This window comes from Cibotium barometz, chromosome 1, assembly GCF_041138505.1.
Source record: "Cibotium barometz isolate CiBa-2024 chromosome 1, ASM4113850v1, whole genome shotgun sequence".
Taxonomy (NCBI): Eukaryota; Viridiplantae; Streptophyta; class Polypodiopsida; order Cyatheales; family Cibotiaceae; genus Cibotium; species Cibotium barometz.
Genome location: NC_141046.1, coordinates 31300358 through 31444536, shown reverse-complemented (window position 1 = coordinate 31444536; position 144179 = coordinate 31300358). Strand labels below are relative to the sequence as shown.

General features: G+C 39.5%; 1 protein-coding gene and 1 long non-coding RNA gene across 2 annotated transcripts; both read left to right on the top strand.

Annotated features, from left to right (window-relative positions):
• Positions 1 to 63715: 63715 nt before the first annotated feature.
• Positions 63716 to 100082, top strand: LOC147641869 (ubiquitin-conjugating enzyme E2 2-like). Its single transcript, XM_086800501.1, has 6 exons — positions 63716 to 63939; positions 64288 to 64372; positions 98858 to 98950; positions 99317 to 99405; positions 99544 to 99629; positions 99769 to 100082. Exons 1-6 carry the CDS (start codon positions 63763 to 63765, stop codon positions 99806 to 99808), a joined length of 570 nt encoding a protein of 189 aa, XP_086656627.1. The 5' UTR covers positions 63716 to 63762; the 3' UTR covers positions 99809 to 100082.
• Positions 73100 to 74459, top strand: LOC147641870 (uncharacterized). The gene is made up of 2 exons (XR_015269141.1): positions 73100 to 73753; positions 73784 to 74459. It is a non-coding gene; the product is annotated as an uncharacterized LOC147641870 (long non-coding RNA).
• Positions 100083 to 144179: the final 44097 nt, after the last annotated feature.

Genomic DNA, 144179 nt, shown 5'->3' with positions numbered 1-144179 from the left:
TTCATATTCTTTCTCAAATTTCTCAAGTGAAATATATTCAATATTCTTCTTTTGAGTTAAAAATTCTTGGGATTTACAAAAATCAATTCTACCCATATTTCCCAATAATGCTCAAAATTTCACTTTTGAATACTCATAATTTGAATTATGCTAAAAGTTTCTCTTTTTCCATTTAATATCTTGGATCTCAATTATCATGGGAATTCCTCTTTTTGCATTTAATTGATTGAATTTCAAATGTCATGGGAATTCCTCTTTTATCATTTAAAAATTTCTTATGCATAAAATAAATTTATCTAAAATTCCTCTTTGAATAAAAATATTCATTATTTTAATATACCAAAATTTCTCTTTTTCCATTTAATTACATGGATCTCCATTATCATGGGAATTCCTCTTTTTGCATAAAAATAAAATTACCAAAAATTCCTCTTTTCTTTAATTAATTATTTATGCATAAACACTAAAAATTAGCATAGGATGACCAATCCTAAAATATGGTAGGAAGTCCTCTTTTCACATTACGCATAAAAATGAGCTATGTATTAGTTTCTAAAATTTTTACCATAGGTTCACTGCTATTACTGATAATTTTTAATATTTCTAGAAAGAATAAGTCTTTGTAATACAGTTATGATAGAATACTATCCTTAGACTTAAATCCAATTTATGGAATTAAATCATAAGTTTACCATAATTTTATCAGCATAAAAGCATAAAAAAGCCATTTTCTTAACCTCTAGCTTAACAAGCTTAGAGATTGATTTTGAATTAAGAATTTATCAATGAGAAGCATTCATTTGCTAAAGAATTAGTCATAGGAATGACTATTCTTTTGGGGGAGAGAGATATACATAAAAAGCATTCTAATTAAGCATAAAGATTAACTTTTTTGTGATTAATCATTAAAACTCTTAAAGAAAGCTTGATTTGCATTAAAAACAACTAAATAGAAACTTCTCAAGCTTGAGAGGGGTTGAGAAGTGAAATCATTGACAATATTAATGAAAACCATGAAATTACTTCTTACCTCTAGATTTGGTTTGCTTCTTTATTTTAGAAGGAATCCCCCAACCAATCAATTGGTTTAGTATGTTGAGAAGAAAGCTCCAAGGATTGTTGAAGAGAGAGAGAAGCTCCAAGTTCTCCAAAAGTAGAGGATTTTAAAGGGATATTAATAGAAAATAGACGTGCTGTTAAACGCTCAAATAGACGTATTTTTTTTCTCTTTTTTTCCCCCCTCCCCTCCTCTCTTTTTCTCTTTTTTTCTCCTCTCTTTTCCTTCTTTTCCTCTCCTTTCTCCTCTCTTTTTCTACTCTCTTTTACTCTCCTTTCTCCTCTCTTTTCCTCTCCTTTCTCCTCTCTTTTATCCCCACTTTTTCTCTCTTTTTCTCCTCTCTTTTCCTCTCCTTTCACGGAAATAAGTGATTGCATGAATGAAGAAAGGGATTGCATGAATGATGGAAAGGGATTGCATTAATGATGGTAAGGGAAAGCATGATTGAAAATATAGATTGCACTCTCTCTTTTCCTCTCTTTTCCTCTATTCTCCTCTCTTTTTCTCTCTTTTATCTCCCTCTTTTTTCCTCTATTCTCCTCTCTTTTTCTCTCTTTTATCCCCTCTTTTTCTCCTCTCTTTTCCTCTCCTTTCTCCTCTCTTTTATCCCCACTGTGCATGCCTTTTCTACTCTCTTTCCTTCTCTCTTTTTCTCTCTTTTTCTCTTCTTTTTCTCATTTCAGTTCATCAGTAATCTTCTTTTTTTCTTTTTTTCAGTTCATCATGTGGCCAGGAAGCGCTTCAGGCTCACCTGATCCTCGGGAATCCATCTTTCGGGACTTATATAACCTTTTGGGGTACCCTCCCAGTCTTGCGGAGTTATACGGCTACATGACGGGTACTCTAAACACCCCCAGGAGTCAGCACTATAGACTCCAAACCACCCCAACCCCACACCTTTTGAGATTACCCCAGTGGAGTCAACACAGCCTAGCTGGCTACATAGCCGAGACCCTTCCCCCCATGCCGTCCTATGTCCCTTCCCCCATGCTGTCAGGAGGCCCTTCTGTCTCTTGCAAAGCCGTCGGCGTACTCCCGTGTAGTCGAGACTTGGTTCTCCAGCAGCTATAGGTGGCAAGCGTAGTAGCTCGACATGACACAGTCGCAGGCGTAGTAGCAGGGAGAGCGGTGGGGGATGCATGGCACAGTGCTTTGGGGGGGTGGTGGTGGAGGCGAGAATGATTCAGATGATCAAGACGTGCCTCCGGGTGTAAGATCCCTGTTCCCACCGAGCAACGGATTCGGGATACTGGCAGCGGAAGTAGCGCTTCTCGCGCGGGACAGGGGTCCCACACTTGGGGCCTCGCCCACGGATATCCGGATAAGAGACTAATCCGTCGGTTGTTCCAAAACCGAACCCGGAAAAACTTCCTTTACCAGAAAGCACGGGCGATTCCACCAGGATAACTTTTTACTCTAACGTAGACAAGATCATTTCTGATCGAGATGATCCAATTACATCTATAAGATACTTAGTTAGTTCAAGGAAGAAACTTGCACTTGGATCATTGGGATCAACGCTTTTTTCCCCATTCAAGAGGCACAGTCGTTGATTCCTATCCATAGAACAGTTACTGTCCGGGATTTATTTTTTTTTTCTATCGTAAAAATAAAAGTTTGAGTCATGATTTACGGATCCATCAGTCCAGCCTAACCCCATCCAATCCCATGGGTTAGCCAACCGCCCAACCACTGTAGTGATGGGATCCAATTAAAAATTTGGTTAGGTTTTGTCCCGGGTACCAAGGAAAAAAGTTCCAAGGCCCCCCAGCCGGATGTTCATGCAAAATAAAACTAGTCACACCACTCACACACCCAATATGAAATTGCCTTTTCATAGATTCAACCAGTTTAAAACAATCCTTTAATAAAACCATGGTATCACTGATCACCATCTTCCAATTTATCCAGTTGATTCTTAATTTTTCCATCATTCCTTCATCAGAGTATCTATGGCATCATTGGCAACTAGGACGCTCACCACCTGTCCACTCAGGGGCCGTTTCTTAGTTCCTAGCCCTTAATACTCGGCAATATAATCACTTATCAAGATGGACTCTCGTTGAAGATCAGCAAGATCAACCAACGGATCCATATAAGGAGCCATGGACTCATCCATTGAAGACCAGCAAGGTCAATCAACCAGATCCATGCTCGATTTCAGAAAACAACTCCAACTCTGTTCCAATATCTTCCTCGACGCACGCGTGGGTATCCTAGGCGACCCAGAGCCCGAGCACCGTATGGTCAGCACCCTCTAGGATCCTTCGCAGGTGACCTAGCGCTTCACTCATAGGCCGCTTCCTTGGCCCCTCATCCACCGTACCGGCGGAAGCTCACCATTTTAATCGCACCGAGGCTGGTCAAGACCTCGGCCGACCTTGCTACGCGAGACGTCCTTCATTGACTCTCTGTCAGCAGTTACAACATTATCAATTAGGTCTCATGACCTTAATCACAAGATAGTCACAATGCTCCCCCAGCAATCTTGACATAAAACAGTCATTTACAAACAGCATTTACAAACAGTTTACAATACAGTTTCTATTTTTACTTTCATTTTTCCACATTATCCCTCATCAATCCACATTACTTATTCCATATTCCATTTATATGTATACTCATCCCATCACATCATTTTCCATCTCAACACTTCATATTCCTTCACATCACATATCGTATATTCACATCCATACATATATCCACATCCACATCCACATCCACATTCACATCCACACTACATCCATACATCTAATTTCACATCCACATCTACATGCACATTCATGCATCCACATCCATACATCCACATCTACATGCACATTCACATCCATACATCCACATCTATATGCGTACCTTCTCATCTACATGCATACATCCACATCTCTATGCATACATCCACATCCACATCCACATTCACATTCTCCTCATACATCTACATCTACATGCATACATCCACCTCCACATTCACATCCACATCTATACATCTACATCTACATGCATACATCCACCTCCACATCCACATCCACATCTACATCTACATGCATACATCCACCTCCACATCCACATCCATATCTATACATCTACATCTACATGCATACATCCACATCCACATCTATACATCTACATCTACATGCATACATCTACATCTCCATTCACATCCACATCTATACATCTACATCTACATGCATCCATCCACATCTCTATTTACATCCTCATCTATACATCTACTTCTACATGCATACATCCACATCTCCATGCATACATCCACCTCCACATTCACACTCACATCCATACATCTACATCTACATGCAACATCCACATCTCCATGCATGATAAAATTCTTTTAATTAATCTAGGATGATAGTTCTTAGAATATGGTAGGAAGTCCTCTTTTTATGCTTTGAATGAATTTATTTTATGCGTAATTTCTATAAAAATTTTGCCATAGCTCCGCTACTATGACTGATAAATCTCAATTTTTTTTTCTAAGGGATAAAGCTTATCATTAAGGATATAATTAGAATGGTCTCTAATTGGGTCATCAATCCATAATGGATTGAATCATCAATGTGCATAAACTAAAAGCATAGCAAAAAGCCATTAATTTGGCCTCAAGCATAGCTTAATCTTGGATTAAGGAAAAGCTTTATGAAAAGCTTCATTTGGATTGAGAATGGGTCATGAGTATGACCATTTCTTGAGTGAGAGAGAGAAATTACATAAAAACCATTAGAATTTAAACATAAATGGAAATTAACTTCTATAGCATTTATTAAATTATGTAACTCTTCACTACTATTCACCAATTAACTTCAATAGCATTTAAAAAACCATACCAATTAAACTTCTCAAGCTTAAGAGGGGTTGAGAAGAGAGAATCATTGAGTAATTATAGAAAAGATCAAAATTCAATATACTTACCTTATAATTTGCTTGATTCTTTATTCACGGTAGAGGCCCCCAACCAATCAATTGGTTTAGTATGTTGATGGAGCCACCAATGGGGATTGAAGAAAGAGAGAAGTATCAAAAACTAGTGAATTATTAAAGAATTCACAGTTCTTGGCTTAGGTGGAGTAACAAGGCATAAGACACTATATATTTTGGCTTAGATGGAGTAGAGTAACAAAGCATAAGACACTATATATTTTAGCTTAGGTGGAGTAGAGTAACAAAGCATAAGACACTATATATTTTGGCTTAGGTGGAGTAGAGTAACAAGGCATAAGACTCTATATATTTTGGCTTAGGTGGAGTAGAGTAACAAGGCATAAGACTCTATATATTTTGGCTTAGGTGGAGTAGAGTAACAAGGCATAAGACTCTATATCTTTTTCAACAAGAAGAGGCTTCTATTTATAGGAAAATTTGAGCTCCTAACCAAACAAACTGATTCTAGAATTTTCCAAGTCAGTTTGGTCATTTTTTTGACCATTTTTAGGTCAGTTAAGCTAACTTTTTGCAACTAGACTTGAATGAGGAGAGAGGAGAGATAAAATATCTCAATTTTTATGAGTTTAAAATTTATTCAAGCATGTGAAATATGCACCTCCTTTAAAGAATTCCCCTTCCTTACATATGTGTCATAATGGAATCATTTTAATATTGCTCATAGTTTTTTACTAATAAGCCTTGTACATTTTCAACTCTTCATCTTATGTGAGCATTTAAGGGACTCCCCTTCCTTACATATGTGTCATAATAAAATCATTATTCCCAAAATATCTCATATTTTTAATATTGCTCATAGTTTTTTATTAATAAACCTTGTACATTTTCAACTCTTCATCTTATGTGAAATATGCACCTCCTTTAAAGAACTCTCCTTCCTTACATATGTGTCATAATGGAATCATTTTAATATTGCTCATAGTTTTTTTTACTAATAAACCTTGTACATTTTCAACTCTTCATCTTATGTGAGCATTTAAGGGACTCCCCTTCCTTACATATGTGTCATAATAAAATCATTATTCCCAAAATATCTCATATTTTTAATATAGTTTTTTACTAATAAACCTTGTACATTTTCAACTCTTCACCTCATGTGAGCATTTACTCATTTTTGGGTATTTTCTTTTTACAATTTGGATTTATCTCCTCCCTACACATGGATTGATGCTATTGGCCCATAGGAACCTTAATTGGACCATAGTCTAAAGATTTATGAAAATCTAGACCCTTAGGCTAAGGTTCTTTATACCTATTTCCAATTAATTCCAATTGCACATTGAAAAATTCTTTTTAAATTTCTGTTTCAGGGGAACTCATCTGAATTATAAGAGATATTTTTCTATCCAGAAATAACAGATGCGTCTATAGACGCGTTCTGACAGGCATACTATTGAAAAAGACGAAAAGGACATGCGTTGCGCCTGACGTGCCCGACACAAAAACACAGTTGTTGTACAAAAACACTCGTTTGAAAGAGAGCATAGGACGAATCAAACGAGAGCAACTTTCAAAGAAGATCAAAAAAGAAGATCAACCCTAAAGAGACTTACCTTGGATAGAGGTATGGAAGCTTCTTGTCCTTCTTCAAAGCTGTTTCTCTTTCTTCTCTTCCTTGTTCACCCTTTGCTTCTCTTTCTTCTCTTCCTTGTTCACCCTCTTCTCTTGTGTGCTTGGAGATGATTATGTAAGCATGGAGATAATTGTGGGTACTTGCAGATAAGTGTAGATGGTAGGTTGTGAATCTATTAATAGTTAGCAAAGCAAGCTCGTTAAAAGTATGTGAAGAAAAGCAAGCGCGCTAAAAGTAGGTTTTAAAATAAAAATCGCGTCTATAGAAGCGTCTAATGTCGCGTGTAATATCGCTTGAAAATGCGCGTATATACATGTACTGCACAGAACAGACGCGCAAATAGACGCGCCACAGAGTTTTTAGATTAAATATTTGATACAAGAGCAATTTTTTGGGTTGTTTATTTGTAGGATGTCTTCATCTTCAACAAGTAGCTCTAGTGAGGATGAATCCCTCCATATCCACCATCGCGAAATGTGGTTGGAGCAAAAAATCAAATGTATGTGTGATCGATGTCGAGGAAACATGTGTCGTGCACGCAAGATTACACTCAATCACATCTCAAAGTATGGAGAATGGGATGCGACCGTAAACATGGTAAGTGTTAAAGAGTTAAGGTTGATTGAGATACCTATAGGTGTTCATACGCTTGAGTTATGATCCCGTTTTAATTTGATGCAGGATGCAGTGCCACACCCGCATATGTTGCCCTATGCTCATCTGAGGAGGCAAAGCGTCGGCGATATGAGGTGGGATCTTCAGGAGGGATCGTTATGGATGCATGGAGTGATGGTGATAGTAGCCCTCTGCCATTACCTCATGAAGCTGTGGAGGAGGAGGTGTTTGATGATATGGTGCGGGATTTATATGTCCATCAATCTGAAGGGAGGGATGATAGCATGGAGCAGGACGATCTTTTTACTGCAGCATCGACTCCACTGTTTGAGGGATGCACATTCTCTGTTCTACGTGCCTCCCTTGAATTACTAAACTTGCAAACCATCTATGGATGGAGCAATGCAAGTTTGAATGCATTACTCAAGTAAGCTTTAAAGTCTATTTTGCAAACATGGTGAATTATGCTACTGGGTTAATTACTCGAATGCTATTCCTCATTTATGGTCTTCACATGCAGGCTATTGTGTAAAATGCTTCCAAGGGAGAATAAATTACCGACCTCAAGAGATATGACTGTTGAAATATACAAGTGAATAGGGTGTGTGTGGGAACAAGCTCTTGGATAGAGGCTGTAAAAGAGGAGATGTAATTGTGAAAGAACCTGTGAAAAGGTTAGGAGAATCTACTGGGAGAGAATAATGGGTAGCATGAGGAAATTTAGGAGTGTGGAGATATTCTGGGAGATATTCAGGGAAAAGAGAAGAGGTGGAGAGAATCAGGCAAGAGGTGGAGATATTCAGGGAGTAAATCATGGAGAAATCAATGGGATTTGATGCTTGATGTAAACTCTATAAATTGAGGCATAGCCCTAATGAGAATTTTGCTGGTTTTTGAGTATCCATGCCTACATTAATCTATGTGCTAATTATTCACTAATTACGTCTTAATCACTTGCTAATCACTTTGTTAATTATGCTGATTCTAGTGTTTGATCCACCATAGCTCATCATTTAGCTCAAATTTCAACATGGTATCAGAGCCATGCCTAGAATCAACCAGATTTATGAGCCCATTAGTGAATTAATCAGGATTAGTAAGATAATTAGCAAAAAAAATCAGTTTTTAGTGAGTTTTCACTCTTCCCCTTCACCCCCAGCCAGTGGAGGGTCTCTAGCATCTAGCACAGTTAAAATTAGGTCTTGTGCTTCTAGCTTAAGCTAGCTAAGCTCCTTGGCTACCAGCCCATCTACTCCACGCAGCAAATCGCCGACGGAAGCAGCAGAATTCACGATTTTTGCAGGCGTCGTTTTTTTGTAGCAGTTTGAAGATTACCACTTGCTCAGTTCAAATGTCTTCAATTCCTCTTAGCACAAAGGGTAATCAAGCATGCTCTACAAGCTGGTGAAGTCAGAATTGAGTTTCATCAAGTCTACAGTGAGATCCAAGCTCTTCATCAAATCTGCAGGTGACTTTGGTAAAACAGAGATTAAGCTTTCATTATTTGCTCAAATCTTGTGTTTCTTGGCTTAATCCTCTACTAGACTCATTACTATTGATGCCTTTCAAAGCATTTGAGCTCATTTGAAGTGGAAGGCATCAGATCTGGGCTCCCCGTATACTCTGTTTTCTGCACACAAACCAGAGCATTAATTTGCTAATCAGTGATTAATCAGTGCTAATCACTGTATTTTGGTGCAATTGAGGGTTCAAATTAACCATTAGGTATCTGATACAGATCCCTAAAGCTTCAGATTGCAAATCGGAGTTGGTTTGATACTCCAACCATCCCGTACAAATTGGTTACTCTCAATTTAATGTAATTTCTGGTGATTTTATGCTGATAAAATTGTTGTAATCATCTATTAAACACCAGATTGAGTTGTAAAAGGGTAGACACTGCCCTTGAATCTTGAATTTGGATCAAGAGGTAAGACCCCCTTCACATCACCATGAATTCAGCACAGGAAATAGCCAAATTTAATGGAGAACAGTTTTATACATGGCAAACAAAAACCATGTATTTGCTGATGAGGAAAAATCTGTGGGGATTAGTTGAAGGGAGAGATGAATGCCCAGAGAGAGGGGAAAATGAGTGGAAGAGTAGGAATGAAAAAGCATTGGGGCTTATTGCACTCAGTTTAAATGATGAGATCATTCATCATATCACAGGGATACAGTGGGCAAAAGATGCATGGGATGAACTCAATAAATTATTTGGTACACAAGCAAAAAATTCCAAGATAAATTTGTTAATGCAATTCTACAAACTGGACATGAAGGAAAGTGAACCTTTAATCACACACTTGAACAAATATAAAAGCATTAAGCAACAGCTGGCAGCTATTGGCAAAAAGGTAGAAGATGATGAAGCATTAGCTGTACTTTTGAAGAGTGTGGACAAAGGAGATTATGAAAACATTGTAGCAACACTAAAGAATGTGCCTGAACTGAAGATACACGAGATAGAAGCAGCTCTACTGGAGCAAGAGAGCAGAGGCAAAGAGAAGAAAGAGCTCGACTCAACAGCAGGAGAGGAAAAAGCATTCTTCACCCGAGGAGGATTCTCTCGAGGACGAGGACGAGGAAGAGGCAGAGTAGGAGGGAGGACCTTCACTTGCCACAAATGTGGAAAGCCAGGACACATGGCGAGAGACTGCTACAGCAAACCCAGTGAAGAAGGAACGACATCGGCAAACTTCATGGAGGCTCCAAGAGAAGTGGAGTCGGATCATCTTTTCTGAGAGAGAGAGAGAGAGAGAACCCACAACCCAATGTAACCTGCCCCAATAAAGTAAAACCACCTCTGAGCCACCGATGATGTAGGCCAAGTGGTAGATGTATGTGTGAACACTTTAGTCAAGGTCGCGGGCACTTATAGTAGCCTTGGACACATAGAGAGAGAGAGTGTCAAGGACTATGGAGTTTAGGGACTTGAGGCACTGGTCGCGGGCTATCAAGTAAGAGGGAAACTTGATACAGGGTCCAGGTGTGTTAGGATTATTCACTTGAGGGGAGGTGTTGAAATATACAAGTGAATAGGGTGTGTGTGGGAACAAGCTCTTGGATAGAGGCTGTAAAAGAGGAGATGTAATTGTGAAAGAACCTGTGAAAAGGTTAGGAGAATCTACTGGGAGAGAATAATGGGTAGCATGAGGGAATTTAGAAGTGTGGAGATATTCTGGGAGATATTCAGGGAAAAGAGAAGAGGTGGAGAGAATCAGGCAAGAGGTGGAGATATTCAGGGAGTAAATCATGGAGAAATCAATGGGATTTGATGCTTGATGTAAACTCTATAAATTGAGGCATAGCCCTAATGAGAATTTTGCTGGTTTTTGAGTATCCATGCCTACATTAATCTATGTGCTAATTATTCACTAATTACATCTTAATCACTTGCTAATCACTTTGTTAATTATGCTGATTCTAGTGTTTGATCCACCATAGCTCATCATTTAGCTCAAATTTCAACAATGACAAGGCAACATGTGACCTCTCTTGGAGGATGAGATTACAAGCGCATCCATGCATGCGTCAACGATTGCATTTATTTGGAGCCTTTGATTGACGAGCTAGAGATACTTTGGAGAGGTATCGAGGTGCATGATGTGAGCAAGCCTCCCTCGTCCCCTCACGAGACTTCAACAGCAAAGCAATCTTGATCTGGATGATGCATGACTTCCCAGGCTATGGCGAGTGTTCAGGTAAGCATTGCACTTCTAATTATGTGAGTAGGCAAAGGATGTGGCGCCCTAAACCCACCTTCAACTCTTAATTTCGTCTATTGTTCAGGTCTCACTACATCGGGTTACCATGCATGTCCTATTTGTGGTCCTCTTCGCGTTGCCTCATGGGGGTAGACGCATTGAATAAGGTCATCTATGAGAATCACCATCGATTTCTCCCACCTGATCATCCTAGATATGTTGCCCCTTGGAATGAAGTCCTCCCACAATCACTCACAGCGGGAGATTGGATGAGAATTTGGGATGGTTTCACGACTCCTCCACCACTTGGCATGAGCCAGTAAGGGTTTGTAACTACTGTGTGCTATATTGGCAAGAAATAAAGATTACTCGCTAACACTAGCTTTTGTTTAGATACTCCATCTTTTATCATTTACCATATTGGTCCCACCTCAAGATCAATCACTTGCTTGATCCCATGCATATCTTCAAGAATATGGCATCTACCATTTGGGAACATTTGAATGGGACACGGGATTCCGTAGGCATAAGGGAGGATCTACGTACCACAGGGAGGATGCGTGAAGCTTGGCCACAAGGGAGACCAAATGGGCGTGTTTTTTTACCTCGTGCACCATGGAGGTTATCAAAGCTAGAGATGGTCGCGGTGAAGCGTGCTATTACTACAATTCGTACTCCCACATGAGGTGTTTGAAGGGGGCCTTTACAAAGAGCAAGAAAAGAGTTGTAGAGCAATTATATGGGATGAAATCTCATGATTGGCACAAGATGCTCTAAGTAAGTATTTTATGTGCATAATATCTTTTTCCTTTCAAATTTGTGAGTGAATTAGAAGTAACTAATCAACCATTCCTCGTGTGTTTTCATACTACCTACTAGCATTTCTCGTAGTGCATCAAAGGACGTGAAAGATTGTATTTACAAGATGGACGAGCTTGTGAGGTACTTTACATGATACAAAATGTGATGCGTATCAATGCTCCATGCAAGGTGTTCATATTGCTAATATGGTGTACTTTTTCATTTCTAGGTATGTGAGCTCAAAGGAAATAGATACCACCACGCTTGAGAATGCTCGAGTTATGTCAGTGGAGGTGGTTTGTTTAGTGGAGGAGACATTTCCACATTCTATTCTCACAAGCCAACTACATCTCATAGTGCATTTGGTGGATGAGATTGCTATATGCAGTACTATACATGCACGATGGTTGTTCTTCCTCGAGCGCTTCATGAAGACCTTGAAGGGTTTCGTGAGACAAAATGCAAGACCCGAAGGTAGCATGGCCGAGGGTTGGTTGATACAAGAATCACTTGTATATATTTCTGAGTTTCTTGTTGATGTGGATAGCTCTCTCCCACGACTATGGAGAGATGATGAAGACCTAAGGATGACCTCTATTGTGCCTCAAGGGAAAGGACGCAACAAAGTAATAGACACGGAGTTGCTTAATAATATCAACCTCTATTGCGTGCTTAATAGTGATGTGTTGAAAAGATGGGTGACAAGATACGAGGATGCGAAGGCAAGAAGACAAGAAGAAAGGGCCCTCTTTCGCACACACCACGGATCTCGTGTGCCATACCCTCAGTATCTATCCCCAAGGGATATTCATTGGGATTGGCTACTTGACAAAATGGAGAAAGCAGAGAAAGACAAGGGGATGCATATCACAATGGAAGAATGGGAGTATGCTAGGGGATGCATGAGCAAGGTTGGTATATAGAATGTTATGCATAAGTTAGGAGCTTTCAATAATTTAGATTGCTTATTTAATTGATTTTGTCTTGGTGTAGTGCACTATGTTCAATGCTATATGGTGTCAGGGCAAGCATTTTCGAACACAACGGATTGATGATAAGAGAAACACACAAGATTGCGGCGTCATTGCTAGCTTTGAGGGAGCCAATGGAGCCATGGATGATTATTGACGTGGCATAATCCAAGATATTATTAAGCTTGACTTCGACGCTTCTTTGTGTATGTTTTGGATGTAAAGTGGTTTAAGGACGTGGATGCCAGTGGCTTTGTAACTATTGACTCCACAAAGTTTTGGCAAAGTAAGAAGGACACACTAGTACTACCGCAACAATGTGAACAGGTACTGTACACACATATTAAAGTGCTCACTTTTAAATATTTGATACCTTCAATGCAAGGAAAACAACATGATTGTATTTGTGTTTGAATTAGGTTGTCTATCAACCAATGGTGGATAATAACAGATGGTGGCATGTCATAACTATTATGCCACGTTCCAAAGTGATGTATAGTACATTTACGAATATGGAGCGTATGGAGGATGATCATGTCCATGGAGGTGATGATGACCGTGATACAAGAGAGGAGGATGATCATGAGATAGGAGATACAGATATTGAGGCCATTACCCATGAGGACGAGCCTACCATTGGTGATGCTGATTTTGATGAGCACATGAGTAGCACAAGTAGTAGTGGGTTGAATGTATTTGTAGATCTAAACACTTGTTTGGATTTTGAAGAGATAGTTTGGCAAGGGTTGATCTCATTGAGGATGAGATTGAACCGTAGCCCATCATTGATATTGGCTAAACTATTTTACATATTGTCTCATTCTCCTCACCTCACTTATTTTTTGTATATGTGGGTTTGCAAAAAAGCATTGATGTTTTTGTTAAAATTATGTGCTTTGGTAATCATGGGCAATTTTTGAAAAGCAGTGATATACATTTACTAGCGTACACCAAAATCTCACTTCTTGTACTCTCTGTTTTGTGTCTAAATACGTGTCTAATTCTCAGTGTAGACGAACTAATAGACGCTCTAATACACACGTAAATAGATGCCCTAATACATGCAAAAATAGACGCAGTGTTAGATTTTCAAAGTAGATGCCCTAATAGACGCGCAAATACACACGCTATTAGACGCGTTGTTAGACGTGCTCGTAATTTCTCTATTCAAGCAGCGCCTATAGACGCGCCCGCTATTTTGTGCGTCTACTATCAAGCGCGTCTATAGTTCCTTTGTGTTGTTGTGTAAGAGAGCAAGCATACAAGCATACAAGAGAGCAAGCAAGCATATAAAAGAACAAGCAATACATTTGAGGTAAGTCTCAAACCCTAGCAATTAGTGCACTTTCAAAAAGCAAAAGACTAAAGAAAACAAAGAAGATGAGGATATGGTACATGTACCTTACTTGTGATTCTTATGGAGAGAGGCCTTTCTTTCTTGTGAATGGAGAAGAGGGTTTGTTGTGAAGGGTTTAGGGTTATGAAAGTGAAGGTTTTGCTTGTGAGAAGGGCTTATGAAGGTGCGAAGGAGGTTTTCTTGTGAAGGTGAGGGAGGGCTTGTGAAGGGAGAAGAGGATAAGGGCTTGTGAAGGTGAGAAAGGGCTTGTTGGGCGAGAAGAGGAGAAGGGCTTATGAATGGAAAGGGAGGTCTTGTGAAGGGCAAGGGAGAAGAAGGTCTTAGGGAGCCATAGCTGTAGCCTACCGCCGCAAAACAATGAGAAGGAGGAGACAACTCAAGAAAACAAAAGCTTGTGGCACAACGTGCGAGAGAGAGGTATCTGATTTTTTTCCCAGTATGCAGCTATGGGTACAGGTATAGCCGCACCCATAGCTATGTACTGGGAAAAAATCCATAGAGATATTTTGGGTAGATTCCAGAGAGCTAATTTTGTGTTTGATGAAATGGAATGGAGTTTTCGCTTGTATTCTGGGTGTTCCTTTTTAGGTGCCCACCATCATGCATAGACGATCCTCGATGCCTTCTTCTTTTGATGATGACATGGCACATGTGCAAAGTCAGCATGAGTGGTTATCATAGAAGATTCCATGTCCATGCAAGATATGCAAGGAGGAATTATGCATTTATAATGAATCACAAGAATGCATGTGTAAGATTACACGACTGATTCAAAGATATGTATGACATCCAGAGAGTATACAGTATCTATTGTATATTCTCCCTGCATCTCTCCCATGCAAGAGATACAGGGAGAAATTATGCATTTACAATGAATTACAAGAAAGCATGTGCAAGATTACACGGCCGCGATTCAAAGATGTACGATAAACAGAGAGTATACAGTATCTATTGCATATTCTTATGCACATGATTTAGGTATTCATGAGGTAGTCCATGTTTTTTAGGATGAGGAGGAGGAGGAGAAATGTCATAGAATGAGGGATTCTATGCCTCATTACTGCATGCTTAGTGGATGACTATGTAAAGGCTTTAGATACCTACATGATTCAATTCGGGTGAACCCGCATGCTCGATGTGAGGAAGAAATTACTCCATCAATGGCATATGAACTCGATGAAGATTTGGTCATGGACGAGATGATGGATGACATCTTTGAGAAAGAAGGAAAGAAGGAGCCTAAAACCACCTCTTTCAGTGAGAGTCCTTAGCATTTGTGGTTATCAATTTACAATTTTGAAATACCATACCCTTTAAAAATAATATTTGAAATTCTCTCAAATCTTATGTGTGAGGCCATCTATAAAATGGGGGAGGTGGTGAGGTATCAAAACCTAAAATTCTAACATGGCTTTATTTTATTGTTGCGCTAGTCTATAAGACATATCATGATAATTAAATAGACTCAACTCCATCTTAGGTACATACGTTCCAAGGAGATCCATCCATCCACAATTTATGCACCCCGCGTAATGTGAGTGGAGGCAATGTGTATGATAGAGGAAAACATCCCAAGAACTATCCTCACTAGTGAATTACATCCTGTTGTACACTTGATAGATGAAGTGTCGGTGTGTGGTGTTGTGCATGCAGTGGATTATTTAAATTTTAATTTTTTTATTTCGGTCCTCCTTCTTTGCGGCTTCCTCCACATGTGCTTTCAGTTCAATGTTTAGTTCATCGTGCGTTAAGAGAATTTGTTTCTAGTCCTTTCTTCGTCCTCGCATCGTGGATTGGCTTCCTTCCCCCTTCACTCGCACCTGCAGTTCACCATGCGATAGGCAATTCTGCTTCTTGTTAGTTGTTTGTCCTCGTGTCATGGCCAGCATGGGGCAAGTGGTTCAGGTGGTTCACTCCTATGATCCTTTGGAAGATGTAGAGACACTTGAAGAGGTACACTTGAAGAGGTAAAAGATGAGCCAATGAGAACCTATTCGATTTATTAAGGAGAGTTGGGCACGATGAACGTCTTCCAGATGATGTTGAGCCTATATTCAATGTGCCCTTTAATTTAGAACAAATTGTTAAGGACATGACAAGCTCTATGTTAGGGAAAGAGTGGGAGGCATATAGTAAATTTTGTTAGTACATAAATTATAAATGAGGGATCATCACAATATGTTCACATGTCTAGCTTTGCCCTCTCATCTGAATAGAAGAGCATGTCAGGTAGGTGGGATGCCTATTCAGAAGATAAGAGGATAAAGATTTGTCTTTAACACTGCCCTCTGCACAAGAAAAAGTGCAAAGTTCTTGAGTACTACTTTGGATTTGTGGCTTATCTATTTCTTCATGATGCAGACAAAGAGTACTACACAAAGGATGAATTGGAAGTTTAGAAGGGTCAAAAGGTTTCACAAGCTTCATTTGTCACACAAGGATTGAATTTGATGATGAGGTTATGGAGATCTAGTTTCTGGTGATGAGGAGAAGCTTCTAGGCATAGGTTTTGGTGTGGCAGAGTTTAAGGCATCCACTGTTATTGATGAGGGATCATCTGTGCATAGAGAACACCTTAAATCAAACTTCATCCTCCTTGTGTTACCCTCCTTTCTTATTAATGGCAAGAATTTTATTCTTCTCTCCCACATACAAAAGCTTTATAATTTAAGGGAGGATTATTGCCTTGCAATTATAGCATATGGTTGTGAAGCTGCCAGGGGTATACTGGATGTGGAAAATGAACATAAAGAGGAGATTATGAAGCTGGACACTGAGGTGACAAAGAACTTCATTGAAGCCACTAGAGCCATGTCATTGTGCTTTGAAAAAGCCAAGGAAACTGAATCTTCTCTTCACACAGAGCTAGAATTTCAAAGTCTTTAAGAGGAGTTAGGAATTACTGAAATTGGAAGAGAGCCCTTGCCCACCCTTGATCAAGGAAATGAATCCACATCAACCTTTGGGATGCATCCAAGTTTTGGAAGAGGATGAGAACTAGAAGGTAGTTTATCTATTCTTGAGTGAGTGAATTTAAATGTGATTTATGGTATTGACTAAATTTATGTGAAAGCTCATTCTTTGTTTATTGCAGATTGAGCCTGATGATGTCGATGGTTTCCTTGGACATGGAGGTGCTGCCCATGCAAGAGTTGGCTAAGATGCTGCTCTTGCACACTACATCCCATCAATTGACAAGGAAATATTTATTGTCTACCACAGCAAATATTCTAGTGATGCTGAAATTCCACTTCTCACACTCAAGGCACTATCTAGATATACGGGCTATTCTTTTATCCCTTACAATACACATAAGGTCATGCTGATAGAGAACTGTGCTGCTATTTGTATCTTTGGATACGGTACAAGATTTTGGCCTTCTAGAACCGGATACTTCCTCTGTTATGCTAGCTATGCTCTAGGTGCCGGACTAGAAGATGTAAATGCACTCATCAAGGGTTACAGTAGCAAGAAGTTTTTGCATTATAAAGGAAAGATGCCTAGTGAAGAGGAAGAGTAAGTTGTACAGAAGAGACTCAAGAGCAGTTAATTATCTTATCAGTGTAAATATTTTGTTATATCTTTTATGTAATGAAATGATATGAGTAAGTTTAAATTATAAGTCTGTATTAAGCAAAAGTGTTTTACAATACTTCAAAATATTATAAATTTCACATACAAAATCTTGTTACACTAAATCCAAATTCTTCCTTCTCGTCTTCTTGATGAAATCTCCATGTCGCATGACGTGTTGGTCCTGTGCCAGCTTTCCACTTCAGTGATCTCCTCATTTTGTCTTGATTTCGTGTTGCCTTTGCTAAGTCACTCGTACGAGCCTTTTTCATTGATAGTTTTTGCCCAAAATTATATCTATAGAACCAATTGAACATTTCTTTGAGGTAATTTTTTCGAGTCTTTCCTTCTCCATGTCGGGTGTTTTTGAAATATAGTCCTCTATCTCGGTAGTGATAGAGGACTATAGTCCTCTATCTCAGTAGTGATATTTTTCCATTCCTTGGGTGCTTCACATGTCAAGAGAACCATATTCATTCATGAAGTATGCACCATGTGCATACAAAATGTGCTGCAAAAGAAAATAGGACCAATTATGAAGCTATACTTTATACCTTATAATCATTTCAAATTGATGAGTAAAAAGAAACTCTACCATGTAATGTGTAATGTTGGTATCACCCCATGTATTGACCATGGCTTTTGTAAAATTTTGAAGCTCTTCTTGAAATTTTTGGTGCTCCTCTACAGTCGTCCTGCTTGTGCTCATTAATTTAACCATCTTATTGAAGTCTGACCAAACCTTCTCACGTAGAACTATAAGGCTTGGATTGGTGCAATCAAACGTTGTGCATTTACACAAATCCTTCCACAAGTCCCAAGACTTTGAGTTCTTTACTTTTCCTGGCCTCTCTAGAAAATGTCTTGCCTTATATCCACTCATTGACACCTACTGGGCCACTTCATGATTTATGCTAGAGGTCTTCTTGTTAACAGTAATCTGCACATTGCCGCCATGGCACCCAATTGAGTTCAGTAGTTTCTCTACTTTTTGAAGAGCTTAATGTTGTCTTTTCTTACCTTGCATAGTAAATGCATAATCAACGAACGTGACACTTGAGCAGACGATCAAACACATGCATGAATGCATGCAAAATACAAAAGTGGACATTGTTGAGTTCGAATGGAATTACAGGATTCCATTTGGGGTCTCTGAAATGCATGTTTGGCTCAGCTAGCATGTTAGCAGACAAGACACCACCAACCCAATTGCCAGCATTATCATCCACTATGTCATTCTCATCATCTTGATTCTCTAGCTTCCTCTTCCTTCCTACCTTCTTCTATTTCTTTTCTCTCACCATTCTCATGCACCATGGACAAGGATTTAGGGTGTTAGCACCTTATGGACACCTAAGAGGCACTTTATTGTCTTCAAGTCACCTCCTAAATGCTAGTCTATTGTATAAGTGCCCTTACCCTCCACTTCTAATTTCCCCCCCTGAATCTGTGCTTTAATGACATTGGTAATCCATGGTATCCTATCAAACATCCAAGCCAGCACTTCATGTGTCTCCTTCGGTACTTCAAACACCCCCAGCCACCATATCTCTCTCTCAGATTAGACACTAAAAGAGGGAAAACTTAACTTGCAAACCCTCTCCCTATTACTCGTCTAATTTTCTGGGTTTTCATTAGAACCTTCCAAAGGTAACTCAATCTCCTCAGTCATGTTGATCTCACTCTTTGCATATGCCATTGCCTCAGTCATAAGTGTGATACTCATTCGTTCTAACCTCTTGTCTTTCATAATCTAACACTCATCTAGTTTCAACACAAAACTTACCTTGTCACCTTGCATGACAAACAAAAGTAGATAAGTTTTAGTACTTGAAAGATTTTTTTATTAGCTTGCAAAGAATGTAAAAAATTACTTACATTGTTTAGGCAATCCATAGAATAAGATCATAGCTCTCTAAAGAGTGTAGATCAACAAATATATTGTTGAACTCATTGTAGGGATACATAATCTTACCATTTATGCTTCGCTTTTTTCCCCAAACTCCAATGGTTAATGTATCATTAATGCAATAGTACTCTCCAATTTCGTGTTGCACATCATCATTGCATGTCCTCTTTGCTAATCTTATCTTTCTCGGGATAAGAAAAATATTCCTTGTCATGCCTTGTTTGCAGAGTGTATCTTTTAGCAATTGATGGAGTGCTTGATATCCTTTTGTACTAATGCCCACCTCATCGCATGCATTCTAAACCTCCTCAATGCTTAGAGGATTGGTAATGTCATCCATTATCTCATTTGCGAGTACCTGACATATCTTCTTGTAGTGTGGGTCTCGAATGATGGAAAGAAGCTCATGCCTTCTCACACAACTATGTAATATTTCTCCAAAATCTTGAGGACCATTATCACCAACCACATGCTTCTTTCAAAATCTTGAGGACCATTATCACCACATGCTTCTTTCAAAAACTTCCTATCACAAACCAATAAAGATTACCACAAAAAATCCTTAATCTATAGCTTATAACAACCACAACAACCAAAAATACCTTAATCAAAATTACTTGCAACAATAATAGCCAAAGAACAAAAAACAAACCTTGTTGCATGGATTCTTTGCTTGCGAACACCACCACCAACTACAAGTTTTTGAATGTTATTAATTGTCCTCTTTCTTTCTCTTACCCCCACGGGGGTGCTCTTCATGCGAGAGATTGTGTCTTGTAGATTCATAACACGAGCCTCTTTCTCTTTGTCTCTTTTCTCTAGCTCTACAATATTATTTTGCGCATCTTGTAGTGCATGCTATGCACTACCCAAAGTGCTTTTGAAGCCTTATGTTTGTGAGTGTAGAAATTGGACTCTCCATGCATCGCTCGTGCTTAACCTTCTACAATACCCAAGCAGCCCATTCTCACCCTCTCCAATAAACTGAATAAATGAAGGGAGATCAGTGAAGAGTAGAGGACAAAGAGAAGAAGGATCATTAGGATATAAATATCCATCAATCCAAAGATCCACATTAGTCTGACCCTATTGTCTTCTTGCATGCTTCTCATGTGCATTCAGATGTTCTTTCTTGGATTGGTGCATATTCATTCAATATGTGAATATGCAAGTCCACCTTCCGCACTCTTGTTGAATCTGAAATTTCTGTCATTCAAAAAATGAAAGAGACTAATCTAAAGTGACTCGGGGCTATCCTATTGTATTTAGAATAGGATTATTCTATTATGAAGAGGGAGAGAGATAAAGAGAAAGAGAGAGGGAGATAGACTCAGGGCTTTCCTATTGTATTCGCAATAGGAGAAGAGAGCTTGGAAAAAAGGGAGAGAGAGAGAGAGAGAGAGAGAGAGAGAGAGAGAGAGAGAGAGAGAGAATCTTATTGCAGAGGTTGGTAGGAAATGTGATTAATAATAGTAATGATTGAAAGAAATGGAATGTGGGGGGAATTTCAAATATGACTATTAAAGTGGAGTAAATAAGAATGAAAGCGTAGATATCAGTGATCTTAGTAGGGGGTTTTAATAGCTAGAAAGAGAATCCTAGAGAGAATCCTAGTTCAAAAATTAGAGAGATCCCCTACTTTTAGGCCCAAAAGTAGGTGTCATTATGAGCTTCTTCTCCTTAACCCTCAATAAAATTAGTCTTAATTCCTTAAAAGTAGGGATCCTTATAGGGCCCTTTTTATGCTCAAATTCCCCCTAATGAGAAGAAATCATGGCAGAGAGTTGGTTAGTGCAAGAAGCATGTGTCCACATTTCAGAGTATCTCTCTCCAGTGGATCCCACAATGCCACAATTATGAAGTAATGAGGAAGATGAGCGCATGGTGTCTCACATACCACAAGGCAAAGGAAGAGCAAGAAGAATGAACAAATCAATGTTGAAGAAAGTGATGCATTTTGTATTCTCAATAGTGAAGCTATAAAAAGAGGAGGTTGGCAAGTTATGAAGAGGTGAGGAGAACCTCATATGAGGAGAGAAGAGCATTTATGATGCGTTTGAGCGGTTTAGAGGTTCTTGCATATGACTCAATAAATTAACTTTTCTACATTATGTTACAAGCATTCAGAATCTCATCACCAACTATAGGACGATAAAGACAGGGAGAACCCAAAGGGGAAAGCATTTCGGGATGATGATGAGAACCCGAATTCTTGTACATGATGTGGAGATACTATTATTATGAGTATATGCAAGAAGCTTGCATCATGAAGCTACAGGTGATGTGGAAGAACAGATCCCAAAGATAAAGGATTACTTCCTCAAGTTTGAGCTACAGAACACTAACACCAGTATGGCCAATGACTTCTTGTTGCATTGGGATGGCTAAGGTGCCCACCATTGCTACTATCGATCCTCCATGCCAAGTAGATTTAGTCTTAGACTCCTCCAAGCTCATCATCATCATTGCTAGGAGGCTGGTTGGGTTGTTTGGGTTGAGGGAAAGGTTGGGAAGGGGTTGGGGTTGAGGCAATGATGCCTCAAAAAGGCATCCATCCTCCTCTAGGCGCGGGGCTTAGGTAGGTTGTTTGGTAGTGATGATATTGGTGGCGGGGTGAGGATTTGGAGGTAGTAACATCTGTGCGGATGGTTTAGGTCAAGTAGCCCTTGATTCGGATCATCTCACACTGCAGGTTCGTGATCTTGGTTCTGGCAGAGGAGAGCTCGACAAAGGGTGACATTCTTGGCTTCCTCAATGCTGGTGAAGCAAGCTGGATATCTGCATGGGTGTCCTAGTTCTTCTACCTCCGACTAACCAAACTCTTCGCAAGGACTTTGGCTTGGAGTTCTTTTATATGGGCAAGCACATCTTCATGTGGTGTCGATCTTGTGTCGTTGGTGCTATTTTCTAGGACATCTTCATGGCAGTCACATCTGATCATGTAGGTCATCATAATTCTTTTGGAGGGCCACTGCATGATCCTTCAGGAGAGCCATGGCCGAATCTTCTTTAGATGTGGTCCCTTGTTAAGGCTCACCCTAACCCTCCTTGAAACACATCTAAAAAGAGATTACTTGGTGAACCACATCTGTCCGTGAGGATCTTTCCAATGGCTGAGCTCATAACCCTTGAGGTCTCCAAGCTCTACAACTCCTTGAGAAGCAATTCCACCGCGTCTCCCAACGAGCGTTGTCACACCGCCGCGCTGCACTATGGGTCCTCGTCCCTCCTCTCACCTCACTTCACTCACACACACTCACAAGCATGCATTAGGGAGAGAAATTAGCAAGATGATTAGCAAGAGCAAGACTCAATTGTACAATGGGAGATTATGTTCTATTATGAGAGAAATTCACTTATATACATGGCCATAAGTGTTCACACTCACTTAAACTATGACCATCAAGAACTTTAGGCTCATAAGAGACCTAATGCTATTACAATGACTACTCTCATAATATATCCATGAAGTACATCACTTAGGACTTCATCCTAACTTGCTGCCATACGCTCTTGAAGCGGGAATCACCATAAATGCTCCGTCACACCATTACAAGCGCCTGTCCAAGTTATAGCTTTGGACAGTATTGCTTTATATCTTGAATGTATGACCCTTTGGTGTATCTACCATGACTCCTTGATGTAAGATAATGGCGGTAGCTCTTGTTAATCCCAGAATTGGATTAACATTCCCCCCCTCCTGATGACGATCGCATTGAAGACCTTTGTGCGGGGAGAAAGAACAAGCTTTGTCGATGGCTTTAATGTTGAATGACGTTTAATGGTCTTTGTTCCTCCGGAAGGAATAATAAAAGCTAGTTAATGAATGAAGAGGTTAGTGGTGTATTGGGAATTCCTAACAACGGGGTGGGGGGGTTTTGTTTGCAAATGATTGCGTTTTTTATTTTTGTGTGAGCCCTTTTTGTGAGCCCTTTTTTTTTCTTTTTTTTGGCCCACTTTGTTTTTTGCAAATGATTGCGTTTTTTATTTTTGTGTGAGCCCTTTTTTTTTCTTTTTTTTGGCCCACTTTGTTTTTGGCAATCATCGGCGGCAAAGCTACATGTGATTTTTGTTAGTGGGGACACTAAGAGATGTTAATAATAGGAGAGAAGAGAGAGAAGGATCCGGAGGAACATAAACTTAATCATCAGAACGAGATGGTGATTCTTCCTCATTTGATTCATTGAAGCGACATTCGTCATTTGAAGTAATTGGCTTGTGATGATGTCCCTTTATGTGGCAAGATTCTTGTCAAATTTTGTTGATTAGGACATGATCCTGTCTTCTTCTTCCCATGTGCTTTTTATGTTTTTATGCATATTTAAGTGCTCTTAGAAGTAGATTTTCATGAAGTACAAGAATTGAGTCATATAGACTCTTATTGAACTGCTCTATGTTAAAGTAGCCACATGTTGGTGAGGATTGAAACTTTACCTCAACTTGTGAGGCTAATATAGATATCTTACTAGGGATTGAAAATCATTGAGTTGTGAAGATTGTGGCATCGTTTGGAGAGGTTCGTAATTTGAATGAAAATTCTAGGCTATGGGTTGTACCATTAACTAGGCTTTCGCCCACCATGGCCCCCCCATCCAGAGATGTACCTGGAAGTTGTCGAGATGGTGAGGCTTTGGTGCAAATGTTCTCCAATGCATGAGTATGGATATGTACTCATGGAGCAGCTGCTACATTAATTTAGCCAAAAGAATAGTAAGCAATAAGCTTAACAACTGTAGAGTGGCTATTATTTGATATTTCTTAATCCGTGATGAGGCTTAAATTGTGAAAGTGCAGGTTCTTAATCCATGAGGTGGAACTCCTTCAATTGTAATTCCGTGAGATGGAATTCCGTGAATTTGTAGATTTTGATCCTCTTTTCTTTTCTTTTTTCCTTTTTTTTTATTTTTTTCATCTAGGTCATGATTTGCAAACAACAGCTTCCTGTGCACTCATTTCTCATTCCCAGAGGAGTGACAAGAGCATTGTTATTTTGTTCTTGATGTGCTCTTAAGTCTCTGTATTTGATCTTGAATTTGTTGCTGAAATGATGTCGAGGAAGTAGGGAAAATTGTTGATTGTTTGCTTGAACAGACAAGCTCTTGTGTTGGTGGTTGCTGAATGCACGAGAGTGGTTGAGTGATTTGCTTACTGTTGCTTGGGCCTCCATTTTTATCAAACTTTAGGTGAAGTTGTTGGGGTTGAAGTCGGTGGTGAGGTTTTCTTCACATTGTTCGATTTTGGCAACAATATGATGGAATTACCATCATAGTATTTTTGTTGTTGAAGCACATGCACATGCACCCATCTTTGATGAACACTGTAATTTGGTGGCCGATGTGCTTGGTGTTGAGGCTTCCTTTTTTGTGCAAGATTAGGGTACTTTGTGATGCGCTTGGGGACCCAAGCTTTGGTATTTCTTTAGTAGTATCCTTGTGCTTGTTGCAGCAATGTTTTTTGTACCCACACTTGTTGCATTGGTGGAGTTCTTTGAGGAACTCGCATAGGCTCTTGTGGACGGTGTTGTGGAGTACTCTTCTTCTTCCTTGTCTTTCGAGTGCTTCATTGAGGTTTACTGTCGAGGCACCCAAATTTGATTGGCACCTTCATAGTAGCCTTGAGCTACAAGTAGCTGCTTCTCCACCCACATTTTGATACTATTAAGATATCGTGATTGTGGTAGTCTTGGTGGAGTTTTCTCTTTAGGGTTGATGTGTAAGGTTTGGGGCCCTCCATGACTTTGGTTGGCACTGAGGCTGCGGGTTTGAGACTCATTGGCATTGTTGATGATGAGGTTAGAGTCTCTTGTGGAGTGGCTTTCAATGACGAGGCCTTTGAGCATGTGGTTGTCTTTTTTGGTGAGGTTTGTTGATGAGGATACATAGGATCCAGGGCCTTTCCTTTGAGTTCCCTGTTAGAGATAGATGGTTGGGCTCTGGGAACTTCTTCAGGAATAGCTACTACTGATTGGTGAGGTTTTGGCATTGAACTTCATAGGTGAGGATGGGGTTGAAGGAGTAGAGGCTTTATCAGAGTTGGTTATTGACGCAGAGTTGGTTATTGACGCAGATGGTAGGTCCTTGAGTAGAGGCTTTATCAGAGTTAGTTATTGATGCAGATGGTAGGTCCTTGTGTAGAGGGGATTTTGTGGAAGAGGCTTGTATCCTTTTTCGTTTAGCATCATAGATATCCATTAAAGTTGGACCCTCTTCTTGGTAGTACGGTACTGTCAACTTTTTATCGTTGACCATCATGATGACTCTATTGTTGTTAACAAAGCACAGTGGTGCTTGGGCAGCAACAATAGTCCATGTATGCCCCAAGATTAAATCTACTTCCAACACATACTCAACCACAAAAAACTTGCAAGTGAGGGGCTTAGTTTCAATATACATTGTATGTTCAAATTACCCCAGACATGGCATGTTGAAGTCTTCTGTAAAGATAATCCTTTTTGAATGGGCCATGAGTGTTTGGTTGACCTAACAAATCCCATAGCTCGAGGGTCATGAGATTGTGTTCTCGTCTTGGATAAAGCTATGCTTGAGTTATGGTGATTTTATTTGAAATTTTCAATCCAACCAAAACCCTAGGGATTTTTTCAGTAAGATATGTTGGAAGAACAAGACTATCCAGGATTTACTTCATCTATTGTACCATAACAGAATTGAGTCTCATTTTAGGGATCCATCAGTCCAGCCTACCCCATCCGGTCCCATGGGTTAAACAACTGCCCAACCGCTATAGTGATAGGATCCATTTAGGAATTTGGTTATGTTTTGTCCCAGGTACCAAGGAAAAGAGTTGAAGGTCCCCTAGCCGGCGCTTCAAGCAAAGTTCAAGATAGTCACACCACTTACACACCCAATATGAAATTGCCTCTTCACAGATTCAGCTGTCTTTAAAATAATCTGTTAATGAAACCATAGTATCACTGATCGTAATCCTCCAAAATATAAAGGTTGAATTCTAATTTCCAATCATACCTTCATCGATGTACCTATGGCATCATTGGCAACCAGAACGCTCTCCACCTATCCACTCAGGGGCCTTTTCAATAGTTCCTAGCTCATAGTACCCAAAAATATATTCACTTATAAAAATCTATATGGACTTTCCATTGAAGATCAGCAAGATCAACCAACAGATCCATATAAAAGAGCCATGGACTCATCCGTTGAGGACCAGCAAGGTCAATCAACCAGATCCATGCCTGAGTTCAGAAAACAACTCTAACACCTTGTTCCATTTTTCTTCCTCGATACACGCGTGGGTATCTTTAGCGACGGCCCAAAACCCGAGCACCGTATGGTTAGCACCCTCTAGGATCCTTTGCAGGTCACCTAGCACTTCACTCATAGGCCACTTCCTTGGTCCCTCATCCACCGTACCGGAAGCTCACCATTTAAATCGAACCGAGGCTAGTCAAGACCTCAACCGACCTTGCTATGCGAGACGTCCTCCGTTGACTCTCTATCAAAGCTGTTGTGCAACTTTATCACTTAGGTCTCCACAACCTCATTCACAAGATGGTCAAAATGCTTCCCCAGCATTCTTGACATAAAACAGTCATTTAAAAACAAGTCATAAATACAGTTTCTAACGAACTCTCATCCTTTCACATCGTTCCACATCATTTCCTATTATTCCACATTCTTCTAAATCAATTCACTTTGCTTTATTATCATCCAATCACATCATATTATTACATCTCATCCCATCTATCCACACCTATCCTCATCGCATCTCATCCATTCTCATCTACCAATATCCACATCACATCACATCACATCCATTCACATCTCATCTCATCCATTCACATCTACTCCGATCCACATCACATCACATCTCATCCATTCACATCTACCCCGATCCACATCACATCTCATCTCATCCATTCACATCTACCCCCATCCACATCACATCCATTCACATCTATCCTGATTCACATCACATCCATTCACATCACATCTATCCCGATTCACATCACATCTCATCTATTCACATCTATCCCGATTCACATCCATTCACATCACATCTCATCCATTCACATCTACACATCCATTTACATCACATCACATATCCTCACATCTCATTCTCATCTCTTTATTCACATCCACATCCATTTATATCACATCCTTTCACATATCCTCACATCTCATTCACATCCACATCCAAGTAATATTTTCTATTTTTGATACCGATGGGACTTTTCTAATATTTCTACAAATTGCTTAGCCTAGGTAAAGGTTGTTTTTCTCAACGGATATTTTTCATATTCTTTCTCAATTCCCTCAAGTGAAATATATTCAATATTCTTCTTTTTGAGTAAAAGATTCATGGGATTTACAAAAATCAATTCTACCCATATTTTCCAATAATGCTCAAAATTTCGCTTTTGATAAATACTCATAATTTTAATTATGCTAAAAATTTCTCTTTTTCTATTTGATTTCTTGGATCTCAAATATCGTGGGAATTCCTCTTTTTGCATTTAATTTATTGAATTCCAAATGTCATGGGAATTCCTCTTTTATTTTTCATAAAATAAATATATATATAATTCCTCTTTTCTTTAATAAAAATATCCATTATTCCAAGTATGCCAAGAATTCCACTTTTACCATTTAAATGATTGAATTCTAAATGGCATGGGGGAATTCCTCTTTTATCATTTAAATTTTCTCATGCATAAAATAAATTTATCTAAAATTCCTCTTTAAATAAAATACTCATTATTTTAATATACCAAATTTTCTCTTTTTCCATTTGATTACATGGATCTCGATTATCATGGGAATTTCTCTTTTTGCATAAAAATAAAATTACCAAAATTACCTTTTTTCTTAATCACTTATTTATGCATAAACACTAAAATTTAATTTCTAATGAATTTGATGAAAATCATTCTTTTAGCATAGGATGTTCCATCCTAGAATATGGTAGGAAGTCCTCTTTTCACATTATGCATAAAAATGAGTTATGTATTAATTTCTTAAAAAATTTACCATAGCTCGATAATTTTTAATATTTTTGAAAAGAATGACTTTGTGGTACCATTATGATAGAGTAACTAGCATTTAGACCTAAATCCAATTTATGGAATTAATCATAATTTTATTAACATATAAGCATTAAAAAACCATTTCTTTAACCTTTAGCTTAACTAGCATAGAGTTTAATTTTTGAATTGAGAATTTATCAATGAAAAGCATCATTTGAATAGAGAATTGGTCATAGGAATGACCAATTCTTTTGGGGATAGAGAGATATACATAAAAAACATCATTAAATAGCCATTTCTTTAACCTCTAGCTTAACTAGCATAGAGTTTGATTTTTGAATTGAGAATTTATCAATGAGAAACATCATTTGAATAGAGAATGGTCATAGGAATGACCATTCTTTTGGGGATAGAGAGATATACAGAAAAAAAATATCCTGAATTAAGCATAAAGATAAACTTTTCTTAATTATTCATTACAACTCTTAAGAAAATCTTGATTTGCATTATAAACACTTAATTAGAAACTTCTCAAGCTTGAGAGGGGTTGAGAAGTGAAAACATTGAGAATAGTAGAGAAAAAACCATGAAATTACATCTTACGTCTTGATTTTACTTGCTTCTCTATCTAAGAAGAAGTCCCCCAACCAATCAATCGGTTAGTGTGCTGAGAGGAAAGCTCAAAGGATGGTTGAAGAGAGAGAGAGAGAGAAGCTCCACTCTCTCCAAAAGTAGAGGATTTTTAAGGGATAATAGATTATATCATTATTTTAATGTAATACTGGCATGGTATAGCTCAAAGACGAGAATACAAAAGAATGAAGGTCTATTTATAGGTGAGGGAGGCTACTAACTAAGTCCAACTAAGTTCTAGAATTTTCCAGCTTCAGTTTGGCTGAATTTGGACAAGATTTGGACCAGTTTAGCTCCCTTTTTTATTTGGTTTGATCCAGGAGAGAGGAGAGATAAAAATATCATAATTTTTTTTTAATTAAAAACTCATCCACATGTGTGAAATAGGCGCCTACCTCAAAGTCTCCCCCCTCCTTACTAAGGTGTCAAAAATGTATCATTATTCCAAAATATCTCATTTTTTAGTAATATCTCGTAGTTTTTAACTAATAAACCTTGTACTCAGTTAACTCTTCATCTTATGTGAGCATTTACTCATTTTTGGGTATTTTATTTTATTCTTTGGATTTATCTTATCCCAACATTGGATTAATCCTATTGATCCATAGGAACCTTAATTGGACCATTATCCAGAAATTTTTGAAATCTAGACCCTTAGGCTAAGGACCCTTATATCATTTTTAATTGATTCTTATTAATGCACATTGGAAAGTTCATTTTGAACTTCTCTTTCAGGGGAAACCATTTTAGACACTAGGAGGATTTTTATATCCAAAAATATCTCAATTTTTTATTACCTCTCTCTAGATATTTTCTCTCTCTAGGCCAAAATAGGGTAAAACAAGATCTTTCTCCTATTTCAGAGAGGGGAATAATTTCAAGAATAGAAGGGGAGGTTCTTACACCTTTACACCTCAAAAGCTAGAGGGAGGAATCTTACATCCTACCCCACTTAAAAAATGTGAGATGTCCTCATCTCGTAGCTGGAGGACAAACTCTTTCCCTTAAGATCCAACTAATTATGGGGTTCCTTATAGTCTGGTCAACCCAACAGAATCCTGGAATAAAGATCCCTTCTACAAGAAGAACACACAGAACTCATTATCAGAGAATAATTCATTCAGAACATATCATTTATATCCTTAACACAATAATGGTCCATCATATCGAAAATTCCATCTGAACATTCCTCCACAGGAATTTCAGTTATGTAGGTTCTCAATTTTTCATCCCTTAATTTGAGCCACTCTGTCAAAGGTTAATAGCAGCAATCTGTTAGCACAATCCACTAATCTCGTAGTGATTTGCTAAAGTCATTATCGCCATTCCAGTTATTAACATCATTACTGGGAGTGTCCCATTCATCCTCATTGTGGCTTTGTTCGACTTATCTCCTTTCAACCAGAATTCAGGAATCATCATCTTTCAATCAAAATCCAAATCAACTCATCAATTATCAACCAGAATTCTAAAATCATATCAACCAGCATTCGAATTCATCATCTGGCATTTTTGCTTATAATTTCAAGGTCTTAGATTTACTTGTATATATTGTCAGTAAAGAGTTACAATTATACCCACAGTATATACGGGTAGTCACTATCCTTGGAATTATAAGGTAAATACCATCATATCTAGGCCTCAAGCAAGTTTAGAAACATGAAGATTACCTTCCAAACTAGCTGGGCTAATGTAGTTGTTGGGGCATTGTACCTTTCAACCACTTGTCTTCTTCTCACATGCAAGCTCAACCACAATCCAATGTCGATCTTCTACTAGTAGACCCCTTAATAGGGGCTCTTTATTGGCCGTGCCAAATTTTTGAAACATGAAAACATCTTGAGAAAAGTTTATAGCCACCGTGGTCTGAGAAATACTATTATAACACCCATCATTTGTTTCTAAAAAACTTTCACAAAACATCATGGACCCCATGCCATATATAGTTAGAGAAATACTATTATAACACCCATCATTTGTTTCTAAAAAACTTTCACAAAACATCATGGACCCCATGCCATATATAGTTAGGGATATAGAAGAGTAATTACTCACTTTGGGCTCATAGTGTAAGTAATAGCTCACCCTCTGTATCACGATCTACATGCACAAACAAGGATTTCACCCACCGACAATGTCTCCATCTCACCATGGAGTATTCTGCAAATCATAATGACCATTGAGAATCATCTCTAAATAAAAATAAATGAGTAAATGATGATAAAAGATCACTTGTACCTTTCTATAGCATCAAAAACCATGTTTTTAGATGATGATTTTCCATCCCACACTATGAATTTCTTGCCGCAAAGAACCTGCCACTTTGGAGGTAGCTCTCTTTCAAACTCATCATTAACCTCTCTCCATAGCAGGCCCCATTCTTCAAGGTCATCATCACTAACCAATGTTGATCTTCTCCTAGCTTTTTTAATGATAGTAGAAATGGGGTAGGCTAAACACAATATCCAGATCTTCTAAAGTTAGCTGCCAAGGCATCGGTGCCAACCCCCACTGCTCTAATTGCCTCATTTGGTAGCAGCCTCCTACACAAAGGAATTCTGGGGATCCCCAAGACCAAGATGCTTCTCTGTGAACCTTTCTATCACCTCTTCCAATAGCCTCTCCTGAATCTCTTTCCCAAAGAGAACTAGAAGATTTGGAGGTCAATCAACAACAGTGACAATTCTCCACTATAGGTGCAACATCTTAATTCACCCTCCACCTCATGACTCACATCATCCTGATTCACATCCACCTCATGAATCATATCCTGATTCACCTCCACCTCATGACTCACATAATCCCCCTCGTTTTCTTGATTCTCTGCATTGTTTCCCTCCAAAATAATGGGCATCTCCCCACTCTGATTATGTCTTTTATTTGAGAGGTGGCTGAGCCCATTAACTCATGGGCAAGATGCCTACGGCATGTCTGTCTTGATCTGAAAGCATAGCTCATAGTGGCCTCTATGGTGTACAAGAAAACCCAAATTATCTTTGAAAACCTTTCGTGCATGAAAAACCTCATGCATGTAACAACAATAAAAATCATCACTTACTCTGACAATTCTTTCTAGGAGGAGATGGAACCATTCTTAGATGCTAGGAGAAAGATTTGCACCACGATGGAATGAAAAAACTCTCTAAGAAACCTGCAAAGGCAAACACCCTTGATATATAAAAAGTCTATTTTCACAACCCTCCAGAATGACTATTCAAACTATCCTCTCAACTCCAAAAGAGTCCTCCAAGATCAGCTAACATCAAACACTATGTCCCACCACCTTACTAGACATTCTCATGATGCCTTGCTGACCATCTGCTGATACAGTTGGCCTTCTACTAACTCCTCTTTGTCTCCGAATTGTCTCTGAAGTCTCTCACCTATCCTCAATCAAATACATGTACTCCATGCTCTCCAAATGTCCCGCCATGTCTTCTAACCTCAATATCTCACTCTCACAACCTCTCTAGACCAGTCAACCACCCTCTGCAGACACATGATACACTCAGCTAACCCAGCTGACTCCTCCCTAGTTATTACTGACTCCAGTGCCCTCTATGACTCCTCAGCATCTTCGGATAAATATCTACAATCCCAAGGCCTTCTTGATGGTTCTGTTGATTCTCTTTTAACAATCTTCTGACCTTCCAATATCTGCAACTTTTACCTCAGAATTCTGCTACAGATTCTTCTACTTTTGAAGTTAACTGCAACTCTAACTCTTCCCAAAATTTCCTCTAACTTCTTTATCCCCTCTTAGACTTCCCAACTAGGCAAGATACCACCTCCTAGGCTCTCTTTCTTGCTGCTACTACCAACTCACAAATGCCTCCGAGAGGGTAGTATCTACCCCACTAGCCTAACTGAACCAGCTCACACAAAAACAAAACTAGGACTAACCCTTAGAGACAATCAGCTGACCAATTGTGTCAGGCTGTTGCCATAGTAAGCTTGTAACAGAATAGACCTTATTAATACTGTCCTCAGACAAGTCCAAAACTCTGAGCTATCAGCTCATAAACTCTTCCAAACAACCCAGACCTATCAAAATAAGATCCCTAAACCCCTGGCTCTACTAATTGATCTGAAGCCTGGTGACACAGAAACAATCTTGTACCTCCTCACAAATGACACAATCCTACACCCACTGTCTTGATCAAATTGAATGATAACATCCACAGGGCAAGAGGGCCCACACAAAAATGATTACAATAGAAAAAAAACCATATATTTCACAACTTAAATAAAAATAATCAACAATTATATATTCTGTTGCAGCTGTCTGTAGGATCCATTGGCCAAATTGTTGAGATTCAAGCTTGATGTGAGTTTGTGCCAGTTGCACTATGTGCTGGCATGTTAGGTAGTAACATGTGTGAGACATAAATGACCGCGTCCAGCTGGTAAGTGTGTGGACATTAGCTAGGGTTAGCTGTGTGTGGACACAACACAAGTAGTGTATTGTAGATTATGGATTATGGCTTTATGCATTGTGTGAGAAGGGAGATGGCTTCCCTCTATGATTAGGGTTTACAATAAACATAAGGGTTTGCTCCTGTGTGTGTGTCTCCTCTTCCTCTACCTATTTTTCATCATGGTATCAGAGCCTGGTGCTCTCTATTAGGGTTTAAGGACAGGGTTGGTTACTAAGGCTGTCTTCAGCTTGTCAAAGGCACTCTGACACATTGCAATCCACCGAAAAAGTGTACTTTTCTTGAGAAGGTTAGTTAAAGGGGATGCTATATGAGCATACCTAGGTATAAAGATCCTATACCATCCGGTTAACCCTAGGAATCCTCTAACTTCCTTTATTACTGACTTGAGTTCTGGCCATTCAACTACTGCTTGGATCTTTGCGGGGTCAGGAGAAATCCCATCCTTTGACACTATGAATCCCAAGTATTCCACCTGGTCAACAGAGAAGGAACACTTGCTCTTCTTTACAAAGAGTTGGTATTTCCTTAGGATTTCTAGGACTTTGCGCACATGATCTTCATGATCTGCAGCATTCTTTGAGTATACTAAGATATCATCAAAGAAGAGAAGAACAAAATCATCCAAGTATTCTCTGAGAATATCTTGCATAAGATGATTGAATGTCGTCGGGGCATTAGTCAAACCAAACGGCATGACTGTGAACTCATAATGCCCATAGCGAGTATTGAATGCTGTCTTTGGGATGTCTTGCTCCTTGATTCTGATCTGGTAGTACCCGGATTTGAGATCTATCTTTGTAAACATTTGGGTACCACTTAACCAATTTATTACAAAAGTGGTATTCTTATTAAATTTGATTTTATGCATAAATAGATGCATAAAAGGATTTTTTTATAGAAGTGTTATTCCCATTGAAGTTGATTTTTATGCATAAATAGATGCATAAAGCAAGAGATCATGCTACAGATGTTATGCATGTCAAGAAGGCATTGAGTGGGTAGTTTAATATGAAAGATCTGGGTGAATTGAGATATTTTCTTGGGATTGAAGTGATCAAAGACCATACAGGGACATGGTTAGTGCAACGCCAATATGCATTGGATATGTTGGCAAAATATGGGATGACAGGGTGTAAACCAATGAGTACACCTTTGGAGCAGAATGTGAAGCTACAGGCTGATTTTGGCGAAGAGTTGGATGATCCATATATGTATAGAAATATGGTGGCAGTCTTATTTACATGACTATCACATGGCCGGATCTGAGTTATGCTATGGGGCTAGTAAGCCAATTTATGCAAAGCCCCAGAAAACCTCATTTGGATGCAGTGAGATGCATTATGCGCTATGTAAAGACCACTGCACATTATGGTCTTCTTTATGAACACGATAAAGGCTTGGATGTACATGGCTACACAGACGCAGATTGGGCAGGTAGCTTGTATGACAGGAGGTCCACTAGAGGTTATGCCTTTACATTTGGAAGTGCAGTGGTGAGTTGGAGCAGTAAGAAGAAACCTACTATTGCTTTATCTAGTACAGAGGCTGAATACAGGGGTGCCATAACTGCATGTGAAGGAGTATGGTAAAAGAGTCTCTTGGGTGATTTGGGTGAGCCTATTGTTGGCAAGGTTGTCATTCATTGTGACAACATAAGCAGCATACAGTTGGCCAAGAATCCGGTCTTTCATGCACGGACCAAACATATAGAGGTCCACTATCATTTTGTCATAGAGGATGGTACAGTGGATTTGCAGTATGTGAAGACTGAAGAGCAGGTGGCCGACATCTTTACAAAGCCACTATAAGCAGGGAGAAGTTTGAGTACTTTCGTACTATGTTGGGAGTACATGGGATGAGCTTGAGGGGGAGTGTTGAGAGCTTTGATAGCCCAAGCTCATCTACATCTTCATCTATGGCAGTACATAATGAGCTTGAGAGGGGCTATTGAGATTCAAGCTCGATGTCAGCTTGCGCCAGTTGCACTATGTGCTGGTGTGTTAGGTAGTAGCATGTGTGAGACATAAATGACCACGTCCAACTAGTCATAGTGTGTGGATAGTAGCTAGGGTTAGCTATGTGTGGACACAAAACAAGTAGTGTGTTGTAGCTTTTGGGATTATGGCTTTATGCATTGTGTGAAATGGGACATGGCCCTCTATGGTTAGGGTTTGACTAATCTATTAGGGTTTGCTCCTCTCTGTGTGTGTCTCCTCTCCCTGTACCTATTTTTCATCAACCTAAGCATTACAAGTCATACACCATAGGAGAACGCAAGTTAGTGCTTGATAATGCCAAACGTAACTCCACAAGTGAAAGTGGAGGAATCTAGATGGGCATGCACAGGTCAAGGAAGTAGACTTGGCTAAACCAAGAGAAGATCCTAAGCTTGTCTACATAGCCAAGGACTTAAATAAGGGTGAGGAGGCTGCAATTGTAGCTCTCCTCAAGGAGTATAGGGATTTCTTTGTGTGGGTATACCATGATATGGAAGAAGTTCCTGTAGAAGTGGTATAACACACCATCCCCATGGTACATGAAGTTAAACCAATCCAACAATGACCCTATTCGATGAATCCCAAATATGAAAGCATTGTCAAGGGGGAGATATCAATAAAATCATTGAGTGTGGATTCTTCTTTAAGATTGAACACTGAGGATGGATCTCACCCATTGTGATTGTGCCCAAGAAGAATGGAAAACTTAGAGTGTGTGTTGATCTTAAGAAAGTGAATGCTGCCACGTGCAGGGATCACTTCCCCTTGCCATATTCAAAACATGTGCTCGAATGACTTAGCAAGGAGGCTTATAGCTTTTTGGATGGATACTTAGGTTATAATCAAATTCTGATTGCACCTAAGGACCAAGCCAAAACAACCTTTGTCACTGAGCATGGTGCATTAGGGAAAATTTGGACTCAAATTGGGCCCTTTAAGGATTTCTACGCACTCTCTCTAAAAAATGGGCTCATGGTGAAATTTTTACAAATAAACTCAAAAGTGAGTGGAGTTTAGACATTTGGAATCTACTCTTTGAGACCTTTGGGTAATTTTTCATATTCAAGAAGTCCCCAAATTTGGTGATGATGTGGCACCTTACATGCCGCCATATCATCACCAAATTTGGGGACTTCTTGAATATGAAAAATTACCCATAATGCTTTGTATCATTGGAATGGTCTCGAAGAGTAAATTTCAATGTCCAAACTCCGCTCACTTCTGAGTTGATTTGCAAAACTTTCACCATGATCCCATTTTTGTAGAGAGAGAATGTGTAGAAATCCTTAAATTTGAGTTTGATGTTTTCCTAATGTATATACTTATAGAGTTATGCCATTCAGTCTAACCAATGCACTAGCCACGTTCCAAAGACTTATGAATACGTCTGCTTTTAAGGACTTCTTAAGAAAATTTCTCGAAGCTTTCTTGGATGATTTCTTGGATGATTCTTGGAAAGGCACTCAGCATGCCTAAGAAGGGTGTTTGAAAGGTGTAGATTTTATCGCATATCCTTAAGCCCTTACAAATTCTAGTTTTGGGTGAAACATGGAGTTATTCTTGGGCATATAGTGTTCAAAAATGCGATTTCCATTGATTAGAGCAAAATCAAGGTTTTGTTGGTATTACCTCCACCAATAAACTACAAGGGAGTCCAGAGATTACCGTCTCTTTATTCTTTTCTATGTAGAAATAGTCGTCCTTTGTACAAGCTATTGATTGTATTTATATGGACTGAGGAGTGTCAACAAGCTTATGATGTGCTGAAGCAAGCCTTGGCCACCCACTGCTCTAATCTTGCAAACACCTAACTAGGATCTCATATTTCATGTGCACATGATGACTCTAACTTAGCAATTGGATGTGTCATAGCACAGCCAAGGGAACACAAATTGGACTATCCTATTAGTTTTGCAAGTGGACAACAAGATGAGGCTGAAACCAACTACACCACCATTGAGCGTGAAGGGTTAGCAATGGTTTATGGTGTAAATAAAGTTTGGTGTTACCTTCTTGCTCATAACTTTGTTTCCTATGTTGACCATCAAGCCTTGTTGTATCTAGTAAACAAACCATGGTCCATAGGAAGGATCACAAGCTGGCTGTTGATTCTTCTCGAGTTTGATTTCATAGTAGTATGAGGCCTAGCAAGAAACATGTCATGGCGGATCATCTATCTTGCATACCTAATGGTGAAGCACCAATCAGGGTTGATGACAAGTTATCGGATTAAAGGTTGAGGCTATTCCAGAATGGAGTGAAAAAATCATTAATATTTTAGCTAATGGTTTTCCAAAAGGAAAGGAACTAAGAAAATATTTAGCATGAAAGTTGCTAAAACAGAGTGCACCTTACCAACTTATTGCCGTGGAGCTCTTTATAGATGAGGTAAGGATGACATACTAAGATGTTTCCCCATTGAGGATGAACACTTATACATCAAAAAACAAGCACACCAAGGGGGTAGCTAGTGGACACTTCGCAGGCGACGTTACAACAAGAAAAATAATCTAATTGGCGTATTGGTGGCCCACGCTATTCAAAGATTGTGCACTATTTGTCAAGGGATGTGACAAGTGCCAATGAGGTGCAAAGCCACAAAAGAAGGACATGATGCCATGCATCCTGTCAGAGTCAAAACCAACCTTTCAAAAAATGGGACTTAGATTTCATTGGTCCTATTAGTCTTGTTGCACATCATTTCCACAAATTACGTAGCCAAGTGGGATGAAGCAAGAGCTTCACGAAAAGCGGATGCCTTGGAGACTACTAAGTTTCTCTATGAGAACATCATTACATGCTTTAGATGTCCATTTGAGCTAGTGAGTGATCAAGGTAGGCATTTCATCAATGATGTAATAAAAAATCTCACTAACACATTCATGATCGCCCACCGTAAGTCAACACCATATTACCCATAGGAAAATGGCCAAGCAGAGAGCACCAACAAGGTTCTTATTTCAATATTGACAAAGACTTTTGAAGCTTGATGCACTAATTGGGAGTCTAAGCTTACAGTAGCTTTATGGGCCTACCACACATTATACAAAGTTGCAATTGGTTGCACACCTTTTAAGATGGTGTATGGAGTTGACGGAGTAATGCCTTGGGAGTTCATGATCCCTAGCTTAAGAGTAGCCATAAGTGAAAAACTTAATGGTAATGAATTGGTGACCGGTTATTTGTTTTAGAACATGTTAGCCTAAACATACTACCTTGCACAAGAGAGGGAGAGAAGAAGAGAAAGGAACCATGCAAGGGTCGATTCGGAGAATAGCACCTAGCCAACCCAAATGAGGGTTAACTCCTCTATGTGAGGCCGCTAGGGGCTCACTCCACCACCACTTGTGTCACTCAAGTGGAGATTCACAAGCTAGGTGAAGAGAAAAGAAGAAGGGAGATATGGAAAGCTCTACCTTCACTCAATGCCAAAATGCATGCAAGAGGGATCTTGATAGAAAGCCAAGAGAAGGGAGAGGAGAAGAGAAACTAGATTAACACCATCCCTTCCATGCATACACAACAATCAAGAAAGCAAGAATATACAACACAAGCATGCAACCATAAGCTCAAGAGAGTGTGTGAGAGAGAAAGAATATGACTCAATTGAGAAAAATGGGATTGTCCCTTTTCATATTCCATAAAATGACTTATATACATGAGCTCACTTTTTATAATGGCTGGCCACCCATTTACAATTGGGGGCCCAAAATTGGCTTTCTAGCTCTATGTACGCTAGCATTACACAAGCCGAAAGGTCGGTCATCCCATATCTCTTTTAGCAATAAGCACTTTGCATGGTTATAAAAGGATAAGTTACAAAAAGCGTGACCACGCTTCAAAAATGATGTTAACCGAAGTGGGTTAACATACTCCCCTCCCTAATTCAAGTCTATCCTTAGAGTTAGCAAAGGATCTAACGGCAATTGAAAGATCCCTGTCCCCACCGCACAACGAATTCTGGGGTGCTAGCAGTGGAAGTAGCACTTCTTGCACGGGGCAAGGTCCCTCACACTCGGGGCCTCGCCCACGTATATCCGGACAAGAGACTAATCCCTCGGTTCTTCCAAAATCGAACCCGAAAAAACTTCCCTCGCGCCCAGAAAGCACGGGCGATTCCTCCAGGATATTTTTACTCTAACGTAGTCAAGAGCCTTAACTAACTGAACTGATCTGACCAAACTTGTAAGTTCCATAGTCAGATCAAGGAAAAGACTTGCACTTGGATCATAGAGACAAATGCTTTTTTCCTCATTGAGAGGCACATCTGTTGATTCTTTTCCATAGAACAATTTTTATCTGGGATTTACTTCATCTATCAAACCATAATAGAATTGAGTCTCATTTTAGGGATCCATCAGTCCAGCCTAACCCCATCCAGTCCTATGGGTTAGCCAACTGCCCAACCACTCTGGTGATGGGGTCCATTTAAGAATTTGGTTAGGTTTTGTCCCGAGTACTAGGGAAAAGAGTTCCCAGGCCCCCTAGCCGGATATTCATGCAAACTTAAAACTAGTCACACCACTTACACACCCAATATGAAATGGCCTTTTTCACAGATTCAGCTATCTTTAAAATAATCTTTTAATGAAACTATAGTATCACCGATCATAATACTCCAAAATATCCCGTTGAATCCTAATTTCAATTTTTTCCTTCATCGATGTACTCATGGCATCATTGGCAACCAAAATGCTCACCACCTGTCCACTCAGGGGCCTTTTATCAGCTTATCTTATCACTCCAAGCACGAGGTGCTTGCTTTAAACCATATAATGCTTTCTTTAACTTGCATACATGAGTGGGGTACCTCGGGTGTACATATCCTTCTGGTTGTGCCATATAAACTTCCTCTTATAAATCCCCATTTAGAAATGCATTTTTCACATTCATTTGATGCATTTCCCAACCATTTGCTCAACCATAGCAATGAATGCTCTCACTGTTCCCATCTTTGCAACTAAACTAAATATTTCATCATAGTCCAAGCCTTGGGTTTGTGCATAACCCTTAGCTACCACCAATCGTGCTTTATGGTGCTCAATGGAACCATCTAATTTGCATTTCACCTTATAAACCCATTTGCAACCAATCACATTCTTGCCTTGTGGGGTAAGGCAACCAAATCCCAAGTTTCATTATGGACCAATGCATCCATCTCAACATCCATTGCGCGTCCATCTCAACATCCATTGCGTCTTCTCCCATACATGCTTCCCAATAGCTATAGCATGTAGGTTCCACATGATTCACCAAAGAGGTCATATATGTGTAATGCATAACAAAGTCATAATATGTCAACCTGTCAACTGGATACCTGACCCTTTGGGATCTCCGCAATGCATGCGGATCACTCTGAACACATGTCACTCTAGCATGTGGAGGCACATATCTATCCTGCCTTGCACCTGGTGTGTGCGTAAAACTGGTATGCCAAGTTCCTCATCCAAACTTTCTAAACTTGATGACTCATAACCGGTAATGCCAATTCCTTCAACCTTCTTTTTTCCTTTATCAATAACACTACTCCCAGTGCTCACACTCTCATGTCTCAAGCGTCCTGACCATGGACGTATAGTGCTACTTTCAGACTCTGGTGGCCCAGACATAGAAATAGAACTTGTTTGTGGCAAGTTCACATACACATCAGCATCAATGGAATCAATGACACCCTCATCCTTTGCCTTGTACCAACTAGCAAGTTCATCAAATACCACATCTCGTGAAATAACCACTTGCCTAGTATGTGGATTGTAACATTTATATGCCTTGCGATCCTGTGCACACCCAACAAAAATGCACTTTTCTGCCTTAGGATCTAGCTTCTTTCTTCTCTCATCTGGCACATGCACATAAGCTATGCTACCAGACACTTTGAGGTGTCCAATAACTGGCCTAAAACATATAAGACGCATCTCTGGTGTACTTCCATTGTAGGATCCCACTGCCCCCTCCGCACACCGGATTCCCGGTACCTGGCAGCAGCGGAAGCAGCTCTTTCATGCGCGGGGCAGGGTTTCCCACTCGGGGCCTTGCCCTCGAATGTCTGGGCATGAGACTAAGCTGGTGGTCATTCCGAAAACCAAAACCGGGAAAATTTTCCATGCCTAGAAAACGGGGACGATTCCACCATTTTGAATTTCTTAACGAATTTTTCTAACAAGGTCAAGATACTGAACTAACCTTCATCTGAATAAACCAGATAGAAGGGAAACTATTAAAGACTTAACTTGAAGGGATCAATGCTTTTTTCCTAATTGAATCAGGCATAGCCATTGATCTATTCATATTTTATTTAACTTGTAAGATTCCTCCCCAGCCTCTCAAGATGTCCAGCATCTTCCCCTGTAATCAAATCCCTCTTCAGAAATATGAAAGATCTTGTTTCTTCCAGTGGAGAGAGAAAATCTTCTAGAGAGTGGTAACTCAGTTTTTAAATATTTTTGGATAGAAAAATTCTCATCTTATTAAAATAAGTTTCCCTAAAACAGAAGTTCAAAAAGATTTTCAGAAGGTGCATTAGAAATTAAGTATAATCTATTCAAGAGGCATTATCTTGGGGGGGTGAAGATTTTTCTGAAATTTTAAATTAAGGTTCCTATGGACCAATAAGATTCATCCGAATGTACGGAGGAGATAAATGAAGAAATAAAAGAAAAATATCCCAAAAATGAGTAAATACTCACATAAGATGAAGAGTTGACTAAGGACAAGGTTAATAGTTAAAAAAGAGAGATATTTAGGTGAAATGATACATTTTTGACACCTCTGCATGGGGAAATTTCCCTCATGAAGGAGGCGCCTATTTCACATGCTTGAATGAGTTTTAAACTCCCAAATAATGGGATATTTTTATCTCTCCTCTCTCCTATTTCAACTAGATCCAAAAAGTGAGCAAAACTGACCTAAAAATAGTCAAAAATTGACCAAACTGATCTGAAAAATTCTAGAATCAGTTGGCTTGGTTAGAAGCTCACTTTTTCCTATAAATAGAAGCCCTCCCCTTTGTTGAAACTCAATAGTGTTTTGCACTGTTACCCTACCTCTCCCAAGTGCCAAAGACTGTGAATTTTACCCATAATTCACTAGTTTTTAACCCTCCCTCTTCCAAAAGATTGGTGGCCACTCTTGTCTCAAACAAAAGTTGAACCCTCAAACCATCAAGCCAAAGGAAAGCTCCCAAAGTCATTAGTAAGTTGGTGATTCTTCTCTTTCCACTTATTTTATGTTTTTTATGATTTTTTATGGTTTTTATGCTTTATGTCTTCTCTAAAATTGTAAATAATGTTATGCCTCATTGCAAAAGGCAATCCCCTCTCTTCTCTAGTAAAATCCAACCATTCTCTATCCTAGGTAAATGATTTATGATTAAAGTCAAGTTTTTATAATATTTATCTTAAATAAGTAGAAAAATGTTTACTTTAGAATAAATTCAATACTCTTGGTACATTTTAATTAATTTTAGAGACTTAAAAAATTTGAAAAATGGTCAGCCATACAAAGGAGGTTATGGTAAAATTTTTAAAAATTAGTGAAATAAATTTCATCTTTTATTATTCTAAAAGAGTAATCCTTATGGTTTCTATATTCTAAAAGTATCATTTTCATGCATAGAAGATGCATTTTGATTATTTCTATAAAGAAATTTAGTTTTTATTATAAAAGTTATTTTTATCATATTTGATATTTATGCATAGAAGTATGCATAAAAGATTATTATTTTTATTATAAAAGTGTTACTTTTATCATATTTGATATTTATGCATAGAAGTATGCATAAAAGATTTTTTTTTTATTATAAAAGTGTTACTTTTATCATATTTAAAACTCATGCATAAAAGTATGCATAACGATTATTATTTTTATTATAAAAGTGTTACTTTTATCATATTTGATTTTCAGGCATAGAAGTATGCATAAAAGATTATTTTTTTATTATAAAAGTGTTACTTTTATCATATTTGATATTTATGCATAGAAGTATGCATAAAAGATTATTTTTTTATTATAAAAGTGTTACTTTTATCATATTTGAATTTCATGCATAGAAGTATGCATAAAGATATTTTTTTATTATAAAGTATTACTTTTATCATATTTGAAATTCATGCATAAAAGTATGAATAAAGATTATTTTTTTATTATAAAAGTGTTACTTTTATCATATTTGATTTTCATGCATAGAAGTATGCATAAAAGATTTTTTTTATTATTATAAAAGTGTTACTTTTATCATATTTGATATTTATGCATAGAAGTATGCATAAAAGATTATTTTTTTTATTATAAAAGTATTACTTTTATCATATTTGAATTTCATGCATAGAAGTATGCATAAAGATATTTTTTTTATTATAAAAGTGTTACTTTTATCATATTTGATATTTATGCATAGAAGTATGCATAAAAGATTATTTTTTTTATTATAAAAATGTTCCTTTTATCATATTTGATATTTATGCATAGAAGTATGCATAAAAGATTATTTTTTTATTATAAAAGTGTTACTTTTATCATATTTGAATTTCATGCATAGAAGTATACATAAAAGATATTTTTTTATATTAAAAGTGTGATTTTCATCATAAATGATTTTTATGCATAAATGGGAGTGTAAAAGAATTTTTATATTAAAAGTGTGACTTTCATCATAATCGAATTTTATGCATAATTAGATGCATATAGAATCTTTTAAGGGTTCTCCTTAATCCTCTATTTAATTTTCATAAAAATTGAAAAAAGGAATAAGTAGATAATCTGTGAGAAGAAATGCTACCGCTTCATATTCCACTAAGATGGTAATGATAAAACTATCGAAGTCGGAGATCGAGATAAATGATTATTTTATTCCTCTTAAGAAATCCATGTTTTAGAAATCTGTATGCAACTATTCGTCGAACGAAATTTAGAAAAAGAGAAATTGAAATAGTATCTTTCGAGAAAGATAGTTTAGGAAGAATCTTTCCAGACCCAAACTCTGATTCAGACTATTGACCAAGACCTAATTCCTTCGTCAATGAGACGATGTGATCAGTTCATGAAAAATGTCCTCAAACCACCCACCGAATCTGAAACTAAGATAAGACTTTTGATTTTAATCTGAGGATCAAGTTAACAGAATTCGAGGGATTCTGTATGGAATTCAGACCTGGATCTAGAAGTATTGGGATACGGATTTAAGATTTATTCATGGTATTCAAAAAAAATCAAAACTATAAACTTGCATAGAAACCCTATTTTCTTAAAAGACTGTCTTACGCCAGAATGCTAGAGGGAGCATTTGGCATTTATGTTCAATGATGAGGGAACCAAGGACCAAATTCTAAATGAAGCCCATGATAGCCTTATAGCAGGACATCCAGGTTTCATCAAAATCTACATGTCTGTAAAGAAAAGCTTCTTTTGGCCTGGTCTGAAAAAGGATGTACTAAATCATGCACGTCAATGTCTGACATGCCAGAAAGTCAAAGCTAAGAGAGTAAAAATGCTTGGGAAGTTACATCCATTGGACATCCCCCAGATGAAGTGGGAATGTATTAGTATAGACTTTATTACTGGATTACCTTCAGTGCAATCTGGTTACAACTCCATTTTTGTGGTAGTTGACAGACTAACCAAAGTTGTCCATCTGATCCTAATAAAAGAAACCTACACTGCAGTGGATGTGGCCAGAGTGTTCCTCAAAGAAATCTTCAGATTGCATGGCCTACCCAGGAGAATAGTAAGTGATCGAGATCCCAAGTTTACTTCAAGATTCTGGACTGCATTTTTCGAAGCAGTGGGAACTTTCTTGGATCTCAGCACAGCCTATCGCTCTGAGACCGATGGTCAAACTGAAAGGGTAAACCAAGTAATCGAAGATATACTTCGGTCATGCTGTGGCAGGGAACCCAAGAAATGGCTAAGCTATCTGCACCTAGTCGAGTTTGCCTACAATGCTTCTTATCACCGAAGTATCGGGATGAGCCCTTTTAAAGCTCTGTATGGACAAGATTGCTTAACTCCATTAACTTGATTCGACCCATTGATTAGGGTTGAGATGTACAAATAGATGCTTGATGACATGGAGCAGCAAATGCAGGCAATTCGTAAAGATATAAAAGCTGCCCAGGATAGACAGAAGCAATATGCAGATAAGAAGAGGACAGACAGAGAATTCAAAGAAGCAGATATGGTCTTCATTCGTGTATGACCCAAAGAAGTTCACTATCTCTTGGGAAGTACAAAAAGTTATCCCCTAGATATTGTGGGCCATATCTGATTATAAAGAAAGTAGGTGACTTAGCCTACGAGCTTCTTCTGCCTCCTCATCTCAAAGTTCATAATGTATTTCATGTAAGCCTTCTAAAGAAATATGTACCAAGCCCAAATCATGTGCTTGATGATGAAATCCTAACCTCTTCAACCCAAGGGCAGATGGAACTCCAACCTGAAGAAATTCTTGATGTTCGAGAAAAGATTCTCAGGAACAGAATGGTAAAATGGAAGTTCTATCCTTTTGAAGATGCCACCTGGGAAAATGAAGCCGATCTGTTGTGTGGGATTATCCCAGTTTTGCGAGATGAGGACATCTCACGTTTTTCAAGTGGGAGAGAATGTAAGATTTCTCCCCAGCCTCTCAAGATGTCCAGCATCTTCCCCTGTAATCAAATCCCTCTTCAGAAATATGAAAGATCTTGTTTCTACCAGTTTTGGCCTAGAGAGAGAAAATCTTCTAGAGAGTGGTAACTCAGTTTTTAAATATTTTTGGATAGAAAAAATTCTCATCTTATTAAAATAAGTTCCCCTGAAACAAAAGTTCAAAAAGATTTTCAGAAGGTGCATTAGAAATTAAGTATAATCTGTTCAAGAGGCATTATCCTGGGGGAGTGAAGATTTTTTCGAAATTTTAAATTAAGGTTCCTATGGACCAATAAGATTCATCCAAATGTACGGAGGAGATAAATGAAGAAATAAAAGAAAAATCCCCCAAAAATGAGTAAATACTCACATAAGATGAAGAGTTGACTAAGGACAAGGTTAATAGTTAAAAAAGAGAGATATTTAGGTGAAATGATGCATTTTTGACACCTCTACATGGGGAAATTTTCCTCATGAAGGAGGCACCTATTTCACATGCTTGAATGAGTTTTAAACTCCCAAATAATGGGATATTTTTATCTCTCCTCTCTCCTGTTTCAACTAGATCCAAAAAGTGAGCAAAACTGACCTAAAAATGGTCAAAAATTGACCAAACTGATATGGAAAATTCTAGAATCAGTTGGCTTGGTTAGAAGCTCACTTTTTCCTATAAATAGAAGCCCTCCCCTTTGTTGAAACTCAATAGTGTTTTGCACTGTTACCTTGCCTCTCCCAAGTGCCAAAGATGTGAATTTTACCCATAATTCACCAGTTTTTGACCCTCCCTCTTCCAAAAGATTGGTGGCCACTCTTGTCTCAAACAAGAGTTGAACCCTCAAACCATCAAGCCAAAGGAAAGCTCCCAAAGTCATTAGTAAGTTGGTGATTCTTCTCTTTCCACTTATTTTATGGTTTTTATGGTTTTTATGCTTTATGTCTTCTCTAAAATTGTAAATAATGTTATGCCTCATTGCAAAAGGCAATCCCCTCTCTTCTCTAGTAAAATCCAACCATTCTCTATCCTAGGTAAATGATTTATGATTAAAGTCAAGTTTTTATAATGTTTGTCTTAAATAAGTAGAAAAATATTTACTTTAGAATAAATTCAATACTCTTGGTGCATTTTAATTAATTTTAGAGACTTTAAAAATTGAAAAATGGTCAACCATACAAAAGAGGTTATGGTGAAATTTTTGAAAATTAGTGAAATAAATTTCATCTTTTATTATTCTAAAAGAGTAATCCTTATGGTTTATATATTCTAAAAGTATCATTTTCATGCATAGAAGATGCATTTTGATTATTTGTATAAATAAATTTAGTTTTTATTATAAAAAAGTTACTTTTATCATATTTGATATTTATGCATAGAAGTATGCATAAAAGATTTTTTTTATTATTATAAAAGTGTTACTTTTATCATATTTGATATTTATGCATAGAAGTATGCATAAAAAAAAATTTTAAATTATAAAAGTATTATTTTTATCATATTTGAAATTCATGCATAAAAGTATGCATAAAGATTATTATTTTTATTATAAAAGTGTTACTTTTATCATATTTGATTTTCATGCATAGAAGTATACATAAAAGATTATTATTTTTATTATAAAAGTGTTACTTTTATCATATTTGATATTTATGCATAGAAGTATGCATAAAAGATTATTTTTTATTATAAAAGTGTTACTTTTATCATATTTGATATTTATGCATAGAAGTATGCATGAAAGATTATTTTTTTATTATAAAAGTGTTACTTTTATCATATTTGAAATTCATGCATAGAAGTATGCATAAAGATATTTTTTTATTTTAAAGTATTACTTTTATCATATTTAAAATTCATGCATAAAAGTATGCATAAAGATTATTTTTTATTATAAAAGTGTTACTTTTATCATATTTGATTTTCATGCATAGAAGTATGCATAAAAGATTATTTTTTATTATAAAAGTATTACTTTTATCATATTTGAATTTCATGCATAGAAGTATGCATAAAAGATTATTTTTTTATTATAAAAGTATTACTTTTATCATATTTGAATTTCATGCATAGAAGTATGCATAAAGATATTTTTTTTAATTATAAAAGTGTTACTTTTATCATATTTGATATTTATGCATAGAAGTATGCATAAAAGATTATTTTTTTTATTATAAAAGTGTTACTTTTATCATATTTGATATTTATGCATAGAAGTATGCATAAAAGATTTTTCTTTTATTATAAAAGTGTTACTTTTATCATATTTGAATTTCATGCATAGAAGTATGCATAAAAGATATTTTTTTATATTAAAAGTGTGATTTTCATCATAAATGGTTTTTACGCATAAATGGGAGCGTAAAAGAATTTTTATATTAAAAGTGTGACTTTCATCATAATCGAATTTTATGCATAATTAGATGCATATAGAATCTTTTAAGGGTTCTCCTTAATCCTCTATTTAATTTTCATAAAAATTAAAAAAAGGAATAAGTAGATAATCTGTGAGAAGAAATGCTACCGCTTCATATTCCACTAAGATGGTAATGATAAAACTATCGAAGTTGATCGAGATAAATGATTATTTTATTCCTCTTAAGAAATCCATGTTTTAGAAATCTGTTAGCAACTATTCTCGAACGAAATTTAGAAAAAGAGAAATTGAAATAGTACCTTTCGAGAAAGATAGTTTAGGAAGAACCTTTCCAGACCCAAACTCTGATTCAAACTATTGACCAAGACCTAATTCTTTCGTCAATGACGATGTGATCAGTTCAGGGAAAATGTTTTCAAATCACCCACCAAATCTGAAACTAAGATAAGACTTTTGATTTTGATCTGAGGATCAAGTTAACAGAATTTGAGGGATTCTTTTTGGAATTCAGACCTGGATCTAGAAGTATTGGAATATGGATTTAAGATTTATTCATGGTATTCAAAAAAAAATCAAAACTATAAACTTGCATAGAAACCCTGTTTTCTTAAAAGACTGTCTTACGCCAGAATGCCGGAGGGAGCATTTGGCATTTATGTTCATCTAAGGGAAGTTCGGTTGCAACAGCTGGCGGGGAGTGTTCAAGGGATAGCTCACGCAGCAAAGCCTGCCGAGGTCTTGACCAGCCTCGGTATGGTTAAAATGGTGCATTTCCGGTACGATGGATGAGGGCCGACGAAGCGGTCCCTGAGTGAAGTGCCAAGACACCTAAGGAGGATCTTGGAGGGTTCTGACCAGGCGATGCACGGGCTCGCGGTGTCGAGGACACCCATACGTATGTCGAGGAAGATATTGTATGATAGGCCAATGTTATTGTAATCTATCACTGGATCTCGTTGTTGACTCGCTGGTCTCAACGGAGAGTCCAGAGTGATACTGTTTTGTGAGAAACAAAGACTCAGGAGTGTGTGCGTATCTGTTTTCTAAAGCTAAAGTTAAGAAAGGCGATTCAATTATGGGTGGGTGAGTACTTGTTTGGTTCCACCGATTCCAGTGGTAGGGTGGTGGCTAACCCATGGGCCGGATAGGCTGGAATCATGGAGTTTTAATAATCAAACTGAAAAATCTTAGGATTACGCTAGGTTTCGAGTAGGTAGTTAATTCCCTGATAAAATTCTCAATTGAGTGGATCAACGGCTGTGCCTGATCTTGATTAGGAAAAAAGCATTGAAATCACTCAGATTGATCAAATTATATCAATGATAGTTTCCTTTTAATCTGATTTATTCAGGTGAGGGATAGTTTAGAATTGATCTCATTAGAAAAATTCGTTAAGAAAAATCAAAAAGGTGGAATCGTCCCCCCGCTTTCCGGGCATGGAAAATTTTCTTGGTTTCGGTTTTCGGAGTGACCACTAGCTTAGTCTCGTGCCCAGACATTCGTGGGCGAGGCCCCGAGTGAGAGACCCTGCCCCGCGCATGAGGGGGCTGCTTCCGCTGTCAGCTTCTACCGGGAATCCAGTGCGCAGAGGGGGCAGGGGGATCCCACATAACTACTCGAGTTCTAAACGTATTCCTATTAATCAATTTTATTATTAGAACTCTACTGATTCCAGCCTAACCCGATCCGGCCCATGGGTTAGCCACCGCCCAACCAGTGAAATTGGTAGAACCAGATAAGTACTCACCCACCCATAATTGAATGCCTTTCTTAACTTTTGCTTTAGAATACATATACGCACACACTCCTCTTTAAACTTTAATTTTTAAAACAATCCATTGACAAACAATTATTGGTTACAAAAGTCATAACTCAATTTCCATTCAATCCTTGTTTCTTCCATTCAGGCTGATCAAGACCTGGGTAGCCAGGTTTTTGCTGCGTGAAACGTCCTTTGAACACTCCCCGCTAGCTGTTGCAACCGAATTTCCCTTAGAAAAACACATATACCAAATGCTCCCTCCAGCATTCTGGCATAAAACAGTCCTTTAAGAAAATAGGGTTTCTATGCAAGTTTTCAGTTTTTATTTTCTTTTGAATACAATTGGTATATCTTAAATCCGTATCCCAATACTTCTAGAACACAGGTCTAAAATTCCAACAGAATTTCCTGAATTCTGTAACCTTGATCCTCAGATCAGAATCAAGGGTCTTAACTTGATTTCAGATTCGATGGGTGATTTGAGTGAAATTTTTCTGAACTGGTCACATCGTCTTTTCTTGAAACTAACGAAGGAGATTAAGTCTTGGTCATAGTTTGATTCAGGGTTTGAGTCTGGAAAGGTTCTCCCTAAACTAACTTTCTCGAAGGGTAATATTTCAATTACTACTTTACTGAATTTCAATCATTGAGTATTTTGCTTAACTGAATTTAAAACTAATCATGAATTCCTATGAGGAATAAAGTAATCATTTATCTAAAATTCTGACTTTGATGGTTTTTCTAACTTTTCTCATTACCATCCTAGAGAATATGAAATGGTAGAATTTTCTCTCACAAAGTATTTACTTATTCATTTACCAATATTCATGGGATTTAAACATAGGAATAAAGAGAACTCTTATTTTGATATAAAAAATCTGTATGCATCTATTTATGCATAAAATCCAACTTCTATGGAAATAACACTTTTATATAAAAGAAAATCCTTTTATGCATTTATTTGTGTTAAAAAATCAATTTTGATTAAAGTACCACTTTTATTTTAAAAAATTTCTTTTATGCATAAAAATCAATATTAGTGAAAGTACTACTTTTATAATTAAAAAATTCTTTTATGCATCATTTTATGCATAAAAATCAATATTGGTAAAAGTAACACTTTTATAATTTAAAAAATCTTTTATGCATCATTTTATGCATAAAAATCAATATTGGTGAAGGTAACACTTTTATAATTAAAAAATTTCTTTTTTGCATCATTTTATGCATAAGAATCAATATTGGTGAAAGTAACACTTTTATAATAAAAAAAAATTCTTTTATGCATCATTTTATGCATAAAAATCAATATGGTGAAGGTAACACTTTTATGAAAGTAACACTTTTATAAATATTGATGAAAGTAACACTTTTATAATAATAAAAATTATTTCTAATATGCATCTTTCTATGCATAGAATTTAAATCTAATGAAAATCACTCTTTTATAATAATAATAAATAACCAATATGCATCTTTCTATGCATAGAATTTAAATCTAATGAAAATCACTCTTTTATAATAAAAAAATAACCAATATGCATCTTTCTATGCATAGAATTTAAATCTAATGAAAATCACTCTTTTTATAATAAAAACAATAACCAATATGCATCTTTCTATGCATAGAATTTAAATTTTAATGGAAATAACACTTTTATAATAAAAATATTTCTACTATATGCCTAGAATGAAAATAACACTTTTAGAATACACAAATGGTGGGGATTACTCTTTTTTAATAATAAAAGATAAAACTTATTTCACAAAATTTAAGAAAATTTTGCCATAACCTCCTTTGTATGGCTGACCATTTTTCAAATTTTTCTATCCTCAAGTTACTTAAAAATTATCCCAAATGGTTTAAAGCATTCTAAACTAATCAAATTACACTTTTAAAAGAGAAACAATATGAAAAGCTTAATTCTAACAATTTGATTACTTATCTAGGATAAAGAAAGGCTAAATTTAAGAATGAAGAGAGGGGGAAAGCCTTTCCAACAAGGCATAACATCATTTTTTCATTTTAAAGAAAACATTAAAAGGAATAAAGAAAAAGTAGGATTTCTAGCTTACTTGAATTTCTGTGAGCTTTCCTTTGGCTTGATGGTTTGAGGGATCTACTCTTGTTTGCAACAACAAGAGTGGCCACCAATTCTTTTGAAAAGAGAAAGGTCAAAAACTAATGAATTATCAATAAATTCACTGTTTTTAGCTCTGGGGTGGAGTAGAGTAACAGTGCATAAAACACTATTAAGCTTCTACAAAGGGGGAGGATTCTATTTATAGGAAAAAGTGAGCTTCTAACCAAGCAAACTAATTCTAGAATTTTTCAAATCAGTTTGGTCAATTTTTGACCATTTTTGGGTCAGTTTAGCTTACTTTTTGGAACTAGACTTGAATTAGGAGAGAGGAGACCAAAACTTTACTTCGGACTCAAAAATCCGCATTACCTTATTATAATTTTTACTGGTCTCAAGCACTTCCTTAACCTTGATCTGATAATACCAGGTTTGTGAGCTAAATCTGGTTAAGTCGTGAAACTGCAGAAATAGTTCACGTCGTGAAATGGAAACCGTTCACATCGTGAAATGGAAACCATTCACGTCGTGAGTTTTTATGTAGTTCACGCTGCAAAATGTAAATCGTTCATGTCGTGAACTATTTAATGTTTCACATCATGAAGCATTTTTTGCTAATTCACGGATTATAATTGTCATACCCGTGGTGTCAAAGGTGTCACGATAAGACAACCTATTTTTAGCAAGGTAATCCCGTGAATTGCGCGGCGATGATTTCGAGAACATTTCACGCCGTGAGATTGCAAGGAGTAGTTCATGTTGTGAAATGTTTTCCTACAGTTTCACGTGGAGAAATCCCACTTCGACAAAGAGGAGTTTGGGTGAAAAATACCTATCTAGATGCTTCCAAAATGATTGTGCCATGCATAAAGTATGTAATACAAGTTCAAGACACAACCAATGGCTCCTTGTTTTTACGACTTTTGTAGATTTTTTCAAGGAAGGAAAAACAGAGTATCACCCTACTCGTTCATGTTTACGATGAAAACAACCAATTTCTCACAACTTTTCACTTCCACTCAAATCTTATCCATTCATTCCATACACAATGCACTACCAAAATGCAAAGGCAATGATGAAACTTATGTAATGGGACCTAAAACTCAAAGAGGATGGAAGAAACAAAGGTGTTTCCTCAGCGGCGCCAAAAATGTTATGGATTACCACACCTCCAAGAAGGAACTCAATGCATTCACCTTTAGAAAGAGCAATAGAACACAATTGTCATAGGGCACTTACCAATGCTTTGAGCTCGTCCCTTGAGGTCTCCAAGCTCACTTTTGAGAAGCTCCAATCCTCCAAGCTCCACCTCCACGTTGTCACTGTAGAGTTGCTCACACCACCACACAAGGCAATCACTCTCTCTCACTCCTCCATACAAGAATACAGACATACAAGTATAGAGAAGGCAAATGTGCTGGAGTACTTTCTCTCAATCTCTCTCTCTCAAGACAAAAGCAAGAACTCTCATGGCACAAAGAGGCATTGTGTCCATTCATTATGAGAAAATGCCTTATATACAATTGGCCCTTATTCACACTTGGGCACCCAAAACTTATTTAACTAAGGCCTTCGGTGGCCAATATCTCATAATGTACAACTTTTATAGTGCCTTTGCATGACACTTATTAATGTCCTCAAATGGAGGAGCATATTTGTTAATCCAAAATGGGATTATCAGTATTGTGTCGTGAGGTGCAAGATGTGAAAAACATTATGATTCCGCCCTTAGTGTACAACTTTTATAGTGCCTTTGCATGACACTTATTAATGTCCTCAAATGGAGGAGCATATTTGTTAATCCAAAATGGGATTATCAGTATAGTGGCCAATATCTCATAATGTACAACTTTTATAGTGCCTTTGCATGACACTTATTAATGTCCTCAAATGGAGGAGCATATTTGTTAATCCAAAATGGGATTATCAGTATGTGTCGTGAGGTGCAAGATGTGAAAAACATTATGATTCTGCCCTTAGTGAAATATGCATTAACGCTGCTTTCTTTTATTCTTATTTTTCTTCTTTCTTCAACTCTTACGCATGGTTTTGAATAGGAGATTAAAAGTTAACGTGTAACGAAGCTAGCCGATAAGGCAGCCACAAATGAGGTTAGGTTGTCCATGATAATCTAGGACAACCTATATGACATGTCATCATACCATGGTTCCCCCATCCAGAAATGTACCACAACGAATTTTTTATGGTGGCAAAGCTAGGGTGTATGTACGCTCTTAGCGGATTAGGTGAGACGCGAGCGGCCTGTCAAACATGGTCGAATGGACACGAGTAATTCTTGAGCCTCTTTTCAAAGTGTTAGTTTCTACTATGGCTAATCAACCCCCTGAAGCATGGTAATATCCATGGAGCCATAGCCAATTTTGGGCAAAACTAATTAGGGGAATTGGCATCAAAGGTTTTAAACATTGTGACATCTAACATGGTTTAAGCACTTCCTAAGGGAGGTTCCTTGTTCTTTGCACTTGATGGGGGATGGTCCCCAAGTGAGCTTGGTGGAGGGAGCTTTTCTTGGCTGCCCTCTCTCTCTCTACTACTTGAACAATCTCTCTCTAACTATTGCCACTACCATCTCCACCCACCACCGCGCCCAGCCCAGCCTAGCCCACACCACCCTCTCTCTCCTTCTCCCACCCTCTTCCCTCCCCCTCTCTCTCTTCCCTCCCTTTCCCTCTCTCAGGAGAGAGAGTGTGGTGTGGGCTATATCCATCTCTATATCTTCTTGTCTCCTTCTCCCACCCTCCCTCTCTCTCCTCTCCACCCTCTTCCCTCTCTCTCACCTTGTCCCACCACCACCCAGCCCACACCACCCTCTCTGTGCTTCTCCCACCCTCTCTCTTCCCTCCCTTTCCCTCTCCCACCCTCCCTCTCTCACTCTCTCTATCCTTGTCTCTCTTTGCTAACACTCTCTCTCTTCTATTACCACCATCCACTTCTCTCTCTCTCTCTCCCTTTCAATCTTCCACCCAGCCTCGTGGGCTATACGTCGAACATCTCTACACAACAAGGTAACTTGCCAAGGATGGTTAGGTGGCTAAGATGGCAAGTGCAAAAAGAGTATCAAGAACTATGGGCAAGGTGTTCTAGCTCCTTCTTTTTATGGTATGAGAGAATGGTCTAGGAGGCAAAGGCGTCAACTCATGTGCTTTTGTAATAGCAGCACGGATCATACTTAGAGAGTATGTACACCATCTAACAATCACCTGCTAGACCCTTGGCTATTTGGCCCAGTGGGACGAGGTACAAACTTGACTATGGATGAGATACGAGAATTGGAGGATGGTGGGTTTATGTTGCAAAAGAGACAATGTCAGGAAGCAAATGATGTAGGCCAACGGTCAACAAGGTACATAAGTGGCATATCAGATATGGCAGCCAAGAGAATAGATTCGACAATTTTAAGTATAGCTACGGTCTTTGAGCATTTGGTCATTAAGGTCAGGCAGATGGAAGTATTTGTAGGTGAGACTAAGGAATCACTAGTACGCAATGAAAAATACTGGGTGCTATGGGAAAGAATCCATCATGCACATGTCCCGATTTTCAAATTAGGGTAGGTGCTTGGAAGACCATATTGTGCATGCAAGCACCTTTACTTTGTATATTTGCATATCTTTGGGCTAGATATGAACCATAATATATTTATACATCAACCACTCTAAAAAAGGAGGATCTAATGAGAATGTTCAACAAAGCAGGAGAACAAGGTGAAAAGGACCTAGTATTGTTGACATTGTGTACTGTAGTTTTGAAAAGATCCTTCATGTTGCAATAATAAAATGTCCGATGTCTCAATTTTCTAGCAAGGACTATTTACTTTTTTGTTTTTTTAATGTTTTAGCATGACAATTAATATGGTTATATGTCAATGGCTTGAATATGTTCATTCCATTCATCTACTTTTTTAAATAAAGTGGATAGACATGCATCTACTTTTCTAAATTTAGGGAAAAGCCATGCATGTACTTTTTTAAATTTAGGAAAAAGCCATGCATCTACTTTTCTAAATTTAGTGGATAACCATGCAAAGTAGCTTTTTGCTTTTTGCTTTGTTTATCTTCTATAAATTTGACCCTTGTCTCTTACTCTAATCCTCACTTCCAAATCTTATTGTCTCCCTCTCCCTCTTGTTGCCTCCCTCTCCCTCACTATCGTTCTCTTCCTTACAACCCTCACCACCATCAACTACCCTTATTCATCTCTAATGGCTTCTTCTAATGGCCCTAGCTATACTCTGAAGAAAACCTTGGAAGAAAACCTTGGAAAGGGTTTGCAAAGATTTATGCAACACAATGAGCAGAGATGTAATAGAACATCTCAGAATCACGACAGAGGCCCACAATATTTGGATAAAGATGCTAGCGGATGAGCCTATTGATTCTGGAGATTTGTTCATTATGGAACATGAAGATTGGAAGCACCATCGACATTTAGAAAAGTTTCAAATATATTGCTGAAGAGATGAAGGAGCCCCTACGAGAGGAGTTAAAGAATAGAGTAGCTCAAAAAAGTGTATAGGTGTAGGATCCGTAGGTAGTTATAGTATGTTTTCAATTTTAAACAATGTTAGATTGCAGTAGCCCATGTAATAACCTTTTTTTGGAATAAAATGGTCTCAATTATAGATCGCCTTGTCTTTTGTATTAATTGCCTTGGTAAATTTTGGATTTGTTGTTGTTTTGATTAATTATGTCAAATTCTTGGTTTATTGTATGTTTTGAATAGCAACGTCATGTTCTTATCTCTCTCACTCTCTCTTCCTTTCAAATAATTAGGCCATGATCTCAATCATAATTGAAAAATTATTGACCCTAATAAATTTTTACATTCTTCATTGCTTCTTATGCAAGGCATAGTAGATATCTTGTGTATGTATAAATCTTAAAATTATTCACCTTGTATTATAATTGTACTCATATGAAATGATATGCCGTCACATGAAAAGGCTTCAAATGATATGAAATCACGTGCGAAGGGCATGGAGTATACATCCAGATGCAATAACATCCACATGTAATAACATCTAGATGAAGAGATTATGTATAGGGAGGGTGGGAAAAGGAGAGAGAGAGAGAGAGGGAGGGTGGGAGAGTGAAAGGGAGGGTGGGAGAACGAAAGGGAGGGAGGGAGAGGAGAGGGCAGGCGAGTGAAAGGAAGGGAGGGAGAGGAGAGAGAGGGATGGTGAGAGAAGGAGAGGGAGGGGGGTGGGAGAGTGAAAGGGAGGGAAGAGGGTGGAGAAGGAGAGAGAGAGGGTACTGTGGGTTGGGCGGTGGTGGGACAAGGAGAGAGAGAGAGGGAAGAGGGTGGAGAGCACAGGGAGGGAGGGTGGGAGAGCGAAACAGAGGGAGAGAGAGGAGAGAGAGGGAGGGTGGGAGAGAGAAAGGAAGGGAGAGATAGAAGAGAGAGGGAGAGGGAAAAGGGTGCAAAGGAGAGAGAGGGAGGGTGTGAGAGTGAAAGCGAGAGAGAGAGAGGAGAGAGAGGGTGGGTGGGAGAAGGAGAGAGAGGGTGGGAGAGATAGAGAGAGTTAGGAAAGAAAAGGATAGAGAGAGTGAGATAGGGAGGACACAGAGAGTGAGAAAAGATAAGGATAGAGAGAGTGAGATAGGGAGGACAGAGAGTGAGAAAAGATAAGGATATAGAGAGTGACATGGGGAGAATATAGAGAGTTAGCAAAGAGAAATAAGGATAGAGAAAGTAAGAGAAGGAGAGTGAAAGGGAGGGAAGAGAGAGAGGGGGAGGGAAGAGGCTGGGAGAAGGAGAGAGAGAGGGTGGTGTGGGCTGGGCTGGGCGGTGGTGGGTGGAGATGCTAGTGACAATAGTTAGAGAGAGAGTTCAAGTAGACAGACAGGACAGCCAAGAAAAGCTCCCTCCACTAAGCTCCCTAAAAAATCACTCCTCTTGATGGACAAGGAGCACTTTTCTTGAGGGAGTGAAAACCTTGAGGTTCCTTTGGATGGAGCTCCTTCATCGAAGCTTTTCCCAAAGATAAGCTAGTTTAACACCTTTTCACAAAGTTTATGGTGGGCCCAAGATGATCTTTGAGACGAGCCAATATGTTAAAATTTCTAAAGAAGTCCTGACCAAATAATGGAAGATTCGGACAACAAGTCTGTAAAGAGTGATGGTCTATTGAGTCAACAATTGGAGGACCCTTAGAAAAGCCCCTTTAAAGGTAGTATTATGATTCTCTACACCATAACACTCAATCCCCTTCTAGTGAGTATGAGCATCCACCAAGGGATATAGTTGGAGTTATTTCATTCCTACCCATAAATATTGGCATTCCCATATCCACATTAAAATGCCCATGGAAGAATCTGTACGACTACATGGAAAAAACCGAGGGCTTGAGGAATCCCAACGAAAGTCCTGATGACTTCTTCTATGGTCCTCCATCTAGCACACAACATATCGGACCCTTGAAAATACCCATTAACAAGATTGGGCATTATAACACCAATGTAATATCTTGCCCATTCAATACCACAAGCATAAGGCATATGCAATTTTGTTAGAGTCGGTATCCAGTATCCTCACCAAAGATTCCTCACAAATTTTGTTGGAGTTAGTATCCTCACCAATTTTGTTGGCGACCAAAGATTCCTATGAATCATGGGTTAAACCACCACATGAATGAGTGAAAGGTCAATGTTAAGGTGGCATGGTGAGGAGGCATGCATGCCATGTGTAAGTGACATGTTAGCCATGTGGGCACATATATGGCCGCCTAGGGGGTCTCTACCTAGGCTTAATACACCACTTAACCTAGGTAACCAAGCCTAGTTAGGCTTAAAAAGGGAGAAACTACTCAAGTAGAGCCATTTTCATGTAAGATGGGTGAAAATAGACCTTTTCTTACTCAAATTCAACCAAATTATTTTTCACCATGATTAGCACTACTATCTCACATGAAATTATTGAATAAACATTAAAAAAACTATTTTTAATAATTGATTTACTAATTACGTTTAACTATTCTAACACTTTGGAGAAGTAAATTTCCAATAGAGATCTTGGAAAATCTTTTAATAATTGATTTACTAATTACGTTTAACTATTCTAACACTTTGGAGAAGTAAATTTCCAATAGAGATCTTGGAAAATCTAACCATTAAAAATGAAATTCAACCATATGGCAACATTGTCCTCAGAATACCTTATCCTTGTGTCATTTTAATGAGGTAAAAATAAATAGTTTTAGTGGTAAAGATATGGTGTGCAAAAAAAAATACTTTTTCTTCATACCTTGAAACTATATAATAATTAGTTTAAAAATTAACTATAAAGAATACTCTATAAATCAAGTTAAGATCACCATTATGTCTTTTTGCATCATGCAAAGTGGGAATGGCATTGAAGGTAAAATAAGAAGTTTATTTGCATTTTAAGACCATATTGTCTACATGGTCAAATTCAAGACATGTAGTATACACTATTTTTAACCACCATCACGAAATAAGGCCTTCAAAATTTCCAATTTTTTATTGGACCACATGTTTAGGGTGTGATGTTTCATTAGAAGACCCTAATGTGAGTTCTTGGCCAACTATGTTTTTTAGTGAAAAAATGAATGTATTTTAGCCATTAATAAGCTTGGAAGGTGACCCTTATCTTGCAACCACCTATGTCAATGGCTTCCCCAATTACACTTAATATGATATCTCCTCCTCTTATCTCTCTCTCTCTCTCTCTCTCTCTCTCTCTCTCTCTCTCTCTCTCTCTCTATATATATATATTAAAGCTTCTTTATAATTAAAAAAACCATTGCATTATTCCAAGATAATCTAACTTGAAACCCTTACCAATAGCCACTCTATCTACTTAGGAGTAGAAATCAACAACCAAACTGCTGAGCAATATTTAATGACCCATAAACAAACAAAAGTTAAAAATGCTAACAAAAATAAAGTTTAAAAAAGAGACCACAAAACCATAGAAAAACAATGTAATCCAATAAGGTGTAAAAAAGATTCATATCACTTAATACCTTAAGCAATAAAAAAGAGACTCCAAAACACAAGAAAAACAATGCAATCCGATAAAGCTTAAAAAAGGCTCATATCACTTAAAACCTTAAGCAATAAAACACTTAAGTAGCCCATTAAACATAGTCTAAAGTTTTAAGGACCCTAAATGCAAAAAATTAGTACTTTTACAAAAACAAAACCTACAAATACCATTAAAAAACGAAAAACAAACCCTAAACACCATGGTTTGAAGATTTGCAGACCTATAAATGTTAAAAATTAGTAATTTTATCAAAACAAAGCCTAAAGATACCATTAAAGAAAAGAAAAATAAACCCTAATAGCATTAGAATTTGAATGAAAACAAACCCTAATAACACCAAAGAAAGAAAGAAAGACTAAAACAATTAAAACTATAAATAAAACTTAAAAACCCAAGCCCTAGGATAATAAGCTTTGGAAAAAAAGAAGAAGCAAAAAGCACTAAAAATACCCTTAAAGGTAAAAAAGAAAAAAAACACTAGTAGCAAAGAGAAGAAGAAGGAGAGAGGAACATGATAATGTAGCAAGCAGCTATGCATGTGGCTAGAGCCTTGCATGCAGACTTGAAAGTAAAAATAAGGGGTGGCAAGCACCACACTAGGGGACTCAAAGCACCCAAAAATTGAAGCACAAAAGAGCCTTGATGCATTGCCATTGCAGATTTAGGAGATTTTTAAAAGAAAACAAGGAATGACCATGATGTAAAAAAATCCATGGAAGAAAATATCTAGTTGAGGGTATTTGACATCTCATTTGTGTGTTTATGTGGTTGAATATAGTAAGCTTTTCCCCTTCACCTAAAAAATAATGTATTAGACATATCCCTTTATATAAAGTGGGAGTTTTAAAACATTGATTTTATTAGGTGAATACATAGTTGAGGTAATTTAAATTCTCAAAGGTGTGTATTCCCATTAACTATGACCTATTGGTTATCTTTTCAATACTTAAGTGGCTTCATATGTTATGCTTGTAATTTAGAATCCTTGATTCCTCTATCATGTTGCCTTGTCTTTTCTCTAGTCTATCATTAAATCATAAATCAAACATTGATGAGAAAGCCTTGTGAGAATTTCCTCATCATGCTAGTTATTATTACAGCGTATTCGTTGACACTCATAGCTTTGCTCCTCAAGGAGTAGAAGCTATTTAAAAAAAGAGTCATGAACAAGCACAATGAGTGCCCTTTTAGGACCTTTTAAAAGCTAGTTTTATAAGTTGTCTTAATAATGCCCATTATCCTTTGTCATGTTTGCAAATATGGAGGCCATCAATAGCTAGAGATGTATGTTAGTTTTTTCACACTGTTTTGTGAATATTTAAAAATTGCATGATTCTTGCTCCGATTTACCTACCCTTCCTAATGATATGTACACATGCACATCATGTGCGATATGATGATGGAACTGTGTGCAGAGTTGTAAACATAATGTGTGTGTGTGTGTGTGTGTGAGAGAGAGAGAGAGAGAGAGAGAGAGAGAGAGAGAGAGAGAGAGAGGTACATATATGCATAGACCTTGAATTTTAAATTGAAGATATGTTACATGGAGTTGAGTGTAGTTAGTGTTGTGGAGTGATGATTGCAGTTACATCTAATGGAAATATGGTACATCTAATGGAGTTGAGTGTAGTTAGTGTGGAGTGATGATTGCAGTTACATCTAATGGAAATATGGTACATCTAATGAGGGGAAGAATGTAGCATGTGACAAGACTCGTTTGTGAGATAGATTTTTTATTTTTTATTTTTAGAAAAGAGACTTCTATTAAGTATGAAAAAGTGAGATTTTGTGTCACACAAAATGATGGTTGTTATGAGTGTTTACAAGCATGTATAAGAACACTTTGATTTGAGGACGAGATTTATTGTAAAAATGTTGCATCGAATAAAAAAGCTTAAGCTTTTTGGTAATTGCATATCTAAGATTAGACATTGTTCTACGTGATTAGGGGATTTAAACACCAAATGAGTGCACACCCAATTTGTAATTGTCATGAACTTGATCCCAACCAAAGTTAAGGAATTTTTGGTAGCAATGACCTCTTGCCCAATTTATCTAAATTTATTAACAAGGAAGGTTGGTTGGAAACGAAATGAGAAGACATTTTCAAGTCAATCACATAATTTTCATATCCCACACATTATTTACTTTACTTTTTTAGTAGATTAGATTCTTTTTAACAGGTAGAGTAGTGACATGTAGAGTATGTAAACCCTAGTGGGTGGCGGTGGTTGTAGAATAACATATAGAGCATGTAAACCTTGCCCAAGATTTAGATTTGACATGTAGAGCATGTAAACCCTAGCTAGAGTGGGTGGTGGTTGTAGTTAGACATCTATTATTGGGCATGTATCTAATGTGTCAAGATCAACTACCAGTCATACGTCTTTGATAGCCAACACATTGTGATGACATTTAAAAATCACTTTAGGTCTAATGTACTCAAGCATAAAAGAACATGCAGGCTTGGATGACAGCCATTTTCATGATTTTCAAAATGTAATGGCATAAGTGCTTTTGCAATGGTCTCTCATAGCCACCCTCTACGAATTACAATTTACAAACAAGAACTGGGTGACTTTATGGTAAGCAAACTCTCATGGAGCAGGGAGGGAACAAGCGGTGACTGCAATTTACAATCAAGAATTGGGAAACTCTATGTTAAGCAAACTCTCAAGGAGTAGGGAAGGGACAAGAGGTGTCACGAACTCCTGGCGATGTGGACTAGCCAGAGCCACTACGGTTGGTCTGACCACATCACCAGGAGCTTTGATCGAAAAGGACACCTCTTGTCCTTTCCCAATTATTATGGCCTTGTGTTGATGTGTCAAGTTTTAATTAGTCTGAAGTGTCATATTTTAAGTAGCCTTCTATTTTTTAAACATTCTTTGTGTTGATGTGTCCTCAATTTATTGTTTTTATATGAATAAAATTATGTGTCGAAATCCTATGATATTCTGAGGTCAATTCTTTAAAAACAAACCTTCCCCATTCAACGGATAGGGAGAATAATATTGTTTGAGTGCAAGTATAGCCATGCATTTCCAGGCTGAGGTCATGTAAAGAGTTACACACATCCTACCTTGTAAAGGTTCGATTCTTCACATACATCTTACCCAACTTTCGATAATTGGATGGTACAAACTAGCCAAAATTGGATGGTACAAACTAGCCAAAATTGTCATTTTTTTTTGTCGTTTTTAACCGTGGGGGGTGCACTTAGCCTCCTTACCCTTGATCACAATTATGTAAAGGTGGCTTGAAAGGGATGATTGTGTGTGTAACTTTTTTTTTTTTTTGGGGGGGGGGGGGGGGGGGATGTTAATTAATGATGATTATTTGGCAGGCCAGCTCCCTCTTCATCTACTTCATTTCATTTCATTTGGACCGAAGGGCTCTCTCGCGGAGAGCTTCCAAGGTCCTGTGTCTATGGCGTCCTCTGCACAGCTGCGTCTTATGTCCGATCTCAAGGCCATTTGCAACGAGCCGCCAGAAGTAAGCTTATTGCCAGTTCTCTGCAGATTGCTTTTTTAGGCTGTAGAGTTTCCCATTTTATCGCTGGGTAGGTCGTTCGGGTTTTCGTTTTCTTCTGTTCTGCTTGATCTTTTGCCTGCGTTTCTTCATGGCTTATGGTTATATCAAGTTTTTCTCGCTCGGCTCTTCTTTCTTTTCCCTGCCTGCTAGCTCGGGTTCCATTTTTTTGGAATTTTCATCCTCTGGGGCTTTCATTTTTCTGGAGTCTTCAAGATTTACACAATCAGGAATCCACCATTTGCGAGGGTTTATAATTCTTAGTCCCTTCAAAATTTAATCGTTTTTTTTTTTTCAAATTCTCTAAATCAGGGCTGCAGTGCGAGCCCTTACGGTGATGAGAACCTGTTCGTCTGGAGCGCCACTGTGTTTGGCCCGGAGGACACTCCGTGGGAAGGCAAGTGAATTTTTTGAAGGCAGTTGAACATTTTAGTTCTTTTGGGGGTGTGGGGGAGGGGTGGGGGTCTGCTTGCTCTGTGGGAGATGAAGAGCATGCAACAGTGTTAAATAGGTTCTTTTATTTACAGATTTGGCCCAATGACATCCTCTCCCAAGTCCAAACATGTTGAACTTGGTCCTGGCATATAGCATTTAAATCTGTGGTCGGTCATTTCCTTTTGTATAATGTTTCCCGCAGGGCCTGCCATACTCAAGTGTGGACTCCAATTAGCAGGTAGAATTGACTCGCCACGGTGCTGGCTTTGTTACTGAGGTTTTGGCCGGATGTGCCTTGGGCAGACTCCTAGTGATTATGCACTTTAAATAAAGCAGGTGCTTTTACCGGTACATAAGCGTTACAACCACCGTAGGCCAACCGTGGGCTGACTGTGACTTTGGGTCTAACTTGATGTTGTTGCGTAAACAAGGAAGAGTTTGACCCCTCTGTGGAAATTATTGCATGCCAAAAAATACAGTGCAGCTGCTGGTGAGCAATGATGGAACAAGGTCATCATTGAGTACTTAATTCTTGGACATTGACATGTATACCCCCCCGCCTCCCCAAGAAGAGATTCTTCAAGTAGTAAAAAGAAAAACTTCCACCAGGAAGCAGATTAGGACCTTCTTAGGAGGTAGAAATGCTGGAAAGGAGGGGGGAGGGATCCCTTCATAGCTGGCTGCTCTGGGAGGGGACGACATCCTTGGGGGAGGAGAGGAAAGCCACAGTCAGGCCTGTAATGCCAGAAAGACCATTGTCACCCCAAGTTAGAAAGGGACTTGGACTCCATATGCGTAGGAAGGCTGTGCTTTTTGCTGCATAATCTCCTAGCATTTGCAGTGTTCCTGGAGGGTGTGGATGATGTCTATCCAGATAAAGCAAATGATCTTCGTTGGGTTGATCAGTTACTTAGAGTGTGTGAGGCAAGCACTTCTCCATCTCCCACTCGGTTTGTTAGGACTATTCTCTGGCCTCTTTCCTCTTCTTGTTTGTGGTGGAGGCCTTGAGAAATTTCTTGGTGCCGCAAGATACATGCCTACAAGGCCTCAGACTACCCATCCGCAGCCTGCAGGAGCTTCTTAACTCTAAGTTGCGGATGTTTTGGTGCCCTACGTTGCCGGTACCGAGGGGAACATGCAATGCTTCACGCTTGCAATTGGTAATTTTTTGTTTCACCTCAAGCAAGAATCAATTGGCACAAATCCCGTGGCACTTGAACGAGCTCCTCCCTTGCCCCAACTTGGAGACCAGTCGAGGCCTTTAAGTATCCCAAGGGACACCTCAATGCACTACCTATGGTGCCAAGGTGGCATCAATATCACCCCAAAGCATTTCCCCCCTTTTGAAGAGCGTTGGTTAGAAGCTTTTGCACTAGAGAAAATCTCCACTTTGCATGAAAAGTGCTAGGGGCCCTAGACAGGCAGCCGACAGCCCCCTAGGTCCTAGACAGCCTGTTGGCCAGGTGCGGGGCAACCCACACAGCCAGCAGGTGTGTTTGGGTGGCCAGCCCTTGCATAGGTGTGAAACGACTGGTTTAACTAGCATTTAATGCTATTTTTTGCCAGTCGTGAGGATTTTCAGCCAGCTGACGTTAGTATACTCGTCGACTAGGAGCGTGAGGGGGTATTTGAAGCCCAGCCATAATTCAGGTTTGTCATCTCATGATTCACGACGGGTTGCTGTGTTCCAAGGGCCAGGACAGCCAAGGGGAAAGCTTCAACCAAGGTGAAAAGTGCACGTCAAGATTCCGTCTTTATTTTCTGATTTACATCATTATAATAAAGCAAATACACCATTCGTGGTGGGGGCCTTACAGAGGGTATTTGGGACCCAATACTGCGTCCTCTTCTCCTTCCCCCCCCCCCCCCCCTCTCTCTCTCTCTCTCTCTCTATCTATCTATTTTCTGCACATCTACTTCAGTTTTGTGCATTATATTCGTCGTGAAAGATTGCTGAATTCTGAGCGTCAAAGTTATTGATTCGACCATGAAGCTTCCACATTTTACATTGGTGTCAGAGCCTTCTTCAAGTGTGAAGATTCAACCAAAAAAACCCAAAAAAAACGAAGATTTTTTTTCTTTCTTGTTTGTGTGGTTGGTTTCTAGACTTCGGTGGACCACCCTTTTCGGTGTGACTCTTGTCCCTAGAAGGACGGTTGGTTTTCAGCCTCCGAAAGCCTTCGGAAGTCTCCCACACGCATAGTGGATGGTCAGATTGTGCTCCGGAAAGGAAGTGCATTTTCTTGCTATGGTGAGCCACGACGACGAGAGAGAATGACAACCTTAGGAACAAAGTGTACGAGGCAGTCCTTCGAGGGCGGTAGACATGAGTGTACAGGAGATGTTCCAGCAGATGATGTGAGCAATTACAGAATAGGGTACCAAATTGGAAGAGCGGAAGGCGCAGATCTTGGCCTTGGAAGAGCGCAGCTGTTTACCAGGGCCTCCTTTTCTGTCTCCTCCTCCCTCTCCTTCCGTTTCCCAGATCCTCTACATCATGACCCTATTGAAGGGGTACGACCGCAATGGAGTTCGATGCTCGAGTTGTAGATGCAAGCAATGGAGATTTGACAGACGGAAGTGTTGGGTAGGCAGCTAGCCTGCACACATACACGCACACACACACAACCTCAAGCACAGAGAAACGTGAGTGCTGGAAAAGATGTACTCAATAATGAAAGAGTGCACAGAGCGGAATCAGAGTGGCACTAGAATGTGCTGAACAGAGAGTGCAAGAGAGAAAGATATGGAGCAAACTATGCTAAATATACTGAACCAAAACAGTCCCAAGCAAGAGACAGTGTTAGTCTCATAAGTGAGGGAGCAAATATGTACAAGACTGAATGAAAAATGAGAGGCCAGCACCCACTATTTATAGTGGGGAAGTGCTGGCCGACTGGAGCTCATAAATAGGCCAACTAGAGCTGCTGGACATGGCCGACTGAAAAAATGCCAGAATGGCTGGGAAAAATCCCAAAAAAATAGTAAAAAAGGGGTGGCCAGCCCACAAGCAAGGGTCATACAAAAGGGGACCAAATGGGCACCATAAAAGAGCAGAAACTGGGGATGAAAGTGCTAACATCCCCTCTCAGCAGCAGATGCTGAACAAACTCCGAGAATCCGAAGATGAGGAGCCAAGGAAGCTTGAGAAACCGGCTTGGTGAACAAATCTGTAGCATTCTCCGCGGAAGGACAATACTCCAAACGCAAATCTCCAGTAAGAACCTGTTCACGAACATAGTGATACTGAATCTCAATGTGTTTCGTAAGAGCATGAAACACAGGGTTCTTGGCGATGGCAATGCAACTCTGATTGTCACACCAAAGAAGAGTAGATCCGGTAGGAGGACAGCCGAGCTCCTCCAATAATCTCCGCAACCATATTGCCTCACATGCAGCATAACAAACTGCACGGTACTCCGTCTCGGTAGAGGAAAGCGCCAAAGTAGGTTGCTTTTTACTGCTCCAAGAAATGGCTCCAGACCCAAGTGAAAAAACACAACCAGTGGTCGAACGCCGTGTATCTGGATCTCCAGCCCAGTCTGAGTCAGATCATCCAACAAGACTGCGTCCTTGGCCATAAAAGATGCCAAAATCCAGAGTGCCACGCAAGTACCGAAGAACTCTGAGAGCACACCGCCAATGTTGCTGACGGGGTTTGGATGAGAAGGAACTCAATAAACTGACTGCGAAGCATATGTCCAATCGGGAGTAGGTCAACCATACCAAACAACCGACGAGAACCGGATACTGTCCCTGATCAATCCCTGGAGAAGCATCAAGTGAAGAAAGCTTCTCACCAATATCCATAGGAGAAGATATTGGTTTGCACCCAGTCATCTGAAATCTATCGAGAATCTCCGGAGTGTACTTCTGTTGAGAGAAGAAAATGCCCTTCGAGGTCTGCCAAATCTCAAAGCCAAGAAAATAATGCAAGAGGCCCAGATCCGTCATCTCAAACTCTGTCTCCAAAGCATCCACAACAGAACGGATCCGCACAGAATAAGAACCTGTAAAGATGAGGTCATCAACATAGATCACAATGATAACAATCAACCCCCTCTCAAGGAGGATATAAAGGTTCGAATCTGCATGAGAACGGCGCAGGCCGAGCTTCTGAAAGAACTCATCAATCCGCTGGTACCAAGCCCGCGGAGCCTGCTTTAGACCATATAAAGCCTTCTTCAGCCGGTACACTTGATCCTGTTTGCCCGGAACAACAAATAGTGGCGGCTGATCAATATAAACCTCCTGTGTAAGCTCTCCATTCAAGAAAGCCGACTTGACGTCCATCTGGAAAACGGGCCATCTATGATGTCCTGCAAGTGCAAGAACGGTGCGAATGGTAGTCATCCGGGCCGTCGGAGCGAAGGTCTCATCGAAGTCGACACCAGGGTGCTGAGCATAACCCTTGGCAACCAACCTCGCTTTGTGCTTGTCCAAAGCTCGGAACTTTGATTTGAAAATCCAACGCACACCAATCACCTTACGCTGCAGAGGCCGAGGCACCAAAATCCAAGTGCCATTCCGTTCGATAGCATCCAGCTCTGTCTGCATAGCATGACGCCAAGACTCATGTGAAAGAGCCTCGTCTACAGAAGTGGGATGAGAAGGACCATTAATGATTGTAGACATAAGAGCATAATTAACAAACATGTTGCCCTCATGAATTTGTTTCCTTGTAACTCTGGAAGAACGCCGAAGAGAACTAGGCGGAGGAGCAAAAGGAAGCTCACGTAACCCAGAGTCACGAACTGTCTGATAATACCAACCAGGTACAGATCTGCTCAAACTCGTCGGAGGAGGAGCAGGGTCATCATCATTTGACTGAGAATCCTCAGCTGGAGGTGTAACAGTAACAGCGGGAGGAGGAGGAGGAGGAGGAGGAGGAGGAGGAAAAGGAGGTGCAGGAAGAAGAAGCTCACCACCCCTCTCCGAAGATGTAGGGGTCTCGTCGAACACCACATCACGGCTCACAACAACTTTACCGGCTTGAGAATCATAAAGACGATATGCCTTGGACACAGTGCTGTATCCGAGAAAAGTCATGCGCTGAGACTTCGAGTCCAACTTGGAGCGGTGCTCCTTAGGCACATGAACATACGCCGTACATCCAAATATCCGGAAATGAACAACGGAGGGCTTCTCACCATGGAAAGTCTCATATGGAGTTTTGTTGGGAAGAGCAGCAGTAGGAGACCTATTCTGAATGTAGACAGCAGTGGAAGCTGCCTCAGCCCAGAAACGTTGAGGTAATGAAGAATGCTCAAGCATAGCACGGGCCATCTCCATAATGGTCCTGTTCTTCCTCTCGGCAACTCCATTCTGTGATGGAGTATATGCTGTAGTAAGCTGTCTCCGAATGCCATGTGTCTTGCAATATTGCTGAAACTCGTGGGATGTGAACTCACCCCCTCCATCGGTCCTGAGTGTAACTCGCGGCGGTGAGTGCCGGGGGGACTAGGGCCTTTGACACACTTGTTGATACCATCAATGCATATTAAAACATTTAAACATGGCCACAGCCTTAACACATATCCATCATCACTTTGCATAAAACATAAAGCAGGACAAAACATCCACAAATGCTGAAAATGGATCTTGCACATGTGACCCCACATAGAGGCCGGAATGGGCCGACCCCCCCCTTGGAGTATTTTATTACCCAAGGAGAATAATATCATGTACAAGCTTTGAGGGCCTTACTCTCCCCACGGGAGATGCCGGATTATCCAAATACAAATGCCATAACACAGCCCAACACGAGGCAACCAAGCAGGAACATAGGCTGTAGAAATGCCGAGCCAACAATATAATCCATATACCTCCGTGTGGGTATTGATTCTTCCCCAAAAACCACGGGTCTTCATGCAATAGAAAGGGTACAACAAGTACAACTCCCATTCAGCCGGTACAGCAGGTACAATGGCTGGTACAGCCGGTACAGTGGCTGGTACAGCAGGTACAGTAAGTACAAATGCTGGTACAGTAGGTACAGTGGCTGGAACAGCAAGTATAGTGGCTGGTACAGCCGGTACGGTGGCTGGTACAGCTGGTACAACAAGTACGGTGGCTGGTACAGCAGGTACAGCAAGTACAAATGCTGGTACAACACATACAATGGCTAGAAGTCATAATAAATGATTGAATACCCTTGCCTTCAGTATTTCTTCGCGATGGAAGCCTCCAAAACAGTCCCCAACAGCCGGTATTCTTCATGGGCAGCCTTCAAGAGAGAGAGAAAGAGAGTAGCCATCATTAGGGAAGCCTTCAACGGTGGTAGAGGCTAGTGTGCAGCAAGAGAGCCTCTCCTAATGAAGAGAGAGGGCTCCAATTTATAGATTTGGGCCTCCCATGAGCTAAAATGGCAAGAGAAGGCTACAATGACAAGTGGAGAGCCACACAATAGCTGAAGTGACAAGTGTGAGGCCACTTGTCTCATTTTGATCCATTTTCTAACAAGTGTCAGGCCACTTGTCTCACTTTGATCCACTTTCTTGCCACATGTCCCAATCTAAGAGATGGATTCTCCCATAATCTTTAGCTCTAAAAATATCCCAACTAGTAGACATTCTGTCATAGGCACTTTGCCAACTCTTGGTATCTGCTCAATTCCACATGTAATGACGCGAACAGAATTTCCATCGGAGCGGGCCAAAAATAGCAACTCTCCTAAATTTTAGGAGTGTGGTCCTTTGTATTCTAGGATAATCCCCCATTCCCAAAGCTTGTACTTTTCAAATATTTAAACATCCTGGAGTCCACCAGACCCCTTTCAGACTGGGAAATGTCCAGGCTGGTGACATCCTCCCCAACTTCTTAAAAGTTGTCCGCAACTTTAAGCTTCAAGCCATATATTCAAGATATAATCATGTCCCATCGATTGGGCGAGACGAGACAGTCTCAAAAAATCCAATATAACTGAAGAATCCATGTCCCAAAGAAATGGGCGAGACTAAATTAGTCTCCATAATAGCAATATCAAAATCATGTCCCAAGATAAATGGGCGAGACAAAAAACAGTCCCATAAGTCCAGATATCATAATCATGTCCCAAGTAAATGGGCGAGACAAATCAGTCCCATAAGTCCAGATATCATAATCCATGTCCCAAGTAAATGGGCGGAACAAATCAGTCCCATAAGTCCAGATATCATAATCCATGTCCCAAGTAAATGGGCGAGACAAAATAAGTCTCTTGCCAACAAGACATCGGTCCACATGACCGTTGGCATAGACATAAGTCCTGTCATGTCCACTTTACCACTTGCACTTTCAGCATTTAGAAAACAATGGTATGTCGATGTAGATCACCAAGGAGCTGCCTTGACGCCCGGCCCGACTTCAGTGCCCATATTCTCTACCATTGGCTCTATGTTCTACCAAGCAAGGTAGCAACATCTTGAAGAGCACTTAGGAAAAGAGAAATACTACACAGGGCGGCTAAACAAGGAGTCCTGAAAACAATCACTTTCGCAGGCATAGATAACCTGGTGTTCCATACGCATTTCTGCTACACATAGTTTATAGGCATTTCGGCCACCAACTCACACTACCCTCTCAAGTGCCCATGTTCCCTTCCATCTGCTCTCTATTGTTCCACCCACACATGGTAGAAACAATCTTCAAGAGAGCACGTAGGACAAGAGAACACTACACAGGGTATGTTGTGCTTGTCACTACCCTTTGAAGTGCCCATGGTTCCCTTCCATCTGCTCTCTATTGTTCCACCCTCACATGGTAGAAACAATCTTCAAGAGAGCACGTAGGACAAGAGAATACTACACAAGGTAAGTGAACCATGAGTTCCATAAGTCCAATGCATCCCAAATAAAGGGAGCCAAAAAGAATAATCCATCCCAGTAAAAGGGAGCCATAAACATAATCCATAAACGTGAGGATGGATCCAAATTCCTAGAAAAGAAGTCCAGGAATCCATACACCTGTATACCATAATCCTTGTATACCATAACTCTTACCACATACTCCGTGCAAACCACACACCTTGGAGTAGAGGTGGACTTTATCCATAAAAGTATCATATCCATGAGATATCCAAAGATTTCTTCTCTATAAACTCGGACAGATTCGTCCATAGAAATTGCTTGTGAAGCCCAATATCTATATAAATCTCGTCCAAGAAAGAAATCTCCATAGATATAATCCATCCCAATAAAGGGAGCCATGAAAAGAATTCATCCCATTAAAGGGAGCCATAAACAATGTTTCCCTGAAACCATCTCAAGGCAAACAACACCACCTTTCTCCTTGCATAGCTATACAAGGGTTAGTGAACATCAAAAACACTTCATAGCAAAAGCACTAACTTTGCAAACTCAAAGTATACTTAGCTTTTCTTTGCCAGATTGGTCATGAAGCCAGAAGAAATATCTCGTCACCATATCCTTAAGATATCCTAAGATATATCTCCATATAGCTTGCCTGTAAGCTTGATAATATAATCCACAATATCCATATGGAAAGAGTGCTAAACGTGTGCACATAAAGCCAACTCCATACTTCCAAGATAAATTTTGTGAATTCATAAATCCTTAGACCAAGCTGTCTATTGCTCATGCTCTTGCTTCATAGGCTTTGAAGTGGCTCGCCATGCTTAACAGCAATGATGGTAAGTGTGGTCCCCACTTGAGATCTTTTCTCTTCCTTATTGATAGAAGGAAGCCTCCGCTTCCAAGAAAGCCTATGCTCTGATACCACTGTAACTCGCGGCGGTGAGTGCCGGGGGGACTAGGGCCTTTGACACACTTGTTGATACCATCAATGCATATTAAAACATTTAAACATGGCCACAGCCTTAACACATATCCATCATCACTTTGCATAAAACATAAAGCAGGACAAAACATCCACAAATGCTGAAAATGGATCTTGCACATGTGACACCACATAGAGGCCGGAATGGGCCGACCCCCCCCTTGGAGTATTTTATTACCCAAGGAGAATAATATCATGTACAAGCTTTGAGGGCCTTACTCTCCCCACGGGAGATGCCGGATTATCCAAATACAAATGCCATAACACAGCCCAACACGAGGCAACCAAGCAGGAACATAGGCTGTAGAAATGCCGAGCCAACAATATAATCCATATACCTCCGTGTGGGTATTGATTCTTCCCCAAAAACCACGGGTCTTCATGCAATAGAAAGGGTACAACAAGTACAACTCCCATTCAGCCGGTACAGCAGGTACAATGGCTGGTACAGCCGGTACAGTGGCTGGTACAGCAGGTACAGTAAGTACAAATGCTGGTACAGTAGGTACAGTGGCTGGAACAGCAAGTATAGTGGCTGGTACAGCCGGTACGGTGGCTGGTACAGCTGGTACAGCAAGTACGGTGGCTGGTACAGCAGGTACAGCAAGTACAAATGCTGGTACAACACATACAATGGCTAGAAATCATAATAAATGATTGAATACCCTTGCCTTCAGTATTTCTTCGCGATGGAAGCCTCCAAAACAGTCCCCAACAGCCGGTATTCTTCATGGGCAGCCTTCAAGAGAGAGAGAAAGAGAGTAGCCATCATTAGGGAAGCCTTCAACGGTGGTAGAGGCTAGTGTGCAGCAAGAGAGCCTCTCCTAATGAAGAGAGAGGGCTCCAATTTATAGATTTGGGCCTCCCATGAGCTAAAATGGCAAGAGAAGGCTACAATGACAAGTGGAGAGCCACACAATAGCTGAAGTGACAAGTGTGAGGCCACTTGTCTCATTTTGATCCATTTTCTAACAAGTGTCAGGCCACTTGTCTCACTTTGATCCACTTTCTTGCCACATGTCCCAATCTAAGAGATGGATTCTCCCATAATCTTTAGCTCTAAAAATATCCCAACTAGTAGACATTCTGTCATAGGCACTTTGCCAACTCTTGGTATCTGCTCAATTCCACATGTAATGACGCGAACAGAATTTCCATCGGAGCGGGCCAAAAATAGCAACTCTCCTAAATTTTAGGAGTGTGGTCCTTTGTATTCTAGGATAATCCCCCATTCCCAAAGCTTGTACTTTTCAAATATTTAAACATCCTGGAGTCCACCAGACCCCTTTCAGACTGGGAAATGTCCAGGCTGGTGGTGACACTGAGAGCCTTGACCGAGTGACCGGTCTCTTTTTCCACCTCGGCTTTCCAATCACAGAAGTGATGAAAAGTCTCATCCTTGGTCTTCAGAAAGAAAACCCAAGTATATGTGGTAAAATCATCCACCATCACGAGCATGTACAACGCCTTACTCAAAGACGCGGTACTCATAGGACCACATAAGTCTGCATGAATGAGAGCAAGTGATGTCGAAGATCTGTGTGTGGCCTCCTTCGGAAAGGCGGCTTGGTGCTGCTTCCCCTGTAAACAAGAGGAACAAGCAGAAGACAGAGCCTTGATGGTCGGTAATCCATCAACCAACCCATCCTTCGAAGCTCACTGCAGAAGCTGATAGCTCAAATGGCCAAACCGAGCATGCCAAAGAGCTATATATATATATAGATACATGTATATATATAGATACATGTATATATATAGATACATGTATAAGGCCACTATCTTGGACTCCCTGAGCCAAGATGCTACCAGTCGCCTTATCACGAATGGTAATCTCATAACGAGAAAAGATCACCTCTGCACCCTAAGCTGTAAGAGCACTTACTGACAAAAGGTTAAAAGCCAAATCTGGAATATACAGAATGTCAGAGAAGTACCTCTTGTCCTCGTCAGAACGGAAGATGGGGATAGTGCCATGACCATGCACTGGCACGGAAGAAGAATCACCCAGAGTGATCTCGCCTGATCTGGCAGTGAAGTCCTCGAACCAATCTCGATGGGGTGTCATATGAGCAGTAGCACCGCTATCAACAATCCAAGACCGTGATTGAGAAGTCACAAGAGCAAGTATACGCCGAGTACCTGCTAAGAGAAGAATTCCATCATCCGAGACACCGCCGTTGAGGAAGAGTTCTTTGCTGCTTCATCACGCTTCGTCTTGTGACATTGGGGTGACTTGTGACCCTTCTTGCCACAATAATGACATTCAATGTCCTTATTCTTTGAAGATTTGTTGTCTTTATCCTTATCGGAATCCTTGGAGTTCTTGTCAGAACCCCCTTTACCTTTCTTTTGTTGAGTCTTCCCTTTATCTCGTGCTGCCAAAGCTCCATCAGGGCCACCGAAGGTGCCAGTCCGCTCCTGAAAGCGAGACTCTATCTGCATAATAGAGGGGAGAACTTCCTCCCAAGTAATTGGAACAGGACGAGGAGAGGAAACCAGAGACTGAAAGTATGCATCAAACCTCTCTGGAAGTTTGGAGAGCAGCCGAATAGCCATATCCTCTGTGGAGATGTCCTTGCCACAAACAGCAAGCTCGTCCCGGAGATCTTTCATCTTCGAGATGAAAGCAGATAAAGATGGAAACGCAGAAACTGATAAGTTCATAAGTTGCTTTTCCAATGCCAAAATCCGACCCGGAGACTTAATCTCATAGAGATCTGCAAAAGCCTTCCAAACTTCATGTGCAGCATTTGCTGTACGCACATGAGAGAGAACAGCATGCTGACAGTTCAACATCAGGAAGGAGAAAACATGTTGATCATTCGACTGCCAAATATCAATTTGTGCTTGAGTCACACCACAGGAAGCAAGGGTGGGAGGGGTGGCATTGGCTGGTGTAACAAGCCAATCCCGGAGATCCACGCCACGCAAGGCCGATTTCACCTTCACCTTCCATAGGGTGTAGTTGGAACCATCCAACTTGGCAGACTCAGCAAACATATGAAGAGAAGTGGGAGCATCCATCACAAAAGCTTGGGCTCAATCTCAAAAAATGCACAAACTCTGAAGAAAAAAAAGTGTCCTCCACAGGTACCAAGAGTGCCACCAAAGCTTGCAACACCACAAGCCCCCTCTGCAAAGGGAAAGGGCCACTGGAGAGGAAAACGCAGCAGTGAACAAGTGCTGTCCTGTAGAAAACAGGCCGCCTGCAGTCCAATCTCCAAGTGGGCAATGAAACGCTGATCAACAAGAGCCAGACGGCTGAATCGGTGAAGCCAATCTGAAGAAAAAACGACCAGCAGAGTGCTGTCCAGAAAACGCAGCAGCAAAAGCTATGGATCTGGAAGAAAACGCAGAGGAGGAGGTGCCGAAAACAGGGCTGAATCTGGGGCAGCAGAAAGGTTGCTAAACCGGGAGCGATGATACCATGAAAGAGTGCACAGAGCGGAAGCAGAGTGGCACTAGAATGTGCTGAACAGAGAGTGCAAGAGAGAGAGAGAGATATGGAGCAAACTATGCTGAATATACTGAACCAAAACAGTCCCAAGCAAGAGACAGTGTTAGTCTCATAAGTGAGGGAGCAAATATGTACAAGACTGAATGAAAAATGAGAGGCCAGCACCCACTATTTATACTGGGGAAGTGCTGGCCGATTGGAGCTGTTGGACATGGCCGACTGGAAAAATGCCAGAATGGCTGGAAAAATCCCAAAAAAATAGTAAAAAAGAGGTGGCCAGCCCACAAGCAAGGGCCATACAAAAGGGGACCAAATGGGCACCATAAAAGAGCAGAAACTGGGGATGAAAGTGCTAACAAATAATGATATCAAGTGAGTACAAATGAGTACTAAAAAGCCTAGGACTAAGTGCCCAACACACATAAGTGTGTTCACATGGGGAAAAAACCTGTGTCCAGTTCACAGGGAAAAAGTGCCTGTGAGTAAGCTGGGTTCACACTTGAACTAGCCGGGAGTGGACATGACCAACAAACCCCCCTCAAGTGAACGGTGTGAATGGGTATTAGCAGGGTGATAAAGTTGTGAATGCTGCCTGGCACTATGCTCCACAGTAAGAGTGATCAAGAGAGATCACTATGGCAAAGATGAACTGCAGTGCCAATGGGAAAAGCAAGCACTATATGACGGGGAAAAGGAGAATCCCCAATGTCATAGTGCTAATGCTAGAGCATAGTAGTACATAAACGCATCACTTGAAATGCATGTCAAAGATCATGTGGACATCAACTGCATCAAATCAAGAGGCATCGCACAATACCCCCCTTGAAGGCAAGCATCCAAATGCCAAGTTGAACTGCATGTAATCCATATCAATGACAAGAAGAGAGCAAAGCATAATAGCTCTGTAACTGCACCAGTGATAAGCATAAGAAGTGGTAGTAGATATACGCATGTGTAAAGGCAACAGGATCCAGAAGTCATTTCTGTGAGACATGCAATGTAAGCTGCAAGAGGGAAACTCATCAATGGAGGATCCGATGAGGAAAAATCAGCAATGGTAGGGCTGATAAAAGTAAAAATTCAGCAATGGGAAAAGCTGAAAATCGGGAGAAAAAGTGGGGGCTTGGGGCGGGCATCAGCCAATGCTATGAGAGGATGGGTAAACTCTCAGCGATGCCATGATCAGTGGCATGTATGTCAAGTGTAAAGATGCATAATTCCACAATGAATAATATACATGTGACATGTCAAAACCATGAGGGCAAGCCAACATTGGCCAAGTGTGTAGAAGGCACTCACATGTGAGAAAGTGACAATGACAACACTGTAGAAACAATCCCGCTGCAAGGAAAAACAGCATAAAAGGCATCTCTAGTAGACATCACATAAGAGAAAGCGTCTAGCATAGACAAGCATAAGGGTCAACAAGCATAAGTGACCATGAGGCATCATCAACTGCATGTGGGCAAGTAAAATCCCCCCCTAAAATGCATGTGGGCAAGTAAAATCCCCCCCTAAAATGCATCTGCCTGACAATGCATACCAAGAAGTATTGACTATAGAGCATAGTCATCAAAAGCAATAGCATCAGAAGACATCTTTGCAGGTGATGAAGATGTAAGGGTCAAGGCTGATACATGTGTAGCCAAATTGGCCTGATCTGCACTTGTGGAAGAAGATGCCAGCTTCTTCTTTTTTTCACTCTCAATATGCTTCTTGCATTCCTCTATCGTGTGCCCTATTTTCTTGCAATAATTACAACGCTTTTTCTTTTCAGGCTTGTCCTCTGTCTTGGGAGGATCCGATGGGCTAGGGTTAGGCCCATATTGATTCCCACGAAAGGGAGCAGCCATTGTTGACTTAGCAGACATCATGTTGTTCTTGAGCAAGAGAGTCACAAGGTTGTCAAAAGTGATCGCATTAGGTGCATTGGCAGCCAACAACCATAGAGTGGTGCCAAATGTCTGATAAGAGTAAGGCAAATTACGCAAAACTATTTGAACAAGATAGCCATATGTGAAGACCTCATCAATGTTAATGAGTTGCACTCGTAGGTCTTTCACATGCGTAAGGTATTGATCGATAGAGTCACCTTCAAGCATGCGGTCAGTCTCAAGCTTGCCCCGAAGGTAAGCTACACGAGCCTCATTGTGACATGAATACAACGCCGCCAAGGTATCCCAAGCGCCCTTTGCAGTGGTGCAGGAACGAAAGTGTGGAATGATATGCCTGCGGCACGAGAGAGCAATCAACGCATGGGCCTGAGCATCCCTAGCATCCCAAGTACGTTGCCGCTGGCTAGCAGGAGGACGAGGAGGTGGACCTGTAGGAGGGTGAGCGAGAATAACTTCACCTTCCGCTGGAGTAGGTGCTAGAGGACTCTCCTCAATGCCATCCACATATAGCCATACATTCTTGGCAACCAATACAAGACGCATCATATAAGCCCACATAGGGTAGTTATCTCCATTGAGCTTGTCCTCTTGAGATAGCATGCCAAAGACGTCATAATTACTCTTGGCCATGATAACACAACAAATCTGTCACAAGTCACCACGAGTAGGCAATGCCCGGCAAAATCGTAAGAATGAGGGAGATAAATCATAGCGACAGGGGGACGGAGGGACGCCCACGTGGGACGTGGGAACGCCGTCCCGAGCAGAGAGACCTGCACACCGGGCTGTGGACGGCCACGGGGACGAGACGGAGGGGACGTGACCAGCGGATGGGCGTTCCCCCCTGTGGGAACGGGGGGACGTTGTCTGCAGGGGACGGGGACGGCTGCAACAGCTAAATCTTCAGGCATTTTTTTTCAAATAAACGGCTACAAGCTGTTAACACTGGCCATTTGAGAGAGAGAGAGAGAGAGAGAGAGAGAGAGAGAGAGAGAGAGAGCAACACAACTATATAATGGGCTTGGAGCCACTCCTCTTCTACTCAAGCCTTCCAAGACTTGAGTTCCTCTCCACGATCTCCCTCTCCTACTCAAGCTTTCCTCTCCACTATCTCCCTCTCCTACTCCACGGTCCATCACCTTCCTCTCCACCCTCTCCTACTCACTACACCGTCCCCACCCCCCCGTCCCCGTTCCCTACCTTTAGCCGTCCCCATCCCCGTCCCCGTTCCTGTCCCCCGTCCCTGTCCCTTGGTAAGTATGAGATAAATAGCAGGATAATCAATGGACTGAAAGGGAACTCCATCAACACGAGAAATACATATGCATGTCCCAAATCTGCAAGTGTACTGCACAATGATGCAAATCTGTCAAAGTGTCCACAATGACATACATATACTGCAGCAAACCACAAATGTATACATGTGCTGTGAAAAACACGATCAGCTGGCACCTGTAAGAGCTGCAAGTGCTCAAATCCTGGCAAAGTCAAAGGTAAATTGGTCGAATGCTGCAAAAATGGGCTCAGGTACACGGGCGGCAGCGGCGCTGGTACAATCGCATGGCGCAGGTTTGCAAGGGCATGGCGGCAAGGCGGCGCACAACAGGCAGTGCACAACAGTGTACGGCGGCGCAAGTATAGGTCGGGCAGTACAGGGCGGTGCAAGGCAGGCAGCGCACAACAGTGTACGGTCGGTGGCGTAGTACAGGTACAATCGGCAAGCTTCAAAGGAGTGGCGCACAACAGTTCAGCAGCAATGGAGAGAAGTGTTTAGTGCTCAGTGAAGTAGGCTGGAGGAACCCTAACCCTAACGGTTAACCCTTACCAGGCTTTGATACCAACGTTGGGTAGGAGGGCAGCTAGCCTGCACACACACACACACACACACAACCTCCAACCTCAAGCACAGAGAAACGTGAGTGCTGGAAAAGATGTACTCAATAATGATATCAAATGAAAGTACATGTGAGTACCAAAAAGCCTAGGGCTAAGTGCCCAACACACATAAGTGTGTTCACACGGGGAAAAAACTTGTGTCCAGTCACAGGGATAAAGTGCCCGTGAGTAAGCTGGGTTCACATTTAAACTGGCTGGACATGACCAACAGGAAGACCGTGCGGCAACATTCCGTGGTGCTGCTGCACAAGAAGATACGAGGTGACGCGTGGAACACGAAAGATACCTTGTGGCTTTAGATGCAAGAATGACATCAGCGGTTTCCTGGAGTCATTTTTCCGAGAAAATAAAATTTAGTAAGTATAATGGTAAACTTGACCCTACAACTCTTTATTCCTTGTTGCATTAGTTTGAAGCTTATTTTGCTGCAATTAGAAAAAGTGATACTGTCACGACCCTGTGTTTTTCTCTGGACAAGATGCAGGTGTGCACGGCGACATGGTGGACAGTGTGAATGGCATCAGGTTGGAGTCAAAAAGGGAGCCCATGTGTGGACAACCCCAAGTGTGAAGGGGACAAAGAGATTTTAACTTAAAAGGTTTCAAAAACCTTTAAAAATTATTATAAAGCCCTTCATTAAAGAAAAACGTGGCCCTTATGCTATTTTGGGGCCACGTGTGCTTTTTGGGAAAAAGAGGGGCTAGCAGGCAAAAGAGGCGCCTATCTCTTGATGAGGCGCATGTGCTTTTTGGGAGAAGAGAGGAGATGCTGGCTGGACTGCGCTGGCTTTTCTATCTCTCCCTCTCCTTCTCTTGCATACCGGCAGGCTAGACTGTGTGGCTACGCAGGTCTGCAGGGATAGGCCGGCGGCTGCAGGATTGGAGGCGCCTACTCTGTAGGTACAGTCCACGTGGCAGATCTGTACGGCTGCTGCAGGTTGGCTGGCGGCTGGTACAGGTGGTAGTTGCAGGCCTGTACGGACAGCAGGAAGGTACTGCTGGCGGGCTGCGCTACAGGCAGTAGAGGCGCATCTGAGTGTCTATTTATGCATGCTTTTTGGAGACTGAAGGCTGGCTGCTGTGCTGCGCTACAAGACAGAGTCACAGCTTCCTTTCTCTCTTTCTCTCTCTCTCTCCCTCTGCTGAAAAGTAGACAGGGGCTGGTTTCTCAGGACATAAAGGTGAACAAGGGCTGGTTTTCCATGAACATAGACATCATGTCGATGGCGTTCAACTGATGGAACTTTCAGCTTCTCTATGCTTTGGTTCGGGACTGTTTTGGGACAGTTTATGGGCTGTTTTTGTTTGGCTGCAAATTCAGCAATGTACTTGGGTTTTTGGCTGCAAGTACAAGGTCATTTGGTTATGTTTCTTGGCATGGGAGTGAAGCAAGCTCGCATGGCTGCGTGCTCATGGAGCAGATTGTTTTCTTCCTGCTAGAAAGGAACAGTGGGACCTACAGATATGGGTGCATCTCTATGTTGCCAGAAGTTTCAAAGGGAAACAGGCCTAAGGGTTTCATGTGGAAACAGGTCGTAGGTTTCTCGAGGAAACATGTTTTTGGGTTTCTCCAGGAGATAGGTCACATGCAGGCAGAAGGTACAGGAATGGACACATGTTTGGTACAGCCTTGCTACTGATTGGGCAAGGGTCAGGGAATCCATGACAGAGATGGATAGTACCCTTGGAAGGTAGAGAGGGTTGGTACAGGTGTGTCGACTGTATGGTATGCTGTGCTGTGATGCGAGTTCTCTTTTGAGAGAGAGTTTGGGAGTCTGTGTTGTGATGCAGAAGCACTGGATGTATCAGGGTGTGATGCTGTTCATAGTGTGAGAGGCTATGGATGGTTGTGGCAGCCTTGATCATGGGAGAAAGCTTCTGTATGCAGACTCAATGTGAGAAGAGTCTTTCGATGCGAACAATGGCTGGACTTGTTTGTGGATGCCGAGTGGACAAGAAGCCAGATGCAGGTTCTTTGCAGGCTTCAGGGGTTCTACTGTGTCGGCTGAGTTCCCAGCCTTTTATTGTAATCAAAGCTCTTATAATCAATTAAAGAAATACCGCAAGGGGCGCCACTGCGTTTTGGGGCCAATCGGTGTCCGTGTACTGTTTGCAGGAGCACTCTAGCTCCCCCTGTTTGTTTTCCTTTTCTAGGTCCTCAATGGCGTTGAAGTGTTTTATGTGCTAGTGTTTGTTTCACCGCCCTTTGGTTTCTGAAGGCCGGTTTTCAAGGTTCCGTTTGCCGGGACACATCGTCGACTTTCTCAAGGAGGCGAGTCCGTGGTTGCTTTGGTCGGGACAATCGCCAACTTTCCTAAGGGGGCGAGCTCGTGGTTGTCTCATGAGAGTCACATCAAAAGCTTCAACATGAGGAAAGTGAAAAGGAGGTGCAAGATTTTTTGTCTTTGCCTATATGAGGTGAAGAGCAAGAGCTAAAGATGAAGCTCATGAGAAAAGACACCAAGGACAAGAAGTAGTCGGCCAGGAACAAGAAGCAGTTGAAGTGTTATGGTGCAGGAGATGCGTTGAAGGCTATGGCTTTCGATAGTTTGTCACCAGTGGTATCTTCACGAAGGCTTCATGGGTTCGGAAGACAGTTTCTTTCTATGTTTAGCAGTGGTGATCTACTATGCTTCATCGAGGACTTGTGCTTATCACTTGGGTGGAGTGCAAGTAGGTTTTGGGTGCCCGAGGATGTATCAGATGAGGCTCAGATGGAAGTGGAGGAACTTGACGAGGTTCTTATTCCTGAGCATATACTGGCACATAAGGAAAGAAAGGTACAGGGTAAGGTTTCCCGTCGCTATCCTGTGAAGTTCAAGAGCTGTTCACTGATGGATACGAAGTGGATGGAGGAGCTTCACTGATGGATGCGAAGTGGGTGGAGGAGGGTGACTAAGCAGATTCGCCTCAGGAGTTGCAGCTTTATCTTGATGCCTTTGAGTTGGAGTCGACTCTTGTTACGACTCATTCAGGTTCAGCAGAGCATAGGTCTGGAGCATTGCCTGATGCTCAAGAGGGGGGTAGCACCTCCGCTCCCTTGTTACAGACAGGCTCAGTTGTCATCTAGGAGTCGCTTGGTGACATCTTTGTATTCACCCGAAGGTACTGAGGCTGACAGTACATCTGCTTATGGGACTTCTATGATATTGTGTACTAGTCACAGATGATGGAAAAGTTGGGTATGGTTCACAGTCGCGCGCACCTGGAACTCTAATTGCAACTATGGATAACTCTATGGAGGGCATAAGTCTTGCGAGCAGTCCTAGAGTTGTTTTGGTTCATGGAAATATGGATCGAACTCTATTTGTGCATGTATGCATACACTTTTTGAGGTAGAGGTATTTTTGTATTCTGGTGCCATTGGATCCTGGTATCATTGAGAATACATTGGAAAAATACTCTGCATTGTGTCATATGCTGCATGTATGTTGGTATGATACATCAAGTACTTTATTATGTGCATGGAAGCACCACTGGGTGTGACTCCTGCGGGATGGCTATGAGACATATGTGGGAAAGTACTTGGTAGATGTAGTGTTTGGATGCATTGAGTGCTTTCATATGCTCATGTTTTACCTTCAGTCGTGGGTCTTGCGGAATGCCTATGGGCGTAAGGCTTGCGAGCAGCCCTTAGACTGTTACTTTGGAGTAGGTAGAGCATTTTGAGGAGCATATTGTTTGCGAATGCATATGTGTGTCATGCATATGTGTGCCATATGTAGAATGATGCATGGTTTTGTTTTTGGCTAACACAGGTAACGTGTTTCCATTTGATTTTAGACTTTTGCTGTAGGTTCTGAAGGAACAAGCAAGAGGTGTTTGTCACTTTGGCGTGATAGTGTGGCCTATTGTGCAGGATGATTGTTTTATCACCCAGATGCATTGGAAGGCCATTGTTTTTGTCATATGGGGTGTATTTGCTCATAAGATGCTTTACTGTGCCATTGAGTGCAATCAAGGACGCTTGCCATTTTTCAAGAGGGGGATATGTCACGACCCTGTGTTTTTCTCTGGACAAGATGCAGGTGTGCACGGCGACATGGTGGACAGTGTGAATGGCATCAGGTTGGAGTCAAAAAGGGAGCCCATGTGTGGACAACCCCAAGTGTGAAGGGGACAAAGAGATTTTAACTTAAAAGGTTTCAAAAACCTTTAAAAATTATTATAAAGCCCTTCATTAAAGAAAAACGTGGCCCTTATGCTATTTTGGGGCCACGTGTGCTTTTTGGGAAAAAGAGGGGCTGGCAGGCAAAAGAGGCGCCTATCTCTTGATGAGGCGCATGTGCTTTTTGGGAGAAGAGAGGAGATGCTGGTTGGACTGCGCTGGCTTTTCTATCTCTCCCTCTCCTTCTCTTGCATACCGGCAGGCTAGACTGTGTGGCTACGCAGGTCTGCAGGGATAGGCCGGCGGCTGCAAGATTGGAGGCGCCTACTCTGCAGGTACAGTCCACGTGGCAGATCTGTACGGCTGCTGCAGGTTGGCTGGCGGCTGGTACAGGTGGTAGTTGCAGGCCTATACGGACAGCAGGAAGGTACTGCTGGCGGGCTGCGCTACAGGCAGTATAGGCGCACCTGAGTGTCTATTTATGCATGCTTTTTGGAGACTGAAGGCTGGCTGCTGTGTTGCGCTATAAGACAGAGTCACAGCTTCCTTTCTCTCTTTCTCTCTCTCTCTCCCTCTGCTGAAAAGTAGACAGGGGCTGGTTTCTCAGGACATAAAGGTGAACAAGGGCTGGTTTTCCATGAACATAGACATCATGTCGATGGCGTTCAACTGATGGAACTTTCAGCTTCTCTATGCTTTGGTTCGGGACTGTTTTGGGACAGTTTATGGGCTGTTTTTGTTTGGCTGCAAATTCAGCAATGTACTTGGGTTTTTGGCTGCAAGTACAAGGTCATTTGGTTATGTTTCTTGGCATGGGAGTGAAGCAAGCTCGCATGGCTGCGTGCTCATGGAGCAGATTGTTTTCTTCCTGCTAGAAAGGAACAGTGGGACCTACAGATATGGGTGCATCTCTATGTTGCCAGAAGTTTCAAAGGGAAACAGGCCTAAGGGTTTCATGTGGAAACAGGTCGTAGGTTTCTCGAGGAAACATGTTTTTGGGTTTCTCCAGGAGATAGGTCACATGCAGGCAGAAGGTACAGGAATGGACACATGTTTGGTACAGCCTTGCTACTGATTGGGCAAGGGTCAGGGAATCCATGACAGAGATGGATAGTACCCTTGGAAGGTAGAGAGGGTTGGTACAGGTGTGTCGACTGTATGGTATGCTGTGCTGTGATGCGAGTTCTCTTTTGAGAGACAGTTTGGGAGTCTGTGTTGTGATACAGAAGCTCTGGATGTGTCAGGGTGTGATGCTGTTCATAGTGTGAGAGGCTATGGATGGTTGTGGCAGCCTTGATTATGGGAGAAAGCTTCTGTATGCAGACTCAATGTGAGAAGAGTCTTTCGATGCGAACAATGGCTGGACTTGTTTGTGGATGCCGAGTGGACAAGAAGCCAGATGCAGGTTCTTTGCAGGCTTCAGGGGTTCTACTGTGTCGGCTGAGTTCCCAGCCTTTTATTGTAATCAAAGCTCTTATAATCAATTAAAGAAATACCGCAGGGAGCGCCACTCCGTTTTGGGGCCAATCGGTGTCCGTGTACTGTTTGCAGGAGCACTCTAGCTCCCCCTGTTTGTTTTCTTTTTCTAGGTCCTCAATGGCGTTGAAGTGTTTTATGTGCTAGTGTTTGTTTCACCGCCCTTTGGTTTCTGAAGGCCGGTTTTCAGATACTGATAGAGTGATCTTGGCTAGTTGGTACTTGGAAGGTATTCTTCAGATCCCAATACTTCGGTTGGTGCAATCGTTAGCCGGGAGCTCAAAGATAAGCAAAAGGGCACCCATGACCAGGAGTATGAGCGCAACGAATTGCTCAAGACCTTTGGCTACATAGGTGGCAAGAGAGTCATTGTCTTGTTTGATAGCGGCAGCACGTCATGGAACAGGCCGCTCATCGAGCCCGTTTCGTCTTGACTTTGGTGGACAAGAAAGTTGAGGGATTTAGCACAGGCATGATGACGAGCATCAAGTTTGAAGGTCATAGTGCTAAGTTAGTGTTCTTCATTTAGGGCATAGAGTTTGTGCACGATGTTATGGTTGCCCCTCTTGTAGGAGTAGACATAATTATGGGAATTCAGTGGTTTCACAAGTTCCAGCTAGATATCGATTGGGACAGGCACACTTTCGAGATTAGCCGGAATGTGCCCAAAGCCCCAATGACTATTAAATGTCACCTAGGAATCTCGAACTTTCCTCTCATAAACCATTTAGAAGCTAAACGAGAAATCAGGAAAGGCGCACAGTGTGCGATGATATACATCCACACTGGCCAGACGGTGGCCAGTGCTTCCGAGAAGTGCCAGGTTCTCCAGACGGTGGCCAGTGCTTCCGAGAAGTGCCAGGTTCTCCATGACAAGTTCTAGAAGATTTTTCTTTGGGATAATCTCCCTCCCCAACTCCCCCCGTCTAGATTGGAGGACCACAGAATAGACCTCCTCCTAGGCTCGGATTCCCTGAGGAAGTTTCCATACTGCCTTTCCAAGGCAATGAAATCTCAGTTAGACTGCCAACTCCAAGAACTGTTTTCAGTACTCCCTGGATGCACCCTCCCTCTCTCTCACACGGGCAGAGATTACCAGACTTATCAGGCAGGAGGACGTGGATACAGCCGACACAGGAGCTTGGTACGAAGATGGCTTTCTATAGAGATCATCTTCTCCAGCTCACGCAGGATGGGTTTGTGATTAGACCCAGCTACATGGATACTCATCTTTCTCATGGGGTACGGTGTGCTATTGGTCAGATGCGCAGATGCGCACATCCTCACACCAGCTAGAGATTGAGACTGGCAGATTCAGAGGAGTACCAGCTGAGGCCAGGATTTGTCAGCTGTGCCAGAAGGAGCCAGAGACAGAGTTACATTACATATGTCACTGTCCAGTATATTATGAGATACGAGGCCGTTTTCACTGCCTGTTTAGAGAGGGTTTCGGACCACTTTCTAGAGTCATGAGATACCAGGATCAGAGATGCCTCGGATTATACTTGCTGGAGCTTCGTAGACATAGAGAGGGTCTCTTGAGAGGGGATCAGAGAGGGAGAGACACCTACAGAGGCAGATTACAGACTTCTTTCGACTAGAGATTGAGCAGTCAGGCCAGCAGGCATTGCAGCTAGCCCCAGAGTATAGCCGCACTAGAGGTACATTGATTGATCGGGCTATAGAGCTGGAGCGGTCCACGCGCCCCAAGATGAGAGGCCCATCTCAACACCGGCGGAGACTACAATAGAGGATCAGGACCATACTAGCACGGCATGGGAGACGTCCAGTCAGAGTACTCACCATGGAGGACATTGAGGATATCCGCCATCTACCGATGAGAGACATCTTTGGATAGTGATGTGTATGATGCTTACCTTTGTTGCTGGAGTTTTCCTCCCAGATGTTATCCATTAGGAGCTCCTAGTACCGTACTTTTCCTCATAGTTGTTTCAATTTTAGTTAGTTGTTTAGTTGTTTTTAGCTTTTCTTACACAGACATTGTATCAGATCCACCAATTGTTGTAACCTTTTTGGTCTCATAGGTCATTTTGGCCTTCTAAAGACGTTAATATATCATTTCATCATCATCATTTCATTTCTCTCTCTCTCTCTCTCTCTCTCTCTCCCCCATTGGCGGAAGCGGGGGAGGCATTGTCTTGGAGAGACTACAACCAAATGTTGTGAAGCAAAGATTGATCAAGAATCAACTGGCTGATTACAGAGCTTGCAAGAAAAGATTTGGTAAAGCAAATGCATTGGCGGATCGGTTGACCACCGATGTGTGTGTGTGGTGGGAGGATTACGGAGCTGATGTTCTGGAGTTATAGGAGGTGGCTGTCACCAATTGGCCAACCATTTGGTCCATCTCCAGATTTTGTCTCGTTCACTTGAGGCCAGGCCGGTGTCTCATGTGAAGAGGCCAGTATTTTGCTGACATGGACGGGAGCCAGACTGGTGTCACCCGTGTGTTAGCAGGATGGTGTCGTATGGACGGGAGCCAGACTTGTGCCACCCGTGTATGACCTGGACTGTGTTCGACCCATGGGATTGTCACGCCATGGAAGAGCCAGTATTCGTGCCGTGTTTTGCCTATGGGACTGTCACACCATAGGGAGACTCGTGTCTGGAACTTTGTCTTACCTATGGGACTGTCACTCCATAGGAAGACTAGGTTTTTATGTTTTTTTATGTCGTGCCAGTTTTGTGCCGACAGATATTTTGTACTTGTTCCATGAACGGGAGATATGTCCATGTTACTATTTGCACATGCACACATGTTTGAAATTGTTTTCGCATGACTTGTATTTTTGTGTTTGCTTGCTTGACGTGTTACTTACTAAGCGGGGACGCTTGCTAGTGAGTCGTGAAGTCTGCTCTGTTTTCTGACGAGTTTTGGTGCATGTGAACAGGTGGTAAGTATATCGCACATGTTGTTTTAATATTTTATTTCTAACCTTTTGTTTTATAAGGTTAAGTGTTCACATTCATTTAAAAGTGGGCACCCCCTTTGGGCACCCACTTAGGGGCCAAGGTGGGGAGCCCCATTTAAGTGAGTGTGACATGTGAGAGCCTATGACCGTAGTAATCACAACCTTAGTCTGACTAAACTGCACTTAATGATGTTTAAGAGATAGACAAATATGTGTCAATGCAATGCAACTATATTAGATGAATGAATGCGGTTACAATGAGATCCAAATGGATCTATACTGCTGAATATGCTGCCTAGATGCTGAATATGCTGAATGAACTGCTGTCCTGATGATGAAACGCAGATGCTCTCCTGTTTCCTGGGAAGGAAAACGCTGAGGAGATAGATGCGTTTGCTGAATATGCTGGACTGAATGCTGTATGCTGATGCGTTGGCTGAATATGCTGCTCCCAAAGCTTCCTGGAGGAGATGCGTTGGAGCACACTGGGCTGAATGCTGCTAGGATGAGCTTGCTATGCTGAATGGAGAGGCGCCTGTATATATATGCAAGCATGCTGTTGGTCGGCCAGCATAAGTGCTGTCGGCCAGATGCCATGTCCACAACTGCTGTCGGCTGCCCCATAAATGCCGGTAAAATACCTATAAAATTGCATAAATGCCAGTAAAATACCTGATGACTCCTGATGATGCTAATGATGATGCCATGTCATTGTACACCTGACTGGTGTGCACGTGACATTCCCCGCTGCTAAACTGTTGCTGGGTGGTATACCTGGCAACCTTCGACTCCGTTGTGATCCTTCTCCTCCGAACCACTGCCCCCTTCTGTCTTCTGCTGCTGCCGGGACTGAGGTCGTCTGCAGGAGTGAAATCCTTCGAGCCAAGACTCTATGTATTGTGGGAACTGAATGGCAAATACCTGAGTCACCCCTGACTTGCCTGTGGAAACCTTTCACCTACCATCTCCGTCGTACCTGAAGCTCTGAACCTCCTGAGGCGATGTTGGAGCAAACTTCCGTCTTCTGTGGAAGAGAAACCCCCTGCTGCTGCCAGTTGAAGCCCAAAACTTATGTCCTCCTTTGATGATGGATGTCATTCTTCCCTGAGAGTTCATGGGCAACATGTATGCAAGACTGACTGCTAGGATATCTGTTATGCAAGCCATGTGCAACCCTATATGCTGTGCAAGAATGCAGATGGATGGGTTACTGATGCAAACCTAAGGGAAAATCCCTAAGGGTGGCTTGCAAAATTTTGAGAACTGGGTTTAACTGTGCGGAAGCGATAAAAATGATGTCTGATTGTATGACTGATGGAATGAACATGCTCTAAGGCTGGTTACCCTGTAACGCTCTGATACCAATGTGACATGTGAGAGCCTATGACCGTAGTAATCACAACCTTAGTCTGACTAAACTGCACTTAATGATGTTTAAGAGATAGACAAATATGTGTCAATGCAATGCAGCTATATTAGATGAATGAATGCGGTTACAATGAGATCCAAATGGATCTATACTGCTGAATATGCTGCCTATATGCTGAATATGCTGAATGAACTGCTGTCCTGATGATGAAACGCAGATGCTCTCCTGTTTCCTGGGAAGGAAAACGCTGAGGAGATAGATGCGTTTGCTGAATATGCTGGACTGAATGCTGTATGCTGATGCGTTGGCTGAATATGCTGCTCCCAAAGCTTCCTGGAGGAGATGCGTTGGAGCACACTGGGCTGAATGCTGCTAGGATGAGCTTGCTATGCTGAATGGAGAGGCGCCTGTATATATATGCAAGCATGCTGCTGGTCGGCCAGCATAAGTGCTGTCGGCCAGATGCCATGTCCACAACTGCTGTCGGCTGCCCCATAAATGCCAGTAAAATACCTATAAAATTGCATAAATGCCAGTAAAATACTTGATGACTCCTGATGATGCTAATGATGATGCCATGTCACTGTACACCTGACTGGTGTGCACGTGACAGTGAGTGTGGGGGTGGGCATGGTCACCTACCCACACTCCTCACCCACATGCAAGCGTGGAAATCACTAAGGTTGAACTCCACCTTAATTTTTATAAAAAAAGGCTTTCTCCTTCAAGCGTGGACATCACCCGCTTCCACCATCCTCGTGGAAATCAACTGCCGGCGACCATCCCTTTTGCGCATGCTTCTCTCTCAGGCGACTGTTTCCCCTGCACTACAGGCTGCAACCAAACACCTCCCCATGCTCCCAAGCGGCTGCTGAATTATATGTGCTACTGCTCCAAGGCGGGTGCCGACCGACTGCGTGACTCTCTCTCTCCTCAGGCGGCTGCAACCAGGCGTGTGCTGTCCCTCATAACAGACTGCGCTGCCTCCTCTTGCAGGCAGCTGTGCGTGTGTTTCCCTTCATAACTGGCTGCATATCTTTCTACAGGCGCCTATTGCATCTCCTCTCCTACAGGTGGGCTGCGCAGGTTGCAGCCAGACGTAGCTGAACTGCACAGGCTGCCCTCTCTGCGCCAGCTACCTCAGGCGCCTGTCTTCCAACAGGACGGCTCACCATCTATTGACAGCTACACATTCAAATTAGCCGGCTCCTGCACACAGCAGCCAAGCATCTTCTCTCTCGCCTGTGGGTACTCCTTCCCTCACAGCAGGCGGCTGTGGTCTTTGAAGTTGTACTTATCCTGGTGGCTGCACTAATTTCTCAACGAGGCGGCTGTGCCATCTCAACAAGGTTGCACATCTTCAAGTGGCAACAACTGGTGTTTCACTCAAGTAACTGTACACATGGGTATTGGACTTCCTCTATCTGCCATCCTCAAGTAAGTGAAATTTCAGATTTAAATAAAGTACTTTGTGTTAAATCTGCTAAGAGATTCTTTCCCCACGGTAACACCCGTTCGGTGCCGGGTTGTCCAAGCTCTATTGGAGAACCTCGGTCCAAAGGTGCTGAGATCGGGAGAGCCAGGTGTTAGTACGAGAGCGCCTGTTTGTGCGTGGTCTCGGAACACCAGTGAGGCGCTCTCCGCGGAGTCCAATGAAAGCACAGGACCGTAGAGACTGGACCACGCTAGTGGTCGTTCTGCTTCGAGTATCTACTTCGAACGTTGACTTCGAGCATATTTGTTTGGTACTGTTTTCATATGTACATGAACATCATCTGGTTCTTGGAACCCATGGAGCATTGTATTTATTAAATACTCCCAATAAATATATCATATATTGAGAGGGGGGTCGGCCCGTTCCGGCCCCAGTGCTGGTGTCCATTTTTCCATTTCATTTCATTTCAATTTCAAGTTGTATTAAGTTGTCCATTTCAAATTTGTGGTTTTAAAGTTGTGCTATTAAGCGTGTGGGTGTCCAACGGAGTCTTCCCACTTGACGGGATCGGTTTCATTGGTACCAGAGCACGGTTGTTTCTCTCTTTCTAGTGGGGAAACGAACCTGTGTACTGGACATCCCGCTTTTAGCAAACTTTAAACACAATGGACAGCCAAGGCAACCCTTTGGAAGTGCCGAATTCGAGGGGTCCATCTAGTGCCTCTTGTGGGTCTGATGCCCTGCGAGGAAGACACAAGCCCCTTGAAAGGGTTATTGATAGTGAATCAAAGGGTCAACTGTCTCCAGGAAAGACAGTTATGCTTGAACAAGAGCCTGATGCTATGAGGGCTGAAATGGAACATATGAGAAAACTTTTGCAAGCTCAAAAGAGTTAAAGTTTTTGCATGAAGATCCCCATGTGCAAAGTGCTATTGAAGCCAGGAAGGCTGATGCAATGGTAGATGTAACTTTTGAATCAATGGCTCATGAAGTGGGCAAGAAACCAAGGGAGTTGGCACTTGCCTACCTCCTCCGTAAAGGTGATATCAAAGAGGGGGATGACGGAGAGCTGAAATTCAAAAATCCACCACGTTTGAAGCATGGAGATCTCGCATCTCAAAGGCTGAAATCTTTTATGCAAAAGGAAGAGGTGACAGTAACCTCTCGACATGCATCTTCTCCAAAAGGCACAAAGCCTGACAGATATATGTATGCCAGTGCTCATGGAGGGCATGAAAGTCACATGCATGCAAGACATGTATCTCATGGTGACAGGTCTGCTTCTAGAAAATTTTTGCCTTCTGAGTTGTCTCATGAAGAGACATTGCCATATGCAGGTAAGTCACATGCATCCGAGTTTCGAGTTCGTGGAGCACATGCCACTGTGCCTCATGAAACCTCTATGACGGCCCATGGAGCCCATGCAGATAGGGCTGCCCCGTTGGACAAGGGGAAAAGAAAAAGAGAAGACCATGAGTCTTATGCCAGGAAGCTCAAAGAATTCAAAGCAGGTGACAAATCTGTTAAGTTTGATGTCTTTCATGGTGAACATGATGCTTCTAAAGTGTTAGCATTTGTGGCACAGTTCGACATTGCTTTTAGCGACGAGGACTTTATTGAAAAATCAAAAGTATGCCATGCTAGCATGTTTTTGAAAGGGACTGCTGCTCATTGGTGGATCACTGAAAAGATCACCAAGGATCCCATTTCCACTTGGAAGGAATTTAAAGACAGATTCTATGCTCAGTTTTTGCCACCAAATGCGGAGCAAACTCTCACTCAAAAGTGGGACAGGCTGGAACAAAGAGACAATGAAAGCCTGCAACAGTATGTTAACAAGTTCTGGAAAGTGTTGCTGGAAGTGACTCCCTTTATGCAAATCACTGAGGATGAAAGAAAGAGGAAGTTTCGTTCTGAACTGCAACCAGCACATCGTTTGGGCATTGAATTGCACCTAAAACATACGTTGCAACAGCTCATAGCTTCTGCTCTTGCTACGGAGCAATTGGTGCTCAAGATTAAGCAGGATCAAGTATGTTCCAAGGGGAAAGACGAGGCTGTCCCAAATCAGCAAAAGGGTGGACAGCCACCTAAAAAGAACTTCCGGGAGTCCTACAAGGGTGGTAAAGCTGAAAATAACACATCTAAAGATCAGGGCCCAAGAAAGAACAAATTCGGCTTAACCCCGGAGCAAAGAGAGCAATATGCCAAGGATGGAAAATGCTTTTCTTGTGGTAGCAAAGACAATGCCCAGATCGCAAACCAAAGCACGAGGACAAGCACACCAAAGCTAATGTACATGCAGTTCCTGATGTGCAAGGAAATACAGGTCATGATGCAAAAGAGCGAATGGTTTGCAAGGCTTGGGGGCAAATCAAGGATCAGTCCGCCTTATTCATGTTTGATGACTGTGCAACTGACAACTTCATCTCTATGCAAATGGCAGCTGCATTGGGTATTGAGGTTGAGAACATGGGACCTCAGATTGAAGCCGAAGCTGCATTTATTGGTAAAGAGGTGTAGGTTACCCCTTTGATAGGGAAGTTGCCATATCCAGGGCTACCTTGATAATGAGCATTTTCTAGTTGCTCCACTGAATGGATGTGATGTATTGTTGGGCAAGCCGTGGCATCATAGGCTTGAGCCCCGTAAAGACTACAAGTCTAATATGATTTCTTTTATGTATAAACGCCGCATGCATTTTATTGATGTTGGCAAAGAAGGGGATTCCATCCCACTTGTATCACACATCCAAATTAATAAAGCAATGAAAAAGAGTCTTTCAGCGTACTTGGTTTTTGTGCGTGATAGTCTTGTGCCAAATCATCAAAATGTGGATGCTATGTCTAATGATAGGCTGAATTTTCTTAATGCATTCAACGATTGTTTTGCTGACTCGTTGCCAGGTGAATTACCTCCCCAAAGGCCCGAAGATCACCGCATAGATCTTGTGCCAGGTAGTTCTCCACCCAACAAACCCGCATACCGAGTGAGTGTTGCACAACAAGAAGAAATCATGAAGCAGGTAAATAAGCTTTTAGAGAAAGGTTTGGTTCAGCCTAGTTCCTCACCTTACTGCTCTCCTGTGCTTCTTGTTCAAAAGAAGGACGGATCATTCCGTATGTGTGTGGACTATAGAGCTTTGAACAAGCTTACCATCAAGAACAGATTCCCAATTCCGTGAATTGATGATATCCTGGATAAGCTTGATGGCTCAGCTTGCTTTAGCAGACTTGATTTGAAGAGTGGTTATCACCAGATACGCGTGGTGCCACAAGATGTCCATAAGACTGCATTCAGGACAGCCTTCGGATTATATGAATTCTTGGTAATGCCTTTTGGTCTCACCAATGCTCCTGCTACTTTTAATCGAATGATGGATAGGATATTCCGACCCCATCGCAAGTTCAGAGGAGTCTTCTTTGATGATATCTTGGTTTTCTCCAAGAATGAGCAGGAACACAGAACTCATTTGGTCACAGTATTCGAAGAGTTGCGGAAGCACAAACTTTTCGTAAATGCCAAGAAAATTCAGTTTTTCCTTTCAGAGATTCATTATTTGGGTCATATTGTATCCAAAGATGGAGTTACAATGGATCCTACAAAGATAGAGACCATTCGGAATTGGCCCGAATTGCAAAACGTACATCAAGTACGTAGTTTTTTGGGATTATGTTCGTATTACAGGCGTTTCATAAGGCATTTTGCTATGATTGCCACTCCTCTACATGATCTCACGAAGAAGAAAACTGCTTTTGCCTATTGATGCCAAGTGGGTAAATGAGGATTATTTTGTTGATTACCCACAGTTGTTGTAGGCATATCTTGAGGCTTTTCAGTTGAGGACAACTCTTTAGAAGCCCGGGGGGATGTCACCAATTGGCTGACCATTTGGTCCATCTCCAGATTTTGTGTCTCGTTCACTTGAGGCCAGGCCGGTGTCTCATGTGAAGAGGCCAGTATTTTGCTGACATGGACGGGAGCCAGATTGGTGCCACCCGTGTGTTAGCAGGATGGTGTCGTATGGACGGGAGCCAGACTTGTGCCACCCGTGTATGACTTGGACTGTGTTCGACCCATGGGATTGTCACGCCATGGAAGAGCCAGTATTCGTGCCGTGTTTTGTCTATGGGAGTGTCACACCATAGGGAGACTCGTGCCTGGAACTGTGTCTTACCTATGGGACTGTCACTCCATAGGAAGACCAGGTTTTTATGTTTTTTATGTCGTGCCAATTTTGTGCCGACAGATATTTTGTACTTGTTCCATGAACGGGAGATATGTCCATGTTACTATTTGCACATGCACACATGTTTTGCATGTTTGAAACTGTTTTCGCATGACTTGTATTTTTGTGTTTGCCTGCTTGACGTGTTACTTACTGAGCGAGGACGCCTGCCAGTGAGTCGTGAAGTCTGCTCTGTTTTTTGACGAGTTTTGGTGCATGTGAACAGGTGGTAAGTATATCGCACATGTTGTTTTAATATTTTATTTCTAACCTTTTGTTTTATAAGGTTAAGTGTTCACATTTATTTAAAAGTGGGCACCCCCTTTGGGCACCCACTTAGGGGCCAAGGTGGGGAGCCCCATTTACGTGAGTGTGGGGGTGGGCATGGTCACCTACCCACACTCCTCACCCACATGCAAGCGTGGAAATCACTAAGGTTGAACTCCACCTTAATTTTTATAAAAAAAGGCTTTCTCCTTCAAGCGTGGACATCACCCGCTTCCACCATCCTCGTGGAAATCAACTACCGGCGACCATCCCTTTTGCGCATGCTTCTCTCTCAGGCGACTGTTTCCCCTGCACTACAGGCTGCAACCAAACACCTCCCCATGCTCCCAAGCGGCTGCTGAATTATATGTGCTACTGCTCCAAGGCGGGTGCTGACCGACTGCGTGACTCTCTCTCTTCTCAGGCGGCTGCAACCAGGCGTGTGCTGTCCCTCATAACAGACTGCGCTGCCTCCTCTTGCAGGCAGCTGTGCGTGTGTTTCCCTTCATAACTGGCTGCATATCTTTCTACAGGCGCCTATTGCATCTCCTCTCCTACAGGTGGGCTGCGCAGGTTGCAGCCATACGTAGCTGAACTGCAGAGGCTGCCCTCTGTGCCATCTCAACAAGGTTGCACATCTTCAAGTGGCAACAACTGGTGTTTCACTCAAGTAACTGTACACATGGGTATTGGACTTCCTCTATCTGCCATCCTCAAGTAAGTGAAATTTAAGATTTAAATAAAGTACTTTGTGTTAAATCTGCTAAGGGATTCTTTCCCCACGGTAACACCCGTTTGGTGCCGGGTTGTCCAAGCTCTATTGGAGAACCCCGGTCCAAAGGTGCTGAGATCGGGAGAGCCAGGCGTTAGTACGAGAGCGCCTGTTTGTGCATGGTCTCGGAACACCAGTGAGGCGCTCTCCGCGGAGTCCAGTGAAAGCACAGGACCGTAGAGACTGGACCACGCTAGTGGTCGTTCTGCTTCGAGTATCTACTTCGAACGTTGACTTCGAGCATATTTGTTTGGTACTGTTTTCATATGTACATGGACATCATCTGGTTCTTGGAACCCATGGAGCATTGTATTTATTAAATACTCCCAATAAATATATCATATATTGAGGGGGGGGGGTCGGCCCGTTCCGGCCCCAGTGCTGGTGTCCATTTTTCCATTTCATTTCATTTCAATTTCAAGTTGTATTAAGTTGTCTGGTTCAAATTTGTGGTTTTAAAGTTGTGCTATTAAGCGTGTGGGTGCCCAACGGAGTCTTCCCACTTGACGGGATCGGTTTCAGTGGCCATCAAGATCTTGAGCCAAGCTGTGAGTTCTTCTTGCCTAGAGTTGCTTTGGAGCTCTTTCAGTCACATTGCTTCAAAAAAGCGAAACCAACTTGGCATTGGAAAAACCGATGATTTGGTTTTTGGTAGTGCAAATTTGCGGCTTCTAGAGCACTTAGAGAATCGACAAGAATGGAAACATTGGTTAGAGGAGGATGAGAGTACTTCAGATGTAGAGGAGCAGTGTAGTGTACCCATGGACACATGTGCTAGTTCTAGCGGTGCAGGCTCTTTTCCTTTAGATGATTTACTAGATCTAGACCTTGGCATTGAGATCCCCCTCTAGTTTGTCTTGTTGTACGCATATGTAGAGCCTCATGATCTTGATGTATTTCATTGTACTACATAATGAGATCTCATTGAGCAAATAAATGTCCAGTTCTTTTAATGTTTTCTTGAATACTTTGTGTATGTTTAATTATGTGAGTCCTACGGCATACTAAAGTATTTGTTTTTCGTGCATTAAGTTGTACACGTCGTTTCCTGCCGTTTTCGTTTGCTTTAATTGGCCGGTCTCGTTTCCTCTACCTGGCCTGGTCCCGGTCCGTTTCCTGGTCCTGGTGACTATGACAACAGTATGGTGGTGTAGAAGGCCAGAGGCATAAGCAAGGCCTTGTGGTGGGATGAGGTTTGCTTCCACAACTATCCCTTGTGGTTGGACCAACTACTAAGAATCCATACACTTGTCTCCAGCAAGATATTGGATGTGACATAGACAAAGAGTGCTGCCAGATGGAAGCATGGCAGATTGGCTAGTGTAAGAATTGTTGGTATGTATCACCAATTTTCTTACACAAATTGATCTTGCAATGCACAACTTTGGAACAAAGAGGAGGATTCATGTTTGGGTGAAGTTGCACAAGGCAAAGGAATTATGCAAAGCATCAATGAATGGCTACAACTAAAGATCAATTAATTCTATTTGTACAATTGTGGAGGGATGCAAAAATGGATTGATAGGTATGAGCTTGCACAAAAAGAGAGAGATGTGGCTCAAGGAGACTTTCAAAGGAAGCACACGTATTGGCAGTACCTACACAATGTTTCTCTTCTTTGGACTAGTTGGCTGTGGGGTCCAGTAGGCTTAGTAGCTTTCTGTCGAGCACATCATTTATCAATGGATCCCATTGCAGCACTTAAGGCGTTCACCTTTGCCTACTAGTTTAGCATGAGTTCTGAGCAGTGCTTTTCTTTATATGCTTTTTTGTGGTAGGTTTAAATTAAATTACGAGTACTTTTACTGATTACAGAGGAACTCTATTTATTGTCCAGGTGGAATTTTCTCTTTACGTTTGATCTTCGGAGAACACTATCCTGAGAAGCCACCGAGGGTCAGATTTACCTCAGAGGTCTATCATCCTAATGGTGAGGTGGTTTAGATAACTTGTTCACCTTCTGTTAAGGTGCTTAATACTACGTTAAGTGACCCTTAACAAATTATCACCACAAAGCCTCAATATTATGTTAAGTCACCTTTTATCACCGCAGCAAGGCCTTAACACTCTGTTAAGTCACCTTTAATTACCAAGCTTTACATCCTAGTGGTGAGGTGGTTTAGATAACTTGTTCACCTTCCGTTAAGGTGCTTAATACTACGTTAAGTCACCCTTATTTATCACCACAAAGTGTCAATATTATGTTAAGTCACCTTTTATCACCGCAGTGAAGCCTTAACACTCTGTTAAGTCACCTTTAATTACCAAGCTTTACATTGTGCTTGCGTATTGGCAGTATACAGTGATGGTACCCTATGCATGGATATTATTCAGGATGCTTGGTCACCTTGTCATAATGTTTCAACTATTCTGACTTCCATTCAGGTTCCTTCCTTCACTTTGGAGCGTTGGTTTCTCTTGTCTTCTTCTTCTTCTCTCTCTCTCTCTCTATATATATATATATATATATAGATTTTTTGACCCTCTTTCAGCTCTAATTAAGGTTTAGTTTTGTGCAACCAGTCTCTTCTTACAGATCCGAATCCTGCCAGTCCAGCCAATCCAGATGCAGCCCATTTGTATCAGACTGATATCAAGTCGTACAATAGGTGCCTCCTTGGGTTACTTTGATTTCTAATGCTCTGTTGAATCAGAAGGGATCTGAATTATCTGCTGAACTTTCTTTGAAAGCTGTTTGTCATGAGTTGTCTCTTGGAGGTTTTAGCTTGTTGGCTGTGGTTTCTACAGGAAGGTAAGGCAGAGTGTGCGGAAGTCGTTGGAATCATGAAGTTGGGTTCCTGTGGGCAGCAACACATCAGATTGTCAGTTTTGGGGTAATGGATGCGCGCGCCTGCAAAACTTTATATGTAACTTGTACAGCTTGGATTATTCAAGTACAGAAAATTACAATGGGATCCTGAAGACTGGGATATTTGTGTGTGCTGAATATGATATGGAAGGACTTGGTGTCTGTTTAAACCAGTATGAAGTTTACCAGTAGACGTTTGTGGTGTCATATGTGGCTACTTTCTACCATTATCAAACTTCCTAGAGGTTGTGGTTTGGGTCTACCAAAAATTTGGTCTTTAGGATCTGTTGTGTGGGAACACCTGTTCAACGAATACAAAAGCATACTAGTGTGGGTACATGGCGTGCAATTTGCACAGGCTCCAGGTCCTTATCCATATCCATATCCAGTAACGACCATTAGCGTATGTGTGCGCCTGTGCACACAATTTGATCCTGACTGAGCAAGCTTTTTTGATAATCGAGTACCTGAGCAGAGCTCTCAAGTCCATGTTGATACATCTTGGCTACCAAGCATATCTGGCATCATAAGTAAATAAGAATCTCTCTCTCTCTCTCTCTCTCTCTCTCTCTCTCTCTCTCATGTCATAAAGGGTGTATATTCTATTTTTTTTGTGTATACCCTTGCCGACCTCCACCTCCAGCATCATTTCCCAGACGAAGGGATATGTTGCAAGGGCCCGCTCGTGCATGTGGTTAGGCCCATCCACAAGCTTTGCTGTAAGTCACTCAGTGTTTGGGGTTGATGTGCTACTACTACGGTACTAATAAACTTCGATTGAATTGGGGTCTCTTAAATTCTTTGTGCAAGACACAAATTTAGGGTTTTTGTGTAAAGACATTTTAAACTCAAAGTCTTATGGTTTGTAACATGACAAATCCAATAACCATTATGCATCCCATCTTGTGCATGGTGCCTGTATGTATGCCTTCAATCCAAAACTTTGTAGGTAAATCTTTTGCATTTGGAGCCCATTTCCCTTGCAGCTGGGCTAATCTGTATTTTTACGATGTATGATTTGGAGTTTCAATGCTGAAGCCTTGTTTGAGAAGAACAAGCACTATGTTTATTTAATGAAATGCAGAAGGTTTTGTCAAAGAGATTTGCTTCATAAATATGTAAGTAGTGTAGTGGTTCCGTAAATACGTGAGTCTAGTTGGAAAAATGAAATTCTACTACCTCCATCCTAATTGTGTCTGAACTATTAATTCTTGCAAGTGAACTTTTTCCTACTCCGTTGCCGGTGTGTTTCTTCATTATTTTATCTTAAGTAGTCAGCCAAATACAATGTTTCTAGTTTCAACGTGCTCATTCATGCATGAATTAAAGAACTGTTTCTTGCAAACAATATTTCTATTTACTGTCAAGATGCTCTCTCTCTCTCTCTCTCTCTCTCTCTCTCTCTCTCTCAATGGAAATTCCAATTTGAAATGTTATAAAAGAGGCATTTGAATTTCATCAAGTTGACATATTGATGATAGTATTTTGAATAGTACATACCACGTGAATCTGTGAAAGAGTTAATATTCAAAGGTGTGTACAATGCTTCAACTTAAAGGCCAAGGAGAGGATCTCCAATCTTTAGAAAGAAATATCCAACACAAACAATTAGGACTCTTGGTTGACATGAATAAATGAGGGCAATCAAGCCTTAATTTGAATAATTATATTTGTGTGATGAAGTCCATCCTTGACGTGAGACTCAACTTTATAAAAAGCCAAAGAGTTAGCTGTTGAATCGATTCTTGTGACATCTCATTTTGAAATAAAAGTCTAAGACAAACATGAGATCAATCCAGCTGCAGTCTTTGTTGAGTGGAGGTAGGTGTACACCACCTCAACCCGTCGAAATTCCATTGAATACGCATGTCGTTCGTTTCACGTGTAAAGCGTTGTGGAGGGCTTTTGATGAATTGCTTCAGCACTATAAGACTGGCACTTGTGAGGTTTCACTTGTTGGTGGCTAATACACCTATCCATTGACAAGTAGACTTTTCTTTGGTGAGAACACACCCTTAAGAGGTTACAAATTCACATTAAAAGAGTCTTGCCACCAAATTACAAGGAGAATACTTTAATACAAAAAAAGACATAAATTTGCAAATCAAGTCTTGCCACCAAATTCAAAGGAGAGAACAATCTCACTGAATATTGAACTTGACATCAAGAAAATATTAGAATGTAAATATTTCAACAAAATCATCCAATCATAGCCTCCGAAGACCACACGAAAACGTAACGCATGCTGAGTTGTCAAGGACAATGACATCGTGACCATTAGAAGCAGTTTGGAGGAGAGCTTCGAAGTTGCTTCCTTTATGGAAATAGCGAGCGATCTCCCAACTAGCTCTTCCCAAAGAGAAGGAGCCCATGTTAGATATTTGGTAGTACTGCACTGTGAGGTTACACACTTATGGCACTTTTATGGGGTTTTTTCCCATGGCCAACCAGTTGTGAAGGTGCACCTTAGGGTTAGCTAATATATAAGCAACCTCATTTATAGTTTAGGGTTGCTTGCTCATTTGTACTTTCTCTTTGTTCTTGTACATAGCTTTAATCTCTCTCCTTTGAGCTTGTCGTTCTCTTTCACACTCTACAAATAGTATTCCTGTCATTGAGTATCATGTGTGTGTGAGTCCAGCTCTCCATTATACGAGATCTAATAGTGGTATCAGAGCTAAGCTTTTCCATAGCTTGTTTTCTGTTTTTCTCTTCATTCTGTGTGTGAGTCTGGCTCTCCGTTGTTCTGCAAGATCCAGGAGTGGTATCAGAGCTAAGCTTTCCCATAGCTTGTTTTCTGTTTTCTCTCATTGTGTGCAAGCTTCCATAGTTTGTGTTTAAACCTTTCAATAGCTTGTTTTACTTGGTGATGAACCTTTCAATAGCTTGTTTTACTTTTCGTGATGAACCACAACATCACTCTTAACTCTTTGCTTGAATCTTATCAGGGTTTCAATACTTCCCTCTGTCTTTCATCATCGAGAGGTTATGTAGCCCCTCTTACCTATCAGGGCCTTGTTAGCTTACTACTGCAAAGGAACATCCAAAAAGTATGTTTCTGAGAGTTCTAGCATTGTCAAGCTTTCGCAACTAAGGATAAGAAATTTCATCAAAATTCCAACGAAACTTCTAAGGCTAAGGATGATTCCGAACAGCCAAAGATTTTTACTTGTCAGTATTGTAAAAAACTTGGCCATGCAATTGGAAATTACTTTAAACTTCAAAATAAGGAAAAGAAGGAGAAGGAATCCAACAAGGGTTCTAGCAGCTCTACCTTTGATGATAGGAGTTTCACTAAAGAGGACTCCACCAAGATATGTTTATGAAGGCTGTATCCTTGGCAAACTTGCTTGCCAACCTTTCCTATAAGGAATGCAACAATTAGAGTTGATCATAATTCTACTACCTCCATCCTAAGTGTGTATGAACTATTAATTCCTGGAAGTGAACTTTTTCCTACTCCGTTGTTGCCGGTGGTTTCTTCATTATTTTATCTAAAGCATTCAGCCGAATACAATCTCTCTAGTTTCAACGTGTTCATTTATGCTTGAATTAAAGAACTGTTTCTTACAAACAATATTTCTATTTACTGTCAAGATGCTCTCTCTCTCTCTCTCTCTCTCTCTCTCTCTCTCTCTCTCTCTCTCTCTCTCTCTCAATGGAAATTCCAATTTGAAATGTTATAAAAGAAACATTTGAATTTCATCAAGTTGACATATTGATGATAGTAGTTTGAATAGTACATACCACGTGAATCTGTGAAAGAGTTAATATTCAAAGGTGTGTACAATGCTTCAACTTAAAGGCCAAGGAGAGGATCTCCAATCTTTGCAACCCTTGAGTGGAATAAGCATATTTTATATATAAATCTTTGCAATCCTTGAGTGGAATAAGCGTATTTTATATATAAATCTTTGCAACCCAATGAAATAACCGTGTCTTGTTTAAAAACATACAAACTAGGTGAAAATAGGGAGGGAGCAAAAGATATGCTAGCTTTAAATGTTGCTATCATTAATTCCGAATTCCTTAAGTTCTAATGAGAGTAGTAAATAATTAAACACTAGGTTAATCTTATGAGTTAAACCTATCCTAATGGAATTTCCATGTGATAATTAACAATTATGTCTCAAGTGTAAGTTCAATGCAACAAGTAGTTAAATGGTAACTTTCAATTGAAGGCCATAAACTAGGTTGACCTTTCAGAATATCTATGTTTGTGTGTAAAATTTAGAGGTTTTTTTTCAAAGTGGTGGCCTTCTTTTGCAACCCTATTTTTTAGGAGAAATTCTTCTCTAGAAGGTTTGAAGGGCTTTGATGCCCTGCACAAGGCTTCAAATTTCAGCATTGATGCTGCCAAGGAGGCAGTTCCAGTCACTAGAAAGAAATATCCAACACAAACAATTAGGACTCTTGGTTGACATGAATAAATGAGGGAAATCAAGCCTTAATTTGAATAATATATTTGTGATGAAGTCCACCCTTGACGTGAGATTCAACTCTATAAAAAGCCAAAGAGTTAGCTGTTGAATCGATTCTTGCAACATCTCATTCTGAAATGAAAGGCTGAGACAAACATGAGATCAATCCAGCTGCATTCTTTGTTGAGTGGTGGTAGGTGTACACCACCTCAACCTGTCGAAATTCCATTGAATACGCCTGTCGTTCGTTTCACGTGTAAAGCATTGTGGAGGACTTTTGATGAATTGCTTCAGCACTATAAGACTGGCACCTATGAGGTTTCACTCGTTGGTGGCTAATACACCTATCCATTGACAAGTAGAGGTGAAAACACACCCTTAACAGGTTACAAATTCACATTAATTTGCAAATAGAGTCTTGCCACCAAATTTCAAGGAGAATACTTTAATACAAAAAAGACATAAATTTACAAATAAAGTCTTGCCACCAAATTCAAAGGAGAGAACAATCTCACCGAATATTGAACTTGACATCAAGAAAATATTAAAATGTAAATATTTCAACAAAATCATCCAATCATAGCCTCCGAAGACCACACAAAAACGTAACGCATGCTGAGTTGTCAAGGACAATGACATCGTGACCATTAGAAGCAGTTTGGAGGAGAGCTTTGAAGTTGCTTCCTTTACGGAAATAGCGAGCGATTTCCCAACTAGCTCTTCCCAAAGAGAAGGAGCCCATGTTAGATATTTGATAGTACTACACTGTGAGGTTACACACTTATGGCACTTTTATGGGTTTTTTTCCCATGCCCATCCAGTTGTGAACGTGCACCTTAGGGTTAGCTAATATATAAGCAACCTCATTTATAGTTTAGCGTTGCTTGCTCATTTGTACTTTCTCTTTGTTCTTGTACATAGCTTTAATCTCTCTCCTTTGAGCTTGCCATTCTCTTTCACACTCTACAAATAGTATTCCTGTCACATTGAGTATCGTGTGTGTGTGTGAGTCCAGCTCTCTATTCTACGAGACCTAATAGTGGTATTAGAGCTAAGCTTTTCCATAGCTTGTTTTCTGTTTTTCTCTTTATTCTATGTGTGAGTTTGGCTCTCCGTTCTGCGCGATCCAATAGTGGTATCAGAGCTAAGCTTTCCCATAGCTTGTTTTCTGTTTTCTCTTCATTGTGTGCAAGCTTCGATAGTTTGTGTTTAAACCTTTCAATAGTTTGTTTTACTTGGTGATGAACCACAACATCACCCTTAACTCTTTGCTTGAATCTTATTAGGGTTTCAATACTTCCCTCTGTCTTTCATTGAGAGGTTATGTAGCCCCTCTTACCTATCAGGGTCGGCCTTGTTAGCTTACTACTGCAAAGGAACATCAAAAAGTACGTTTCTGAGAGTTCTAGCAGTGTCAAGCTTTCGCAACTAAGGATAAGAAATTTCATCAAAATTCCAACGAAACTTCTAAGGCTAAGGATGATTTCGAACAGCCAAAGATTTTTACTTGTTAGTATTGTAAAAAACTTGGCCATGCAATTGGAAATTACTTTAAACTTCAAAATAAGGAAAAGAAGGAGAAGGAATCCAACAAGGGTTCTAATAGCTCTACCTTTGACGATAGGAGTTTAAATAAAGAGGACTCCACTAAGATATGTTTATGAAGGCTATATCCTTGGCAAACTTGCTTGCCAACCTTTCCCAAAGAATGCAACAATTAAAGTTGATCATAATTCTCCTACCTCCATCCTAAAGTGTGTGTGAACTATTAATTCCTGCAAGTGAACTTTTTCCTACTTCGTTTTGCCGGTGTGTTTCTTCATTATTTTATCTAAAGCTTTCAGCCGAATACAATCTTTCTAGTTTGAACGTGTTCATTTATGCCTGAATTAAAGAACTTTTTCTTGCAAACAATATTTCTATTTACTGTCAAGATGCTCTCTCTCTCTCTCTCTCTCTCTCTCTCTCTCTCTCAATGGAAATTCCAATTTGAAATGTTATAAAAGAAGCATTTGAATTTCATCAAGTTGACATATTGATGATAGTAGTTTGAATAGTACACACCACGTGAATCTGTGAAAGAGTTAATATTCAAAGGTGTGTACAATGCTTCAACTTAAAGCAATGAAATAACTGTGTCTTGTTTAAAAACATACAAATTGGGTGAAAATAGGGAGGGAGCAAAAGATATGCTAGCTTTGAATGTTGCTATCATCATTAATTTCAAATTCCTTAAGTTCTAATGAGAGTAGTAAATAATTAAACACTAGGTTAATCTTATGAGTTAAACCTATCCCAATGGCATTTTCATGTGATAATTAACAATTATGTCTCAAGTGTAAGTTCAATGCAACAAGTAGTTAAATGGTAACTTTCAATTGAAGGCCATAAACTAGGTTGACCTTCAGAATATCTATGTTTCTGCCCTTATTTTTTCCTTTAATTTGATTTTAATATACCCCCACCTTTCCTTTATTTCTTTTCTAAAAAATAAATAATTAAAAAGTTTAAAAGTTAATAATTAGTATTTTGTAATAAAAAATGCAGGTCGTTAGGGCAGTGATGCCACATGGTCATGCATCTCCATTGGCCCACCCGTGCCTATGGTCATGACCAAGCATGGACCTAGCTAAGTGAGCAATGCCCCACAAGGGTTTGGGTGGACACATAACCCACCTTTGAGCCTAACACACATGCATGGCTTAAGCCCTAGGTGCAACATGAGAGGGAGTGTAGGCACACAACCTGCCTTTGAGACAAACAAGCATGCATGCGTGGCTCAAGCCTTTGGCACATCATCGCGAGATGGAGGGCAGGTAGTAGTTATGTCAAGCGGGTTGATCTAGCAAGAGGCACAACTGATCAAAGCATTTGTTGATAGATTTGAAGCGCGAGGAGGGCCAACCGCTATGTCAAGCGGGACGATCTAGTAAGAGGCACAACTGATCAGAGGGTTCCTCGGTAGATTTGAAACTCGGGGTGGTGTTTCTCTAGCTAGCACATCTGCATCAGATAAGTGCATGTGTGTGTTTGTGTGTGTGTGCATGTGTGTGAGAGAGAGAGAGAGAGAGAGAGAGAGAGAGAGAGAGAGAGAGAGAGAGAGAGAGAGAGAGAGAGAGAGAGAGAGAGAGAGAGAGAGAGAGAGAGAGAGAGAGAGAGAGAGAGAGAGAGAGAGATCTTACCTTAGCCTTGCCGCATTGAGTGTGTTGGGTCTTGCCTTTGAGAGCGGACAATGTAACTTCCCATGTGGGTGCACTTTCTCATCCTTGTATCTCACTCCGTTGTCACACCTAATTTCTTCATGGCTATGAAGGGGTCTCTATGTCCAATGGAGGCAAGGAGGTAATCGTCACACATCCTTACATCACCCAAGTTAGTGGTGAAGCTGCTTGTTTTTTTTGGGGAAGTGGTATGGATAGGATAAAGATACATTATGCAGTTAGCAAGCGAGATTTTTGTACCGATCCCATAGCTGAATTCATGGTATGTTGGTGATAACTTTTGGGGGTAAGTAACCTTGGTGTGGTAGACATCTTGTTGACATGGCATGTAACGTATATATGATGTAGAAGTTCTTTGAGGCCTCCTTTTAGGTAGCCCTGCTGGTAGCATCTTGTTGAGAGATGGCATGTAAGGTATATATGATGTAGAAGTTTTACAAGGCCTTCTTTTGATGTGGAAGTGGCCAAGGTCGTGTGATGTTGATGCGTGGGAGTGGGCTTTGCCCATAGGTGAATGGAGCTAGGTGGCCTCTCTTGCACGGTTAATTTGGAGTTATCAAGAGCACGTGGGATAGAGACAATGGATTCATGATTTATGTGATCGAAGTAGATGTCACAAAAGATTCTTACTAAATCGGTTGTACCATAGAGTAGGCTTGGGTTGCACCCATTCCCATCTAGAATTTACTTGGACAGTTGTCAAGATGGCTATATTGACAATGAGGCTTAGTGCAAGTGATTGAGATTTTCGGTGCCTTTTCTTAATAGATGTGTATAATAAATGTAGGTGTCATGCAAGGGCATCGGACTATCGAGAGGACGAGGCTTAGTGTAGGTGATCGGGATTTTAGGTGCCTATTCTTGATAGATATGTATAGTAAATGCATGTTTCATGTATGGGCAAAGGTGTGCTTGAGTGTGATTTGTAAAACAAGGTTGGTTAGGGCAATTGCAAATGAGGTTAGGCCCCATGATGGGTCATAGAATGCATACTCTTGTTAGATTAGGTTGTCCATGATAATGGATGAATTTAGGATAACATGTATGGCATGCACATGTTATATAGGAGTCCTCGTGTGATGGGTCTTACCATGCAGGATCTTGTCGGATTGGGGTTGGTTAACCCTGATGTGTGGATGGCTTGGTCAAAATGAATCTGAGCCATTAGAAATTTTTTGGACCCAAAGAGGGCCTCTTGGATTAACTTTTGATTAGGAATGGACCATAGGAAGAGGGCTGGGTGCACATTTTTTACTTCTTTGGCACTAGGGGCCCTAGGCTTTGGTTTGCTAATGGGGCCTAATTACTACTTTTGTCCCCCTACCTCCTGGGCCCAAACTTAGAGGTCCCCCCACCTAGAATCACGCAGATTAAAAACCCTAAAAATTGATTTTTTTTTCCAAAAGTGTGTTTTCCCTCTCAAACTTCCCCCCAATATACTCTAGGTTTGGAAAGCTCATTTTGAACCTCTTTCTTCCTCTTCTAAGCTCTCCATTATTGTAGAAACTCCATACCTCTCAAGCTCTCCCTCTTTCGTAGATCCCTCAAACCATCAAGCCAAAGGAAATCTCTCAAATTCTCCTTAAGTTGGAGAGTCTTCTCTTTTCTATTTCATTTTACGATTTTTTATTATTTTTGTCTTCTCTAAAATGATTATAATGTTATGCCTCATTGAAAAAAGGCACTCCCCTCTCTTCTTTAGTAAATCCAACCATTCTTTATCCTAGATGAATGATTATTGGATAAAATAAAGTTTTTCATAATGTTTCTCTTAAATAAGTAGAAAATGTTTACATTATAATGATTTAAATATTCTTGGTGAAATTCTAATTAATTTTAGAGAGTTATAAATTAAAAAATGGTCAGCCATACAAAGGAGGTTATGGCAAAATTTTCTAAAATTATGTAAAAAAAGTTTTACTTTTTTTATTCAAAAAGAGTAATTCCCATCGTATATGTATTCTTAAAGTGTTATTTTTCATCCTAGATATAGAAAAATGCATACTAAAAATATTTTATAAAAAAAGTGTTACTTCTTTGAATTAAATTCTATGCATAGAAGGGAGCATATTGAAATTTTTATTTTGATATAAAAATGTTATTTTCATCATAAATGATTTTTAAGCATAAATGGATGCATAAAAGAAATTCTTTTATATTAAAAGAGTGATTTTTATCATAAATGAATTGTATGCATAAACATATGCATAAAAGATTTTTTTAATATTAAAAGTGTGATTTTCACCATAAATAATTTTTATGCATAAATGGATGCATAAAAGAAATTCTTTTATATTAAAAGAGTGATTTAATTTGTATGTATAAACATATGCATAAAAGATTTTTTTTTAATATTAAAAATATAATTTTCATCATAAATGATTTTTATGCATAAATGGATGCATAAAAGAAATTCTTTTATATTCAAAGAGTTATTTTTATCATAAATGAATTGTATGCATAAAAGATTTTTTTATATATTAAAAGTGTGATTTTTATCATAAATGATTTTTATGCATAAATGGATGCATAAAAAAATTCTTTTATATTAAAAGAGTGATTTTTATCATAAATGAATTGTATGAATTAAACATATGCATAAAATATTTTTTATATATTAAAAGTGTGATTTTCATAAATGATTTTTATGCATAAAAGAAATTCTTTTATATTAAAAGAGTGATTTTATCATAAATGATTTGTATGCATAAACATATGCATAAAAGATCTTTTTAATATTAAAAGTGTGATTTTCATCATAAATGATTTTTATGCATAAACGGATGCATAAAAGAAATTCTTTTATATTAAAAGAGTGATTTTTATCATAAATGAATTATATACATAAACATATGCATAAAATATTTTTTTATATTAAAAGTGTGATTTTCACCATAAATGATTTTTATGCATAAATGGATGCATAAAAGAAATTCTTTTATATTAAAAGAGTGATTTTTATCCTAAATGATTTGTATGCATAAACATATGCATAAAAGATTTTTTATATATTGAAAGTGTGATTTTCATCATAAATGATTTTTATGCATAAATGGATGCATAAAAGAAATTTTTTTATATTAAAAGAGTGATTTTTATCATTAATTAATTGTATGCATAAACATATGCATAAAAGATTTTTTATATATTAAAAGTGTGATTTTGATCATAAATGATTTTTATGCATAAATGGATGCATAAAAAAAATTCTTTATATTAAAAGAGTGATTTTTATCATAAATGATTTGTATGCATAAACATATGCATAAAAGATTTTTTATATATAGTAAAAGTGTGATTTTCATCATAAATGATTTTTATGCATAAATGGATGCATAAAAGAAATTCTTTTATATTAAAAGAGTGATTTTTTATCATAAATGATTTCTATGCATAAAATATTTTTTTATATTAAAAGTGTGATTTTCATGATAAATGATCTTTATGCATAAATGGATGCATAAAAGAAATTCTTTTATATTAAAAGAGTGATTTTATCATAAATGATTCGTATGCATAAACATATGCATAAAAGATTTTTTTAATATTAAAAGTGTGATTTTCATCAGAAATGATTTTTATGCATAAATGGATGCATAAAAGAAATTATTTTATATTAAAAGAGCGATTTTTATAAAAAATGATTTGTATGCATAAACATATGCATAAAAGATTTTTTATATATTAAAAGTTTGATTTTCATCATAAATGATTTTTATGCATGAATGGATGCATAAAAGAAATTCTTTTATATTAAAAGAGTGATTTTTATCATAAATGAATTGTATGCATAAAAGATTTTTTTATATTCAAAGTGTGATTTTCATCATAAATGATTTTTATGCATAAATGGATGCATAAAAGAATTTCTTTTATATTAAAAGAGTGATTTTTATCATAAATGACTTGTATGCATAAACATATGCATAAAAGATTTTTTTAAATTAAAAGTGTGATTTTCATCATAAATGGAATTTATGCATAAATTAGATGCATTAAAGAAATTATTTTATTATAAAAGTGTGTTCACCACAAGCTACAGGGTTACATGAACTACCAACTAAAAGGGTCTATATCAATTTCCTTACTCCTCCTTGGATCGCGGATTATGCTAAAGCACTTTGGACAATGCACAAAATAGATAGATGGTGGGGTGGTTGTTTGAGGAGCATATGGAAAATCGGTTTGTCATTGAAAGAAAGACCGTTCCTTTGGGGATGCATCGTGGGAGTTATGCCGGTCGGTGTATTCTTGGAAAAGAGAGTTCGCTATGGCAAGATGTCACCGTTCATCAAAATTGAATTTATGCATAAAAGAAAGTTTTTATTTTAAAAGAGTTATTTTTCATTGGATTTAGTTTTTATGCATGGAAAGTTTTTATTTTAAAAGAGTTATTTTTCATTGGATTTAGTTTTTATGCATGGGAAGATGTATAAGAGAAATTTTTTATTCTAAAAGTGTAATTCCTACTAAATTGGATTTATGCATGGAAAGATGCATAAAGAATTTATTTTAATCCAAAAGTGTTATTCTCGTTAATTTTGATTTTATGCATAGTAAGATGCATAAAGAAATCTATTTTTATTTCAAAAGAGTTATTTTCATCAATTTTGATTTTATACATAGAATGATGCATAAAGAAATCTATTTTTAGTTCAAAAGAGTTATTTTCATCAATTTTGATTTTATGCATAGGAAGATGCATAAAAGATTGATTTTTAATTCAAAAGTGTCATTCTCATTTAAATTGAATTTATACATAGGAAGATGCATAAAAGATTTATTTTTAATTCGAAAGTGTTATTTTCCTTAAAATTGAATTTATGCCTAAATAGATGCATAAAAGGATTTTTATAAAAGTGTTATTCCTACTAAAGTTGTCTTTATGCCTAATTAGATGTGTAAAGAATCTTTATATCAAAAAAATTTAGAATCCTCTTACATTCTATAAATAGATGTGATAGGAATTAGATAGATGTAAATGGATGGATGGAAGTGATATGAATCAGACAAATGAAATTGGATGGATGGATGTGATGTCCTATGAATTAGATAGATGTAAATGAATGGATGGATGGAAGTGATATGAATCAGATAGATGTTAATGGATGGATGGAAGTGATATGAATCAGACAAATGAAATTGGATGAATGGATGTGATGTCCTATGAATTAGGATGTGAATGAATGGTATAAGATGTGAAGGAATGTGATGGCATGTGAATCGTGATATGAATGAATGATAAGGGATGTGAATGAATGATGGCATGTGAATCGGATGTGAATGGATGATGTGTGAATGAGGTAGATTAATGTGGATGTGGATGTATGAATGTGGATGTGATGTCCTATGAATTAGGATGTGAATGAATGGTATAAGATGTGAAGGAATGTGATGGCATGTGAATCGTGATATGAATGAATGATAAGGGATGTGAATGAATGATGGCATGTGAATCGGATGTGAATGGATGATGTGAGATTACGGTGGATGTGGATGTATGAATGTGGATGTGGAAATGGATGTGTGGATGAATGAATGTAGATGTGGATGTGGATGTATGAATGTGAATGTGGATGTGGATGTATGAATGTGAATGGGGATGTGGATGTATGAATATGGATGTGGATATGGATATGTATGTATGAAGTGGATGTGGATATATGACTGTGAATGTGGATGTGGATGTGGATGTATGAATATGAATGGGGATGTGGATGTATGAATGTGGATGTGGATATGGATGTATGAATGTGGATGTGAAAATGGATGTATGGATGTGGATGTATGAATGTGGATGTGGATGTATGGATGTGGATATGGATATGTATGTATGAATGCGAATGTGGAGGTGGATGTATGGATGTGGATGTACGAATGTGGATGTGTATGTGGAATAATGAATGCGAATGTGTATGTGAAATGATGTGATGTCGATATGAGTGAATGGATGAGATGTCATGACATGTGAATTGGGATGTGAATAAATGATATGTGATGTGAATGAATCTGATGTGATGAGATGAAAAATGATGTGATTGGATTAGAATGAGTACAAATATGAATGGAATGTGGATTAAGTAATGTGGATTGATGAGGGATAATGTGAAAAGACGAGAGTTCATTACAGAAACTGTATTTGTGACCTGTTTGTAAATGACTGTTTTATGTCAAGGATGCTAGGGAAGCATTTTGACCGTCTCATTAGGGCCAATTTGGATGAAAAAAGGGCTGTTTAGGGTTTCTCTATTCTTGATCTAAGGGTCAAGGAGGAGCCACGTGTCAAGAAGTATGGCATTTTTGTACACGTGTCAAGATCTCCTTCACTTACTTTTGGAACTTTTTGCACTATTTTAGCCATAACTTTTACATATGAACTCTAAATTTAGCGCTCAAATGGTCCACAGGTGGCGCTTGATGAGCTCTATCCAATGAGTACCCATGTTGAATAGTTTTGGTAAGATCTTCATGGTCTTTTTTACGTTGCCCCTTTTTAGATCCTTAGACAGCCCTTTTCTTGTCCAAATTGGCCCTAATGTTGTGATTGAGGTCGTGGAGACCTAACTGATAAAGTTGCAACAGCTGACGGAGAGTCAACGGAGGACGTCTCGCGTAGCATGGTCGACTGAGGTCTTGACCAACCTCGGTTCGATTTAAATGGTGAGCTTTCGGTACAGTGGATGAGGGACCAAGAAGCGGCCTACGAGTGAAGCGCTAGGTGACCTGCGAAGGATCCTAGAGGGTACTGACTATAAGGTGCTCGGGCTTTGGGTCACGGAAGATACCCACACGTGCGTCGTGGAAGATATTGGAACAAGGAGTAAGAGTTGTTTTTTGAAACTGGGCATGGATTTGGTTGATTGACCTTGCTGGCCCTCAACGAATGAGTCCATGGCTCTTTTATATGAATCTATTGGTTGATCTTACTGATCGTCAATGAAGATTCCTTCTTGATTTTATAAGTGATTATATTGTCGGGTACTATGAGCTAGGAACTATTGAAAAGGCCCCTGAGTGGACAGGTGGTTGCCATAGATACTCCGATGAAGGAATGATTGGAAATTAAGATTCAACAGGATATTTTGGAGGATTGTGATTAGTGATACTATGGTTTCATTAAATGATTGTTTTAATGATGGTGGCTGAATCTGTGAAAAAGGCAATTTCATATTGGGTGTGTAAGTAGCATGACTAATGTTAAATTTGCATGAATATCCGGCTAGGGGGCCTGGGAACTCTTTTCCCTGGTACCCAGGATAAAATCTAACCAAAGTCTAAATTGGATTCCATCACTACAGTGGTTGGGCGGTTGGCTAGGCATTTGCTCTATAACTATTATACCTTTTTAAACCTTTATATACCTCTTAAAACCTTATAATATCTTTGGACTATCACTACACTTTACTTTTCATTGTTCTTATTGTTAATCTCTGAAGGTTTCCTTAATGCAGGCTAATTAGGATAATCTCAAGCTAATCTAGATGCTACTTTCTTTCAAAGCATTTGATTTTATTTTTATTTTTTTGCTAAGGGTTATGGCCAATTTTGCCTCATTTATAATGTACAATGACAATATGACAAATGTATATGGGTACTATGATAATATGACAAAGGTATATAGGTACTATGATAATATGATAAAGCTATATGGGTGCAATGACAATATGATAAAGGTATATAGGTACTATGACAATGTAAGAAGTGATTTGTACTACTATAAGTGTATAAATACAAATTCACTAGCATTTAGGCTCCAAAGAAGTAGGCATGAGAATTTGAGGGGGGGAAGGGGCATCTTTTAGCCAAGAAGCCCCAATGCATGCACCATGAAAGCGAATTTAAGAAGTGAAAGGTTCTTGCAAACCATGCACTTTAGTTAAGTAATGTTAACGCAAGAAAAAATGGGACCATGGTTGGAGTTACCTCTAGTTAATTGTGGGCTAGGGTGGGCTACACTAAAGTCCATCAAATACATGAGCCATCATTCACTAGATTAAACTAATGCTTAAGAGCACGACATCTCTTTTTTGACCAAATCACTTATCACTTTACCATGGTTTTCCACCCTTGGTTTGTATTTACCACTTTACCACTCTATATCACGTGTGTTCAAGGCCTAATTAAAAAACCCCTTATTCGTAAATTTTTCATGAATAAAACACACCCTTTTCTATTCAATCTATAAATACCCCCTTTAAATGGTACCCTTATGTATGTAAAAAATGAATTAAAAAGGGATTTCAAAAACCCCTTCTATTGAACATACGTGCTACACTTACATATTTATGAGTGACCCCCCCACCCCCCCACCCCGAGGGTTTTTTTAAAGCTTATAAATCTTGATATGCCCATTTGAGTTAATTCTTATATGCTAAATAATTTAGGGGTAAAACCTCAAAAGAAATTTTGCATTTCTATTACCTTTTTGTATGTTATGATTGTATTTTCTCTCTAAAAAAGGCACATATATTAATCATTTTTTAATAAAATGCAAAGAAGAGGCCAGATCTTATAGGGTGTCACGTGATTTCCCTATTAGGATGCCTAATTTATCTTTGCACCATATTAGATTAAATTAATATGAGGGGTGATTCTATATTTGAATATTAAATACTTTAAGGATTGGTTTGTATGAGAGGGTGATACTTATATTGCTAGTAATTATAGATTGGTAGATTATTTATGTCTATTAATATATCAGTAAGGCCCTATTAGTGGCATTTTACATTATGCCACTATAAGCGCGTTGTTATTAGTTGACGTTGGATAAGCGCCACTATTAACACCGTTATTAGCATATGGATCTAGTTAAACTTTGCTACTATAAGTGTCGCTTAGTGACGCTATAAAAATGCGACTATAAATGTCGCTAGGAAAAAACTGTGTTGAAACTGAGTGTAAATGAAAACTTAAAATAAATTATAACCCAAAAAACTTAAACATCCAAACATTATTGAACTAAAATAACAAAATCATCAAATAGTTATACAAACCGATCAATGTGTACATATGTTCTGATGATAAATATTTAATTTGTACCATCATCAAATCCATATTGCAATAAATCCATGCATGCCAATTGGTCTACCTCTAAATCCATCATTTCTATGGCTCCTACATCAATACAAAGTTCTATTCCACGACTTGAAGAAGATGTAGAGGTATTATCATCATGGTCCTCATGGCCATCATATTGATTGTTAGTTGCATCCTCCATTGATTGTATACCATGCATTTCTTCTTCAACATCTTGATCTTGAAATATACGTTTAGATCGAGGAGAGATTCGTGTTATATACCACCAATTACGATCTCTTCAGTCCACATGAAACACAACCTAAAAGAAAGAACCACAAAATATTTACAAGAAAATATATAAAATTCTTTCCTTCTATCTATAGATTTATCAAAATTGAAAATCAAGTGTGAACGTACGTGTTCACAATGTTGTGGTAGAACATATGTGTCTCTTGAATCTAGCCATAATTTAGCTGAGTCAATTGTGCTTAGATACTTCTTGACGGTTGCTTGAGTTACTCTATAGACTACTTTTTGAACCATATACCGCTTAACATCAAAGATGAACACTTTGAAAGATCTAAATCCAATCTCCAAGATGTCATGAATTGTTCCACAACATTCAAGTTTTTCTGCTACAATATTATTCTCTCTTCTAGTAGCTCAAATTTCTTGGTTGAAACTTTCCACTACACCACAATCATATGTGATTCTCTTGGAGTCCACACATTGAGTGTGCAAAAATGTCGACCTTCTGACCACATTACATTATGCACTTTATACTGCATGCCAGTAAAAAATCTTTAATATAGCTTATATGCAAGTAATTTAGTATTCAACATTATATATCTTAGAAAAAAATCTTTACTTACATGATGGTAGTCACATCCCCTTTCATACTCCCATTGTTCTCTTGTAATATTCACTTCCGTCCTTTCAGTTTGCTCTAGGGCATCTCTAAGACATTAAATATTGCAATCCTTTGGAAGAGCCTTTAGGTTGGGTGGGTATGCCATGTGCCTTTGTGTTGATCTCTTAAATGCTCTTATCTCCTCTGTCCTTATCTTTCTTGCATCTTCATATTTCTCAATTCACTTTTCCATCACACAAGTGTTAAGAAGATAAAATGTAATGACCTTTTTGCACATGGACTCATCCATCTTTCTAATGCATCCTTTTCCATATGGCACATGTGACACCATTCGTTCATCCTCATCATTTTACATGAATCTAGGCATAGATGGATCAATTTATTTTAAATATATATGAGGGATTCTTTCACCAATCATCCCTCTACCATGCTTCCTTCTGGCCTTGCCCTTTACCTCAAAAATCCCTTCAAGGTTTTCATGAAGCATTTAATAAAGAACATCCACTGGAAATGAAAAATGCCACATATAGCCACCTCATCTACCAAATGTACTAGAAGGTGCAATTGAGTTGTGACTATACTTCTTGGAAATCTTTCTTCAATCATACACATCGCTCCTCAATTGACTCAACTTGACCCTTCTCAATGGAATCTGGATGAATCTCCTTTGACACTATCCACCTATTCAACAAAGGAATAAATGATAAATTAAAGAATAATAGATAATTTCAAAGCTATATGTTATACCAAACGCACAAATCTATAGTTTTGATTGGAACTCACCTCACTAATCCACCTAATTTATAGATGGCATTTTGAGATTCCTCTTCTTTGCACCCACCCATTGATATTGGTGGGTGCACTCAATTTTTGAAAATAATAAAAGATCAATTGGCGGGTGCACCCACCAATTGATATTGGAAGTATGAACCAGTGCAATCACTTTTTGAAAACAATAAAAGATCAATATAGAGTCCACACAGCATAAACCGAGGAGTGCCCAAAAATAGATATAGTTATGTATGTACCTACATCATCTTGTGCCAATCATGTGATTTGAGACCACATAATTGATGCTCACCCTTGTTTTTTGTTATTGTAAATGCACCTTTAATGAGTGCATTACTCCAGTTTTGGTGTACGAAAAGATGAAGTTTGATTCCTGATATTCTTTTCCTCTTTCCTTGTCAACCTCCATGACGCCTTTAGTAAAACCACCATATCATTGACTACCCTTGGCCATGCATTTTCCATGCATCCGCCGATATCCTTTTTAGGGCATCCCTTATTGCATGGGTCTCTTTTTTACCAATTAAATGGTCCCAAATCATTGATGCCACATTCTTAAAAATATGCATTGGATCCAAAAGATGATTTATTCTTAACTCTGTCCAATATGGTAGACGATAGAAGATTTAGTACCTTTTTATGCATGCAGGTGTTGTGATGGGAGTCACCCTCCATCTCTTGTCCCACTCTCCATCTCTCCACCTTTCCTCCAGTGGCATTGTTGAGATGAATGCCACATGGCCTCCCACTTTGCATCTCTCATCACAATCTAGGAAACCTCTGATGAACCATAATTTGGGTGGTTTGGAGGAAGACATCCATGTTGTTCATCATATACCACTTTCTTTAGTGCATGTGCTTGTTGGAAACAAGTGATGGACCACAAATTGCACATGCATTATATCTTGCAGTTATGAGACCTACAAAATTGGCATGTAAGAATTGAAAGTTAATAGACATTACATGTAAGAATTGAAAGTTAATAGAAATTACAATACGTTAGAGATATAAATGAATCATTTGTGCATGCTTAGATAAGAATCAATTTACGAGTGTACAATGTACGTGAGCACTCCATATAGCATGAAAAATCATTTGTGCATCCTTAGATAAGAATCAATTTATGAGTGTACAATGTACCTGAGCACTCCATATAGCATGAAAAATCATGCATATTCCACATCAAGATACCCTTAACCATTGCATTGTGACATGAAATTGGACTAGAAATATCATGCACCCTTATGCCTCTCCATAATTGCTAGAGCTCATCAATAAAGGGCTCAAGTTATACATCCATATTCTTTACCTTGTGCTTCCTAGGCACAAGAAGCACAAGCAACATATGACCCTTCTTGATGGACATTCACAATAACAATGGGCCGTGTGGACCATGATGTAGACCTCAATCCAAATGGGTTCACCCCATCCATACCCAATCTAGGCCCTAAATTACGGGGCTCATCTTTGAACTTCGAACATCCATCCTCAATGTGAGCCCAAGCCGGTGAGTCAATGGGAATCCTCATTATGCCATCGGTTGAATGATGGTTTACATACCATGTCATTCACTCAGTGATGGATTGACACTGGAACATATGTTGAATGCGAGGTATAATAGGAAAGTTCCTCAATACCTTTTGCAGAAATTTTCCACCCTGTAAATCCTTCTTGTAATGATCCTCTCCACAAATTGGACATTGCATGACATTGGCAAAGGCATCCCTGAATAGTACACAATCATTACGACATGCATGATTTCGAGTGTAATCCATACCAAGCTTGGAAAGTACTCTTCGAGCATCACTTCTTGTTGCAGGCATCAAATTGTTTGTTGGGAGCATATTCTTTAATAACCAGGGTAGGCTTTTCACACTATTATGGCTCTGTTTACAAGTTGAGAATTTTCAAGCATGCCCACAAAGTTTACTTTTCACCATCGTACAGTGGTGACTTAGCCTCCTTGTGTAACAGATCCTTTCTTTCATGTGTTTCAAAGTTAGGTGTCTCTTCCTCAATTTAAAAAAAGTGACTGATCATCTCCTCCATGACATCCTCTTCCTCTATCGCATGTGGAGGAAATCTTGGGTCTTCCAAATATGCTGAACATGCTCCACTTTCCAAGTGCTCCTTAGGACGTTTATATTCCTTCCTTAAGCTTCCCCCAATGACATAGTAACGAGGTTTTTGTGCAAATGTCCATGCCCTCCTCATTCTAATGAACCATATTTAAAAATGGCACTCAACATTACATATGGCCAACCGTGAGTTTACATTTCAAGGCACAAGTTTACATGTCAAGGCATAAGTTTATATACTAACCGAGGAATTACATCAAGTTGCGTGGCATTGGTTCAAACAATCCCCATTTTCTAATATGCTCCAATGTCACTTGACGTTCATGTACACTATAAACATTCTTGCATCTTGTACATGAACAAGGGATTCTTCTTCGCAACCACTCTAGACCTCCAATTAATGGGGTGACCCATCACGATCCAAACTAGTTTACATGTCAAGGCATAAGTTTATATACTAACCGAGGAATTATATCAAGTTGCGTGGCATTGGTTCAAACGATCCCCATTTTCTAATATGCTCCAATGTCACTTGATGTTCATGTACACTATAAACATTCTTGCATCTTGTACATGAACAAGGGATTCTTCTTCGCTCGCAACCACTCTAGACCTCCAATTAATGGGGTGACCCATCACGATCCGAACTAGTAGATGACATCTGTGCCAAGCATAAAATGTGTGTAATTAAAAAATTGAATATGAATACATGCACTAAATTTAGCAGTGTCAATGGTATATGCATAGGCTTGCTCTCTGGAATTTACCCAGTGTCAATAAGCTTTGTTAAACCGTCGTGAAGCATCATTTTTAGTGGTGCTTATAGTGATGCTGAGAAAACTAACTTTTCAAGTCTGTAGCACCGCTGACACCTATCTTTCTCACCCCCAAAAAATTCTTGTGTATTGGTCTTTTGTATGTTTCTTGTGTTTGGTAAATAGAGTTCATTAAATGTGTTGCTGATCACTCTTTTACTTTTGTATGTTATGTGTAGGTCTTGCACTAATCGTCTCTTTTAGCTAACAATATAGAGGTAAGCTTTCTTTTGCTTGTATTCTCTAGGGTTTCATTTCTATGCATTAAACTTTTAGGATTTTGTATTATTATTTACTTTTTTTAATCTTTATTTTGTAGGTCCTTTAATCCTCTCCTCTAATCATTTATGATTTTCATCTACCTATTATTGCACCCTTGCATGCGAGGGTTTATAATTAGCTTAGCTTATGCTTAATGCATAGATTAATCTCAATGCATAAAGCTTAGGCATAGAGCTTAATGTATGAATTAAGATCTATGCATAATCTTTATGCATTGAGATTAATCTATGCATTAAGCTCTATGCATATAGCTTAATCTATGCATTAAGCTCTATACATATAGCTTAATCTATGCATTGACCTCGATGAATAGAGATTAATCTATGCATTAAGCTTTATGCATAGGTCTGAGTCTGCATTAAGCTCTATGCATAAGCTTTATGAATACAGATTAATCTATGCAGTAATATGTATGCATTCATTAAGCTCTATGTATAGAGCTTAATCTATGCATTGACCTCTATGTACAGATTAAACTATATGCATAGAGCTTAATCTATGCATAGATTAACCTCTATTCATAGAGATTAATCTATACATTAAGCTCTAAGAATAGAGCTTTATTGTATAGATTAAGCTCTATTAATAGAGATTAATCTATGCATTAAGCTCTAAGAATAGAGCTTAATCTACACATTGAGCTCTATGCATAGAGATTAATCTATGCATAGATTAAGCTCTACGCATAGATACTATTCTACGCATAAAGCTTAATGCATAGATACATAAGCTTAATTCATAGACGCATAAAGCTTTATGCATTAAGCTTAATCCATTAATCTTAATGTATAAAGCTTTATGCATTAAACTTAATGCATAAATCTTTATGCATTAATCTTAATGCATAAGCTTTGTGCATTAATCGTATGCATTAAGATTAATGAGTTAATCTTAATTCATAAAGCTTATATATTAATCTTAATGTATTAAGATTAATGCATAAACTTTATGCATTTAGCTTAATGCATTAATCTTAATGCATAGCTTTATGCATTAATCTTAATGCAAACAGAATAATGCATTAATAGCTTAATTCATAAAGCTTTATGCATTAATCTTAATACTACATAAAGCTTTATGCATTAATAGGTTAATTCATAAAACTTTATGCATTAAGCTTAATGCATAAATCTTTACGCATTAACCTTAGGCATTAATGTTAATGCATTACGCTTAATGTATAAAGATTAATACATAAAGGTTAATGCATTAATATTAATGCATAAGCTTTATGTACTAATCTTAATGTATTAAAGCTTAATGCATCCATCTATGCATAGATGGAGAGCATAAGCTTTTTTTGCATGTTATGTTTTTTAAGCTCATAAATGTGTCACTTGTTTTTTTGCATGTTATGGCTTTTAGGTCTTGCTTGTTATGCCCTCCTTTTACATATAGAACAACTCCAGTATCATTCCACCTCTTGAGTTACTCTCCAATGTTCTTATTCTTCGCATTTATTTTTTTTGCACCCTTCCGTGTCGGGGTTTCAATTTTTCTATTCTCTTAGGCTTAGAGCATAACGTATAGAGATATGGGGAATTATTATAGGCCTTTTAGAATGATGCTTAAGTCAAGTTAGGATTGGTTATCCTTCGCGAGTAGGCGGTTATAGTGGAGAGGGAGCCCTTGATCTTTTCACTTTCCTTCTCTTGTAAAAGAGAAGTTGCCTTTGGATTTAATAGTGGGGAGCGTGTGGAAAGTCCTTAGAAGCTATCATCTGAAAGGGACACTATCCACCCTGCTTGTCTAAGCAGTATTCTACACTACAACAAAATGAGGGTTTAATAAATGAAAATAGCAATGCTTTTATAACTAGAAGGATACGGAGATGTCGAGCCCATTTCGCCTGCTACAAACATTGCAATGAGCTTAGCAGCAAAAACAGTAATGTTTTTTCGATGCTGGGCAACAATATTCCATTGTGCAGCAGTGAAATATCGCTGCTGAGAGCAGCGAATGTACTGCATAGAAAAAAAATCTTGGGCTAATTGGGGAGTCTGCATAAGACTCCCCAATCTGTCCCAACTCTTTTTTTTCTAATACAGAGACAGTAAAAGTAACACAACGTTATGTCTTGCTCATCGCCATGGACAAGTGTAATGTAAAACTTGACAAATACAAAGAAAAAGGATAATTGCAATTCATGTTTTAAGGAATGTCGAAATTCAATTATAATACTTGGCGGAATCATATAAGTGTATCATTCCAAAAAACTCATAAAGATAAAGTGTAATGAAAATCTATCAAGCTAAGGGCTACATTAAGGGGGTCTACATGTCATGCATTGCGATTGTTATTGTTCCTTGTAGCTCTAACCCCTTCTCTTCGCACATTTCCATTGCTTCTTGCTTGGACATTTGCACCATTATTTCCAGTTACATGATCATAAAACACAAGAAAACTAAAATAAGTGAAAATCACTTTTGCAAAAATAAAGAGGTTTAGGGTTTATGAATGTACTTACTTGCCAGTTTTGCCAAACATGTTCTCTATTAATAACAATATATCCTTCGTCTTGCACCCTTTCAAATAGAGCTTCCAAACCCCTTTTTAATGCAAAATCATATTCGTCTTGCGTAGGGGGGAAGTCCACTATTGCAAGCTATAGACATACAAACAAATGAACATTTTGAAAAGTTATTATTTAAGATAACCTTATTTAATTAAAAGATAAGATAGAATTTGAGGCTGATATATACTTAAAAATATTGTTGGGATATTGACTCCTCCTCACCTGTAACATCGCGCCACAAGTTATTTGCCATCTATCCAAGAGAAAACATAAACACTTATAACTCTTATGCATATGGCCTTATGCATAAAACTAGCATGCATATGGCTAATGCATAAGGCTACCGGCATGCATAGGAAGCTACCGACATGCCTTGGAAGCTACCGGCATCAATAGGTAGCTAAGGAGATGTCTAGATCAAATGCAAATCTCTCAAGATCTATGCCATATGATCTACTATATGAAAATGGTCAATATGTATAATCCTACTATATGATGTCTCACATAAATGAAATCATCAATACTCTCATGCACAGACTGCTCAAATACATGAACTCTATCCACATGAATGCTTTCAAGAATGCTATGAATACTAAGAGTAGTGATCATATATCTCCACAAATAGAAATCTTAGATGAATAGCTTGATGCATCTAACACTAGGAACTTAGGTCTATGCTCACAGGTTCCTATATCACACCCATATGCAAAGCTTCATGAACTTGAAGTGTGGTGATGGGATACATCACTAATCAAATGCACACTAATGTCACCATAACTACAACAGAATAAGGGTGTAGCAGTGAAAATATCGACACTTTTATAAAACTAGAAGAGTAAGGAGATGTCGAGCCCATTTTGCTACTAAAAAAGCTGCCATTTTTGTTGCAATGGGTTTGCTTGCTAAGCAGCAAAAATAGAAGTGAAATTATCACTCCTGTTTTTGATGCAGAGCAATGAACCTACCCATAGTAAAAAAAAGCTAGGACAGATTGGGGAGTGTGTACAAGACTCTCTACTCTACCCCAGCTCTTTAAAAAAAAAAATGTAGACAGAGTAAAAATAACATAGCTTCATGTCCTACTCATCATCATGGACACGTGTAATGTAAAACTTGCCACAAATACAAAAAAAAGACAATTGTAATTCATGGTTTTTATTCATGTAGTAATTCAATTACAACATGTCCAGGTAGTTACTGGCATGCATTGGAAGCTACCCATAGCACCCGACATTCATTGGAAGCTACCGGCATGCCTAGGTAACTACCAGCATCATGTGTTGGAAGCTATCGGTGTGCCTAGGTTGCTACGGGCATGCTTATTCACATCTCATGCACGTGGCTTATTCACATAAGTCTCATGCATAAAGCTTCTGCATAAGCCTCATTCATAAAGCTTATGCATATGGCTACTGCATGTCTTATGCATGATGCTACGGCATATGGCCATCTCTTGAGAGAAGCATAGCTCTCAAAGAGCTATCTATAGAGCATGGAAAAAATAACAAACCCTAATCTTAAAAGCCTAAAACTTACCAACCCTATAACATGTAAAAGCATAAGAGAAGAAACATATAAGAACAAGATCTCTTACCTTGTGAGGCTTGTATGTGTTGAAAACCTATAAAATCAAACCAAATTTAAAAAAAAGTATTAATAGCAAACCCTAATCATAAAATCCCTAAAACTTACAAACCCTATAAACATGTAAAAGCATGATAGAAGAAACATATGAGAAAGAGATATCTTGTGAGGCTTGTATGTGTTGAAAACCTAAAAATCAAACCAAGTTATGAAAAACAAGTATTAAGAAAAATCAAGATCTCTTACCATAGGAAGTTTTAAGGAGAGCTCTTAATCAGGGAAAAAGAAGAAGGAAAAATACTCTTAATGGTTGAGCTTCAATAAGAAGGGAAAAAGAAGAAAATAAAAACTTAAAAGAGAGAAAAGAGAAGGGAAATACTCACAAGAAAGATTTCATGGAAAGCTTGTTTGCATAGGAGATAAAGAAAAAGAGTAGATATACATTGCTTAAGCTTGAGGAGGATAGGGTAGGAGAAGCAAAAGAAGTGATAGATTAGACATAAAATTGCAAAACAACTTAGAGTACCAAGTTTATTGTATTCAAAAGATAAAAACTACACGATAGCAAAAGAAGTGGCAAAACATTTGGATCTTTTAACAGTATAGTAGCATTTCTTCTCTGCTAGATACACTGCTAATGAGCAATGATTTTTCGGTGCTCTGTAGTAAAATTTCATTGTAAAAAACGTTACTCAGCAAGAGAATGCTGCTCAACAACAAAAATATCATTGTGTAGCAATGTTGAATGCAATGCATGAGATATAGACCCCCTCCATATGTAACCCCTAGCTCGATAGATTTTCATTACGCTTTATCTTGTATATGAGTTTTTTGGAATCATACACTTATGTAATTCCTCCACATATTGTAATTGAATTTCGACATTCCTAAAACTTTGAATTGCAATTTTTGTTTTTTTTTTGTATTTGTGAAGTTTTACATTACTCTTGTCTAGGGTGATGAGTAGGGCATGAAGTTGTGTTACTTTTACTGTGTCTACATTAGAAAAAAAAAGAGTTGGGGGTAACTTGGGAGTCCTGTCAGACTCCCTAGTTTGCCTAAACTTTTTCTTACTATTCAATACATTCGCTACATTTTTTTGCTACTGCACAATAGCAAAATAATGCTACTATTTTTGCTGCTGAGCAGTGAACCCATTGCAGTGAAAATAGCCACGTTTATAGTAGCGAAATGGGACCGACATCTCCATACCCTTCTAGCTATAAAAGTGCCACTATTTTCAATGCTAAATCCTCATTCTATTGTAGTGTAGAATACTGCATAAACAAGTAGGGTGGACAATGCCCCTTTTGGATGATAGCTTCTGAGGACTTTCCACACACTCCCCACTATTAAAGCTAAAGGAAACTTCTCTTTTACAAGAGAAGGATAGTGAACATATCAAGGGATCCCCCTCCACTATAACCACTCTTAACTTGACTTAAGCATCATTCTAAAAGGCCTACAATAATGCTCCATATCTCTGTGCATTATGCTCTAAGCCTAAGAGAATAGAAAATTTGAAACCACGGCACCCAATAAGAACATTGGAGAGTACCTAAAGAGGTGGAATGATACTCGAGTCATTCTATGTAGAAAGAGGGCACAACAAGCAAGACCTAAAAAACATAACATGCAAAAAACCGTAACAAATTTATGAGATTAAAAACATAATATCCAAAAAATATTATACTCTCCATCTATGCATAGGGCTTAATGCATACATGGATGCATAAAGCTTAATGTATTAAGCTTTAATGCATTAAGATTAATACATAAAGCTTATGCCTTAATCATAACAGATTAATCTTATGCATTAAGACTAATGCATAAGCTTAATGCATTAAGATTAATGCATAAGATTATGCATTAATGTTTATAAATTAATTTTATGCATTAAGATTAATGCATTAAGCTTAATGTAAAAAGATTAATGCATAAAGCTTTATGCATTAATCTTTTTACATAAGATTAATGGATTAAGCTTAATGCATAAAGCTTTACGTATTAAGCTTTATGCATCTATGCATTAAGCTTATGTATCTATGCATAGATTAATCTCTATGCATAGAGCTTAATCTATGCATTGAGCTTATGCATAGATTAGGCTCTATACATAGAGATTAATCTATGCATAGAGTTTAATCCACACATAGATCTTAATGCATAGATTAATCTCTATTCATAAAGCTTATGCATAGAGCTTAATGCATATATTGAGCTTTATGCATAAAGATTAATGCATATATTAATCTCTATGTATAGAGCTTAACCTATGCATTGAGCTCTATGCATAGATTAAGTTCTATGCATAGAGCTTAATTTATAGATTAAGCTCTATGCATAAGCTTTATGCATTAAGATTAACCTCAATGCATAAAGCTTAATCTATGAATTAAGCTCTATGCATAGATTAATCTATTCCATTAAGGTCTATGCATATATTAAGCTCTATGCTTATGCATAGAGCTTAATGCATAGATTAAGCTCTATGCATAAAGCTTAATCTATGCATTAAGCTTAAGCTAAGCTAATCCTAAATCCCGACACCGAAGGGTGAAATAATAGGTGGATGAAAAGCATAAATGATTAGAGGGCTTACCTCTTTTTGGTGAAATTGAAGGATAGATTTAGAGGACCTATAAAACAAAGATTAAACAAAGTAATTAATAATAGAAAACCCTAAAACCTTAATGCATAGATACAAAACCTTAAAGAGTACAAGCAAAAGAAATATTACCTCTATATTGTCTAGCTAAAAGAGATGATTAGTGCAAGACCTACACATAACACATTTAATGAACTGTGTGTGTGTGTCAGTGCCTCCATAGATGCTGACCATTCGTAATTGGGCATGCCCTTTGTAGGTGTGTAGTATGGATGGAGATAGCGGATGCAGGTGCTAATGCCATCTGGGCAAAGGATAAATGGCATAAAGGGCATTTATGGGGGTGTGACTTAAGGCAATGTGGCCAGCCTTAAACAAAATTAAGTTTAATGTGAAAATAAAAGTCCTTAAGATTCTAGAAAAAATGAGGGTGGTGGCTGCCAATAACACTCAGGCAAGTTGCCCTCACGGCATGCACTCTCAGCAATAGTAGCTAGACAAGCTCTCTCAACCCATGTGTAGTGCGTTTCAGCATCTTTAAGCTTGCGGCTATAATATGCAATGGGGTGCATTTTTTTATCATAAAATTGTGCAATGCAAGCGGATATTACCAAATGAGAACAAGAAGAAAATAAATGAAAAGGCTTGGAAGAAGCATCAGGTGGTTTGAGGATAGGGGCAGTAGTGAATGTACTTTTAAGAGAAGAGAAAGAATTTTGTTGAGGTTGCCCCCAAATGAACTTGTGCTCAAGGCGCAGAAGTGTATTATTGAAGCGGCTATAGTGCTTAGTGGCTCTCTCCAAGAAAACCCCTTACGTGACGCATAGTAGTGGGTGGCAAAAATGCAAGAATAGCCTCAACTTTTTGGGGATCCATAGAAATGCCATGGTTGCTAATGAGGTGACCCAACAAAATGCCATAAGTGATCCCAAACACACACTTTTTTGCATTCAAAGCTATTGATTTTTCACGGAACTTGTGAAAGACATACCTAAGGGCTGTAATAACAAGTTTATCATCATGCGTGGTCCCAATCCCCAAATCATCCATGAAGATCTTTAAGAAATCGGTCAAATCATCACAAAAGGATTCATGCTTATAGCACTGATATGAAGCACCCGCATTGCAAAGCCCAAACGGCATGACATGATATGTATATGTGCCAAATATAGTGGTGAAAGTGGTTTTGAGCTTATCCTCATCAGCGCTAGCCATTTGATTGTACCTAGAAAAGCAATCCAAGAAAGCATATATCTCCCTCCCCACCACCAAAGAGTCAAAGACTTGGTCAATAAAAGGCAAAGGGTAGTAGTCCTTAATGGTAGCTTTGTTAAGCTGCTTATAATCAACACATATGCAAAGCTGCTTATTCTTTTTAGGGACTACAACAATAGGAGACACCCATGCAGTGTTATCGATAGGAAAAATCAAACCAGCTTCTAAAAGCTTTTTAATTTCCGTGTAAACCCCCTCTCTATAATGCTCAGGCAATTTGCGCTGACGTTGGCGCACAGGTGTAGTGTTGGGTTTAAGAGGAATGCGGTGCACAACAAGCTCGGGTGTAAAACCTCTCAACTTGGTGTAATCCCATGCAAAGATGTCCTGATACTCCCAATATAAAGCAATAATCTCCTCCCTCAACGGTGGATCCAAAGAAGTTCCCAAAAGCACAACTTTCTCATCCCCCTTTATAGGAACTCTCACAGTATCCTCCTCTCTGGCCAAAGGTGGAGTCTCCTCATCATCATCAAGGGTAATCTCAACACAATCATGGTAAATGCAATAGGAACTCGGTGTACATGAAGAAGTAGAACTCCGGTTATCATCCCCATCACTCTCAACATTAGTAGTAACCCCAGGACTCACAATAGAAGAAGGGTAAGTAAGAAGAACCGCTCGGGAAGATCCTCTACCAAGAAGCAACCACCCTCTAGGAATGTCAATAACACAATCAGTCTTCCATATCCAACGTCACCCTAAAAGAAGCTGGTACTGGCTAGGTCTCTGGACTAAGCCGCAAAACATAACAATCAATCTCCACCATACGCGCCCAGCGTCACTGGCAAACCCTAGATGAAACCCTCAGCTCTCACTGGTCGATGATCACCCATATGCAAACTAGTAGTAGGGACTCCATTGAAAGATAACCCCAGCTTGGAAAAGGTAGAATAACTCAAAACATTGACGCCTGATCAACAATAGCATGTGGGATCACTAGCTGGTGGATCATGCACTCCACTCGAGGACACTCACGAGACGATCAGCAAGGAGGGAATCCACTTTTTCTGAACAACAGGAAGATTAGGACCCACTCCTGGGGAAGAACTCAAAGCTCTATGTAGTACCTCCTCAAAAGGGCACGGCTAGAAGGAGAAGTGAGAAGGTATTGTGGAGGGGACATGGTGATCTCTACTCGATTAAGAGCAGCAACAAGGTCAAAAGAAAGAATGGGGGAAAACAACTTACTTGGAGTAGGGCGTGGACGAGTGTGGCGAGGTCGGTAAAGGGTCGGCAATAGGAAGAGCGACATGGGTGTGTGGGTGGGTGGGTAGCAACAATAGGTTCGAGATCTCCCTCCCTATCAACAACCTTCTCTTTCCCCTTTCATGTGATGGCTCGCACGGGTGATGAATCTAACTTAATCATATTAATCGAAGGGTTCTCAGTGGTGGTAGGTGGTGCACTAGACGAAGAAACTACTAGAGAACTAGGAGACCCCCTCTGAAGAAGTGTCCAACTAGGGCCTGGGGGTTTCTCGGCACCAATACAATGATTAATGGGGCCAGGGGGGGTAAAGGGGTGCTCCTATTCATCAAATGGCGCATCTTAATGTAACACATATCCTCTGTGTGCCCCCTACCCAAACATTTCTCATAAGTGCTAACAACAGTGGGGCAATCTTTGGAAAGATGGCCGGATACATGACAAACTCGACACACCATGTTGGTGGGATTAGAGGCGACATGTAGACAACAAGTTTTGTTGGCGCTTTAGAAAATTCACATCAAGAGTTACAGCCTTCACATTTTCATCAAGTTGGTTCATGTAATTTGTCATCATGTTTTTCAAATCCAACACTAGATGCGGTGCTTTCATACCATCCCCCCTTGTGATGTGCTGGTGGTGGAGTGGTAGAAGTAGAATTAGGGTAAGTTACATACGGTGATGGAGCATGAGGGGCAGGAACATCATTTTGTGAAGAGGTTAGGGGAGCCACAATGCTAGAAGAAGGTGAGGTGCTAAAGGCAAAAGAGGTGGTGAGGTTACTTGAAGGTGAGGTGGGACAACGGGTGGAAATTGGAATGGTTGAGTTGGTTGAAGTTGAGGCACATACGATGGGGTTGGCCAAGGTTGTTGCGGGGAGGGCAAAACGGGAGTATGTGGTGCTAGCCATGGATAATACGAGGGAGATGGATTCATGGCCTGTTTTGTGGCTCGTAAACACATCGATAAGAGCTCTCCACATTAATGGCAAAAGTGATGGCCGTATTAAAGTCATTTGGGGCTTGAGCTCTAACCAAAATTTGGATGCTAGGGTGTATGCCTCGTAGAAACGATTCCATGATGGTGAGCAGGTTGATGTTAAAAATAGGAGTGTAATGATCAACAAAGTTCCTAAACCTCGTGGCCGCTTGTTCCATGGTCTCATGCGGGTGATTTTGCTTGAATGAGCGTAATTGCTCAAAAAATGCAAAGAAGTTTGGAGGTTTGCGAAATTCAGCCAAGAATGTTTGCTCAAAATCGGCAAAGTTTGGGATGGATTTTGGTTGTTGCTTGGCAAACTAATTTGAGGCCTCACCTTTGAGTGTAGTGCTAAAGTAATTCATCACATGCCCTTCCTCGATGATGTGTGAGGTCAAACAAACAATTTTGAAATTGTTTAGATGAGCGGTGGGATCCTCCAATGGTGTCTCGTAGAATGTGGGGAATGGGATGAGGGGTGCATTAGGATGGGCCAAATTTGGTGGCAAAACCAAAGGTGATTGAATGGTGAATGGAGGAGGAAGTGGTGGTTGAGCCATAATTGGAATTGGTATAAAAATTACGATTCCAGGTGAACTCCCCCCCGGTGATGGCGAAGGAGGTGAACTTTGTAATGGAAAAGTGCTAGTGGGACTAGAGTGAAGTAGGTGTTGCTTGGCTTTCTCCCTTTTATGGTATCTCTTAGCTCGGTCACTCTCTCTCAAGCTATCTTGCCAATCTTTGACAGTTTGGATAAGTCCCCTTTTCAAGTAGGTTCGTGTCGCGGAACCAAGACCAAGTCAAGGTCCCACCGGGCGTGCCACTGTCTGGGAAATATCTAGTCGAGCAAGGCAAAGAGGACAAAACCCGACAACCCCCCTGGATATCCAACAAAGAATGGAGCTACACTCTCCCAACACCTCAAAGGAGAAGGCACTTGTAGATAGGAATGTATGCTATGGATCTTTCTAACAAATGCGGCGCTGCAATGGTGGGGTGCTGATGATGTATGCACACACAAATGTTAAACAAGCTTTGTGCTAAATGACAAAAGAGCAAGATAACACTACGACACCAATGAACGAGGCAAGATACAATGTGCAATGTGCCTTGTATATTGAATTTGATGTGCGCGTGTTTGATTCATAAAGCAAATTTATGTAGCTTTTATATGAGAAAAAGAGAAAGATCTTATCTAGCCACTTCTTGCTTGATGTTGAGACGAAGCTTTTGTGCGCTTGTTGTCGATGATGCCCTCCATGAGAAACAATGCCCTCACGGCCCTCAAGGATTGAATTTTACAATGCTTTTCATTTTTGAATACAAACAACTTACGAGGCTTGCTAATGCGTGACTATGTGAGTGTGAAGCTATGCTAATGTTTGCGGCCGGGAATCGCACCTGCTTCTTTATTACAAATATCTTCTCCTCTTTCGCTTCCTTCTCCACATGCAAGGAAAAGAGATGAGGTTATTATGCTTTTATTTTATTTTTAAAAACCCTTTTTTCCCTTGATCAAGTGAAAGTAGCGATAGCTTCTTTTTAATGGTACTTTTTTTAAAAGAAAAGCTTTAATGAAATATATAATATAAAGGTTATTCTTCTGCAATGAAAGTCGTTTCCCTGCGATGCAGCCGGGATGAATCGCTTCCTCTCTCTCCTTCACTCTTCCATTTTTTTGGATGCCAGAATGAGCACATCACTTCTTCTTTTTACGCGTTGAAGGAGCACGCGATTTTGTCTCCTTCTCCTTCATAGTCTTTGCACGATAGGCTGCACTGGTGGCGACTAGCGAATCTTGCTTCAGTTCTTTTTCTCGCAGCACAACGGCCGGCCCAGGAAATGGCTGCACTCTCTCTCTCTTTAAGCGAACGCGTGCGGGTTGGCGCTTGGCGATGCTTCGCTGCTGCAAGCTTGCATGGCGGCGATTCATTTCATATTGCTACATGGCAATTTTCCCAGCCACTAAGGTTTAAAGCCTTTTAATTTTAAATGGGCCAAGCCCTTATTCAATCGCCACATTTGCACCCACAACTCTCTTCGCCGATGTATCATGTTTGGTACATATTTCACATGGTTAGTCCCACACATGGTTAGTCCCACACATGTTTGGTACATATTTCACATGGTTAGTCCCACACATGCTTGAGTGCGGCACCTTGATGGAGGTTTTACCTGCAAAAAAAATGCTTGTGTGCCAAAACCAAGTGAGGGTACGAGGTGAAGGTATCACTCTTTAATATGCGCATGCTGCCACGCATATGCTCATGCATCAAAACAGAGTGAAAGGGCAGAAAAAAATGCAACATGCACAAAGCATTATGCTTAAATCTTTATGCATAAGGCCTCATGCATGCTTTATCATAGCTTGCATAAGGCTTGCATAACGGCGTAGTTTGCATAAGGCTTGCGAGCAGCATAGCTTACATAAGCTTTAGCATAGCTTGTATAAGCTTTTGTATGTATGCATTAGTAATCCTTTCCTTACTCTTTTATTGGTTTTGTAGGTCCTCTGATCCTCTCTTTCAACATCACGAAAAAGAGGTAAGTGCTTTTATATCTTTCCTCTCTTTCCTCTATTATTATTTCCCCCTTGGGTGGGTGTTGGGGATTTGTTTTGTAGATTTGCGCATAAACTTTATGCAGAATGCTCATGCATGCTTTATACATAAGATTTATGCATAAGCCTCATGCATAGCTTTATGCATAAGGCCTCATGCATAGCTTTCTGCACAGGCTTTATGCAAAGGCCTCATGCATGCTTTATGCATAAGGTCTCATGCATAGTTTTATGCTTAAGGCCTTATGCATAGTGCTTTTTGCATAAGCCTTATGCATAATGCTTTATACATAAGTCCTCACATGAAGAAAGTATTATACTTAAAGATTTATTATGTATAAGACCTCATGCATAAAGAATTATTTTTAAAGCTTTATTCATAAGGCCTCATGCATGCTTTATGCATAAGCTTTAGAATAGCTTGCATAGCGGCATAGTTTGCATAAGGCTTGCATAGCAGCATAGCTTGCATAAGCTTTTGTATATATGCATTACTAATTCTTTCCTCACCCTTTTATTGGTTTTGTAGGTCCTCTAATCCTCTCGAGTCTCTTTCAACATCACAAAAAGAGGTAAGTGCTTTTCTATCTTTCCTCTATTATTATTGCACCCTTGGGTGCCGGGGATTTGTTTTATAGGTTTGTGCATAAGCTTTAAGCATAATCTTTATGCATAATGCTCATGCATGATTTATGAATAAGCCTCATGCATGCTTTATGCATAAGGCATCATGCATAGTTTTATACTTAAGGCCTTATCCATAGTGCTTTATGTATAAGCTTACTGCATAAGGCCTCATGCATAAAGCATTATGCTTAAAGCTTTATTCATAAGACCTCATGCATGCTTTATGCATAAGCTTTAACATAGCTTGCATAACACTTAGGGCTTGCATAACAGCACAGCTTGCATAAGCTTTTGTATATATGCATTACTAATCTTTTCATCACCCTTTTGTTGGTTTTGTAGATCCTCTAATCCTCTCTTTCAACATTACAAAAAAGAATCTCTAATCCTCTTTCGTAGATCCTCTAATCCTCTCTTTCAACATTACGAAAAAGATGTAAGTGTTTTTCTATCTTTCCTCTATTATTATTGTACCGTGGGGTGCTGTTTGTAGGTTTGGGCACAATCTTTATGCATAATGCTTTATGCATAATGCTCATGCATGCTTTATGCATAATGCTCATGCATGCTTTAGGCATAAGCCTCATGCATAGATATATGCATAAGGCCTCATGTATAGGCTTTATGCATAAGGCATCATGCATGCTTTATGCATAAGGCCTCATGCATAGTTTTATGCTTAAAGCCTCATGTTTAAGACCTTATGCATAGTGCTTTATGCATAAGCCTTATGCATAATGCTTTATGCATAAGCTTTATGCATAAGGCCTCAAGCATAAAGCATTATGCTTAAAGCTTTATTATGCATAAGGCCTCATGCATAAAGCATTATGCTTAAATCTTTATGCATAAGGCCTCATGCATGCTTTATGCATAAGCTTTAGCATAGCTTGCATAGCGGCATAGTTTGCATAAGGCTTGCATAGTGGCATAGCTTGCATAAGATTTTGTATGTATGAATTACTAATCCTTTCCTCACCCTTTTATTGGTTTTGTAGGTTCTCTAATCCTCTCTTTCAATATCACGAAAAAGAGGCAAGTGCTTTTCTATCTTTCCTCTCTTTCCTCTATTATTGTTTCACCCTTGGGATGCTGGGGATTTGTTTTGTAGATTTGCAAGGCCTCATCCATAGCTTTATGCTTAAGGCCTCATGCTTAAGGCCTTATGTGTAGTGCTTTTTGCACAAGCCTTATGCATAAGGTCTCATGCATAGTTTTATGCTTAAGGCCTTATGCATAGTGCTTTATTCATAAGCCTTATGCATACCTTTATGCATATGGCCTCCTGCATACCTTTATGCATATGGCCTCATGCATGCTTTATGCATAAGGCCTAATGCATGCATAAGGCCTAATGCATAATGCTTTATGTAAGGCTTACATAACACATAGTGCTTTAAACATAATGCATAGCGTTTTAAGCTTATGCATAGTACTTTAAAAATAATGCTTGCATAAGTTTTTTTTAATATTCTCTTTATTTGTATAGATGTGGCATGGGTCCTTATCCTCTTGTCCCATAGACCCACAGGTTGAGGCTCTCATCGAGTCTTAACAACGACGGTTTGCTAGGGAGGTAGGGGCATCTTTGGCTATATTCCCACCCCGGAGCAGTTGGCAGCCTATGCATCAGCAGGCACCCTTTTACCATCAGGTCCCACCCACAACCCAACAGAGTCCCTTCTCAGGCACTTTACCCTTGCTAGGCACTTCACCTACCTTAACACTCACCCCTCATCCACCAGCCCCAGTTTTAGTGCTACAACATCTCCTACACCTCCACCTTCAGGAGATGTGACACCTCACAGTTATCATGGCTCTCATGAGAGTGGCAGTCATCATCGTAGGGAGGGTAGTCGTGGAGATAGTGGCAGTCGTACCTCACTCTGCACTAGCATTTGAGAGTGGAGGTAAAGGAGATAGAGGATACCTAGGTCAGTGCTTAGGGGCTGGGGATACTTCTTCAAAGTCACCACCACATCATGGTGATATATCATATTATGATATCACAGATGTGGGTGGCATAGTTGATAACTCTCGTGGGAAGGAGGTGGTAAACTACTTTTACAACGCCAAGTAGTTTTTGCACACTACAAAGATTGCTTTATACATTTTAAGCAGCAAAGGGAGAGTTTAGTGGATGATTGCATTAAAGTTGTCCCCCACAAGAAGTATCCTAATCCTCATGACCAAAAGTCTAATAGTAGATGGGCGCGACACAAAATCAAATACATACTTAAGAATAGGAGGTCTCTAGTAAGGAGACATGCAAAGGAGGAAAAAGCCCAAATAGATGCCGGTCAAAATGGACACGGTAAGCTATCTACTACACATAAGGGTGAGCATAAGAAAGCCAAGAAGGAGATCTTAGAAGGAGTACTGAACCAGCAAAACCAAAGAGAAGCACGGCAAATAAAAATGGGGCAATATGGATCATTGCACTTCGGATCTGGAGGTCGTGCATCATGGGAGGCCGAGTTTGTATGTATAGTGCAACTTCATGTCTTTTCTTTGTATTCTCTCTATTTGAGTTGTGTTATAATGTTTGTCTTCTGATGTAGCGTGACATTGTGGGTAGAGATCCTACCCCAGTATGTAGAGACTGGCTACCATCGTCGCCACAGCAGACGAGATACATGGGATTACCATCATGATTAAGGGATCATCTGTGTGATGAACAATACAATCAAGCAAGGAGAACACCAATGCTGGTAATACTTTTTATTTTTATTCATAAAACTTGTTTCGACCTTTATAATACTTTCTATTTTTATTGATATATATCTTCACTTTGTGTAGGCCTGTGGGGGGGTTCACCTAAAAAAAAATTAGTGTACCACATGAGTTCAGCAAGAGGGGTTTTTTAATTAGATACATTGAGAAAAATTAACAAAATTACATTAATAGGAGGGGTTTTTTAATTTAACTTTAGAAAAAAATCTGCTAGTTCATAAGTAAAGAGGGATTGTTTTATTGGGGGAAACATTTTAGTTAAGGGGTTTTTTAAATACCTCTTGAATGCACATGATACCAATGGTTTTCTAGTAGTGCACCCCTCGAGGTGTGGGGACAAGGTGGATTGGATGACTCGAAGAGTGATGACTCCTCTGAGTAGTCGCCCGCTAGTTTTTCTTCATGTATAGTTTTGGTTTATGCAACTATGTTTCTTTTTCAAGTCTCATGTGGCTACCATCATGTATGGATAACTTCTTGGATATAAGATGAAATTTTTTATATTCTTTATGTATCTATGTTTTTATTCAAGCCTTATGTGGCTACGATCATGTATGGATAAATTTTTGGATATAAAATGTAATTTCTCATCTTCTTTAATCAATATTCAAAGTGTGTTCACAAATCTCTTTGTGCATATCTATCTTTAATCTAAGTTTTTATGTTGATATCTTTGCTGATCTTGATTTGTTTATGTACAAGTAAGCAAAACCTTAAACCAGAGAGTTGCCTGTGTAGAAAATGCAGCTGCATGTGCAGAAAGTGTAGCTGTACATCTGCACAGGCAGCTCTCTGGATTTTTTTTTAAATTCCAGAGCACGTCTATATGCGCATCTACAATGGAGGCTATATGCGTGTCTATATGCACGTCTATAAGCGCATCTATACTAATATAGAGCCGCTTATAAATATGCATATAAACACGCATATAGACGCCAGTTGGTAGACGCAATTTTAGATGAGCTTATAAACGCGCTCGTAACATTTTAAAGCACGTTGTTAAAACACGTCTATAAACCTGCCTATGGTCACTTTTCCTTGTAATGTTATTGGAAACAAGTATGGTATCATCGATATATAGAGTAAGAATAACAAATAGAGTACCTTCATGCTTGACATATATATATTAGGATCAGAGAAAGAAGAGATAAACCCTTTCGATATGAGGAAGAGATCAATTTTGATATACCAAGCATGTGATGCCTACTTTAAACCATAAAAAGTGCAATGAAGACGACAGAAAAGATGTTCCTTGCCAGGAATTGAAAATCCTTCTGGTTGTTCCATATAAATCTCTTCTTTTAGACCACCATTAAGAAAAGCAGTTTTCACATCCATTTGATGAATCTCCAAATCAAAATGAGTAGCAAATGCCAAAAGGTAAACGTATTCCAGTCATGCGAACAACGTGGGAAAATGTATCATGATAATTAACACCTACAACTTGTGAGCATACTTTTGCAACCAAACAAGCTTTGAACTTATCAAAAGATCCATCAACCTTTGTCTTTGTTTTATATACCCATTTGCACTTGATAGGAACATGACGAGGAGGCAAATCAATAAGAACCCATGTACCTTTGGAAATCAAAGAATCATATTCAACTTGCATAGCCTTCTGGTGGTGATCCTTTTGTGGAGAAGAGATAGCTTCTATATAAGTTATCGGATCTTCATGAACATAAATAGCATTATCAAAATTGTCATCAGAGACATGTTTTGAGCCATGTTCAATATCAATGGAAAAATCAATGTATATATTAATATTATCACAAGAATCCTTTATAGAGTCTTCATAAGAGAAGTGTTTACTTTATGGTAGGAGGGATCAATGATAAAGTGTTTTGTAACACAATTATTTTATTAAATTTAAATTCTTAATTAGGATTTTAATAAGTAATACCTAAAGTGTGAAAAATATTTAAAGTATGCATGCTAAAATCTATTCTTACTTTTATGAAGTGAGAAATAAGTGAGATGTTAATGAATTTCTTTTCAAAATCTTATTATAAAAGGAAAGACGCCTTTAAAGAATTTTTTAATTATTTTCTTGAATGTCTAGGTAGACTTATCATTCATGGAATCTAAATATTTTGACCTAATTTTAATGTTTAATGTATAATTTACTAGGGTTTACTATTAAGGTCTTTAGGTTCTAGAGATGATATAAGAAATGCAAAAACAAATGTGAACCGTTTGTGAAAAGAAGTGAATATATACTTCCATTATTTGATAGTGTATTGATGATGATAACCTCTTGCTTGAGATGTTTTTCATCGGTTGTGAGTGTAGATAAGAACTTGTTCTTCTTTTTCCTCAGCAGTCTTTAGCATAATATCCTTCTTCATGACATTTGTAACATGTTTAAAAAAAATCTTTGACTTTTTGTTATTAATGGAGATATAAGTGTATGTTTTCTTGATTTCGTAAACTTTTCTTATTTCTTTCTTATTGCTCATGCTTCATCATTTCAAAAGCTTCTTAAAAAATTCCTCTTGAAGTTATTGTTATTTAGATAACGACTTGTGAATAGGGTCAATCTGTTCTTGTATTATGGGGCATTGTGTGTGGTAAATCTGCCATAGTTAAAACTTAAGAAATAACAAATATTTTTTATGAGAAGAATGGTAGAGAATACATATCTCGTTGTAGTGGTTAAAATTGTCTATAAAAAAATAATTTAACACTCTAAAAACATGTGAATTTCACTACAAGAGAAGGCATCATTTTTTAGCGGTGTTTATTTTTGGTGTTTTATGCTACGCCGCTATAAGCACCGTTTATTAGTGTCACTAAGCGGCACTAGATAAGCGCCACTATTAACACCATTGGAGTGGCACTTATTCAATGTCGCTATAAGCGCCACACTAAAAAAACGCCGCTATAAGCGCCATCTTTCCTCACTCAGTATTAAGTATTTGAACTCTTAACATTTTGTATTCAAAACTTTGGTTTCCAAATTCTTATATAGATTATTCTTTTTTTAATGTGTGTTTAATGTGGAAAAATGTGTGTTTAATGTGGAAAAATGTGGTGGGTCGTGAGTACAACTTTGCTTATCGTAATGGGATTCGGCCACATTTGAATGGTTACGACAACAGGGTGCCACTTTGAACTATGAAGCTATTCCCATTGTAAGTTGATAATATTTCATATTTATAAGCTTTTATAAATTTATCTAGTTTGTGCTTTAACAATACTTAATATTGTGTGATACATAAAGATGATGAAGAGGCAATAGGCGAGGAGGATGATGAGGAAAGGAGGAGGATAGGTAGAGGTCGGCCTGTTATGTTTAATATTATGTAACTCCATACTCAATGTAGCTTGCCTTTTATGGCATTTTGGATGTAACTTGTCTTTTATGCTATTTGGGATTTAATACAATTAAGATTTCAAGAGTTACTATGTTTCAACTGTATTTTCATATGTTGATATGTGTGTTTGTACAAATTTGAATTATCTTCAATATCTTGAATTAAATCTTTTGGGAGGCAGATTGGGGCATTGAGGGACAAAAATAGCGACGCTCATTTTTTTATGAGCACCGTTCAGAAATTAGCGACGCTCAATTAGTTGAATCAATTACAAAAACTCCACTTGGATGCTTCTTCATGGTTTCTTAAGTACCTCTATATACTACTTTGAACCACTTATTATCAAAGATGAACACTTTGAAAGCTCTAAATCCAATCTCCAAGATGAACACTTTGAAAGCTCTAAATCCAATCTCCAAGATGTCTTGAATTGTTCTACAATATTCAAGTTTCTCTACTATAATATTATTATCTCTTCTACTAGATCGACTTTCTTGGTCAAAACTTGTCATTACACTATAATCATATGTGATTCTCTTAGAGTCCACACATTGAGTGAAAAAATGTCGACCTTTCTGATGACATTGCATTATGCACTTTGTAGATCAGCCCCATTAAAAATCTTAAATATAGCTTATATGTAAGCAATTTAGTATTCAACATTATATATCTTAGAAAAACATCTTTACTTACATGGTAGTCACAACCGCTTGCATACTCCCATTCTTATCTTGTAATCTCCTCTCCTGTCCTTTCGACTTGCTCTAGGGCATCTCTAAGCCATTCAATATTGCAATCCTTTGGAAGACCCTTTAGGTTAGGTGGGTATGCCATGTGCCTTTGTTTTTATCTCTTAAATGCTCTTCTCTCCTCTATCTGTATCTTTCTTACATCTTCATATTTCTGAATCCACTTTTCCATCACAAGCAATTTAAGAAGACAAAATGTAATGACCTTTTTGCACATGGACTTATCCATCTTTTGAATGTGTCCTTTTCAATGTGGCACATGTGACACCATTCATTCATCCTCATTGTTATGCATGACTGTAGGCATACATGGATCAATTTCTTTCAAATACTGAGAGATGTATATGAGGGATTATTTCACCAACCATCCCTCTATCATGCTTCCTTTTCGCCTTGCCCTTTGCCTCACAAATCCCTTCAAGGTTTCATGAAGCGCTCAAGAAAGAACATCCACACCGGCTATGAACAACACCACATATACAGTAGGCTTCTTTGGAAAGCTTTCTTCAATCATACACACTGCCTCAATTAACTCAACTCGAGCCTTCTCAATGGAGTATGCATGAATCTCCTTTGACAGTATCCACCTATTCAACAATGGAAGACATGATAAATTAAAGAATAATAGATAATTTCAAAGCTATATGTTATAAAAAACGCACAATTATATAGTTTTGATTCGAACTCACTTTGCCAGTCCACCTAGTTTTTATAGATGACATTCCCAGATTTCTCTGATTCTCCCCACCCACAAATTGATATTGGAAGTATAAACTAGTGAAATAAATTTTTGAAAAAAAGAAAAGATTGATATAGAGTCCACACAACATAAACCAAGTGCTAAGAAAATAGATATAGTTATGTGCGTAATTGCATATCAACTTACAGTGCCAATCATGTGATTTGAGACCATACAATTGATGCTTAGCCTTCTTTTTTGTTATTGTAAATACACCCTTTAATGAGTGCATTACAACAGCGGTTGTGGTGTACGAAAAGATGAAATTTTATTACATTCTTTTCCTCTTGCCTTGTCAACCTCCATGGTGCCTTTCGTAAAACCACCTTGTCATTTACTACCCTTGGCCATGCATTTTCCATGTGTCCGATATCTTTAGGTTCAGTTCTTATTGCATGGGTGTCTTTTTTACCAATTATATGGTACCAAATCATTGATGCCACATTCTTAAAAATGTGCATTGGATTCAAAAGACGATTTATTCTTAACTCTGTCCAATATGGTAGATGTTAGAATATTGAGTACCGTTTAATGCCCGCGGGTGCTGTGATGGGAGTCACTCTCCATCTCTTGTCCCATTCTGCATCTCTACACCTTCCCTCCAATGGCATTGTCTTCCCACTCTACACCTCTTCACTAAATCGGAGAAACCTCTCATGGAGCATAATTAGGGTGGTTTGGAGGAATAAGTTGATGATGTTCATCACACACTACTTTCTTTAGTGCATGTTCTTGTTTTGATACAAGTGATGGACCACAAATTGGACATGCATTATATCCTGCAATTGTGAGACCTACGAAGTTGGCATGTAAGAATTGAAAGTTAATAAACATTCCAATACACTAGAGTTATAAATGAATCATTTGTGCATGCTTAGATAAGAATCAATTTATGAGTACAATGTACTTGATCACTCCATATAGCTTGAAAAATCATGCATAGTCCATATCAAGATACCCTTGACCATTGCATTCCCTCCTAAATTTAGATTAGAAACATTTTGCACCCTTATGCCTCTCCATAATTGCACGAGCTCATCAATCAAGGACTCAAGGTATACATCCATATTCTTTACCTTGTGCTTCCTGGGCACACGAAATGCTATATATAGAGCTTAAACCTTTTTGATGCTAAACCTATGCATAAACCTTTTTTGATGTGGAGTGCTATGCATAGATGGATATGCATGGATGGAGGGTATAAGCTTTTTGAATGTTTATAATCTCTTATGCATATACTCTCTTATATATAAAATAAGAGAGTATATGCATGGATGGAGGGTATAAGCTTTTTGAATGTTTATAAGCTTTTTGAATGTTTATAATCTCTTATGCATATACTCTCTTATATATAAAATATATATTTCTTATGCTCTCTTTTTGTATGCATAATAGTTATCTCTCTATTCATAGAGTTTACATGTGTATAGACATATTCATCACTCACAATGCTTGCTAGACCTCCTTATGTTAGAGTTCAGTGAGAAGTGACACTACATGCTAATGTAAGGAGGTCGTGCAAGTATTATGATGTGGGATCCACTCACATATTCGAGCATACATAGGCTCTATGCATGCTTGCATATAGATAAAGCTCTATGGACTACTGAACCAAAATTTTATGTGTACAACTTGTGACATCATTAGAGCTACTATACAGAGTGCTAGGTATCATCAGTGTGGCTATACAAGCAATCATGTCATCAAGATAGACATTACGAGATGCCATGTCATCAATACAAAATGCCATGTCATCAGTACTGTGATGCTTCATGATTTCGTATAAATATTTTTCATAAATTTTTGTTGTAGAATGTTTTGTTAAAGGACATCGAACATGTTTTGACCAAATTTTGTGTTGCACGAAATTTTTGGTTTTGGTGATTTTCGGGTAGTTGCCATTTTTGTGGGTGATTTGTGATTAGGTTAAAGGTGAAATTAGGCGAAGTTTTTATGAGAGA

Bases quoted from the DNA above. Each gene is read 5' to 3' on its own strand.
- LOC147641869 (XM_086800501.1), top strand. From the start codon at position 63,763: ATGTTAATTAATGATGATTATTTGGCAGGCCAGCTCCCTCTTCATCTA. The intron at 98,951-99,316 runs GTGAGGTGGTTT...GCGTATTGGCAG, and splicing joins AGAGGTCTATCATCCTAATG to TATACAGTGATGGTACCCTA. The intron at 99,406-99,543 runs GTTCCTTCCTTC...TTGTGCAACCAG, and splicing joins CTATTCTGACTTCCATTCAG to TCTCTTCTTACAGATCCGAA.